Source organism: Thermobia domestica, chromosome 10 (assembly GCF_964235325.1).
Source record: "Thermobia domestica chromosome 10, izTheDome1.hap1.1, whole genome shotgun sequence".
NCBI lineage: Eukaryota > Metazoa > Arthropoda > Insecta > Zygentoma > Lepismatidae > Thermobia > Thermobia domestica.
Window position 1 is genome coordinate 168,752,034 of NC_137463.1, and position 144,179 is coordinate 168,896,212.

General features: G+C 35.5%; 2 protein-coding genes across 3 annotated transcripts; one reads left to right on the forward strand and one right to left on the reverse strand.

The window, feature by feature from the left end:
* Positions 1-3,293: 3,293 nt before the first annotated feature.
* On the reverse strand, positions 3,294-4,040 carry LOC145661664 (uncharacterized). Its single transcript, XM_081726991.1, has one exon. It carries the CDS (start codon positions 4,038-4,040, stop codon positions 3,294-3,296), a length of 747 nt encoding a protein of 248 aa, XP_081583117.1.
* A 7,282-nt stretch (positions 4,041-11,322) lies between these two features.
* LOC145662827 (folliculin-interacting protein 2) lies at positions 11,323-117,130 on the forward strand. Of its 2 annotated transcripts, none has more exons than XM_081728724.1 (13): positions 11,323-11,473; positions 42,066-42,282; positions 48,310-48,479; positions 50,277-50,368; positions 55,018-55,188; positions 61,825-62,032; positions 63,715-63,856; positions 72,638-72,789; positions 79,251-79,368; positions 91,758-93,511; positions 100,353-100,571; positions 107,690-107,831; positions 113,353-117,130. In XM_081728724.1, the coding sequence occupies exons 1-13, from the start codon at positions 11,346-11,348 to the stop codon at positions 113,557-113,559; spliced, it is 3,720 nt and encodes a 1,239-aa protein (XP_081584850.1). In that variant the 5' UTR covers positions 11,323-11,345; the 3' UTR covers positions 113,560-117,130. The 2 variants fall into 2 exon arrangements, with proteins under 2 accessions (XP_081584850.1, XP_081584851.1); XM_081728725.1 differs by lacking the exon at positions 11,323-11,473 and adding an exon at positions 36,003-36,138.
* Positions 117,131-144,179: the final 27,049 nt, after the last annotated feature.

Consider the following 144,179-nt stretch of genomic DNA (forward strand, 5'->3'; position numbering starts at 1 on the left):
AGAGCAAGTACTGAATCAGTAAATCTCCTTTGCTTCTTCCCGTTTAATTTATATGTATTGATAAGGTCATAGCCTACTTCAAGTCTGAATTTATTAACGGCGTTATGGAAGATACCATCTCACAGTCAATATTTACATAGAGATCGGGTTGGGGCCAGTATAATCTAATGGAGGTGGCTAAAAATTGAAAATGAGAAATAGTAACTTTGTAATTTGATAATAATGTAGAGTAAATTAGGAACAAGGGTACAACAAAAGTAATTTTTCCGAGTTTCCAACTTCTCACTTCCATAACTTATAAAAGTGTGTCAAGCCCCTAATATGTTCCAAGACCATGTGAGTTTGTGGTTTAGTTTGTCGTGTCCGTAGTTATCCCCTTTTCTCCTACATTCTCATTCCACCAATTACTTCACTAATTTTCATTAATCGCCCTACCTACAGGGCACAAGCGTTGGTAGTAAAACCATATCATTTTCATATAATATTTTTTCATAACTTTCATATGATTTTTTCATAACTTTAATTCAAAAAAGAAAACAATTTTCAAGGTTGGTGCTTACTGAGAAGTTATAAATGAGTAGATTTGATGAAGGGTCGCTCACGTTAAATTCATACTTGTAATATGTATAAATAAAAATGAAAGTGACTGTGTTTGTGACTTAATAACTCTTGAATCAACCGACCGATCTCGATCAAATTTTCAACATACTAAATGAGATTCGGGCCTCAGATGATTTTTATCATTTCACTTTGACGGTACAACTTAGGGTGGAGGAGAGGGGATACATACATATATATATATATATATATATATATATATATATATATATATATATATATATATATATATATATATATATATATATATATATATGTGATGGAAAATGATCATATTAATGTCGAATCTATAGTTTTCAGGGTCACTGAAATGAATAGAGAGACTTCCGATGACGTTTAAATCCAAATTCAGACCCACATCTAGGGAGAGGGTATATATATATATATACAAATGATCGAAAATGACCAATATCAGAGAGCGCTTCAGTAAGAATAAAAGGTGACTTGACTAACCGAACATATTACTAATTTGTCTTATTTTAACCCAAAGAAACGGGTAATTGAAGCTAGTTTGAATTAATGTCAAATGTAAGAAGCATTTCAGCAAACGATGTGCATCAGAAATGCCATTCGGTTCGCTTCCTAACTAGCAGATTCGTATCGACTGACAAAAGACTTTCTAAGGTCACATAGGCCTACTATAGTCCCCAACACAGAGATTCTCTGTTGCAAAATAATTAACACACGTGTGCCATTTAGCGCGGGAAACCTGGGCTCGATCCCACTGTAATCTCATGTGGTTCGGATCCCAGTGTGAACTATATGTCCATATCTCATGTAGCCTCGGTGCTGAAAGAGACACTGAACTTAATTCCAATCAACAAACAACTATATAAACCCTCAGCACTAATCGAATCTATGCGATTACACTCACGGAAAATAAGCACTATACCCATAAATTTACGGGTAGTTCTTATATCTGAAATGCATTATGATACTAACTGTAGACATGTTTTACGAAGTCTAAAGTCATTTCCTGTAGCTTGTTTCCAGCTTCTATAATCTTATGAACGAATCTCATTATTTTCTGATTTTTTCTATTCGAAAAATAAAATAAAATAAAATAAATATACAATCTACAGACACAAGAAAGAAAATATATCTTCTTTGGCTTGTTAATTCAAAAAAGTCTATCCTAATAGCATAACGAAAGTAATAAGTTAGAAATAATCTCCTTATTCTCCGCTACTATTGAGTTCATTTGGATAAGTTTTCTATCATTGGAGTGAGTATCTTCTACAAACGGATATAGACTACATGTCATTATACTTTGATACAAAAGATGACGAATAATCTAAAAGATTGATCAAAGCGTAAGAAAAATGATTATCAAGTACTTTATATTTGTTTAATTGCATGTATTTCCTTGTTCTTTTACTTACAGACACACACTCATAGTCAACGTCTTGCGAATAAAATCAGAAAAATAAACACACTGCTGAACAAGACTGCACTTATTTAATATAAAAACACATTTACACGTGACGTTTCGATCTTCTAGCCAGATCCTCATCAGACGTACACTGAGTGATACAAAAAATTACTCAAGTATATATACACAATTCTCCTCCCTATCTGCTCTCTCATTGGCCCGTTCAAACAGCCAATTAGAAGCGTGGAAATCTATCTGAACTGACCAATGGGACAACATAACATTCTACTAGAAAGAAACAACAAGGAGCAAGCAACTATTGAATACATTAATTCATACACATTTTTCTGTATTTATCAATAATATTTCTCCATTCTTTATTAATGCTGATACCTTTGCTCCAATTCATTAAGTTTACATCCTCTTCCTTTTCTATCCACCAGGCCTCTTTCCACTTTCTCGGCCACAAACTTTTTTCCCGTTCCAGCACAATAACTTCTTCCCAGTTCACATCATGTCCCTTTTCTTTTACATGTTTAAAGATTGCGTTTGTTTCTCTGCCATATTTCACATCACTTTTATGTTGTTTAATTCTTTCTTTCAATAATTTCCCCGTCTCCCCAATATATTTCATATCACAATCCTTACAATTTATACAATAAATGACACCTTTCTGATCTCTCTCTTCTTTTTTCTTCCCTTTGCTTTTGACCATGTCCAATACCGTTCTGCTACCTTTTCTATACACCTTGACCCCTTGTTTTCTTAACATCTTTTTTTAAAATCTCGATATCTTCTCCTAACCCTATAATGTCTTTCCATACCCCCTCATTGTCCTCCCCACTTTTACCTTTCCCCGAGACCACAGATGCTTTAACGATATCCCTTTTACTATAACCATTCTCATACAGCTGACCTTTAAAGATTTCCACATTCTCTTCTACATTTTTGTTACAAATTTTGGAAATTCTTTCTAACATATTTCTTATGAAATTAGCTTTTGTGCTTCTATCTACATTACTTTTCTTATTACAATAAATACCAGCACTACATTCTTTCTTATACCATTGAGTCTTAATGCTTTTCCCTTCCTTACTCATTAAAATGTCAAGATAACATAATACACCTCCCTGCTCTGTTTCTAGTTCTAATTCTATTCCCTTCTCCTTATCTTCAATACTACCAACGAACTCTATCAACTCTTCTTTTGATCCTTCCCATATCCCAAAACAATCATCAACGTATTTACATAAAAATCGAATCTTTTCTTTCCCCTTTTCTATCACATCCTTCTCCCACACATTCATAATGATATCAGACATTCATAAGATACCGGACTTATCTTAGATCCTATACTTAAACCATCCTTAATCTTATATATGTCATTCTTAACTTTACAGAAACCAAACTCCCATATTAAGTTGAGGGCTTTTCTAACTTTCTCCCATTTCCAGCCTTTAACACATTCTCCCCCCATAACTCTCTTAATCGTATCAAGTATCGCACTTCTTTTTAGACTAGGGAACATTGCTTTAACATCTAAACTAAACAAAATACAATCATTATTAATTTCAGCATTACTGGTGTAGTTTATTACTTCTCTATAGTCTTTAACTGCCAAAGTCTTTTGTCTGTCTCTTACCCACTCTAACACTGGTTTCAATTCACTTTCTAGCGGTTCCAAATAATTATTCCTACAGTCCATAACTGGCCTAAGCTTTACTTCCTTTTTGTGTATTTTTGGAAAACCCTTTAACACGGGCACTCTTCCATCTTCATTCATCCATTTCTTAAGTCCCTTCCTTTTACATTCTTCTTTTAATTCTTCTATAATTTCTTCTTTCTTCTTGTTAACTAATTCATATTGTCCATCCACCAAATCCTTCACCTTGTCATCATACCACACTTTATTCATTACCACTGTCGCCCCTCCTTTGTCAGCTCTCTCTACCACTAAGTCCTTCCTTTTCCCAATGCTATTATATCCTCTTCTTTCTTCTTTTGTCAAATTCGAAGATCTCCTGTGGATTTCTTTCTTTACCAAAACCATTGCCTTCCTTCTTAACCGTCCTCTTCTTCTTTAACTTCGTTCAACGCTTCTTCTATAGAATAGACTATGTCATCGACCCTGCTCGTTCCGTCTTTCACTTTAAATTTACAACCCAATGAAAGGAAAGATTTCTCTTCTTCTGACACTTGCACTTCCCCTATCACCACTACCCTATCTTTGGTCTTCTCCTCGCTTATGCCCAACGCTATTAATTTGTTTTTAAGTCTTTGTTCTACTTTGCCACTAAAACACATTTCCCATTCTCTTAAATATTGCACTAACCAGTCTCTTACAAAAATAGATGCCAAATCTACACATTCTACTTCTAATTTCTGTGTGAAAGCCTTACTCACGTTTAGTCTCTTCTTCAAACCAACTGTCAGGCTCCTCACGTTCTCCATCTCTGTTCTCCTTATAAGCGTCCTTAACCTCACTGACTGTTCTTTTATATTATTCTTTTGGATTCTCGAACTCCTAGGTATTAGTTTCTTCTCGATACACTTCTGCAAAAAACCCACTTGCTGCACTTTTTTTTTTTTTTTTTACTTACAGGTTAATTTCTGTGTTCTATAAGTTGTGTGATCATGAAAACACACTATTTTCTTTGACAAGTGATGCGGAATCTTGCCGTGTCGCCACGTTTGGCCTAATCCTCGTTTCGCCTAACCAATTATCTGACACTTTTATGACAGATAAATGATAAGATTTGTGTCCGTCATTTTAGGCGAAGAAAGGATCCTCGTTTGGCCTAATCCTCGTTACGCCTAAAATGGAGGAAATAATAAAAAACCGTGGAAATTCAACTAGAGGGAAATTATAAGAGAAAATTCCCTAATATACGAAGAATTAAGAAATGCAAAATATACAGATTGATATTATATTAACTATTTTTGAGGAGTTAGAATTACGAAAACTCCTTTATGTATTTACTATTACCATGTATATATACGAATATATATATCGTATGTATATATATATATATATATATATATATATATATATATATATATAGACACGTTCTCTATCGATCCAAATGATTTATGGTATGGATTCCAAATCTTAAGAAAAGATTTCATCTCAGCTTTATTCTTCTAATGAAGCCAGAAGCAGTAAGAACTAGTACAACTTCCGGTTTCGATATTGATTTCTACATATTAATAATTGTATGCATTCCAAATCTTAAGAATATATTTCATCTCAGCTTGAGTCTTCTATTAAAGTAAGAACAAGTACAACTTCCCGTTTCAATATTGATTCCTAAATATTAAAAATCGTAAGAGATAACGAGAAATCGTTTTTGGTGAGAATTCAGCTTCCGATAAACAGGTTGCATGTCTCACATTATCACTCTATTGCTGCTGGAAGTTATAGATTATATTTCCGGTTTCAATATGAATCTACATAATTTGGAAATCTACAGTAATTTAACAATGTAAAAAGAAATTCACATATAAGAGAACAAGGTATAAATGTTTTCATAACTTTGCTTACTGCACCGAACACCAGTAAACCTTAGCCCAGACGGCCACCCAACTGAATAAGGGGTTCAGCCGGATAGTTAGTAGACAACGTTCGCTTCATCATATGGACTTCAGAAGCCGATAACCCACGAAGTTACCACTTGTCATTATACGTCATTTCGGGTAATGTCTTACACTTGCAACAGAATGCCGTGGCTGGACCATAAAAACGAGTAGCATGGTGCGATGAGTCTCGATTTCAATCTCATTACGCCGATAGTGATCTATAATTTGGTGCCAGCCCAACGAAATCATGTCAGGTTGGAACTGTACAAGATAATGGAGACTCCATGTTGATTTAGAGTGTTTTTCTGTAAGTAATGTTTTGGACCTTTGGTACCTACTATTCACACGTATTGTATCGAAGTACGAAGATCTCCAGAGTCAACTTCATCTTTATTTATTTCTGTCATACGAGTGGAAATGGAGTGTACCAGAGGACAACCACCCTCGTAACAGATCTCGGTTGGCCACCATCTGTTTGGAGGAGTATTCCACTTCTTCCTGCTGAAACAACCACCGAGAAGTCCTGATTTCAATTTCATTGTACATCTCAGACACTTATGCTATGGACATTCCCGGTAGTATGTGAAACGAGCGGAAATTCAACTCAAAAGTTGTAATAATAAGAATTTCAAAATGTAATAATCAGAATTGAAATATGTCTTTCTTCTTTCTTCGTTAGTAACTTATTGAGATGTTTGGATTATAGAATTATCGAAAGAGCAATTTGTCAGCGGAAAGATTTGTCACAAATCACTCATTTCCATCACAGTTGTCCATTGTTAAGTTATGAGCAAATTTAGGGATCTTTTGTCAGATCTAGCTCGAAAAATTTATAAATTTCATACGAATTAAAATTACAATAGAATCACAATAGGACCCCTTATAATGCATTAACAGTTTCAAAAAAGCATTGAAACTGGAATGAAATCCTCTGAAAGATCGATTAGCAGTACCATTTGACATACCGACATTAACATACCGATTAGCAGTACCACTTGACAACATCAGATACAGTATTTGGAAACAAACTGCAAACTAAAAGTTATTTTTGAACAGCACTCACCTTTAAACAAAATTAATAACAGGTGTAACTTGTTGTTTTTCTTTCATCTCAAATATAGCCACTATATACTCTGTGAGGGCATTAATATTCTCAAAATAGAACGGAAAAATAACTGTACAATTGTCGAAACATTTTTTCCGAAAGCAAATAGTCCTATTACAGATTAGTTATGGGAAAACTAACTTGTATTTCTCACACACAGTCTCTAGCCAGTTCTTCACATAGAAGGGAATATTTTTTCGAACAATTTACCTCGACGATTTTTTTATAGCCCGCCATTTTGGGCAAAACGAGGATTAGGCCAAACGAGTATCCTTATTTCGCCTAAAATGGCGGAAATAAATCTTACATTTTACATATCATAAAAGTGTCAGATAATTGGTTAGGCAAAACGAGGATTAGGCCAAACAATGCAACATCGAATATTGCAGACCCACTGTAACTGATTTCAGATAGTCACGTCTAAAACAAAACTTATATTTGTGACTTAGGCCCCGTTTAGCAATTTACCTAGAATTCACTGTTGAAAAAGAAACTTATATGGTAACTTCACAGCAAATAGGGTTCAGAAAGAGAACTTGATGATTTCCGTAAAATGAAGGGATATTACCGCATGATATGAGATCAATCTACCTATTTTCATGTGATTCTCATGTGTGATAAAGTGATTTAACTACAGATCTCGACTTTAAGATAGTTAGGAACAACTTTGAAAACAATTATGAGTAGAGGTTCTATGTCAGTTTGCTTAACATATCATCACGGGAAAGCTTCTTTTTGGATCAGGATATCTCAGGTAGAATGACTGATCATCATCTTGCAGCACTTTCTTATCATGAACCTGAAGAAATGGATGATAAATTTTATAATCAGATGTATGTTTTAAAATTCTGGACATAAAGATGAGAAATTGATGAGTTTTGATACACAAAATAAGATTCTTATTTACTCTCAACTCGCACTAGTGAAAGAGCGAGGAGATTAGAAGCAGTGTCCCTTCCACCCAGTGGTGTAAGCAAAGAGAGTTTCCGGGTTTTAACCCCCCCTGAAAAAATATTAAAAATAAGCGTTTACCATATTAAGTTATGTACCAAAAAATTCAGAACCTATGTGAACTTGGGAGCTTGAACCTCTCCCCTTGATAAAATTCTGCAAACGCTACTGCTTCCATGCACAGTTCTAGGAGGCACTGATTTAACCTTCTTTGGATGAGAGGATGAAGTGTGTTCCCACTATTTGTGTTGGTCATGGTAGATCAACGTCTCATCTACTTATGAATCGAATCAGCAAGGAATTTGGATTCTTCCGGAAATGCTGAAGATATGTTGCGCCTAGTCATCTATTGATAAGGGATTAAGAGTTTGGGTATCCATCTCAATGCAACTTCTCATTATCAGATACTAAGAGATAATCTTATCAATCTCGCTTACCGTCTCCTTTAGCCTAGCTGGCATAACTGTGGGACGTAAAACATAAAGATTTCATTTTATCAATCTCGCAGTTAACAAATCCACTGTATCAACAATAGCATGATGGCTAATCAGCGATCATTTATGGAATTTTCATGGAATTTTCAACATTTTCCTGGATCAGTGTTTCAATGGGCCATCCTGGTATAGGATCATCTTCAATGCTGGTTTTCCGTTCCTAAATTCAACTGCTCAATTCTTCATTGTTGCATAAGAAAGACATTATCGCCTGTAGTAACGATGGCAGCGTGGATATTCTACGATGTCCATCTATTTTCCGGTATATATAAGTTACCGAAACTAAACAGCTATTCTTACTTTACTGATAAGTTCTGTGTATCTATTTTCTGAGAAAAAGGAGCAACTAAAAACATGTTTTGCACTGTGATTATATGTAGTCGATATTTTCGACAATTTTAGTTGGCACTGTGTATATGTGTGGCCTTCTTCCCTAAGACAAGTTCTACTCAGCAGAGTTATGTGAGAAAGACCTAGAGTCAGTAGAATAACGGTAAAATAGCCAGGTCCCCCCCTCCCCACTGTGTAAGATTACAGTAAAGTTTGTTAAGCTAGTCCTATTCTAGTTTGGATGTCTACTTAATTTTTTCACATATATATTGTGGAATCACACAGATATGGCCATATTCAATTCTTTTTCGTCAACTTGTTCACTTGTGTTAAGAGCCATATTTTATACCAAGGATGGCTACTGTACGCAAAACAAGGAGTTTCGATTCACTTTGTGAAACTACGGTAGACAACCAGACTACGTAATTCAATATTGAAACCGGAAGTAGTAGTCTACCAGTTCCGGTTGTAATAGAATGATAAGATAATAGACAGAACCTCTGATGTTCTTCAGACGCTGAGCTCATATTTAAAGAAATCGCTACCTATTACCGTTTTGCTCTAAGAGGATCAGAACTGAAACTAAAAGTTCGTTGCAAATTTCCACCACTTTCGGTTTTTCTTGAAAGATGAAGACGAAGATAGAACGTATTGTCGCGACACTTAACAGCTTCTCGCTATTTGTTACTGTTCTTTTCTTTGTGACGATCGGTGTTGAAATCGAATATCTTAATTTTTACCTGGTGCGGCGATTCAGAAAGTAATGCCCCCAAGGTGATACCTTTATTTGTGTTTGACAGATAGCACCGACACAAGTATCAGTGGAAAGCTTGTAATGTCAGCTACAAATGGTGGCATCAGTTTTCAACATAGTCCCCATTAACGGGCAACATACTTGCGCCAACTCGAAACACGGTTTTTCATGACGTTGCCGAAGAATTGTAGTGGCTGATGGCGACACCTTTGTTGTACTACTGCTTCCAAGCGTTGGCCCTTTAGGTGATCCTTAAGTTTGGGAAGAGCCAAAAGTCGCAGGGCGCAAGATCCGGACTATAGGCAGAATGACGCAGAATGTCAACAACACTTTGCCAGCAGATGGGACAACTTTTTTTTGGCGGAGGAAAGGACCAGGAGCGTCATTTCACATTTTGCTTGGTGGGGGGCAAGACCCCTTGATATTAGTAAAATTTCGCGTTTCTCACTGATTTACTACTATTCTATTGATAAAATCTATGTACATCTCAAACTCAGGGGGGGCAAATGCCCCTCCCTGCCCCCCCCCCCTAAATGACGTCCCTGGAAAGGACGTGTCGCGGTACGCTTCGTTTCCGGATCGTAATGGTGTATCCACAACTCGTTGCCGACGATGAATGTTCCTGAACGCACAATTTTCGCAGTCAGAAATTCAGCCCGCTGTTTCAACCGGACGTTACCACTAGATGCCATGGATTGCTCCATTACTCTGGAAAGAGAAGAGATAGGAAGGTGAAACAAGTGGCATTCTATATCTTAAACATCAATGCATTAATGGTAAACAGTTCAGAATGTTTGCAGTACTGTTGACCAAGTAGTGGGATTGGAGGTATAACTTTTTGAATCATCCTCGTATATTTGGGATGCTGAACACATATTTCGCTGTCTCTTGCCGATTCTCCTCTATGAATATTAATTGAAACTGGAAATCGTAGTGAATTTCTACAACTTCTGGTTTCATTACGGAACACGGATGGAGTTGGAATCTTTCCTTGGGGTAGCTAAATCCGTTCCAAACAATCGCTTCTCGCTGCCTATTACCCGTTTTTGTTCTATAGTGTTCACCATTAGATAATTTCTTCCACTTCCGGCTCAAATAGAGAGTTAAGAAAGGAAACATTGTGAGGACACTGAAACCATATCAAAATACTATTTCTCATCATTTCATGCCGTTCTTGCTCTTATACCTGTCGACAGACATTTCCGTACTACAAGACTTCCCATACTCCTGCATAGCATATTTTATACTGATTTTCAACCTTTTTTTGACTGACGATGCACTTTTCTGAACCACATGAGACTGTGACATACTTATGTGCTTTGTTATTAATAACAACATAAATTATAGTAGTACAAGACTATAAATTTCTATTAAATAGTGACTCTATGTATTACTACGCACTGTTGTTGTCGCTGGAGGCGCTGACTGCTACAGTTTATCTCAAAATTAATTTTAACTAATTAATTAATGTGTAGTAATTTTTAAATTTTAAAATCCTGCAACACACCTTACGAGACTACGTGACACACCAATATGTCGTGGCATACCTGTTGAGAACCACTGCTTTAGAAAACTAAAATTGCAAGTTAATGAAGTTGGTGTGTAGGTGTAGACTGACAACTAAAATTAGGCATGTCACAAAATTTACACGCAAATGTCAATTAATATTCCTCCGACTTAACATCTCATACTCAAGAAAATTGACCAATAATTGAGTAATTTCAGTGAAAAATTTAGTCATACTCCCTGTCTGCCCCCCCCCAATATTTATAAGTGAATCTTCCTTGGTGGAACGAAAGCCGACATAACAAAGTTCAAATTTACTCTTCGTCTGTAAGTTGCATAAAAATGTGGTAAAACAAAAGAATAAAAACGTCCTGCACGTGACGACAATAAAATTCACAAATGCCAAAGTAAACAGATTACCTTTCAGCAACTTTTTTTCCCACTTTTTTTTCTCTCAAAAGATGAGTAAAAATCACATGGTATTACTGGCTTTTTTCCAGCTTACATATCAAACAAGTCACAAGAGTGATTGTGTGTGTGACTTCTCTAATTTGATATGAAACACATGACTGCCTGTTTTCCAAATGTCCAAAGTTTACATCGTGATCACATTGTCGTGTGATCAAATACCTTTCAGACATGGAAAGCTATAGCAGCGATTATTGCAGTATAGATAGTGGGTTTTATTCTGTATCTTCTACCAACATTGACTTTGGTCCGCCAAAACATGGCCAAAAATTATCAGTTTACAAGGATCAACACAAACAGTAAGTTTTAGATGTTAGTCTTCAATTTTATTAGAATCTGATAATGTAAAATTGAATACCATGATTCTTATTGCCATGCATTTAAATGCAAAACTTTTCATTTAGGTAGTAGGCTTCTCCAGTTGCAACATGTGTTAACTTGAAAAAGCAGAAAACGTTCACGTAGACCTTAACTGGTAAGTTTTGTTTTTCTAGAAAATAGAACAATAAAGGGATTCTCAATTCGTTAGGTCAATCTTAGCGTTAAATTTTAACTTGACACGTTTCGGAACCGAACGATATTATTGCCATATTTTGTGCTCGAACGATGCAGTTCTACGGTTTTGCAATGCCTGCTATGAACCGCCCTACAAAAAATATTACATAATGTTCAAAGTGTACTGTTTTATGTGCGTCGGGCGGAGCTTTCCCAAAGAAAGCACCAATTAAATATTATCTTAATTATTATTTTTCTAAATGAACATCATAAAATATTGAAACATATTTTATGTTGTGAAAGGTGATTATATATATATATATATATATATATATATATATATATATATATATATATATATATATATATATATATCAGTTCCGGATTTAAAGGAGTGCAACGGTGCACGTGCACCCCCCTTCGTTGTAAATATACACTAATTAAAATGAGAAGCTAACAGTGAAAATAGCAACACTTTCCGAAATTTTCTGCCGTCATGTTTCCGTTTAGGGTTAAGAAAGCAATAGTTAAGTATATTTTCTGAAGGTTGAAGGAAAAGTATTCATTAAGCAAAGCAATTGTTGTCAAGTAGGGAAGAAAACAGAAGCCAAGAAGCGAGAAGAACAATTTTTCCTGCATATCACTTGCAACCCTCTTTGACTCCCCCACCCTCCTCCGTTCTATGTATCAGCGTTGTCAAATATAAAGAATATTGTCACCAGAGCTGGATTTAGATTTGGTGGGGCTCTAAGCTACTGAAGATAATGGGTCCCCTTATGTGTCCAGATAAACGTGGGACCCTATATACAGAAATGAAGGAACCAGTAATATTTTAGGAAGCAGGCTAGCTGAAGGGGTTCCATTAGTTACATCATACTTGCGTACACAAACGAAGCACTATTGCTATATGTAGATTTTGCTTTATTTATTGTTTTTCTTATATTTTGGAAATGTACATTCAATTTTTTCCTTTAATTTTTGAGACCCCCAAGAGCGTGGGGCCGGAAGCTATAGCTTGTTTAGCTTATACGTAAATCCGGCGCTGATTGTCACATGTCACTTTGAAGAGTTAAAGTGAGACTGGTTATTTTGGTAGTTATGGTGCCCCCCCTCAGAAAATCCTGGATCCGACCCTGATATATAGATATAGATATATAGATAGACAGGTAGATGTACTTGAAAGTCTAAGATGGAAGTTTTCGCCACACAATGATCCGGTGCCTGCGACATTGTTGCAAACGGGGACTTCAAATAATAATCTACACTCTATATAAGTGTGAAAATAAATTTAAAAAAGAAAAAAAAAACTATCGCAGAACTTCTCCAATTAACATCATTTATAGATCGTATAATTAAATTTCTATGTACCAAAATAATGTAAGGTCGCATACTAAGGAAGTTTTTTTTTTTTTTTTAATTTGAAATAGAAGAGTGAGAAATGGAGGTTTCAATTATGATAATACGTACAGTATATTTATCTTGAAATTCCTTAAGGTTAGAGACATGAAATTTGGTACTGGGAATTTTCTTTTAAAATAATTAAACGCATATTTCAGCCGTTTTTTTAATGCTTGATCTAGAAGGGAGGAAAAAGCTGCAGGGGTACACTAAGATGCCGATACGAGATATTCGAATTTCGTGTAAGACTTCTAATTCAGATGAATACGATATGAAAGACGCAAAATGAGGAACTCCAAATATTGCCCATTATAACATATGCTTGCATTTGCTAGTTATATTATATACTTAAAATTATACATAACGTAGTAATTGTTAAAAGATTTTAAACATAAAACGTATTTACGTTTATACATTCACCAGTCCTCCGTCGAAACAATACTAAGATTGTCAAAAGTGTTTTTAAGAAATGAAAAATCTTACTAGTCTTACTATTTACTACACTTCCTATAAATTTTATCAACGAACTTAAAAAGTTCGTCAGTGAATCCTCTGCCTGTGTGTGTATGTGTGTGTGTGTGTGTGTGTGTGTGTGTGTGTGTGTGTGTGTGTGTGTGTGTGTGTGTGTGTGTGTGTGTGTGTGTTATTTGTGAATTTTTCAATTTTGAGCCTTTCATTTGATAGAGCAGCAAAAACTCTCTAAAGAAGTGATATAATTTTTCGCGTTACTCTTACCGTTTCCGAGATATTGGCTAAGAAGTTCCAATTTCGGGAGATTTAAGAAGCCATATCTCGTAAATTGTAAGCCATACAGAGATTATATTAGTGTTGATCAATACCTAAAAGGATAGTGAACATTTTGGTACAAAATAGTAACCGCTAGCCACCGTTCCCCAGATATCGGCCCAAAAAGTTCGGATTTCGGGAAATTTAAGGAGCCATATTTCGGGAACAGTAAGTTATTTTGCGATTTTTTTTAACTTTGAGCCCTCCATTTTGAGCATGTCTTCGTAAAACAACATATCATAGAACTTTTTTAACAGAACTTAATAAACAAAACATGTGGAAAAAATTTAGTACTCCAGGAAATTATAAATGGATAGACATATTACAAGAATTGTTTAATGAGTGTAATAATAAAGTACATAGAACAATTGGTATAAATCCTGTAGAAGTTAAAAAGAAAAAAAATATGTTTTAAGTTCGTCCTGGCACTGCTCTTGGGGCATTCTCAACTGTTTTGTATTCATAAAAAGAACTCAATAGCAAGAACCAGTGGTGCCCTCCCCTCATGTCCATGACGCACCCCCCTCAATTGTCTATCCGTAGGTGTTCTTCCATGAAAAAAAAATCTTTTCGATTATTTTTTACACCTCCTCAAACATATTTATATAGATTTCACCCCCTCCCCAAATATTTCAATGACGCAGTTTGCGTCATAGACCCCCCTTGTGGGCACCCCTGGCAAGAGCTGATAGGATATGTTTGGAAAAGAGGACAACAAATACATATGAAATCTCATTAAATAAATTTAAATTTATTGCTGAAATTCATATAATGCAGAAATCTGCGTACCAACAGTTATAACTCATCACTCATATACTGATTATGTAGAGTTCTTGACTATAAGACATAACCTAGAAACAGCTACAAGTATTAGTTTATTCAACAGCATTTTGTATTTTCTATATGCTATTTATATTATTTCTGTGGTTTGGATCTAAAAGGGCCAATGCCACTTTTGGCAAAAATGAGATGTTCGTCAAATGTTAACGCCTATAAATGAATATTTCCTTGTGCAAAAAAAGCAAATGTTAATATGAACGGTACCGTATATATTCCAACAGGGCTGGATCCAGGATTTCTTGAAGGAGGTGAACCAATAACTACCACTACATTTGATTTAAATTTTTAAGTTTTTAAATGCTTTTAGGCATCTGTGGTGTGAATGAGGGATATTACTTTGTTCAGTGAATTCTTTTCCTTCAACCTTCAGAAAATCGACTTAAACTATTGCTTTTGCAAAACTAAGCTTTCTTTTAAGCCTCAAACGGACACGTCACAGCAGAAAGTTCCGGAAAATGTTGCTCTTTCACTGCTGGGTTTTCATTTTAGATAGTGTATATTTACAGTGAAGGGGGGTGCATGTGTTCCGGAGAACCCCCCTACATCCGGCCCTGTATTCCAAACTATTTTGTGTTGACATTTGCTCTTCTTGCACAAGAAAACATGCATTTATAGACGTTAAAATTGAAGAGTATCTCATTTTTGCCAGAAAGTGACATTGGCCCTTTTAGACCCAAGCCACAAATTTATTTTCTAAAATTTTGATATACTTTATTGTCTTTAAGTTACTCAATAAAATAAATAAAAATAAATGCTGGTATGCGTAGATAAACCCTTTAACAACATAACAACATTTAGAGATTGTTTATACTTCGTTCTTCACTAGAACAGCTCATTTTCAAGGTTTTTCCCACATTATATTGATATCCATTTCATTCAGATTAAAAACAGGAATAATTACTACTCACATGACAATTTGCACTATCATAACCATTTTTCGCGTCCTCGAAAAAAAAAAAATAGTTATTAGAACAGCATACAACAGATATATTTTCAGCAGTAGCTTATATGGGGATCATATGCCTTATGTAATTAAACACCATTTGCGTCTGTAACTCCAAATTATTCGAATTTCACGGTAACAATAATACTAGGAGAAATATAAAACAACAAAAAATAACAAAACCCTGTACTCTCAGTATATGTTCTCTGTATAGCGTGAGTGGCCCCGAGTAGTGTAGTCGCTAACGCTCTTCCCTTTGCTGCGAGCGTTCCCCAGTTCGACCCCGGTAGCTACACTGGGTCGAAAAAGCGATAGTTTTTTTTTTCTGCCTAGCCATTCTGAGTGAGGTTTTCCTGTTTTATTCATTCTCACCAGCAGGATGAAATAGCTTCTAGCTTACAGGTCCCAGACTGCTTCCTATTCCTTTCTTCCCAATTCCCCGAGCAGTGTGATCGTCGAGGAACGTCATCCCTCGTATGGCATAGATCCCGAAAAAGCAGAAATCTAATTCCTAACCTAAGCTCCGTATAGCGCGAGAGACGACACTGGAAAAATTTTCATCCATGGGGGAGTTGACGACCGGAACACACCATCGTATTCTATGGATGAGTTAAGTGATTTCGTCACTTCTGCTTTAAACTTAAGTGCAAGGATCTAAAATTCCATATCAGTTTCAAACAATACGTCTGCTAGGTTAAAAAAAACGCAGGCAGATATATATATATATATATATATATATATATATATATATATATATATATATATAGAGAGAGAGAGAGAGAGAGAGAGAGAGAGAGAGAGACTATATGCTTCACTTTATTTTCATGTAAATAAGTTTCCCTCCCTTACTTTTATTTGATCTATTTGCTCATTAAAGTTCCCTCTTTCAGAAACTTAAATCAAAGTTCAACAGTCTCTCATTATAATATTTACAAGTCAGTGAAAGACTTAACCATTGTAAGTTTCAAATGCAGATCACGACTTTGGAACCCATCAGAAACAAATGAACAACAAATACGGGTGGAAATTAGTGATATTAAAATTATTCAAACATTCGTTATTCGAATATTTCTTTTCTATTATTCGAATATTCGAATATTTGTCTTCAATACTCGAACAATAATTCGTTATTTGAGCAAATGCTTTAATAATCATTCGTTATCTGAATAATCTATATATATAAAAGAGAACGTACAAATCCTTTGTCCGCTCATCACGCTAATACGGCTGAACCAATTTCTTTTATTTTTGGGGGGTTATTAGGATTTGGACCCTAGATGGTTTTTATCATATCACTTTAATTTTCAATTACCAGTGTCTTGAGATAATTGACCATTCAGGTGTCCATTACGTACAAATCCTTTGTTAGTTCATCATAGGTATAAAAATAAACGTATGTATATGCAACCCGCATGACCGTGTCACTCGGCGGGTTAACATCCATGACAGGCGTTATAATGGTTTTTATCATATCACTTGAAAGCGAAAAAGTAAAAATTATCTAAGTAACAAAGTTTATTGCGTTCGGGGGTGACCGCAGCGAAGCGGGGCGGGTTAACATAAATGACAGGCGATATAATGTTAACATTTACTGCAATCTTCTATGGTTTTTATCATATCACTTGAAAGCGAAAAAGTAAAAATTATCTAAGTAACAAAGTTTATTGCGTTCCGGGGTGACCGCAGCGAAGCGGGGTGAACGCTGCTAGTTGTTCAAATAATTATTCGTTTTCTGAATAATGATTCGAATAACGGATTTTGTTCAAATATTCGAATAACAAATATTCTAAAAATCCATTGTTCGAATTTTAACAGTACTAAGGAAATATGTTATGCTTAACCTATCCATCGGTATATGTAGGTCACGCTTCACGACTCCTTGCGATCATTGTAGGGACTTACTTTGCAATGGACTAAGATAGTGTGACGAATACGCTACAAAACGTACTAGCGACAAAACGTACCACCGACAAAACGTACCCTGAGGGCTGCTTGTGAAAGGTTTTCTAAAAACACTTTAAATAATGACAAACGACAAAACGTACCACTTGATAGGACGGTATATATCGGCCAAAATAAGGTTAAAAGTTGAACAGATTGGTGGTGAGAAAAGTACCGATATAAGACCAAGACTAAGACTAAGGGATGCAAGACCAAGACCATGCCTGCAAGATTCTCGCCAGACCAAGACCAGCAAGAATCTTGCATATGCAATATTTCAATATTTGCTGATTTCCATCACACTTTATCCAGGTTTTGGACCAGAGACGGATAGGCATTATTAGAGGGGCGCGGGCGCTTTCTCCCACAAGGGCCACCAGCATTTCAATGTCACAAATCAATTGCACAGTTTTCTTTCTACAGTAAGTCAATAGTATTAACAATTGACAATTAAAACCTGATATTCTTTCATTAGTATATTATTCTGAATTGTTCAAATTAATATATGAAGTTCAAGGAGAACGTATACTATATTACAAAATTAGCAGATGTTTTAGTGTACTAGTTTTTGATGCTACTGTATCTATCACTTTTGCATTCGAAATATTTTTTAATAAATCTTTTTCAATAGACATCAACAAAATGTTTTCAAATGTTCCTGAGACATGGTACTCGTTAGCCTATTTTTAATGTATTTCAGTTTATATCAATTTTGAAAAATTTCTTTCACATGTTACCTGAGCTACGGGCAGTCAATAAAAATTTGTATGCTGGAAACCTGGATAAGTATTACTGCACAAATTACAATTCTGCAAAATTAAAAAGCAGCACATTGGACAATTTTGAACACGTTTTGCATTCGCTTTCCTTGCAAACAAATAAATTTCTCCTAATTCTGAATCACTTGCACCATCAGCACAGTCATTTTTCCTCGGTTGTGCTCGTCATCAAGACTGACTTTCAAGGATATCTACGTCCTTCAAAAGTCCAAGAGAATACATTTATAGTATCCTTGGAAACAACTTAACTGAAGTTTTTCAGAAAATATGTAAGTTTATCGAAAGGCGCGTCTAGAAGTTCTGTTACTTGGTTGAAGTGGCTAGGGTCCAAATAATCCATAAAGTACATTGCTTCTTGAATCTTGAAGAAATACTCAAAACTACCATGTCCAATATTGTGTTGAATGCTTCGATGCAGTACCTGGTCATTGGATAGAAGCAGCTTCATCTTCATATTCACAGGGAAAATCTTTGTCCATCTCTGAAGGCGAATTGTCGACAGGTCAATAGAAAAAAAAATCACGTTCTAAGTCTTCAACTTTGTTATTGGCCCATTCTGCAAAGATTAATGCTGCATTCTTAACGGATTCAAAATCATCTCTCTACTCTTTCAGTTGGAACAGAGTAGTCTGCACCATCCGATAGGACTACACTAGCAGCACCCTCTATTTGGAGATAGTTTGACAGAGAGGTCGTCACTTGAAATATCTTAAGGAACTTTTCGATGTCCGAATTGTTTTGAACTTGAGAAGATCTTTTATATATCCTTTCGCTTTACACCTAGCTTTTGGTTTGGTATTTTCTGTAGAAGCAATTTTCTTAATTGTTATGGTCAACTCTATATACAAAACACTTTTTGTGTTCGAAGAATGACCAAACTTTTTCTGAAAAACAGTGTGTTTTCTACCATCTTGTTTCCGCAATAACTGTAAGACGCCTTTGTTAACATTTGATCTTCCAAATGTACATTCGCTGAGAAGACTCACGCATAAATATCGCACAGTTATTCCGCAGAACAATAACAGAGAATCAATTCCATTTTTTGTCAGATCACATATGACATGATTGAGTATATGAGCGTAACACCACACGTGTAACTGAGTTTCTTAGTAGTTAAGCGGTTAGCGTATGCGCCTTTGTCGTGGGAGACCTGGGTTCGATTCCCGGCGGGAGCTCATGTGTTTCGGATTTCCCGTAAATCAGTATGTCCCGTCTCATATAGCCTCGCTGCTAAAAGGGCCGTTAAACTCAAAATCAACTGAATCACACGTGTAACTGATCATAGGTGAATTTAAAAAATCCGAATATTGTCCTTGCATGTTACTTGAGCCATCGGTTGAATTTCAAATACACTTCTTAATATCAAGGTTCAACTTCTGCAGAATTTCCAGCAGTAAACCGCAAAGACACTGGCCTGTGGTAGATATGCATTTTACAATGACAACAATACTTCGTAAAACAACAGAGAACTGGCCTAAAACTATTATATCTTGAGTAGTGTCTAATAGAACAGAAAATATTGAAGCTTGAGAGACTTCTTTCGAAATATCTTCTCTGATAAGTGTGTTGACAGCATTCAAAACAAAATTCACCGTGTTGAAGTTATGTGACCACTATCCTGCTTACTTCCTCGTATATGACTCTTCTCGGTGACCTTATCTAAATTACTTTTAAGCGGAAGATCAAATTTGCTTAAGAAAGGAATAATATCCAAAAAGTTTCCATGATCTATAGCTGTGTCTTTCAGTTTATAGGCTGCTACATTTCCTCTGTAAATGAGCCCTCTTTTACCAATGAGTTTCTGCACTTTGACAACTCGATACACTACCTGTCTGTTCTTCTCAATCTTATACTGCCGTTGTTTTACCTGTTCATGAGGAAGTAGTTTATTAACATGAAGGAGTACGTTTTGTCGCGGATTAAATATCCGAAATGTTTTAATTAGTCCATGACAGGTTGTAATTTATATAAGTGGTACGTTTTGTCGTGGAATAAATATCAGAAATGCTTTAATTAATCCATGATAGGTTGTCATTTATGACAGGTCGTCAAAAGTGGTACGTTTTGTCGCGAAAATTCAAGTGGTACGTTTTGTCGGGACACCAGTGTGACGTCACATTCTTCTTGATGCCTTGGCAATCGCCATTTTATTTTTGAAACAACACAATCTTAGAACAAAAATACAAAGCCTAAATAGTAATGGATTATAAGCATTAGAGGAAATGGAATACTTGTATTTTTTGAAGATTTCGAATAAATGAAACTGAAACAAGATAGAAAAAGTAATTAGTAAATAATATGTTAAATACTATTACGGTACGATTCGATAAACATTTTAAGCGAAATGAGCCAGTTCATATGCTCTGTGAATTGTTCCTTCTGATGTGTGCTTTGTGTATTTACACAGTTTGAGGTTAATTTAAGTCTTTAAACGAACTCAACTTGTTCATTGCCAGATATTAACTTTAATAATCCTGTTTCTACATTCATGTTATTTTGCCAAGAGCTTTTCTACTTTTAAAGTACTGTAATTTGAATTTAGATTTCTTGTACGTACGAAGAATTTTGTTTTCTGTACGTTACAGAAGAACATATTCGCCTTGCAAAATTCATTAAGAAGAATAAATATTAGCAAAAGGGACTCTACAGAAAACACATTTGCAGATCCATATAGTTAATGCCACAAATACTTTGCTATGAACGAGGGCTGCTGTAAAAGCTTCTGTACACTACTACTAGCAGTGGCGCTAGTTTTCCCCTATTATAAAATAGGGGAGAATAGACCTTCTTATGCTTAATTAAATTATCTTTGATTGTTTGTTTAAGCGTGTTGTGTACTTTTCAGAGCAGTTTGAAGAAGTAGAACACTATCGTACAAAGTTTTTTTTTTTTTTTTTAAATTTTCGAATGTAGTTTGTATGTAAGTTATTACAGAATAAATATTACTTAAAAAGAAGTTAACAAGGAACACAGACAGCATGATAAGTCATCAATTACCGTTTAGTTCATTTTTCTAGTTGTTGCCTGAACCTAGATTTTTGAGTAATTCAAATTCTAGTCACACTGTAATTTCTATGGATGGCAACACTGAAAATCCTTCCGATTGTATTTTCGGGTGTAGAATAACATTATCTATTACTGAGGTAAGTTACATTTCATTGTCTCTTTTCATTTACGAAAAGCTGGCAAAAGAAAAATTATTAGCTTTTGAAAAATATTTAGTAGTCTGCCCCTTTGTTGCTAGGTCCTCAAAGTTTCAACGAAATAAAAGAAGGGCTTCCAGAGAACGCATTTGCAGCACTTGCAACAAAGTTAAACCTCGATAAGGCTCAACCATCGAAAGAACTCCAATTCGCAAACATGTACGGGTGTCGTAACCTTCAAAAAAGTGAGCAAACAACCAAATAGGGATGCATCGAAGATTTCAATGATGAAGACTCCAAAGAAAAGGAAGGACAAGAAAGTGTGAAAACTGATAGAACTTGTGGTACTGTTTGTTCTGTGCAGCAGTTATTCTTTTTGACTTTATACAACAGACGAGTTCATTAAATGCACTCTATGTCGCCTATAACTATGCCTTAACATTACCATGTATAGAAGTGTGCTGCGAACGAGTATTATCAAAACTGAAATTAATTAAAACAAAATTGCACTCTCTTCTTTCTCAGGACATATTGGGAATGTTTATGTTAAATCAGCATGGAATATGATGTTTATAGTACTATCGATATCGCAAAGGTGTTAGATAATTTCTGTGAATCTTCCGTAGAACTGGAGATTACTGTTACGCTGTTAACTTTAGAGCAGCGTTTCCCAACCGGTGTGCCGCGGCACACTGGTGTGCCGTGAATGGGCCGCTGGTGTGCCGCGAGAAATCGAAACAAAATTATTAATTTTATAGCAATCAAATTGCAAAACGTAGAGAAAAATGTATATTTGTATTTCACATTACTATGAACCTCTACTATGAATCTACAATTTTAAGTTTCATATACTGAGAAAAATCCGTTCTCCAGACAGCGATATATTGTACAAATATACGAAAACCTCTTGCTTACTACAGGAATCAGTACGAGGCATACGCTATCCTTATGCTATATATGTACTGCCTAGATGCATCCTAGATGCTATATATGCCTTAGATGTTACATCATGCCGTTGCAGACTATTTCGTAACTTGAAAATTTAAAATATCATTCAATCCTTTGAAAAAAATTACCTACATTTGTGTTTTAAAAATAAGAGATATTTGTTTGTTTGTTCGTTATTTAGTGACCTTCCTTCTTAGTAAAAAGGTTGGATACAGTTTTTAAAAAGAAAGCGTATTTCTAAAAACCTGAGTCCAATTTTTCATTGCATTTGTTTTCTATTTTTAAATTTGAATGAAAAATAAGCATAATTATTTACCACGGGGGAAAACCAGTGATCGAGCTTTCTTCTCTGTGAGGAGATCAACAATAACAGAAAAAATACCACTGTGTTTTATATTTACAAATAATAATATCTATAAGTGTGCCGCGAGAATCCAAGTAACACCCGTAGTGTGCCGCAAGTTGAAAAAGGTTGGGAAACGCTGCTTTAGAGAGTCGTTAGCTTCTTGTGTTTCCTTTAACTTTGAATCTACCAGCAGTGTCATAATATGATTCAGTAATATGTCTTAAATACTTTAATACTTATAATAAACTATATGCCTGTGTATTTATAACAGCTTTTGGTTTCCTAGAGAATATGCGTCCACTGAAACAACATTCGTGAAGCAACCACTTCATCTTTGTGTTATAACTATATGAAATACTATCTTTGTGTTTCATAACTCGATCTGTGAGTATTAACTCTAATTTCAGCTTATATTGATAATGTTTCAGTTAACATTTTATTAAACCCTATTGGAAATAGAATCATTACAATTTGCAGAATAAAAAAATAAGATGAAACTTAGTATACTTTGTGAGGCTCCTACAAGCTACATGGGAAGGGAAGATGGGGCCCTCCAAGTGAGGCTCCTGCCGAGGCCCTATACCTCCCAAGACTGATCAGTAACGTTGATGCTGTGTGTGAACCGATTCAGAGAAATCGGCATGAAACATACCGTGAGATTCAAACATCTTTAAACACTGACATGAAAGCAATACATACGATTTTACATGGTCACATGAACATACGGAAACTTAGAAGGCGTTGAATACCACACAACTTGATTGAAGCTCCAAAACGGGCAGATTTTGTGTACATCATTACAGGGGATGAGACTTGGGTTTATCCATATGAACCCCAAACTAAACAGCGACCCCCCTGTTTGAGTGTTTTAAAGTGAGGAGAAACCCTCAAAAGTTGTTTGTTCGAGGAGTGTTGCCAACCAAATGATGGTTGCTTGTTTCTCCGGTTACACTGGCAACTATAGCTTTAGAAGATCGAATGACTGTTAATGTTGAGTGATATACCACAATTTGATTGCAATAAGTAATCAGTGAATTGCGTAAAACAAACCTAAACCATCGTATTATTTTCTTCACCACGACGCCAGTTCCCACTCACCATATCAAACTGTTATTTTTGTTCAGGTCAAATTAATGACTTATTGTTCGTACTTTCCTGATTTAGCACCTAATGACTTTTTTCATAGAAAAACAAGATGTGTGGTGCACGATTTGTGTCGCTTAAAGCAGCTGTAGACATATTTCGAACAGCTGAGTTATTTCTTCAAACTGCTGTTCACCACGGAGCCAATTAAAGAGATTTTCATATATTGCCTGCGTTGCGTACTCAAGTTAGTTGTTGCGGGAGAAAGAGACAAACACATTTTTTTTATTGAAAAAAGTGAAATTTTGTTTTTTCGTGCGCACTGATGCGACTCCTTAGTAAATAAGCAAAAATATTGTAACTCTAAATATTGCCACTGTCATTCTAAATATCAGATCTGTTTTGCATATAATCCTTTTTTTTTTTTTTTTTTTTTTTTTAGGTTCAAGGGCATTAGAGGCTGATCTATAGCCATCTAAAGTTATATACACCTCACGCTATGAACTCCGTCAAGGCAATATAGTTAGCGTAAATGACTTCGGAGAGGAAAACCCGGGTTCGATTACCGGTGGGAGCTCATGTCGTTCGGATCCGACGTTAAGCTATAAGTCCATGTCTCATATATTCTCGGTGCTGAGTTGGACACTGAACCAACATAGTTCATGCTGTTATTTATTTATGTTATTTATGTTGAGATCATTTACATATCAGTATTGCCTGCGCACAAAATTTAATTGCTTTCGAGAAGGGGAATACCTCCATTCGTACTAAAAAATAAGTGAATTTCGTTTTTCATGCTCCTTTCCTCAAGGCGATGCCTTACTCATTGCCAGTCACAAAGTACTGCATATACTGAATGTCTGATCCATTGAGAATATAAATTTTGTTCCAAATGTCTTTGACAATTAAAGACTGAATTATTGACAGTTAAAAGAAACTGTAAACTCTGAATATACATACGCTCCTCTGGCATTTTAATATATCTGAAGCTGGTGGTCCTCTTTGTCAGATATTTAAACAAAGGGAACCACTTTTTAACTTAGAATATAAGTTTCGTGCTATATCTGTCCATAATTTAACTATTTTCTAAGAGACAATACAACATGTTTAGTATTTCTAATTATTTTTAATAACCTTAAAACAAAACTGCTGAGTAGTTCGGTAGAGTCAATACCAGGAATGTTATATGAAAATATTGATTTTTCTTAAATACAAACTAATTATTTGCTGAGCAAAACTATATATTTCCATTAAAATTCAACACGTGTTACAGTTTCACCAACTAACTCTTTGGCTTCATCAGACACTATGTGATACATAACTGTACAATCGTATATACATACAACAGCTAAGAGATCTTTCTTCTGATTGGCTACTAGCAGCAGCAAATCACTTTCAATTATACTTATTTGAAAATTTCTATATAGATGCATTCTATTGTTGTTAATTGCACAAATTTTTTCTTATCTTGGAAGCTCTTCTGGACCTGAAAACAGTGAGTGTGCTATTTTTGTTCATTATTCTCTTGTTTAATCATCAGTGTTTGCAATTTTTCTTAAAGATCGTGTCTTATAAATACGTACGGTACATGTATGGTAAGGTACTATGTTGGAATCTAGAAGATTGTTATGTCTTCACCTATTTCTAGATGTGTATATTTCCCTCAAATGATTTTTTTTTTTTTTTTTTTTTTTTAGCTTGGCTACAAAATCTACCTGATATATGAGCGGCGAGGCTTACTATAAAATACCAAATTCAGTCATAAAAAAAATCCTGAAAGTTTTCGGTCACGAACAAATTCTTAACTCTGATGTAAAACAAACAACTCTCAATCTCAAATTTTGAAAAAAAGAAACACATTGATGTGTCTTTTTTTTCTTTCTTTCAAAACTAACCATATTTAGCAAGATGTTTTATACACCTATTTTATATATACTAATATAGTATATAATCTAATATAACGTTGTCTATTGTCTCATAAGAAGTTTGGACTTGAATTTTCTCTCCATTTTCCATAGAAAAGATCTCTCTTGTTTGTAGGGAAATAAACTTTCTGTACATACATTCAATTGATAAACCGCATTATTTTTCGCAACAATTTAATTACGTAAGAACGTACACTATACACTATATTATGAAACACTGAAGTAACTAATTTATTTTATTTATGCATATTTTTAGGGATTACCGCAATCTATGGCCTTAAGAGGGATGAGGTTTCTCGGTGAGCATACTTTCGAGAAAAGGGGCCTGGGATCTGTGTTAGGTAGCAACCTAGCATTTACCTAGTGTGAATTAGGAAAATTCAGGAAAAACCTCACTCAGGATAGCTGGCCTCGAAAAAGTTGCTACACTTTCTCTACCGAGTGTCCCCACTGGGAATTGAACCTGAGACTGTTCGCACCAAAGTCGAGAGCATTAAGGACTACGCTATGTGAAGCCACAAACATTGAATTAAGAATTGATCTTCAGAGTTGGACGAATTAAATAGAAGTGGAAGTTTAAATTGCATCGTCGTGAAACAATATTAATTCTTATTCAAGAATCTTTCATTGAAAATGTAACAGTTTCCGTAAAAGTGATAAATTTCCGCTTTATGGCAAACATATACACGTCTGGCCTAACTTTTCGTTGCTAACAAGCAATGTACAGAACAAGGCACGATCAGATCCGACTCAAACTTCGTCCAGAGAACATATAATAGAAAAGAAAAAAAAATGCCAAATTAGAGCTGCCCCCATCCAGAAACACCGGAGATATGCTCCGCAACATAACGCACCCCGCGACAATATGATATAAGGTAAACGTCGCAAGATACCCGACGGAAACAGAAATGATGGGCAGCACCAGGATATCAAGATATTTGATATGCTATAACACTGACTTGGCGGCCATCTTGAAAGCCGCCATCTTCGATATAGCGTAAGGTATTGAAACGAGAAGCGGGGTGTATGATATATCAATGTAAGGTAAAATGCAAAAAAGGAAATCCAATGATGTAACCGCGAAAAACATATGTGTAATGGTATGGACGGGACGAAGTGTAGAAGACTCGGGCAAAACAAACGTGTATCCGAAGGGCAGAATAATAGGGCAAGACTCCACGATAAATGGTACGCGACAAGTAACTGCAACAATGTCTGTGCATGGAAGTGCATCCGCCTTGACAGATTATGCCTTCCGAGGATATTGGTGCCTTTCTCTGATATTGTGACTGTTTGGGACCGTCGTGAAACAGTGTAGCAAACCGTGAAAAGGAAAAGATACATTCGTAAAGAAATGTAAGCTAGAACAGGGCTGGCCTTTCCCATCCGTACGCACTTTGTTTCAGATAGAGTTGTTTAAACAAACGTGGGCCGAAATGTCTCTTGTTCACACGAAACAACAAGAAAATTGAACAAGAAACGTACAAAACGGTGTCCAGGAGTTGGGCTTCAATCACAGGTAGGTCGCGCTTTTGATCACCAATCCAAGATGATACGTCCTACACTCCGGAGTGAGGTGCCGAATTGCTGTTCCATAAGAGGTAGTCCTTTGTAGATTATGTAGTCTCCAAACGAGTGATCGTATCGCGGGTTGCAATTGTGGTTTTCACTGTTCCAAACGGAATCCAAATATCCTCGGAAGGCATAATCTGTCAAGGCGGATGCACTTCCATGCACAGACACTGTTGCAGTTACTTGTCGCGTACCATTTATCGTGGGGTCTTGCCCTATTATTCTGTCCTTCGAATACACGTTTGTTTTGCCCGAGTCTTCTCCACTTCGTCCCGTCCATACCATCATACATATGTTTTTCGCGGTTACATCATTGGTTTTCCTTTTGCATTTTACCTTACATTGATATATCATACACCCCGCTTCTCATTTCAATACCTTACGCTATATCGAAGATGGCGGCTTTCAAGATGGCCGCCAAGTCAGTGTTATAGCATATCAAATATCTTGATATCCTGGTGCTGCCCATCATTTCTGTTTCCGTCGGGTATCTTGCGACGTTTACCTTATATCATATTGTCGCGGGGTGCGTTATGTTGCGGAGCATATCTCCGGTGTTTCTGGATGGGGGCAGCTCTAATTTGGCATTTTTTTTCTTTTCTATTATATGTTCTCTGGGCGAAGTTTGAGTCGGATCTGATCGTGCCTTGTTCTGTACGTTGCTTGTAAGAATGTATGTACGTACATAACAGACGAGTTATACCTATTTCCACACAGCGAACTGCGTTAAAAATATACACTTTGTGAAACTTAAATGTATTTTTTTGTAACGTATAATCATTATTATAATACGCACCTTCTATTTTAATTTTAATATTAATTACCCAATATTACTTATAATTATGTACACTGGACATATTTTAACGATAGTCATGAGAATCAATCCTCTCATGGAATTTTAAATATTCAAATCACCACTATTGACAATGATTACAAGTACCCTTTGGTAACACATACGCATATATCTATCTATATTATAAAATTGAAAGTAACTATGTTTGTGGCTCTTAATTCCTTGAACCACGCGACCGATCGCGATCAAATTTTCAATATTGATGAGGTTCGGGGCTGGAATGTTTTTTATCTATTGTTTGACAGTAGAACTTAGAGGAGGTGGAGATATAAAAAATAAATAAAACTTAATAACTCTTGAAGCACTCGACCGATCTCTATCAAATTTTCAACATAGATAAGGTTCGGGCCTGGGATGGTTTTTATAATTTCACTCTGATGGAGCAACGTAAGGGAGAGTGAGATATTTAAAAATGATAAAAAGAAATGACCGATAATAGTGTCGAATCCATAGTTTTCGGGGTCGCTTAGATGAAGAGTGATACTTCCGTTGCAGTTTAAATCCAAATCCAGTCCTTTATGTCCAAAATGAAACGTATTCTCCTCGTGCGAAGAAAGGGTATTCTGCTAGTATATATATAAATTTAACCTGTTTCATTTAAAAATAATGTTTAATTTTTTTTTTTCAGCACACTCAGAAACATTTTTTTACAGTAGGTTAGAGAAACTGGGGTATCGCTGAAAAAAAAAAAAAAAAACATTTATGTCAAAGGGAACTATGCACAACGCATGTAACATTGTAGCTTGCTACCACGTCGCTTCTCCTGTAGACCAGCAACTTGCCAACTGTTCCTTGTAATAATTAATTACCTGATTCATACCAAAATTTATAAATCCGAATTGTGACACAAATTAATTTTATTTACGATAAAATGTAAATCGTATCATATTACTAAAATTACTTTAAGTTTTAATTTAAACAAAATTAAAATATTCATCACTTTTCCAATTGTGTATTAGAAATTAATTATAAAGAAAGTAAACAGAGTAACAACAAGGATAGGTAAATATTATTAATTGTAAGACTTCGTAAATAGGGAATGCACCATTTGGTCCGAGTTACAATTAAATCGGTCAGTGGGAAAATCAGAATATTCAAAAAATAAAGAATATTCCACGATAGCGATTTTTCAGTAACTAAATATCCAAAGTCATCACGTTGTTGACATTTTGGGAAATGAAGAGCCTTAATATAAGATACAGATGTCCTATAGACCCTACTAATATTTTGTATAATGTCTATATTTTGTATAAGCTACGGTGTTTTCAGTAAGCTGTATTATTTTTCATTTTTAAAAAGATATTCCAATATATTTCACTCAAAATTTTTCTTGTAGGCCTTATATTTGGAGAACTAAATGTAGCTAAACCCAAACTATCACTTAACTCAGTATGATGTGCTTATTTCTATTAAAAAAAAAAAAAAAAAAAAAAAAACGAAAACTCGATTTAGAGGCCGTTCAAAAATTTTGTGGCACCTGATCCAAAAACTTTTTATTGACTAAGATCACAATCTTTTAATGCATTTTTTTATCACTCCTAAAATTCTTTTCTGCGCTGTGTAAAATTAATTACTGGCCAAGACCCCGATCTTTTGATCCATCTTTTCCTTAAAATTCTTGTTTCACTCATCAATTCAATGGACCGTCTCGAGTTCTGGGCTGTTGCTGAATGGGATAGACAATTGATTTTATAATTAGAATAGGACCTGGAATAATTTATTTAATAATTAAGTGGAGCAAGCAATTATATTGTTAATAAGAACATTAATTAAATTTAATGATAAATAACAATTTTACTCGGAAAGATGTAGAAGTTGTGAGAGTCAAACCATTTGATGACGCTTGTAAATATCTTGATTACCATGAATGACAATACCAGTAATATTGCCATGGTAACAATAGATCTAATTGTGTGTGGTTAAAATATTCGTGAAAACAATATTGGCTGTTACAAAAGAGGAGAAAGTGATTAGGTCTCCCAGACGTTCCGGTTTAGCAGGAATAGCCCCACATTTACATAATCCGTTCTTCCCCCTAGGATTGATCAAAACTCCTAATCTCCCGGTTTCACTGCAAAATATACCATTCGTGCAATATTTTTTTTAAAAAAAGCTTGTATTAATCATCGGTGCTCAACTGATAAGATTAGGCGACTCTGTCACTCACCTGTAGTAGTGTTGACCTTTTTTCAGCAAGAAGCAAGTGGATAACTATGAGTATATTGTGAACATCAAAGGCCGTCACGATTTTTAGTCTAGAAATGTGGGATCTCTAAAAGTTACAGTAGTCATATTCGGGTTAATATAAAGAAATTATTTTTTAAAAATCAACGCGCGCAACTAGATTTTTTTTGTTGGGAGGGGTACAAGCTTTAAGGGGAGGGGATCCAATACTATAAACCATCACGTATATGTACTATGCATTTGACACTAATATTGGTCATTTTGGATTACTTTTACATGTCTCGATATCCTCTTCCCCGATGACCCCCGACCCGCAGCCGACTAGGGTGAATTCGGAAGTTAATGCAATCGGAGTTTCTCCATTGATCTCAGCGACCGCGAAAACTATGAATTCGACACTAATATCGGTCATTTTCTACTACTTTTACATGTCTTGGTAAACGCCACCCTCAGACCCCCTGGTTCGAATTTAAAAAAACGCTTCCCCTTGGTCTGGGGCCTGGACCAAGGTATCCGTGAAAAAAATTTTTGATAGCTCTCGGTCAACTTTTCTGGTCCCCATGCCGTTCCCGGTAAACGTCCCCACTGAGACCCCCTAGTTCGAATTTTTTTTAAAAAAGCTCTTAGTCTTGATCTGGGGCCTGGACCACGGTACCCGTGACCAAATTTTGGTAACTCTCGGTCCATTGGTCTGGTCCCCATGCCGCACACAGACAGACAGACAAACACACAAACAAACTCTTCATTTTATTTATATTTGATTAGATTAGATAGATAATTTGTATCCTTGAGATCATTCAATTTATCTACCACATACAATAACATCAACCAGGAACACACGCAAGATTTTCTCCAAGGAAGGAGGAGGGAGATAACCGACACACAAGAACGGTCTCAGATACACACTCCCTTTGATGCATGTATGCACATAACACGTAATATAAAATAACAATTATTTACGCACATATATATGAACTACCATAGCTTGTGAAAGCGAATTAGTATGTCTTGACATGTATTTTCAAGAACTGAGTTAACTAACTCTAAATGGCCTATGGAACCCGGGGGGGTATGTCCATGGTAACTCACGTTACGTAATGACATATGTTTTGAAGAATACTAACCACCAATAAACTTAAAAGCTGCGCTTTTTTTTTTAAAAAAAAAAGGAAAACTGTCATATTTATACAGATAATTACCAAATATCGTCATTTTATATGATACAGCAAACAGGAGAAAATCAAATACTATAGTAACTCACGTTACAATTTTTTCCCCTACATTCAGAAGCTGTGATTTTTCAGTGCATTTTCTTTTGTCCTAGCATAGCTATGTGCATGAAATTACTATGTAAGAAAGGAACACATATAATTAAATTATGGCAAAAATATTAAATTTTTATTTACATTTTATAACTACTTATTTTAATGGAATATGCACAGAGTCGGGTAACTCACGTTACATTTGTCAACGATCTTTTATTATTAAGTATAAGCAACATACATCTATAATAACTTGAAATAAGCACAGTTTAATTAAGTTGAACATTGAACTTTACTTTAAGAAAAGGCTTCATATTAATATATCAGTTATGTGAAATTTTACTTGGGATACCGACAGAAAAAAATAAGACCTATGTAATAATAAATAAAGCTTGTATAATATTTTCAACATTAAAACTTAATAGATGAAAGTTAACATACGGAAAAAAGTAAGAAAATAGTAATTCCCTGAAAAAAAATCAATGATGCAGAACTATATATATATATATTTTTATCAAAACTACATATAACTATATTTTTATCAAAAGAACAACTTGACTAAAAGTTATAACTAGAGACCGGATGTTTAGGCACTAAAAACTTGGAAAATAGGCAGGCAAATAGGCACTTAAAATTTAAAAAATAGGCAGTAAAATAGGCACTAAAATGTAACTCGAAATAATGAAGATAAATACTAAATACCATCAAAAAATAGATTCAAGTCATAGATAATGTTCAAAGAATATAGAAACATATTTGTTTGTTAAATAGTATTTTCTTTTACTGTATATACAAAAACGAGGCATGTTATGCATTGCACATACTGGGTGAATCTGAAAGATGTGCACATACTTCGGGAGGTGATTCGTGACATGAAAAGAAGACAAAAAGTGCTGTTTGTTGCATGTTGTCGAATTCTGCGTCGTGTTCGAGTGAGAGGGGTGCCAAATAGGAATCGAAATCGAATCCTGACAATTGGAACGGGACATAAAGGTGCGCACATACTTCAAATGATGATTCGTGAAATTCAAGAGGATTTTTATCTTCTTTTCATGTCACGAATCACCTCCCGAAGTATGTGAACATCTTTGTTCATCCTGTATATATATTGTAACGTACCACGAGCTTGTGTTTACAAACACATAATATAAGTAAATATGTGTGTATTATGTTACGTAAATTATGTATTTTCCCAATGAAGGCTTATTTTGAAGAAAATGCATAGAATAGGCAATATTAGGCAATAAAGCAATTATTTAGGCAGTAAAGGTCGAAATAGGCAAAATAGGCAAAATAAAATTGGCTCAAATCGAAACTATAATCCCCCATATAAACTTTAAACGTTATTTTTGATCATATCTTTAATATTAAAGAATAGGCATTTTGCCTAACATCCGGTCTCTAGTTATAACGATATTTTTTTCATGAATTTTTGTTCCTATTTCCGTGGACATGCCCCCGGAGGTTTAATGCCACGTTCACAAAAGCTCTCCATTGGCTTCTATCTTTAGTTAACTGGATCCAGTTTCTACTTTGTTCTTCTATTTCTCCGAAGTCTATCTTAATATTGTCCTCCCATATCCGCCTAGGTTTTTCTAATAGTTGTTTTCCGATTAGATTTCCACTTAAAACTTTGAAATACCGTAATTGTGCTTAAGTTTTCTGTAGTAATTCTGTAACTTCATGTAACATTTTCATATTTCGATGTCAAACATATAATATCAGTCATATACTGTCATAGTCTAGTCATATACTGTAATTATGCTTATACTTTTTAAATATGTGCCTTTTAAATGTACATTTTTTAAATTTATATACAATTTTTTAAGTCATTTCTTGACAGTACTACCAACATAATTTCGCATTAGGCGAATCTACACTTTCTCTTGAGTTAACATCTGTAAATTCCATTGCCTGGGGTTATTAGGCGAAAGTTGAAGTCACTCTTTGCTACAAGTTGCACCTACAATCTTCATACCAATATATGGGAACAGAGAGAAACACAATTTGAAATCCACATCACTCACTTCGAAGAATATCGAAGTGCTGTTTTAGGTTAATGTTTGTTAACAGACAGTAACGGTGGCGTTCTAGTAGTTTAGTTGTAACTTCAAATTAACCAACCTTACTCGCACCTTGGAAAGCTATTACCAACAAACATTCACAACATACGCAAATTATTTCATGTATTAATTTATTATTTAATTAATTTGTGCATTGTTACAGTAAAATAATGTAAATACGTGTTTCAGCGAAATATATGCATTTTATTCTCCTTATTAAGGGTGTCAGAAAGGAGGGTGCACCGGACATTTGCCCAGTGAACCAGCCCACTCCTGATTGTGACATATGCTGCCATATTTCATGGACACGAATCAGGTTGCAAGTTCCATATTAAAACAACTAAAATTTGTGTTGGGTCGTTCCTCATTCGTAAACACGAATAAATCTATTCGAATTAATTGAGTATCCACGTAACATTGTGACTACATTGCAGAACCGCCCCTTCTTCCAACATAGACAGGGATGTCCATTTCCCCATGTCCCTTCAGTAGGATCCCAATATCCCTATTTAGCTGGAATAGTCGCGGATTTACATAATCTGTCCACTATAAATCGTTCGAGACTATAAATGTTCCGGTTTCCCCCAGAACATATATTAATTTTCATGCGATATTTAAAAAAAAAAAAAAAAAAGTTTTTATTAGTTATCGATATTCGGATGATAGGAATAATTCACTCTGTGTTACTTTTAGTGAGTATTGACCTGTTATTTAATTAATTCTTATATTTCGGCAAGAACCAAGTGCATAACTATCATTAAAATTTAAATTTTCATAGGGAATTTAGTTTTAAAATATGGGAGCCCTACCCATGATTTACCTTTCTAAATTCACCTGGGCACCATCACGAATCGCCCTCCCCTCTAGTCTAGTGTTAGCACGTGTGTCTTTGGTGCACGTGGTTCCGGGTTTGAATCCCAGTGAGAAACCACAACAATTTAATTTCACAATCATTCACTTTCATTAATAATCCGTCTCCTTTAGCCTAAAGGTTACAACAAAGGGACTTTAAACTTTAAAAAAAAATCGTTTTCAATTTCTTCTCAGTTATACGAATCGGTTTGGGTCAACATAATTCAAATTTGCGTTTTAGTTTGCAATAAGCGGCATAGCAGTTATAATTGCTTATTGCATTTTTGTGTTGTATTCCACAAATTTTGCGAAAGCTAATGAGGCTCCAGAGGTATCAATTCCTACAAGTGTTTGGGTACAACGTACAATAACCCTAAATTTACCATTCTCTCCTTCCGCCTCTCCCCGAGAAAAGATGGTTAGAGCAAGAGACAGGAGTAGATGATGATAAAAGCAAGATAACTTGCTTTGTAGCAGGCTCGTATCCACGGGGGTCTAGGGGGCCTCGCCCCCTAAATTTGTGCTGCCCTTTAAACTTTTCAAGATAGGCTTGCAAATGAACTATATTATGTTGATGAACTATAATATGGTTGGTTGGCCCCCCCCCCATACATTTTTTAGCTGCTTTGTAGGCTTAATTTTATTCAACTTCAGAACTTTTCAGTTCTTAAAAATATCATTAGTATAATTAAAGTTCGATTGTGCCATTTCCAATGAAAAATTGTCCCTCCTCCCAAAATCTCATGAGTACAAACTGCACCCTAAAACCCGATTGTGGACACCCCTGGAAGCCTCTGTTCCCCAAATCCTGGTTACGTCCTTGATTAAAACGTGTTCTTGTATAAATTGAACCTTTAAAAATGTTTCCAATTGGGTTCAATTTATTTTCTCTCAAATCTCTAAAATTTCAATAAGCGCGTTAATCTACCCTGCAACTGTGATCAGCCCTGATCACTCTTGTTGTATTTCATGTTGGATGTGTTTCATGACTGCAGAGTCTTGTCAGTTTTGAAACACATCCAACATGAAATATACCTGAATAACATGAAATATACCTTATAACTGAATTAAGAATAATTGCCATCTTAAATTTTCAGGGGGCTTAGGCTTCGTGGTCTTGAGTAATTTCTAGGGACTTAACTCCTTGACCCCCGTTAGGCTTCAGACCTGTCTCTACCTTGATGTTTGTTTATATTTATTTTCATGTGATTGAATGTGCGGTATCAGTACGATGAAAGTAATTATTTACCATAACTACAATAGCTTATTATGAAAGAGGTCAAAGAGGTAAATCACATGTTTTATCCGTAGACTGCATACACGAAGGCATTGTATGTGTGTATCTATGTGTGCACAATGCTATTTTATGAATATTTGAGTTCGAGTCCTTGAAGAGACCGATCGCAGCGCCACAACGATACAGTGCAAAACGGTTGTCGTTCGGCACTTGTTAGTTTCCTGGCAAATGGCGTTGTTAAACAAGTTGTTCTCGCCGAAACGGGGGAACCAGAAGCTAACTAATGGTGTACTCTCAAGACAGGATGTCATTGGGTAACATAAATATGCTATTTCATTTGTAGTTAATAGAGTTCGTTGTATATTTTAGTAAAATATCCAAGTTATAGATGAAAGATTTAGCTTATGAATAGTCAATTCAAATTTTCTACCGTGTGGGTAGCTTAGGTTGGTTTACGTAAGACGTCATGAGGTGTCTCGTGACTGATTTAAAAGTAGCACACGTTTATGAATAGCATGTGAGGGCTGTAAACATACTTACGTAGAACTGTTACTATAGCTGTTACAATGTCAGGTTGTTTATTAAAGTGTAATGTAAATTGTATGCTATATTTCATATTTCTACAACTATTATAGTGTTAATAACTAGTATTTACATACTTTTAACGTGACAATATAAATCAATGAAAATCCTGTCAGGCTTCAGTAGTTGAAACAAAATTTTGTCGTGCACATACGCTGGGTGGCAAGAAAAGAAAAAAACAGATATATTGGCACACCCAGGTTTAGGGTGACTTAATATCCGATATTAAATACGAATTATTTTAAATCATATTTAGGTTAATTTTTCTGGTGCAAGGAATTATTTACAGTCGTTTTAAGACTCCTGAAATTAGATAAATTCTTATTCAGACTAGAATACTCGCACAGTCGGCTTCAGAAGTTCCATACAATTACACATAACCGTACAGGTTATATTACAAGTACCTGAATTTGAATTATGTATGCTCTACATCTTAAAGTTATTTCCATCTTCTTCAAAATTTATTCTATAAAAGTACAACATTAAATAATATGAAAGAAAGTATGAACTTCGGTGATATGTTGCAAAATACAGATGCTATCCGTTACAGAGAGCAGGTATTAAAAAATAAATGTACTTATTATCTCCATGACCTTTCTGACAAAGATCTATACTGATCAACATAAAATTACACCCAGTTAGTACTACAGGTGGCGTTTAGAAAAACTGCCATAAACATGCCTAGCTGTTTTTTCAAAAAAAAAAAAAAAAAAAAAGTTAACCAAAAGACGAAAATGTACGTAAAAGTGTAACTATTCGTAAAATCTTGATGAACACACATTTGTGGGTTATTACGTTTCACTCCCGTATATTCGTATTATATACAGACCTAAATTCCCCATTCGTTACTCAAAGAGATTATACTACAAAAGCAACTTTCTTAATACGTTTATGAATGTTTCTTTTGTGATTTTTTTTATAGTTTGTTGTTATTATTATGCAATTGCAATCAAAGAAAAATTCTAAATATTGTTTTGTTTTAATAATGTTTACTATTGATAAAACACATCGACATGCCGTACTGTTTTGGGAGGGGGTCATACAATCATCACGAAAGGCATTTATTGAAATCAGAAGTATCTTTGGTATCTGTTTATGTATAAATGGGTCAGAGCCAAAGTAGACTCAAATAATTCGTATCTTTATTCACTTTTCTTACTGATATGCCAAGTAAGTTGTATTTCTTTAACTTGGACTAATAAAAGTCGTACTGGACTAACTTGGACTAAATAAGTTCTATCCTCTGCAGTACTTTTAAATTGTCCATATGTAATTGTGTATAATGGTTTCACTTGTGCAATTGTTTATCTTTTTGTCCTTCTGAAATGACTTTTGTATGTAAAGATCAGTACAACGTATTTTTAAGAGGAGTCCTTCGTGAGTGAGTCGGCAGACGTATCGCATTTGTGGCCAATTAGTCCCGGTTTCTACTTCAAATGAAGAACAATTTCTCTCGGATGTAAGTCGAAAAGCTGTTTGGATTCCGCTTTAAGCTTATGTGAGCCCTTCTAGCATAACTGGTTGTTGCATAATAACACCAAGGCGAAACAAACTTATTTATGTCTATATGTGATATAAATACATAGAGCAAATTATTTAAACAAAAAAAAAATTTTTTTTTTTTTTTTTTAAATAAAAACCATAGTTTTTGCCAACCCTGCCTAAATCTTACACATGTATATTGTAATGAATTTTTCATTTTTGAGAAGTAAAGTTACGAAGGCTAACTACTTGATCTACTGTAAGGTAAATTAAATATAAGATTAGAGTGTAAGGATTGCGTCTTTTTTTTGAGGGCACAGTAACCAGAACATAGGATAACGCCTTTGTCACCCTAACTGCATCTTCCTCTGTCTTCATCCTTGTGCTCCCATTGGATCACGAAACACGCTTAGTGAAATGGAAAGTCGCTAATAAAGTAGAAGCTTTTAAAGCATTTGGGGATATTCTAACAATCGTGTTTGTGCTATGATCTTGCTAAGCCAAGGCCCAAAAGAATGCAGCACAACTTTCTTGCAAGTGGCACCTCGTAGGCGCCAGAATGGCTTTTAAATTTTCAACCAAATTACCAGATATCCATAACGTTGAAATGTGAACAAATTTAACTTCGGACCTTGCTAAACTATGGACCAAAACAGAACAATATAGCAACCTTTTTATAAGTGTTCGTCCTAGGAAGTACAATTGGCCTTAATCGAAAAGGATATTGTCGGTCTATTTTTTCGTTCTTCTTCAAGTGGCACATATTAGACCATCAAATTTTGAGTAAATTATCGAAACATCTTAGCAGCTAAAAATGGACAAGGCTTCAGATCCTAGTAGAGCACGATCCAAAGGGTACAGTATACGAAACACTTTTCCAAATGATGTCTCGTAGGGCGCCTAAAAGATGTAAATTTTGTAACTGTTTACCCAGATTTTCTTAGCGGTTTAAGATTAGCGATGGTTTGACTGACCCAATTCATAGTCCAATAGACAAGAAACTAATCGCATTTCTTTCTTATGTTTAAAGTTCATGTGGTTGTTCCGATGGTACCTGTACATCAGGTTTTCCTTCCAAAATTGATCGATACTTAGTATTGCGTGATTATAAAATGTTTTTTTATTGTTTCAATCGTATGCCGTGTCGATCCTGTTCCTATGACCCGATAGTTGAGGGGATCAAGCCACCTATACCTTCCTCTTCTAAAGAAGACATGTCGAATAGAAAGAATATTAAAATATTCTACTTACTTATCTCCATTTAACTATCTAAAAGTGTTAACTTCTCCCATCCGCTTTATGAAATTACTTTCATGACATTCCATCAAAACCATGCAAACTACGGAAGTAGACCACGCTTTTGTTCACACAATTTGGCACTAATTTTCAGGGTTGGCAAAAACCATGTTTTTTATTGAAAAAAAAACTAAAAAACTTTTAAAAAAAAATAATAATTTGCTCTATGTAGGCCTATTCATATCATATATGGACAGAAATAAGTTTGTTTCGCCTTGATGTTATTAAGCAACAACGGGTTATGCTGAAAGGGGTCACATAAGTTTAAAGCGGAATAAAAACCACTTCTCGAGTTACATCCGAGAGAAATTGTCCTCCATTTAAACTCGGAACCAGGACTAATTCGCCATAAATGCGATACGTCTGCCGACTCACTTACGAAGGAATCCTAATAAAAATCGTTGTACTGATCTTTACATACTTCTTAATATAATTGTCAAGAATCATTTGAGTCCACTTTGGCTCAGACTCATTTATACATAAATAGATACCAAAGATACTTCTCATTTCACTAAATGCCTCTCGTGGGGTTTGTATGACCCGCTCTCCCCACACACAAAAAGGACGACATACCGATGTATTTTATCAATAGTAAACAATATTTAGAATTTTTCTTTGATTGCAATTACATAACAATAATAACTGCAAAAAAAAAAAAAAAAAAAGTCACAAAACAAACATTTATAAACTTATTAAAAAAAAGTTGCTTTTGTAGTATAATCTTTTTGAGTAATGAATAGGGAATTTAGGTCTGAATATAATACGAATAATATACGGGAGTGAAACGTGATCAAGAGTTTACGAACATTTTTCGTTTTGTGGTTTAAACTTTTTTTTAAACAGCTGGTTTAAACCACCTTGGTTTAAACTAGCCAACCGTGATAATTTCATCGTAAACAGTCAGAAAGAGTAGTTTACTGGTTGAAATGAGTTTTGTTCAAACTAATTTCGCGAAGAGTTCGAACAATTTGATTCGTAATTCCTAAGTGAATATTTTGTTACTGACCGTACTGTATATTTTAATAATTTTTCTAAAATGATTTTGTTAAAAATTATGATAAAGATTTTTTGCGAATGATTTTAACACAAACTGCTACATTTTTAAATATATAGTTCATAAGTTCTGCATTATCAGTCCTATAATGTTGGATAATTATCTCTCGAGAAACATAAACGAGCTCTCTCGTGGTTAGCGTGTGAATTGTGTACGCACACTTGCTGCAGAAGATCCGGGTTCAATTTCCGGCCGGAGCACATGTGGTTCGGATCACACGTTAAGTTGCAAGTCCACGTTTCATATAACCTCTCTGCTGAAAGAAAAATCAAATCAAATCGAAAACATAAAAGAAAGAAACGGGAAATTGTGTTTCATTTTTGTCCATGCTTCACTGGTATTTCAACAACTCAATAATATGGCGTACCCTATTTGTCGAAAGGCAGTAAGTGATAACAGTTACAAATTTTGTACAGTAAGTCACACCGAACGGTAGTTTTTCGAGATAGGGTTGTGGATTATTGAGACAAAATGCCCTCTTAAAATATAGATGGACAGATACAGCTCTATTACCGCAGCCAGGAGCGCTTATATTTCAAATTACAGAGGAAGATTATCAGTGAGACAGTTGAGTAATAGCCTTAATCTAGGCTATTGTGTAATATGACTGGAACTCCACTCTTCTGTTTGTAATGGAGAGAGACGTTGTAGTAGTTGAATATAATTTGATATTATAAACCTGAAAGCATTTAATGAATTTTCACTTAAATACCAGTGTTACTTGACACCAAGTATTCATTGGTAGAAGAGAAGAGAACCTAAGATGAGTGAAAATATCTTGAACTGTATTGAGGATAAGTTTACTATTTTGAAAAGCTTGTAAAACGACATTTATGTTCAAGTTCTGTTCTCCGTAATTTTCAGTATAATCATTAATAATAATAATACTCCAAATTAGTATGCACTTTTACCACAGTATGACATATTGAGTTCTTTTTAGTCTTCCTTTGTTGTTCCTGTGTTTTGCTTGATAAGGCGAAACAAGATTATTTTGTTCCATGCAAGTTGCTCCTAAATATTTATTTATTTTTTGAAAACCGAGATTGCTAAATTGATTTCTGTCATTATATAACAGTAGATTCTCCATATTTCATAAAGAAATGTTTATGCAGTTTATATAAGAATAATAGTAATAATCATAATAAAAAAAACTGAGGACAATGTTATTTATTTAGCTTTTTTCGATGGGACCCTAGCCTTCCTCAGTCTGCAGGAGTCAGCAATAGAACATAAAGAAATAAACAGAGATTCCATGTTTTAAGTAACCTGCCAATAAAGGCAGAATACCTATGATGATGATGCCATGTTTTAATATTCCTATTGAGGCTTGCATGTTATATTTCGATATATACGTTTTATATATGTGTCTTTTTTGTATTCAGAGCAGAGTTTCTCAGCCTGTGGTACGTACGACTAATGGAAGTATTAATAATCAATATGCTGTGGTGGTACGCCAGTGGAAAAGGTTGAGAACCCTTTATGTAAAGGATTACAAGAGCTTTCCTATAGTACTGTTAATGATGGTTTAACGCTTTCCAACAAAATAGTTCAATGCAGAAAACGTAAATAGTTTTCGCAGATACGAGGAATATCAATCATTACAAATAATCACAATTCATGAGTGGGTAATAGAAGATACGTATAATTGCTGTAACGAAATCCCTCGATAGTGTATATGAAAATTAAAATGTAATGTATTTAGTATGGTTATCGAAACAAATAGTGACCAAACACTAATAATCCTTTCAATTGACGAAAGGACATACAACCAATAAAATTCTTCTCGTTTATGTATATATTATCATATTTTATTCTTTTTGTTTGCAGACAGAAAATTTTTTCGTTCAGCAAAGAGCAAGTAAGAGTATTGCTATTTCGTGAGTGTGACTGGAGAGGAAGGAAGCTTCTATTCGATTCAAAGGCAGTTTTGAAAGTTCCTTTAGATAGTCTCTCTTCATGCAAGCTGCGGTTTGGAAGCCAACAGAAAAGTAATGCCAGGAAAGGGAAAAATTTTGTTGAAGTATCCAATGGATATGGGTATCAGGTTTGTATACTATACTTTTTTTCTAACTGATCAAGCATTAAAATAAACGAATAATCCTTTTGTTGTTGAATATTAATATAAATTAGCTAAAAGACTGGATTGAAAATCGCTTTGACTTCCATCACATCGACCGTGTTAAGGTAAAACTTCGTAACCCTCATTTCCAACTTTTTTTTTTTAGGGGAGCAAGAAAACAACCTCTAACTTATATTCACATCCTTGCAAGACACAAGTATAAAAAGTGGTCTATTTGCCTTTATAACACACACAAGCTTACAATATTTTTCTCGCCTATGGCTTGACCTATAGTGTTGAATAAGATAAAAATGCACATTTTCAATTTTTTGAGGGTTACAACCTTTTACCTTAACACCGTCGAATGTTGATTGAGAATTGGTCATAGGACATAACCGTTCCGAAGTGTAAGTATAACTTAAAGTTAAACTTAACCCATATATAATATATTTGGTGCGCAGAGGGCAGTATGAAGATTAAAGGAATCTGTTGTTCACCTACTAAAAGTAGGAGTAGAGATAGCCATTATCAATTGCCTCATTACCAATAATAGTAATTGAGCTGAGCGAAGCGAAGCTCTTATACTCGGGTTAGCCGTTTGGTTGTCCGCGAACTCCTCCTAGACCGTTTGGCCGATCTCAACCAAACTTAGCACGCTGATAGAGTATGTCGTGCTGAGTGACAACATAGGTCGAAATCAAAAATCCGATGTACCATCGAGGAATAATCACCGAAAAACGCTTCCTCCTAGACCGTTTGGCCGATCTCAACCAAACTTAGCACGCTGATAGAGTATGTCGTGCTGAGTGACAACATAGGTCGAAATCAAAAATCCGATGTACCATCGAGGAATAATCACCGAAAAACGCTTCCTCCTAGACCGTTTGGCCGATCTCAACCAAACTTAGCACGCTGATAGAGTATGTCGTGCTGATGACAACATAGGTCGAAATCAAAAATCCGATGTACCATCGAGGAATAATCACCGAAAAACGCTTCCTGATTACGTAGTTTAAGCTCGCTCAGCTCATTTCATTGCAATCTGGTATATCCATTGCATTCCTAGTAATAATTTTAAATAATTCATTGTATATTCTTGGAAGTTGGTTTTCTTTGAATTCTCATAAAACCTAATATTTATGGAGTTTTTTTTAACGTATTTCATTAATTAAGGCTGTTGCTACCTCTTCGCTGAGTCGAGTTTTCCCCTATCTAATAACATTGGAACTTTTTTCGTGTTTTTCTCAGCAAGCAATGAACAAATCCTTACAAAAATTTGCATGGAGTCAGGTCGATAATAAAGAATTCGTTATATGAGCTTATAATTTTACTAAAAGCCTCTAATTAAGTTATTCATTCCCCCCTTTGTTTCATGTGAAGATTTGCAACAACGCATTGACGAAACTGCGTTCTCTCTTCTAGCAGGTTGCGGCGAGTAACTGAGGGTTACTTTGAAGTTTCAACATTGTCCACAGCTGTGAGGGGACCCTTTTCAACAATGACATATTTATGGCATTTCAGTGAGGAGGCGTTGGAGTACGTTTTCTTTGCTGAAAGCAGAAAAAAATAAACACAGCGAGAACAGATCCATTCTTCTTTACATTAGCTATTCCCCCCCTCAAGTATAGACAGTTATAAGTAATTAGAAGCGAACTGTCTCTATTGAATAAAGATACTTTTAATGTATACGAAAGCGAATGTCACTTTATCACTATTATTATTATTATTATTATTATTATTATTATTACATTTTTCAAAACATGAAGAGACATACCTTTCTTGACTCCAGTGCCCATTTTATCTATATATGAGGTATTTATAATAAACTTCTATACTGCTAAAAGAAAAGCTACTTTTATAGTGACGTATTATTTGTATTTTATTTATTATATTTCAATTTAAAATAAAGTGTATCGTTTGAAACAACGAATAGTGCTCAAAACAGCACCTATTAGCAGTCAACTATAGATTTAGATCAAACATAATAATGGACAACAACACCAATATATATTGTGTACATTTAGACCCTATTGGATCAAAAGATGCAATCTATTACAGACAAAAATTTTCTTGTAGGCCTTATATCTCGAGAACTACATATAGCGTACCCAAACTATGACTTAACTTAGTATGATGTGCTTATTGCGTAAAAAATACAAAAACTCGATTTAAGGACCGTTCAAAAATTTTGTGGGCCCTGATCCACAAAATTCAATATATTACATTCAATCAAAAATTTTCTTGTACGCCCCATATTTTGACAACTACAAAGTGTGTGGCCAAACCAAAACTAACAATTTACTCAGCATGATGTGCTTATTCCGTAAAAAAAAAAAAAAAAAAAAAAAAAAAACATTCAGCTGCCATTCAAAAAATTTGTGGGCCCTGATCCAAAAAAATCAATATATATTTCACCCATTCAAACATTTTCTTGTACGTCCCATATTTTGAGAACTACATATAGTATAGCCAAACCAAAAAGTAACAATTTAGCCCGCATGATGTGCTTATTCCGTAAAAAATACGAAAACTCGATTTAGGGCCCATTCAAAAATTTTGTGAACCCTGATCCAAAAAATCCAATATATTTCATACAATCAAACATTTTCTTGTAGCCTTATATCTGGAGAACTACAGGTAGTGTAGCCAAACCCAAACTAACAATTTACTCAGTATGATGTGCTGATTCCGTAGAAAATACGAAAACTCGATTTAGGAACCGTTGCTAACTTTTGTGGCCCCTGATCCAAAAACTAATTATTTGGCAAGATCGCAATCTTTTTATGCACTTTTTGGATCATTGATCCATTTTTTGAATTATTCCTAAAATTCTTGTTTTTATATATTTTTTATATTTATATATAAGGTGATACAAAGAAAATTTAGGGAATCAATTGATCTGATTGAAGATTTGTTTAAATCTATTTTATAGAATCTTTTAGATTTGTTAACTATATTCCTGTTAACTGCAGATTTTTTAAAAAGATCTCTTTTTAATCTACATTTGTATTCTTTCTTTACTCATGAAGTATATCTATAACTTTTGTCAATTTTTAAAGTTGCTTCTCAGATAAGTTTCGAGAGTTGTCCGCAAAATTTCGTTAACATCTTATTTGAACTAACGTAACACTGTAATCTCACTTTAATTTACCATAGTATATTTTCTTTCTTTCTTTCTTTCTTTCTTTCTTTCTTTCTTTCTTTTTTTTTTTTTTTTTTTTTTTTTTTGCGTGAAAGTAACATTTGAAACCGAATTATTTCTTTAAAATTTATACATGAAATGAAAATTGTTTTTTAAAAAAACTATGACATACTCATTGTATAAATAAATGTGAAATATTAGTGTTTATTTGATTTATTTGTATTGATTGAAGTCAATACTTCCAGTGTAACTTTGACCACTTATCAACAAAATTAAAAAGTCGTAGACCAGTATAATTTAAGCAAGTTACTTACTTGATTTGAGACATAATTTTGGAGGGAAAGGGTAGAAATTTTACTGATAACATTTTTTTTTATTTAACTTTTCCTGTATTTATGTTTAGCGTGGCCTTGTGAATTTTGTTTACTTTTTTTTTCAATATAGAAACTTACCAGGGATTTTGGAGTATGCTCATAGATATTTAAATTGTGAATAGTGCTTCGGTGATATTTAGTATGTTGATTATACTGCTTGTTTATTATTTTTTAATAACTTCATTTACATAATGTTGTGGCTTGATGTAACGAAGTATTCCATCATATATTTTTATACTCATACGGTAATGCTTTAGTTTAATATGTATGACAATGACAAATTGGTGTACCTCAACAAAAAAAGCCCTATATTTTAAAATGAAGCATGAAAAAATAATGCATAAAATTAAAATTATTCTGTTAATATGTGTTGTACTATTTCTATATATATATATATATATATATATATATATATATATATATATATATATATATATATGTTGTAGCTATAGATGAAATTTCGCGTTCACCATCCGGAAAATAAATATTTCTTATTTAGAATGCGTAAGTTACAAGGTTATTATTAGCAGGTAACACTAATAAGTCCCTATTCCCTGTTACCAAGAAATAAGTCCCTATTCATATTTCGTAAAGTAATAACCAAGAAAAGACGTTAACAAGAAAATGACATTTGTATCTACATTAACTCTACATATTGCATTATGTATAGATGTTTTTCTGTTTAATAAAAGAATCCCTGATATTACACTTCACTTTTCCTACAAATGTGCTCTGTTAGAAGGGTAATGTGTGGTCAGTTCTTCAGTTTCCCAGTTGCCTCACGATACTGAAACAACACCGAAAAATCTGTCATCATTAGGAATAGAATTCGACAGCATTCACGCTAAGAACACATTTGTGTAACAAAAAAGTTTATTTCTAAATTTCCTTCGTATGTGGTAAAAATGAAATTATTATTATTTAGCATAAACATTCTATACTACTATTCACAGTTTCAAATACATATACAGAGGCCGGTAGCCAGCCCAAAAATGTAGGGGGGCGGCTGAAGTTAGGGGAGCCCGATCCAACCATATCATAGTTTATCACCATATTGTATTTCATTTGCAAGCCTACCGTGAAAAGTTTAGGGAGGCCAGCGAAAATTTAGGGGGGCAAACCCCTAGATCCTCCTGAATACGGGTCTGCATATACATATATATAATTATTCCAAAATGCTATCTCCACTGGTTTACCTGTTTCCGTGAGGTTACAAAAGTCAAAGAGCGCTGGTGTTTTCAATGTGAAAACCCCACTGGTGTCGGCAGCGCGGCCAGTCTCTGGTCAAGGAAACACCGGCAAGGAGGAACCGATGTGGTGACCACAAATTTTAACTAAATTACTAGTGCCAAGCCGCACTGATATTCCTTGCTCGTTACAATCTCTTGTGCCAAGAATTTCCTATAATAATAATAATAATAATAATAATAATAATAATAATAATAATAATAATATATTATTATTATTATTATTATTATTATTATTATTATTATTATTTCACACAGGAAATTTAAATAAAATGAAATCTGTAAGTTTTACGTCCCACAGTTATGTTGGTTAGGCTAAAGGAGACAGTGATGATAAGTAATGAATGAAATGGTGGAATGAAGAAAGTGGTAGAAAACAGGAGAACCCCGAGAAAACCCATGCACACGATGTTTGCCCACCACAAAGTTCACTTAGCGCGAGCTGGGATCAAACCAAGGATCCCATGCAACTGAGATGAACGCTCTACCACTGAGCCACCGCGGCCCCCACACAGGAAATTTATTTGCTATCACAATCGTCTGCTAATTTATATTTGTATAACCAATCACCAGGTATAAGACTGAAATACATGAGACGCAAGAGGCATTTTGCTATGTTTGAAAGTAACCAGAAGAACTCCGAATGAGACTAGACGAATATACTAAAAGCAATAGGTTTAGCAAAGAAAATAAAGAGCGCCCCCTCCTTCTCAGTGCCATAAATCTGTCCTCGAAAAGGACGAGAGGGCTAGAAAATTTCATTCCACAGATGTGATATGGACATAGTTTAAAAACCTGTTTTAAATGGCTAGCCCGAATTTCCCTCACGCTGCTAATACAAACAGGGAGAAGCAGAGATCGCACTGTTGCAAATCTTTACATGAAAAAAAGGGGGGAATGAATAACTTAATTGGAGGCTTTTAGTAAAATTATAAGCTCATATAACAAATCCTTTATTATCGACCTGACTCTATGCAAATTTTTATAAGGATTTGTTCATTGCTTGCTGACAAAAACACGAAAAAAGTTCCAATGTTATTAGATAGGAGAAAACTCGACTCAGCGAAGAGGTAGCAACAGCCTTAACTCTTAGTGGATATTTCGCTAACTATGAAGACTTAACATTATTACAATTTCTAGATGTCAGATATTTGTAACGTTGCCAGATTCAAATTTGAAATTTTATTGTCAATAAATTGCTTTAATAATTATATTTTTCTAACATAAGAATAATACGTTTATGTTGCAGTATATTCGACCAAGCTCCGACGTAAACTTATTGAGTGAGATGGTGTTTGGATCAGTGGCCGTTACTTACAAAGCTCCAACTTTAAAAATTCACACATTAAAGTCACCATGCAGGCTTATGTGTACTAAAGTCTTCCTTTCTCCGAGATCTGGGCGTGATATACAAACAAGGTAGTTATTTTGTAATATTATCATTGGTATTTCTTTCTAATAGCCTGAAGTATTCGTGCCAAGTATTCATACTCTTACATGTTTACCACATGATCTTGTTTGAGTTGTGGCAAACTGATCCTTAAAATTGATGTGTAATTGCGTACAGTCTTTACAGAAATTTCATTTTGTTTACTATTATGTAAATTTGATAATACGTTAAGATTTTAGGAGTAAATGAGAAGTAATTCCGTGTTACTCTGAAAAGAGCTAGTTGAAAAACTTCTTGGTAGAAGAAAGAACGAGATATCACAGCAGGTCACTAATCACCGAAATAAAAATAAATATATCATGATATAGAAGTTCGATCTTTTCCCCGCAATATCTTCTTTTGAAAGATTGGTCATTCTGTATAAACAAAATGAAAATTATTACCTTGAATATGTGAAGAATTAACCAAATTTTCAACTACTACGCGTACTGTTGCCGCCCTCAGAGTGGAAACTTCTTTTCCAGGACAGTGCGTGTTCTTTTCATATTTATAGTTCCTTTTCTTTTCTTTCTGAAATTAATTGATATTTAAGTTTGTGAAAATACTAAATAAATAATAACATACCTTTAATGTGGTTGCCCTTTTCTTTCACTTCCCAGATACCGATTCTTATCTGTTGCCATCACCAAACATATATTTAAGCAGTGTCTAAATTAATACTTCAAAACTACTTTCTGATAAAGTTTTGAATGAAAAATTTCTATGATTCTATGTCGAAAAGTGTTGAAAGTTCTGTATATTTTTCTTTGTGAGATACTAGAAATGATCACAATGGTTTGAAAAATCTAGATCAGATAGACACGACTGACATTTACAACTCCAAGACATTAGCAGTAGTTTCGAATTTATGGTGTGGTCCAAATATTTGTCATCCAATGTATAAATTTAAGTCTGGTTCTTTAGTCCTAATGTAAAATGATTGAAATACTATTCCATACTAATTCCACGCAAATTTACAGAATAACTTGCGTAAAATGTTTCATTGTGTAGGAAGTCCGAAAATACATTTTAAGATTGATTCTTTTTGATAAGCCAGATTTTTAAAATAACGGACAATATCTGCAAATAATTATGACATCACGAAGAAAGAAAAATAGAAAAGAAAGCGTAAAGTACTTCCTATAGACTGTAACAGAAATAATTGAAATAGGAACAGTTCATTATGAACCTATTATATATTTTGACATATCAAGGCATGTGAATTTGCGATAGATACTCAACCTAATCATCTCCATATACTTCTTACTCTCCAATTGACTCTTCTGTCCAGTATTTCCTAATTTTTATTTTTGATATTAAATCTTTCCTATATCTGTTGTGTATATATATTACTGCATCTTATTATGAGTGAACATTCCTTTAGTTCCGTAAAGTGAGATAACTTTGTTATTATTATTATTATTATTATTATTATTATTATTATTATTATTATTATTATTATTATTATTATTATTATTTCTAGTACGTCAATTTAAATGGATTAGATCAAATTATTACTTGTAATTGTAGTCTAGTATTTCGTTTGAAAGTATCTTACATATGGCCCTCCCGCTGGTCTAGTGGCTAGCGCGTGTTCCTTGGTGCACGTTGTACCTGGTTCGATTGCCGTCGGAGAGCACAAAGTATAATTTCACTTTCATTGATCATCCGTCTCCTTTAGCCTAAAGGGCATAACCATAGGACCATAAGGCCTAAAAAAGAAAAAAAATCATTTTAGTTTCATACCTTGCATAATGTGACGCATGATTGTATTTTAATGTTTTCAGCGATAGCAGTTTTGATGAATCGTATGGAAGTTCGTCTAATTCAATGAGTGATAGTAATTCTTACCACGTGGGAAGCACGCCGAGCAAGTGTGGTAAGTCCTTAATGTCATACATTTTCTGAATCTAGTAGTATTTCTTGATTACTTAATTAATATATTTAGTATTCTTTATATTAACCCAGTTGTGCAGTATATTTAAAGGTATGTTCGTACATACTGAAATACAATAAATAATTGCTGCATGTGATTGAAAATGACTGTGCAAGCAAGTTATGCATTAGTCAATAATCCCAGCCACTCAAGAAAATGTGAAATGTGGCACTTGAAACTCAACAGTAAGAAGTGTGACAGTATTACTATTACTTTGAAAAAGTCTCCTGTTCCCTCCACATACCATATCAACGATTCCCCTATCACACATTCTTCTAGTCATAACGATCTTGGTGTCATCTTTGATTCAAAACTTACATTCTCTGACCACATCTCCTCAATACTAAAGAATTCAATGCGCATGTTGGGACTTCTTTATCGATTCACCGAACTACGCACTGTTTCTTCACTAGCAACTTTTTATAAGACATTAATAGCGCCCAAGATCGAATACTGCTCTCCCATATGGGCCATGGCAGCACCTACACATCTCTCCAGACTTGATTCTGTTCTCAATTTCTTCATCGCTATAGTCCGTTTTCGTGTTCCTGCACTTCGAATATTATCTAAGAAGGAACTCTTGCGACATCTTAATATTCAGACTCCTGAAGTACGCAGAACTATCTCTGACCTGAAATATCTACATAAAATAGTTAATGGAAACTTAAGATCGGAAATATTACTTCAGGAACTATCCTTACGTGTCCCTGCCCGCATCACCCGGAATACCCACCTATTCCATCTTGCCCGTCCTAGGTTGGCTGTTATACAGAGGTCTCTTTTTTATAGAATACCAAATTGTTATAATCAAGTAACAACTGATGTGGACATATTTTCGAGCTACCCAGTGTTTGAAAGAGCAATTAAGCGAGCTTTGACGGAATAGTTTTACTCTTACACTCTTCTTTCTATGTTGTTATTGTTATCTTGTTTTGTTTTTTTTTCTTTCTTTTGTTAGCATGTCCCTGTGTAAAATGGCAAAGTTATGCTGTATCTGGGAATTTGTTCAATAAATAAATAAATAAATAAATAAAAATGATGTCTGATCGCTAATTGGAATCTATTCTTGGGTGGTTACTGTCAGCATACAATAGGCAGTTGTGTGTGTGCTACAGTAATTTGAATACACATCATTCTTCTCGATCGCTCAAGTCTAGTCTTGATTGTAAATTATCTGCACGATTGTGTTCTACATTGCAGCAAACTTCAGTTCGAATGTTCGAAAGAATGAGTGCTGAAAATGAAAGTTACTTTTATACAAAAAGTTGTAGGACATGTGCGAATAGGAAGCTTTAAAAAAATATGTTGTATATGGTGTAGGTCAGTTGCACTAAGTTGGTCTCAATGAGATTGACAGATTTTAAAAAAATGTGTGTATAAAAATAATATAATACTCTGCTAAGTGTACTCAGTTGACTTATTATTGACACTTTAAAAATAAACCGTACGATAATAGTGTAATGCTTTGTTGTGTATGCACTGTAACAATAAGTTGTTTAAAATAAATAAATAAGTAAAATAATGAAATGTACTGTAAATTCAGAAACTGAAAAGGTGTGGGACTACCGGAAATTGAATTTTGGTTTCTACCTTGCCGTGCCCGTACACTAATCAGGATGGTACCCAGACAGATCATCCAGACTTACGAAGAGTTACTTGGGAATCGAACAACAAATCATAACTATATCTAATGTATATAATTACAATTAATACACTTTTGTGTAAACATAGTAGACACCAGACAAGGTGATAGTACATTTTGCTAATAATAATAGTATTAACGTTGAGGAAAATATAAAATTTTTTACAATTGTATGTAGAATTAAGCTTTCAGAAAGTAAAATCGTGTCTCTAAACATGTATTATAGATGGTATACCAGGAGAGTAAGAATCTACAAGTAATATATGGGTAATTCTTTTCTCAACAAGGTAGTATTAATATGAGAGTTATTTTACTCTCTGTCAGCCATAGATTTCCGTTGGAGCTGTTATTTATGAGTTTCGTTTCCAGTACACCACAAATAATGATACCATTATTACACAACATTAAACAAAACACCCTTATATGCACATTTGCTGAACCCCACGTTAGTAATATAGGGAAAGAAGTAAGTAGGGAGAAAAGAAAAGTAAGCGTCTTGTCCCGCAAGTCATACTAGAATACTTCGTTGGTAAGGAATGAGAGTGAAAAGTAATGCAAAGAGTGAAATTTGTATGTGTATACTTTAGCAAAAATAATAGGAAAAAAAATCAAGATATGTGGGCTGCAGCACTAAATTTTATCTTTCGATATCTCAAATTAAACCGTATCCTGCGAAGTTTACTAAAATACTTGTGTAATATAGAAAAATATAATAGGAGTTTTCGATAAATTTCGTTTCGAAGTAAGTTCACCCTACCAGTAGAACCTTTCCTGGGTTCTTTAGGAAGGAATTGGTTAATACCATATTTTAGGGCATATATAGTTGTGAAATATTTATTCTCAAAATATCAAGAAAAACGTTAGGGCTATTTTCGTGAAAATCATCGAAACAAAGCACATCCACGCAAGAAAACTACCCTTTCAGAAGTTTTATAGGAAGGATTATGGTATATTATAGGTTGTTAACAGAATATTTAGAGCTGTTTTAGATTTCCATTATCTAATGAACTACCCTTATACTTTGGTGTAAAAATAATTCAGTGCAACTTATGGAGAATCCTTATAAAACGAGAAATTTGAATATTCAAGAAATTCTCCCACCCCCTTTAGTAGCAGAATTTTTGAAATAGTTGACGTATCCTCACATCTTTAATTAAAAAGTTTATATACGTAATTTCCTATATCGAACTTAAGCGAATCCTAACATTGGTTATTTTCTGAATAAATAATTGAAAGTTGAAATATTAGTAAAATTGCTTTTCTTTGTCCCCTTAGAGGCGGAATTTTCGAAGGCACTTACACATGTAAGTTTCATCTTCGTAACTGCAGGGACTCACGCCAAGATAATGTTTTCAAGAGAAATTACTTAATTTCGTATTGTAGGGTTATTAATGAAATATTTTGTTTATGGAATAGGAACAAAAGTCATTAGAGTAGTTTTCGAGATACTTGCAAATTTCGATTTCGCCGTCTTCCAGTACTTTTATTTTCTGAAATAGAAAGAAAATGCTTAAATAATAAATAAATAAAAGGAGTTTGAGAACCTTAATTCCAGGCGTGTGTACATATATCAATACGAACAGATGGACATTCAGAAATCATTTTCTCGGCTTATAGGAGCGATGAAACGTGTAAATCCTTTGAAACTTCAAATTCGATTTTTTTTCACAATCACAGTATATTTTTGTCTCCTATCGGCACTGTATAGTTTTATATATATATAACATGAAGTAATAATATGACAAGTAATGACATAATGACAATAATAAGAGACAATACAAAATGAAAAGTATGTAGGAATAATAGTGAAAAATTATGGAAAATAGAGTGAGTGTAGTGTTATAGATTGTTAAGACCCGGGAGACTGTTAGTGGATGAGAAGTAGTATTATAAATGTTTTTCGATGTGTGAACACTTCGAACGTGATGGAACATGAAGGATTTTTAGAATACTTAGGCAGATCGAATGTACTATTTATGATGCATTATGTGGCCAGAAACTGGTAAATGGAGAACTTGAAAAGATGAGTTAAAGAGTATCTTCAACATAGAAGGCTGGACAGAGATACATTTAAGGCTTATAGCATATACTTTTTTCTATAATCGACCGTAGTCAGGCTTTCCAACATCTATCACAAAGGTAATACATATTCCACTTTACTGGTAATTGCAACTCTCAAAACTTCAGCTACTTTCTTCAGCACACCCACTATCCAGCTCTCATCAACAATTACAGGTATTTCTGCTGTACTCCAATTTCGTATTTACATGTACGAGAACACACTATAACACAGTACGTTCAGCCATACCTTCCGCCTAAGTGTCCTTATAACCAGTGATGCAAATTCTCTGATTCGTGAGTTGTTTTATTTGTTCGGAGTTCCTACATCGTTATTGTATGTAAATTTTATCTGTAATAGACGTAGTGTGAAAAAAATCATAAAGTAAAAAATTAACAATTCTTCGTTTGGAAAATACGCACGAATATTATTATTATTATTATTATTATTATTATTATTATTATTAAGGTCTTGTAAAATCGGAACCAAAGTCATTGATTGCGTTCCAAGTTACAGACAGCCCTATAAGCATCAGCTTTCGCTGACTATCTCGTTTCCGAGAACTGCCAGAGTTTTCTTTAACATGGAGATGTTAGTAATTTTACAGTTATCAAAATAAGGTAGTTCTGCGCCGGAAGCTCGGCGTCTGCTAGAGCCTTGCACCCTTAGATGAGAGCCTATGGTTGCCTTATGGTAGAAACGCCACTGATTGAGAATCAAATTCAAGGCTTGGGCGGATAAAATAATGTAATTACAGTATCAACATTAATTAGTTCTTCAGCTTACTCTTTAAACTGCAAAATTGATCTCATAATTTTTTTTCTGTTGAAATATGATATAGCGTCTGTATTAAATTTTTGCCGATTAAAACTTTTTAAAAATACTTTTCAGGAAGTCGTCAACAGGATATGGCGTCTTGGGACTCCATTAAACAATATCGGTATGAGAATGACAGTGGCATTTGTGGAGATGCGTCGTTGCGATCCAACGGAAGTCTTAGCAGTTTTTCTAATTTACCCAGTTACGAGACATCTCCCATAGGAACACCTCGATCACATGGCAGTAAGTATTAGCTCACAAGATGACAAGCTTTCCAATGCTCCTACTTTTCCTGTATACACCTTGTTTCAAAAAGAATATACGTATTACGAAGAATTATTTTGTCCAAACTATCGATCGCTGCGCCTCGGCTCGGCTATTGGAGAAACGAATACATAGTCTAGTTTATATTAATAGCCGCTAGATGTCAGTTGTCTTCTGTTTTGCTTGGTAACCGTCATATGTTTAAAATGGCTACTCCGCAGCAGAAATCATTTTGTGTTCTCGAGTTTGCGAAGTGCAATTCCGTGATTAGAGTGCAAAGACGTTTCAGGTTGAGGTACCAAATTGATCCTCCGAATGGGTGGAACATTCGCAGATGATATCGAGAGTTTGTAGATACAGGATGTGTATGTAAAGGAAAGAGTCCTGGCCGCCCTTGTGTTCCTGAAGAAAATGTTGCACGAATTCAAACTGTTTTCCAACGTAGTTCTTCAAAACCAATTCGTCGTGCTAGTCAGGAGTTAAAAGTGCCGACAACAACAATTTGGCGTGTTTTCAGACGTCGGTTGGTTATGAAGCCGTAAGCTCTTCGTCCTGATGACAAATGCAAACGTGTGGCATTTTGTAACGAGATTCTGGATGCTATTGACAATGATAACACTTTTGCACAACGCATCGTGTTCAGTGATGAAGCGACTTTTCGTGTTAGTGGTCAGATAAACAAAAAAATGTTCGAATTTGGGGCCTACAGAACCCACATGCAGTCATTGAACATGTACGAGATTCGCCCAAAGTCAATGTGTTTCGTGCGATATGCCGATCATCTGTTTACGGCCCATTCTTCTTTAATGGAAACACGGGTAACAGTCAGCAGTATCTCGCTATGTTACAAAACTGGTTGTTTCCGAGGCTGCACGAAGACAACTTCATTTTTCAACAAGACGGGACACCCCTTCACTGGAGTCGCCAAGTGCGTGAATATCTGAATGAAACTCTACCGAACCGTTGGATTGGTCGTCAAGGAGCTGGCGACTTAGCATGTCTCAGCTGGCCTCGACGGTCACCAGATTAGTCACCCTGTGACTTCTTCCTGTGGGGTTTCGTTAAAGACAACGTTTATGTACCACCACTCCCACAGAACCTGGAAGAGTTGAAGAACCGGATCCGTACTGCCATAACATCAGTGACACAGGACATGCTTGCTCGAGTATGGGAGGAATTTGAGTATCGATGTGATATTGTTCATGTCGCTGACGGAGGTCATATTGAACATCTGTAATTTGAACTTTGAACAGTAATTTGAACTTGAGAGGTTCGTAAATATGTTTGTAAAATTTCATATTCGTATGTCTTAAAGTTTAATAAATGTATGTATTCGAAATACGTATATTCTTTTTGAAACAGTGTGTGTTTGTTTTTCTTCCTATAAAGGCCTATATTTCTTAAATTTTAACGAAATCTCCTATATTTTTGTGGCATTGCTACTTCCACTTGTGAAAACATAAGAAAATAAGGTGTGGGTGGTTGAAGGGCTGTATCCGCCAGTTTTGTCTCCACAGTGGAGTGGTTGAATGGAGACTCTTCTGTGCTTCGTCCTTTCCTTTTTATTGTCTAAAGATGATTATACCAAGTAATGCAGTTAGCGCAAAATTCATACACCTACATTTAGATACTTAACAAACCCACTCTTTGTATTATGTGTTTTGTAATTTTTTAAATGAATTTTGTATTGTTTTTTACAACTTATGTATATTATTTGAAAACAAGGAATTAACATAGAAATGATAGAATCTTGCAAGTGATGAAATTATTCACATCTTGGAAACGTATACTTCCAAACACTGCAGATTGTTTTTACACTTTCCTTATGGTCGTTGCTTAGTACTGGTGAACTACCTACGGAAACACAAGAAACTCATATAAAATTTTGCTACGAGATAATTACCCATGTAGTTATATTTCGAGTAGAATGCATGTTCATATAATAATTGGTGTAATTTCCTTTTTAATTTCTATCTTGGATAATTGAAATGTTCCTTCCAATCGGTAGAAATATTATGGGTTTCTTTGTTCCTTGTTCTTTCAAAATGTTCCAAATGCACAAATGTTCCAGGAAATAATTGAAATGTTCCCTTTTCACAGTTTTACGAAACCTAATTTTTTCATGGTGATTTCCTGTATTTTTCTTTTATTGGCATTGGAAAGCCTGAAACGATCAACCTTGATGACGATGTTAGGAAGGGTCTTATCATTGGTAAATTAGTTAGTAACCGCAATTGAAGTATGTACTTAATGTGAAACTTAGCTACTCTTGTATTATACATCGCATAATCGTGGGGGATGCGGTGGCTCAGTGGTAGAGCGTTCATCTCCGGTGCTTGGGGTCCCTGGTTCGATCCCAGCTCGCGCCGTGTGGACTTTGTGGTGGACAAACATCGTGCTCGTGGGTTTTCTCGGGGTTCTCCCGTTTCCTCCCACTTTCTTCATTCCACCATTTCACTCATCTCTCATCATCACCGTCTCCTTTAGCCTAACCGGCATAATCGTACCCCATACAAAGAAAATAAGACTGAACTCACTACACGTGTATAAAACACCTGAAATATTATATGAACAAGAATTTATTTATTGTTTTCTTGTTTGTCAAAATACAAATCCTCGTATTTTTAGTTCTCGTATTGTATTTTTCTGTAATGTTCCAAAAGTAGAGTTTATATATTTTATTAAGGAAACTTGAAAGTTGATATTCATAAATCTGAGTAAATATTCAGATCTTCGCGCAGAGTACACTTCATCTATGTTTATGCAGAATCAGTGTGTTTGTGATCTTATCCTTATCTTGACGCAAAACATACACAGAAAATAATTGCTTATAAATGTTATAGGATAACTCAGATATGACCAGTCATACCTTTTATTATCTGTTTGAAATTCAGCTGTTTTGTGATAAAAATGAAAGACCTGTTCATATTTGAGTTACATACAAGAATATTCTGTTAATTTGTAGAATCAGGTTAAATTGTGTAAAAGCAGATATTGCGCAGTTGGATCTTAACTGTACAATTCTCAATTATTCCTAGTCTTCAAGAAAGTGTATGATTCGATGATAAGAGAAAGAGGCTGTGTAATATATTAGAATTCGAAGTTCACAAGGAAATTGTAAGATTCATAAAGGCATATCTTAGTGAAATAAGAAGTAAAATGTTACTAGAATGGAGGTTGCTTCTTTCGTAATTTATAACAGTTAAAAGCAACAGGATTTCTTATCCTCTTTATATCTTAACTTCTCTTTGGAATGCGTAATTAGCAGAAAGCTATAGAGAACTTCTATTGAATGGATTGATCGAGACTTATATACACGTGATGTAGACTTAATGGGGAACTATATATGATCATTTCAAGAAGACTAATATCTTGTTGGGCAATGCCGGTTTCTCTGTTACCGCGTTTACCGCCAGTAAGCATGTAATTAAAGCATAATTTAATATGGAAATTCTGCAAAACACAACTTTAAAAGTATTCCACTTGCGTTCATGATGTCTGTGCTTCAGCCTAAGAGAGAGAGCACCAGCACTTTCTAGCGAATAAATAAATAAAAATCATTCAAATGTATCACTACCATGGTGAGCAACCATCTTATACGTATGAACATATGAGTCGCGGATGAGCGTTGAGGAGAGGTGTCTGCAATAATCTTCAAGCTTTCTGTTCAGTTGTACAGAGAGGAAAGCTTGCTTTTCTGCAGGATTCCTACTGGTCAGGGAAATCAAAGAAAGTCAGGAAAATTTTATAAATGAATGAATAAGACGTATCATATCTTCAGAGTAATTGATTGTCAGGCGTTTGTGGATAAATATTATTGATCACAGTATGAGACATTGTTCAGATTTTTATGGAAGGTAAGTGGAATGTACGTATGACCAATTGATTACTATTTGCCTCTATAGAATAAATGTTCTCTATATAAATATTTTGAGTTATTTATTCCATATTTATATGCCAACGTCATCCGACACCTGTCATGAAAGGGAATTTCTTGCCAGAGTCAGGGAAATAGATTTCTCCAAATCAGTAGGAACCCTGTTCTGTAGATGGGGGAAGCAGTTTTGATGTTATAATTGATTTTTGCACGTTTTGCGTTGCGCTACGCTTCGCAATTTTTGTGAAGGCTGGTACGGAATGACGCCCTTGAAACTAAATAATCGACGTAATATCGATTACTTTCGTCAACACAGAATTAAGTGTATTTGGTACATTTTATCATATTCAGTAGTTAAATTCCTTCGGGGCCTGTTAAAAAATATGAAGGAAAGAATATAATACTTAAATTACACTATCCAGGTTTTCCATGTGTGTTTTTGTACTACTTTGGTCCCCTTCAAAATAGAACAGATGAGTTACAGTGGGCGAAACGAAACAAATGATTGATTGATTTGTATTTATGTACTGCATCAGCAACGGAATTGTATAAGGCGAGACCTACGTTAAAAATGGGATCTGGCCATTAGATTGAAGAAGAATTTATTTATTTATTTATTTATTTATTTATTTATTATTATTATTATTATTATTATTATTATTATTATTATTTATTATTATTTAAGTAGAATTCGCGACTAAGCTTGTGTTGATTATGCATTGTGGTGGTGGAGTTCCTTTCTATTAGTATGTTCGAGTTTCGATGGCGAATTCAAGCTTTTCTGCATCAGCGTGCCTCTTCAACATGTTATGTTATTCAGAAAATGGGAGAAAAAAGGTTTTAAAGTATCTAAAAATAACTTTTATTTATCACAATATTGCAAGCGGTGATTATATTCAATGAGAAAGCGAAAAGGCTCTTACCGCTTTATTTGATTTTTTATTATTATTATTTTATTTATTACTTTTTTTGCAGCGAGTAATAGCCTTTCCGCTTTTTCTTAACTTTTATTTATTTTTATCAATTTATTTTCTGAGTTCACCCTTGATATCTTAGGTAAAAGGGTTAAGGGGGCAGACTACTAAATATTTTTCAAAAGCTAACAATTTTTCTTTTGCCAGTTTTTCGTGCGTGAAAAGAAATAATGAAATGTAACTTACCTCAGTAATAGGTAATAGATAATAGATAATGTTATTCTACACACAAAAATAGGAATCGGAAGAATTTTCAGTGTTGCCATCCATAGAAATTACAGTGTGACCAGAATTTGAATTACCCAAAAATCTAGGTTATGGCAGCGAGTAGAAAAATGAACTCAACGGCAATTGATGAATTATTATGCTGTCTGTGTTTCTTTTTAGTTACTTTTTAAATAATATTTGTATTTTAATTCTACTGTTTATTAAAAATTATTTATTTTGTACTCTTTATTACAAAATAAATACAAATATTACTTAAAAAGTAGTTAACAAGGAACACAGACAGCATGATAAGTCATCAATTGCCGTTGAGTTCATTTTTCTAGTTGCTGCCATAACCTAGATTTTTTGGGTAATTCAAATTCTGGTCATACTGTAATTTCTGTGGATAGCAACACTGAAAATACTTCCAATTCTTATTTTCGGGTGTAGAATAACATTATCTATTACTGAGGTAATTTACATTTCATTATCACTTTCCACTTACGAAAAACTGGCAAAAGAAAAATTGTTAGCTTTTGAGAAATATTTAGTAGTCTGTCCCCTTAATTTACAACTTACAGTAGATACATGATTAATCTGAAGACAGCATTTATACATACGTTATAAATTAAACTAGAAATACAAATCGCTGAGCAAAGCTACGTTTATTTAAAAATAATAAAGATGTAACAGTTTCGCCAATTAATTGAACATATTGTCTTCATCAGACACTGCAGCAAACAAGAGGGAGTTGCGTGAGTAAGGTAGTTGGACATAGCTTCCTCTAACAAGTAAGAGGAAGCTTCTATATTTATACTGAACTCCCTCTTGTTTGTTACAGTGTGTGATGAAGCCAATATTTTCAGTTAGTTGGTGAAACTGTTACACGTTTTTTATTTTCAAATAAACGTATCTTTACTTAGCGATTTGTATTTCTAGTTCGTTATTTAAGATAGCAAAGCTAGTATGAATCAGATAGTTATGTGTTATAAAATAGCAAAATATAATATGTAAGCTGCGGTAAACATGTTCAGATGTTCAGGATATGCCACTGATGTTGAGTGTCTTTAAAGAAATTCGTCTCAAAAGGAATGTAAATAAGACAAAGGACAGTTTAACAAGTCAAATTTGTAGCCATGGAAACATCGGAATCACGAATAATATTGTCGAGGAGTTTAAAACGAAAGAATGAAAATACTTAGTTATTAATAAAGTCAAGATGAAAGTAAAGAGTAGAATGAAGATGGGAAACGCGTATTACTAATCCGTACAATCGTCAGTAGTATCGAAGAAGTTAGAAGAAAATGTGATTTCTTCGTGTCGTTTCCTATTTGTTAAAATCTGTACACTGGCGTAGAGAAAAGAACAGAGACAGGGTTTCCAGAAATATCAAGATTTGAAAAGTGGCACTGGAAGGAAAAATTATGAACACACGAGTAAGTTTGGAAACTACACATTGCTTAACTAACTAGCATATAGATGAAATTTGTTTTAGATAGAAACTTACTCTTTTCTTTTAATTTTATATTCTAACAAACGTATTGACTCTTTCATTAGGCTCTCTATCTCATTTGGCTCAATCAAGTAGTCTAAGCAGTCTTCAACGAAGATGGCTTCGCAATGTAAACACTTCAATGGATTTTGGAAGTATGGAATGTTTTACACAAGATTGTCTAGGCTGTGACGAAGTACCATCAACAAATAAACGAACCAAATTGGGTTTGGCTGTGATAATTAGTTTGACTGACGAGAATGAAGTGGACAAGTAAGTGTAATATATATTTATAATCTTATATTAAAAAAAAAAAAAAGTAAGAGAATTTAGAGAGAAGTGGGACTCATACAGTACTGTTTTGTTCGACAATTACAGAGACAAATGTAAGAAATCATGTAATGAGAGAAAAAAAAGAGAAAAGCAAATCTTAAAGTGTTTTCCGTTCGGGAATGTTTCCCATGGGTTTTCATAGTGTTTTTCGTTCGGAAATGTTTCCCATGTGTTTTCACAGTATTTTAACCTTCCTTTACACTCGATTGGTATTGAAACATTGTAAAATTTGAACTTGCCTATTTGAATGTTAAGTTTGATGGTTTGCAGTTCGTCTATGATTAAGTTATAAGTTCTGTTTATTAAGAATTAATATTATTATTTTAATCTAAATTTATAAGTTTTCGACCCTGTGAAATAGAATTGCGAATACAGTAACCACTGAAAGATACGAAAAAAGTGAACAACCGCTAATCTCAATTTTTACTTTAAATTTAATTAAATTTACACTTAAAGAATTTGGTCTTCTACATTTTTCACATGCGAAAAATTAAATTAAGATTGAGTGAGTTCAGGCTACTGGTAAAAGGAAAACTAGATTTTCAAACCTGAAAAGTCACAGCGCTCTCTCATGGCTATTTGGTTGACGTAGATTGATGTACGCGTACCTTCTACTCACACTTATCAGCTAATCCTAGTGGCCTTTTGTTTTTTGCTGTCGATTGTAAGTTATACAAAGAAATATCGTGTTTCCATGACAGATTGCCCTACAAGAAGACATATCACCTCATAGGTTGGTGTGAAATGTGGCACTTAACTTAACAGCAAGAAATGTGACAATATTACCGTTACTCTGAAAAAGTGTCCTGTTCCCTCCACATACCATATTAACGATTTCCTTTAACACATTCTTCTAGTCATAATGATCTTGGTATCATTTTTGAGGCGAAACCTACGTTGTCGCACACACATCCTCAGTAGTGCAGAAATCAATGCGTATGTTGGATATCTTTACCGATTTACTGAACTACTCACCGTGGCATCATTAGCAACATTCTATAGAACTCGAATAGCGCCCAAGATCGAATATTGCTCTCTCATATGATCCATGCGTACAGCTATACGTCTCCCTAGAATTCTGTTCTCAGTTTCTTTGTTGCTATAGTACGCGTCCGTGTTCCCGTACTTTGAGTATTACCTAAGAAGGAACTCTTGCGATATCTTAATATCCAAACTCCGAGAGAACTCAGAAATAACTCTGACCTAAAGTTTCTTCATAAGATAGTTAATAGGAACGTATCGGAAACTACTTCAAGAACTAACGTGTCCCTTCCCGCATAACCCGAATACCTACCTGTTCCATCTTGCCCGCGCTAGGTTGGCAATTGTACAGATGTCTCTTTTTCACAGAATACCGAACTATTATACTCATCTTAACAACTGATGTAGACATTTTTTCGATCTACCCGGTGTTTGACAGAGTAATTAAACGTGTGTTGTCCAAATAATATTTTTGCACTTTGTTGACACTATTGTAGTTTTTGTTGGTGATAGATTATTTTTATCCTTTTTCATTTTCTTTCCTGTTAACATTTCCCTATGTAAAATGGTAAAATTATGCTGTATCTGGGAATTCGTTCAATAAATAAATAAGTATATAATACTATTTTTTTTCTTTTCAGGGAATTGCAGTCCTTTTTCTTTGAACATGTTTGTTTCATAGAAAATATGATAACCAGATTAAAATCTGCTGTGGAAAATGCTTACAATCACAAGGATGTTTTTGTTCACATGCTAATGGAAAGCTGTGAGGAATTACAACAGGTATGTATTTTTATTTCAGTTTCTGTATAGTATAATGAAAACTTACTGGCCGATTGAGGTAGAAAGTTATTTTATTGAGATTCAGATAAAATATTTTATATGAATCAACCTTAAGAAATAGAAAGTTGAAGAGCTGGTCAGAGAAAATCCTTATATCAATTTTAAAGAAACAGTATTGATGCAGTTGGAGAGCTAATTTTTCTAACTCGAATAATACTTATGCTACGCACACCAAGGAAACGCCATCCTACCCTTATTTTTCAGAATGAAATTATTATCCCTACAATGCTCAATATTTTGTCAGTATTCTTAGCTAATTTATATATTTTTTCTCCATATATCTAAATGTGATATATAAGGATATATAAGGAGAAAAAGCTGCTTCTCTATCCAGAAGTTAGTATTTGAAACACAAGTGAGTTAAATTATATGAATACTGTGTTACGGAAGTTTTAAATATAGTGTAAAACAGAAAAAAAATACGCTGAATCACACCAGGCCCGGTCCAATTAGTCTGGCAAACACGAAAGGTTCCAGTTCACGAATTCGTGTCGAACCTAATCCATAAATATTAGAATTTTAACCATTTCTCTATTCAGTTCATCAAATTCATGTTCATCGTCTCGTGAACAATATAGGACATAATCGTGGGACATAAACAGCTGAAATATGAAAGGTAAGGGGACAGAAAACTAGTCATCAGACCAAAGATTTTATGGTTCGTGAATCTAGCTTTATACAGTAAACACCTCTTTCAAGTAGATGCGTGTTTTCTTAATTTTTAAACACAAGAGGAGTAACCTGGGTTATATTTTAATGATACCACAGTAAAAACATTGTAGCTAGTAGTGCTGTGTTTACACCAAAATTTAGATATTTTTCCATATGATAGTTTTCTTGAATTATTTCTTACGGTTGGCCCCTTGCCACTAACTGAACTGTTCCTGTTGAAACTTCAAAAAATAGAATCAGTTGGGAAGCTTCGAAAGAAATCATTGCGTTTCATGAAATACTTTTATTTTTTTGAGAATATTACAGTTAAGTCTGTCAAATTATACGAAAATTATCGAGGAACAGACAACAGATGGAGAGACGAAAACACAAACAAATGTACATTGTGGAAAATGGTAGTAGCATGCTTACGCTTATTTCAGTACACTATCACATAAGGATAGAGTGATTTAGTAGTAAAGCGCTTGCCCCTGATACTAAGTAATCGTGGTTCGTTCCCAAGACTATGAGTTGGCAGTTGACAACATTGTATTCAGTGAGTTTTATCGATGTTCTCCGGTTAATTATATTTATGGGAAAATATCTATTATTCCAGTATTTCCACTGTCCTTTTCTTGCATGTATAATTTTTTCATTAAGCCTTCATGGTATAACTGTGTGACACTAAACTAAAAGGACCCCGTGACGGATTTTGGTAGAAAATGAAATTCGGAACTAATTCGAAAATTAGATGCAGTGAGTTAGGTTTGGGGACAGTTCCTTCGGGAAAAATAGAAATTTCCGGATTGCGAAACGCACCACAGTGAATACTGCAAAAGATTCCAAATTTTATAATGGATATATGGGAAACTGTCTCTCATTGCCAAAATTTTTTAAGTACCTTACTAGCTGAACCTGCGCTCTCTACACAGCGCATCATTTACATATGAGCATGAATCTCCTTGTTATTCCTCACATCTGTACATGTCCCTTTACAGACATAAGTGAAAGACGTCTTGATAAAAATCGGCAAGAGACACCGTAAAGGGGAGATTTTTTCGATTATTTTTTCAATATCTCGCACCGTTTGCAGATTTGAGCCTACTTCCGGTTGGAGTTTTTAATTCATGTATGATCAGTGTTTTCTTCTTGCATGCAATATGTAATAAGCAAATACATTACACACACAATTAGCATGGTGTCCACATTCTGGAAAGTCAGGGAAAATCAGGGATAGTCAGGGAAATGGATTTTAGTCAGGGAAAGTCAGGGAAATCACAAGAAAAGCTTGGAAAGTCAGGGAAAATGCACAAGAAATTGTACGATCAATTACAAACATTACAATTAGAAAGATTTCTTGTATGTTTTGCAGTTGATTCCTGGAGGGACAAACACCATATGTTGATGGAAATGTACAAGTATTTTTGTATTCACCTTCTGATAAGCATCAGAAGGTACTTTCCCGCCTTCCTAGCGGCTCATTTTTTTCTTCCGTTTTTTTTTTTTTGTTTGTTTGTTTTGTTTTGTTTGTTTGCTTTTTACTTGACAGTAGAGTATTTTGAATCTCTTCTTGGTTTCATACATACTTTATTTTCATCTTTTTCTAACACCTGTACTATAGGAATACCAAGTCAATATTTCAGGCTCTTTGGTAGGCTAAGCGAAAAAAATTCAGTTGTTAATATCAGTTGAAATGTTTCGCACGACCTGAGCCCAATAATGAAACATACCAAAACTGAGGGCTTGTCTAGATACTTAATAGATTGTTTCGCATGGCCTGTACCCAATGATGAAAAGCAACAGGATGATTCAAAAGACTTGCACCATAAACTACATCCGTGAACATGTGATTGTGAGTCAATGATGCAGGCATAATGGGCTTGCTTATTCCGTGAGCGCTTGCTTCCCGTAAACAAACTTGGCCTAGCTGTCAGTCCAAAGTCCTTATCAGTTAACTATTCCTTTGAACACAGTGTTTTTTATATAAACAGGGCTCCCACTTGTCCTGTTTTCCTATATTATGGAAATTTGTGACAATTATTATAGGACAAATATATATGTCCTTTATTTTTCAAGTGCAGTTCCAATGATGATTTAAATTGCTACATATTAGCAATATGCTAATTGTGTCTTAGGATTTTTTCTGAGGGACTAGAATATGCATATGCCTTTATGAGCTATACATATTTGCTAATTTAATTGTATTTAAATTTTTCTTGTATAGATCATTAGTTTACAATGCCAAGAAAAACTCGATTTTGCGATCAGTGGCTAAGTGATCAGTCCATATTTATTTTATTATTATTTTTTTAAGGATACAGCAGGTCTACTAAGTTTAAAAAGTAAAAAGATACTCTTATTAATCTAAATCTTGTTTCCGGTTGCCCTTGGAGGTGAAGGGTGACCTTTTCTTACAATACATTTATATTTTTTTCTGTGCTTCAGAGCATAATATTCTATTGTATCTACCTATCTACATAATTTCTAAACCGCAAAAGTTGGACCGCTTTGTAGTTACTAACATTGATATACTTACGAGATAACAGGTGCTGATAGTAAACTGTTACCCCAATTTGATTACCATCACTAATATATGTACGAGCTTTCGAGAACTAACTCACTGTTCTCATCATCAGGCTTAGATGGGAGAATAGGATGGGTGAGGGCAGCACGGACGATGATGTGAACAGTGAGTTAGTTCTTGAAAGCTCGTACATATATTAGTGATGGTAATCAAATTGTGGTAACAGTTTACTATCAGTACCTTTTGTCTGGTAAGTATATCATTGTACGTAATTTCTAATTTCACTTCCAAAAATATTTTAGATGCCTTTCTTTGCATTGCTTCAGAAATTAATATCACTTTCTCTTTTTGCAGGTTTAAGTGGGATGTCAACTCAATAATCTGACCTTATGAGTCATCATAATGGCTAATAAGTCAACTTCTTTTAATGATCAATGGCTTGATGAAAAGTTGTACCCGGAATTTTCATGTTGGATTGGACGTGTACATGGAAATAGTGGATGTGCGTTTTGCAAAGTATGTTCAAAATCATTCAAGCTTAGTAACATGGGACGAAGAGCAGTGTCCTCTCATGCTAAAGGACCTCAACATCTTAAGAACTTGAAAGCTAAACTCATGCAACCTGCTGTCAGTGTGTTTGTGCCTTCCAGTTCAACAGGTCAGTCATCAGGTACAAGTGACTGTAGCCAGGAATCTGATCAAACTGTGTGTAAGCATAAAGATGATCAGCCAGAATCAAGTGAAGGAAGTGGTGAAATCAATAGCAAAAATAAAGAGCGTGGTTTACATTCATACATACAGACCGAAGAAGTTATGAAGGCAGAAATAATATGGACTTTGGAGTTGGTTGCAAAGAAAATATCCTTGAATGCTTGCCAGAACATTAGCCAAACTTTCCAGTTGATGTTTCCTGACAGCTCTATTGCTTCCAAATTTACCCTTGGGAAGACAAAAGCCTCTTATCTAGTAAATCATGGCTTGGCTCCATATTTTAAAGATTGTGTTATGGATAGAGTTAAACAGGCTTCAGATTATGTCATATATTTCGACGAATCTCTGAATAAAGTAGTTCAGAGAGGCCAGATGGACCTAGTCGTAAGATTCTGGGATGTAAATCAACAAAGTTTCTACATCATATCTAAATAGTGTATTTTTGGGACGGGCAAGAGCCGATGATCTTTTGGAGAGATTCAGAGAGGGAATAGGTCTTTCATTAGACAATTTACTGCAGGTTTCCATGGATGGACCAAACGTAAATCTCCTCTTCAGGGAAAAACTAAAGAGTGAAATGTGCCAACGAAATCCCGATGGAAAAAGTTTGATAGACACTGGTGTTTGTGGACTACATGTTTTGCATGGTAGCATGAAAAATGGGCTAAAGGCATCACAGTGGCATTTAGACGAGACTCTTAGGGATATGTATTACCTTTTTAATAACAGCCCAGCTCGCCGGGCGGAATATACTACCATTACAGGATCCACCGATTTCCCAAAAAAGTTCTGTTCTATCAGATGGCTTGAGAATGTGGATTGCTTGGAAAGGGCTGTGAAAATTTATCACAATGTGAAGAAATTCATACAAGATTCTACACTACCTAGTTGTCGGCAACAATCTTCTTTAAAGGAACAGATGAAAGACCCTCTGTTGAAGAGTAAGTTGGCTGGTTATAGAGTTGTTTCAGCAGAATGTGAAACTTTTCTTCGAAGATTTCAGTCTCCAAAGCCACTAATGCCTTTCTTGCACACAGCACTTTTGGACTTAATGCATAGTTTATTGGCTCGATGTGTGAAACCAGAAATATTGCAGCAAGCTGACTCTGCTCAAAAACTGATGTCTTTGGAACTTTCAAATGAGAACCTTCTTCCTTCAGCAATGATTGACACTGGTTTTGCTACGAGGAAAGTATTAAGAGAAACCGTATGTACAGACAAGGAAAAAGCAGAATTCAAACTTGAGTTTCGCAAATTAATCATAGGTTTAGTTCAGAAGTTGCGTGAAAGAAGCCCGCTGAAGTACAGGTTTGTGCGTGGTGTCACTTGTTTTGCCCCAAGTATTATTTTGGAGCAGCCATCTCTAGCAAGAAAGAGAGCGCAGATTGTTCTTGAAGACCTTCACAGTGCAAACAGGATTTCGTCAGATGTGGCTGAACAGGCAAAGAAACAGTTCAGTGTATTGTGTGTTGAAGCACAAGGTTCCTTGAAATCATACTTTTGCGAGTTTACTGCAAGACACGACGATTCTGTAGGATTAGATGAGTTTTACTACAAGATGCTAAAGGATGATGTCAAGTTTGCTAGCCTTTTGAATGTAGTGAAAATTTGCTTGATAATGTCACATGGCAATTCACCGGTTGAAAGTGGTTTCTCCATCAACAAATCACTACTTGTAGAAAATCTTGTAGAACACTCTCTGGTGTCTCAAAGACTTGTGCATGATGCTATCAGCAGTGCTGGGGGTGTAGGTAATATATCCATCACCAGGAGCTTACTACAGTCTGTAAAATGTTCCAGACGAAGGTACCAAGATTATCTGGACAAACAGAAAAGTGTACAGCGCGAAGAAGAAAAGAAAGTTGTAGAAAAGAGAAGGATTAATCAAGAGCTAAAAGATTTAAATGACAAAAGACAAAAGTTGCAGAATAACTTGAAATCAGAAGAAAGTGCTCTTCAAGCAAGAATCGATGAGCTGGAAAAGAAGAAAGGCAGTTTGTAATATGGAACACTTATTAAAAATATAAACTCTTTTATTCCCCACTTTTATGGATAGTTGTGCAATCATAAGTGAGAAATTTTCATGTGAACACATTCTCCATATTGTACAGAAGACGCTTTATTATTATTATTATCATTATTATTTTTTATTTTAAACCATGATATTTTTCAGTTTTATGTCAACATGTGCTAATATAATACATTTTGTAAACTTGTAAATGTACGTTAAAAAATCTTTCTGTATCTTTGTAATCTTGTGTGCATAATGTGTAATAAAATGTAATAATACGACAGTAAATAAGGTGAGAGTTGGCTGGCTATGGGGATGGTGGAGGCCAGAAAAAGTCAGGGAAAAATTGGAAATGCAGTCAGGGAAAATCAGGGAAAGTCAGGGAAATTGAGATGGAATTTTCTGTGGACACCATGATTAGTTATAATGTCAGTGATATATGGTGTTCATTGGGCAAAACACTCCAAACAATAAAGATTCAACTTATGTTAGACTGGGGAAATGGTTATCCTTTGTTTTTCATTCTAATTTGGCCATGAAACAAACGTCTGGAATGTATAATGCGTAGGATGTAATGCTTTACCTTTTTATTTTTAAATTTCAACACTTGCAGTATACCCATAAAAATCTAATAAAGAAATAATGGCCATGTTTTTTAAATATTCAATTAGAACTGGACAATCTACGCAAAATTTGCAATCGATCAGTGAAAAAGCGTTCTTTCTAGAGCCTGTCGTTTCCGAGATCTCATTGTCGAAAGGACTGGCCACGAACATACAAACGTTCACAAACGTATAGTTTAAAAGTACTCCAAAGATGGTAGCACAATTAAACTGCATTGAATTTGGAGAAGGCTTATTGAAATACAAAGGCTTTGAAAAATAGTTTTGGAACATAAACTGTATATAAAAAAAGTGTATTTAAATAATTTATTTAAAATACACACACTTTAAAATATTGTCTGTGTTAAACGTGAAATCACAAATAACCGTAAATCTAAAGATGTGAAATCCAAAGTTAGAGGTTGGAGTACGATATACCGATATATAGGAATGTCTTCTGCAAATAATAGTTGCAAACCAGAATGAGACATTTCTTGTCTGCGCACAAATAACATTGTAAAAAGGCATATCAAGCCACTTTCTACCAGACAAACGATCATTGCCGATTTTTGCAGGTGTCTTATGTTCATGCAAAGTGACTAATTCCAACATATGATGTACAGTAATATCCTTTGCAAATAACAGTTGCAAACCAGAAAGGGTGAATGTTTAATATTTTTTCTTTACGCTTACACAACTTTGCGAGAAAATAAATATAACTGCACTTTATGATGCATGAAATCACTCACTGGTGACTTTTCCTAACAACTTCTGGTTCGTGCCAGGAATCTGCTACTGCGTGTGATATATACTATTGTTATACTACGTATGATATATACTAACGTTTACTGCAAATGCTGCTGACTTTGAAAGTGACAAAAGGTGTCGGAATTTAACGTCGAGATTCTTTCAGTTATACCGTTTAATTGATGAAGCCGCATTCTTTCCAGAGGTAGAAGTAAGTTATGTAATGGAAATGGAAACCTAAATTTTCCTGTGAAATGACCAAACTGAAATGGTAAGATAGCAGATATTAACGTTGCAGTTTCACATAAGGAAAGAATTGTTTCTTTTTTGTATACCTCAGAACTTTATTAAACAAAGGGTCTGCATTCACTGTCTGTTCATTGGGCATGGACATGAGCGTGCACAAAGTAGAAATTGTGAATCTAAGAGGAAAAATCTGAACAGCACTGAGTCAAAATAATGTAATTTTATTCAAAGGAACTGGGAATACACAACAGGACAAAGCAAATATTGCATTTCTGATTTCCAACTTTAAATCCTATAATCAATGCTGCGTCATCACCCTCACTCGAATCCTATTTATCTCAAATATAAGTGTGTAATTAATAAGTCACAATTGATGAAAAAAAAAAAAAAATGCCAAATAATAAAAAGGAATTGTAGAACTGACGAAATTACAGTGTGCATGTCTGATTTGGCCGTAATATCCTAAGCAAGGACAGATTCGTTACCTTAATTGCTTTCGTTGGTGTTAATGAAAAAAGATTTGAGTAAGGGCAGGAAAAGAAAATAACTTATAGCTATCAATTGCGAAATACCGAAGTACAGAGGCAGCATGAGAACAGCACCAAAAACATTATTTTTTGCAATGTTATCTGCACTCAAACGAGAACTGTTACCATTCTGGTTCGTAAATATTATTTGCAGTGGACATTATTGTATATCAACGTTGCAATTAGAACATAAGATACCTAAAATAAAGAATTGACAATGAGGGGTTAGTTTCATTAAAGGTGTCGCGATTTGTACTTTTACAATGTCACTTGTGCGCAAACGAGAACGGTGGATTTTTTTTTTTTCCGAAGCTGTTGTCCCTAAACCTAAATGACTGCACCTAATTTTTGAATTAATTCCAAATTTCATTTTCCACCAAAACACATCAATTGGCTTCGTTGGTTTCAAACTTGTTGAAAATGCGAAGGCATAAAAAAAATCCATGATAAGCCTTTTGTGGAAGTTTGTGTTCCACATAATTCAAAAACAAGGTATTGTATTGCGTAATTTTCTTAATATTTAGTATATGATTATTTATTGTAGTTTACGATAGACTTATGGTAGAGAATTATTATGTATTAATGTAATAGCGAAATTGTTGCTTCTAATACACCGATATATCTATATCAATCATATATGTATATAGACAAACTGATATTATGATTCCGAAATAATTATTTTTTGTTTGGTTTATTTTTTAGTCTCTGGTGGACTTATTTTCATGTACTCGTCTGCAGTTGCCAATGTGGCTTGGTTTAATATCCCAATCCAATCAGCAACCTACTTTAGCATTGAATTTTTTGAACGATCTTGGCTATATACTTGCCAATCTTGATACTAAGAACACGAACTTGTAAGTATATAAAGGCTATACTTGTTTATTATAAAAGTAATGATATTGTTGGTACGAACATACGTAAAAGGATGTTGTTAGAAGTTATGTATATTCAAGAACATAGTTTAATCGTATTTTAAAATCGAACTCACTTCTATACTGCTGAGTATGTGGGTAAGATGTGAAATAAAGGTTAAAAAGAAATGAGGAACAACTGGCTGAGAATTCTTTAAATAAAATAATTGTTATACATTTTTATACGTAGAAGATTCTTCTTCACTGCAAATGAGTAAGAACATAAAGAGTAAATATTGTTACATGTGTGGTGCACCGTGGTATTTTTCCACGGTATTTCGCAAGCTTATTGTTCATTTGTTCTTGTAATCTAACTCTTCGGATTTACTTTCTAAACCACTTAATTAGTGCTTCTTTTGCGTTCGATAAAGAGGATAACTTCAGCACTTTAGGTTGAAATTCTAGATTTGTATCTCCCCCTTTTTTCTTACAACTGTGCACTGAACAATTATGATGAAGTGTACGCCATTAACATGAATTACACGGCTCAGAAATAATCAGAGGCTTGGAGTACACGAATAATGAAACAGTGAGGCTTTGCAAATAAAGCAATGGATGGAAAACAAATTACATATTAACAAATAATAAAAACAGCATTCGACATTAGAAGGGAGAAAGTGTATTTCTTTAGATAGGAAAAGGAAAAAGTAGAAAGGAAGAAAGTAACTGTGAAGTATCAATTTGAGTGTCATTGGATTTCAAAATCGTGTAGAAGTGCAGTGAGATTTAAAAAAATAAAATAAAATAAAAATAAAACTGGTTCGGTGAACTAGTAAGCCGTGTTTGTTTATGTCGCAAGCATTTTATAAATTTAGACTTATACAAAGAGCCTAGGAGTCTTACGAAACACCGGCCGTTTGGAAAATAATGAAAATAATTCTGAATCAACCTAGTCCACTTTAACTTCTTTGTAATAAGTTTAATATATTTTAGCCTGTTTGTCAAGATCCACCACGTGTCACAAAAGAATTGGCGAGATAACCAGGCTCTGTAAACTGGCTGAAAGAATACACCTGATTAGGAATTGGCGTCAATTATTGTTTATTACGAAGACGAATCCCAAAAATAGGTTACGAAGCTGAGAAAAAGTGTATTAACAAGAGAGAGACAATACAAACAGGAAATAGAAGTGATCAATTTTGCACATAATCATTAAATAGATTCAGTCTTTTATCAGAACACAGGACCAACTTCTGGCTTGGTAAATATCACGTTCCTTCCCATTCAGCTAGTTCTTAGCAGTTGTTTTCCAGGGTGAATTGATTTAAATCAAGATTTAAGTCACCTGATTTTTAAAATAAAAGTCGTTGATGTATACAATATTCGGAAATAAATTAATTTTTAAAGTGAAAATAAGTGAAATCCGATTTCTGTTCTGTTATTTCGATTATATATATATATATATATATATATATATATATATATATATATATATATATATATATATATATATTCCCAAAGTAAAGTCCGGGTAGGAAAATTTTTGTCCACGAGCTTCCACGTCGAAAATGGCCTGAAACAAGGAGATGCGTTGTCGCCATTATTATTTAACTTTGTTCTGGAATACGCCATAAGGAAAATCAAAGATAGCAACCAGGGCCTAGAGTTGAACGGCATTCACCAGGTTATGGCATATGCTGATGATGTAAATTTAATAGGGGATGATAGGAGAACAGTAGAAATAAATGCAGAGATATTATTAAACGCTTGCAGGGACATGGGTTTAGAAGTAAATGCAGAGAAAACTAAATACATGGAAGTGCGTCGGGACCGTAATACGGCAAATTGTGGAGGCGTTAAAATATTAAAAAATACTTTTGATAAAGTGGATACTTTCAAATATTTAGGATCAATATTAACAGATGAAAATCATATTCACGAAGAAATTAAATGTCGACTAAAAGCAGGGAATTCGTGTTACTATTCGGTTCAAAATCTCTTGTCGTCGCGAATTCTGTCGAGGAATTTGAAGCTTAAAATATATAAAACGATAATCATGCCTGTTGTTCTGTATGGTTGCGAAACATGGTCGCTTACTCTGAGGGAAGAACATAGACTGAAAGTATTTGAGAACAGGATCCTGAGAAGAATATTCGGACCCAAGAGGAACGAGAATGGGGAATGGCGGAAGCTTCATAACGAGGAACTACATAGTTTATACGGTTTACCCAACATTGTTAGGGTCGTCAAGTCTAGGAGGCTTAGGTGGGCAGGTCATGTAGCTAGAATGGAAGAAAGTAGAAACGCTTTCAAAGTCTTGACTGGTAGACCCATAGGAAAACGACCATTAGGAAGACCTAGGCGCAGATGGGAGGATAATATTAAGATGGATCTCGCAGAGATAGGAATACAAAGTAGAAACTGGATCCAATTAGCTAAGGATAGAAGTCAGTGGAGAGCTTTTGTGAACGCGGTACTGAACCTCCGGGTTCCATAGGCCATAGAGTTAGTTAGTTAGTTTTATATATATATATATATATATATATATATATATATAACAATAATCAGAATAACAAAATATATATGTATAGCACAGTATAAAAACGAGTGTTTCACGCAGAAGATGATTAGGGAAAATCCTGTTTCGAAAGGGTAACAGGGCAATCCTGCTTTCTTCTCTTCGTAACATAGGGTTTGTAAATCGTAGACTATTCCATCGGAGAAATCACCATCGACATTTAAGACGAAAATTCTTTTGTGTGTGCGTTGTTCGTTTGCTCCCAGATAATATGGGCGTATTTAGGCGGATCCGATTCCCTCCCTGAAACTTGAAAATTTGTGCATTTTACATAACTTTAGGCAAACTTGTGTTTTATATGTATTAAATCACTGGAGAAAAAAAGTCACTTTGGACTAGGTTTTGTGTCTCTCCCCTTGACTTGCATAAGGGTTACGTAAGTTAAGGTGTGTGTATGAAGTAATGGTGTTCGAGCCCTCTTGAACCTAATTAGTGCCCCCTCCCCCTAAACCTACGAGGGCTAGTCAAGAAAGACTTGGACTGATTTTTTTTCTAGGCAATTTATTATTACTCAGCAACAGGCACATGATCCTTTTCAAAGTAGTCCCCGCCCATTTGAATGCACTTTTTCATTCGAGTCTTCCAGTCCTCAAACACGTGTCGCAGGCCATTCTTTGAGAGGTCCTTTAAAACCGCCTCCGATGCCTTCAGAACCTCGGAATTATCGGAGAAGCGGCGTCCACGCAGTCTGGATTTTAGGGCAGGGAATAGAAAAAAGTCGCACGGTGCGGTAGCCGTCTCCACCATCCTCAAACCTTTGCAACAGCTCCCTGCAAGTCTCCACTCGAACGGCCTTCTGCTCTGGTGTCAGGAGTCGCGGAATCCATCGCGCACACACTCGGCTCATGTGGAGGTGGTCATGCAAAATTTTGAAGGCACTGCCATGAGATATGCGTAGTGCGGCTGCCAGATCGTCGATACTGATGCGGCGATCTTCTCTAACAATGACTGCTGCCGTGTTAATGTTCACCTCAGTAACAGCTGACGCTGATACACCTGGTCCACCAGCTTTCGTGATTGTCATTCGGCCCTCTTTAAACTCTTTGAACCACCAGAACACGGTACTTCGTGGCAGAGCGTCATCTTTGTAGGCTGCTCTCAACATTCCTAGAGTTTCTGTTGCACTTTTCCCCAGGCGATAGCAGAACCGTATAGCTGCAAATTGTTCATCTCGTAATGACTCCATTTCTTCTACAGGCGACTTCTAGAGGCGGCGCAGAACATCACCTGCAATAAAAAGTCGTGGTTACCAAACATGCAATGATTCCTTAACAACATTTTATATATATGCACAGCAAGACCCACCCTACTTGTATGCCAAACTATGAAGCTCCAGCGTTAACAGAACTGCCGAGAAAAAAATCAGTCCAAGTCTTTCTTGACTTGCCCTCGTATTAGTGTCCGCTGACTGTAAAATCTGAATTCAACACTGCTAGAGACATATAGTTTAATGTAGATTTCTATCCACTTTAGTACCGACCGTGATTCGAACTCGGAACCCTCTTACTACAAGGCAGTGAGCTTAACCATTGTTCCACCGGGCAAATCATCATTCGACATTTAGGACGAAAATTCTTGTATACGCCTGTTCCCAGATAATAGGAGCGTATTAGGGGGGGGATCCGATCCTCTCTCCGAAACTTAAAAATTTTGTACAATTACAGAACTTCAGGCGAAATTTACATATTTTAAATGTATTTTTGGCCGCAAGGTAGTTCTGAATAGCCCGATTTATATATATATATATATATATATATATATATATATATATATATATATATATATATATATATGTCCCTGCCAAATATCAGTAACTTTTGTTGAAAGAAAAGATACTATGTTGATAAACGTTGCTGTACTTATTCCTTAATGCTTAAGAAAATTGTTTGGGATTGGGATTTAATTCAAAATTCAATCCCAATACTTTCACTTAAGTGGCATTAATTAACATTGAATACTAATTCCTATTTTTTTCTTCAGTTCTCGACTTGTATTACGCGATGAAAAAGACGTATTTAAATAAAAAATAATCAATAATTTCTTTTTTAAGTCATGATTTTTTTCCGCTGTGCTCTTTTCACATTAGAGTCTGAAGCGAACCTTGTTGCAGAGAAGTGCTTCTTCAATGTCGGAAAAAGGAAGTAGTCACTTGGAGCCAAATCTGGGCTATAAGGGGTGACTTCATACTTTCCAATTGAACTATTAAAGCAATGCTTGAGTTTGCCGGGTAGTATGGGGCATAGTATTATCATGGAGAAGGATGATATCTTCACTCAACATGCAATGACGTTTTCGTCGGATGGCTTCACGTAACCTGATCAAATTGCACAATTAACAATTGTTACCAAATGGCCACGCTCCAGATACTCGATAAGATTCCATAGCTCAATCCCAGCTCTGAGCAATTACACGGACAGTTACCCTTCGATCATTTTAAATAATTTCTTCCACTCGTGCCTTCTTAATGTCCGTCTTTGCAGAACTTGGACGACCGCTTGCTGTCTTATTGCGGTTTTCCACCCGCTTGAGAAACACACCATTTCGCCACATGTCTGTTCATTACTTCTTTACCATACATTTCCATTATCTGACTGTAAATGTCCGATGGTGACACATTCTTTGCCCACAAGAAACGAATTACGGCTCACAATTCCAAACGAGAGCGTTTTTTTAAACGTCTTCCCATTTTACTCGCTCTGACGCGTCTGCGAACTCAGAATATCTGTTCGACATTGAGATTTTGCAAGCTTGATTTTTTTGTTAAATGTTGACTTCCGAACAGTGAGAGCCCGGACACTCTTGCTCTCAACGAAATGCTTCTTTCGGACACAGCATTGGTGATAGCAAAATCACATAGTTGCAATTCGTTTCGAGGAAACCAGTTTTTAATTGTTCCTACAGTGGTTCAATCCTATAAACACCATTTCTGACATCTACGATTTTTCCTGTAAGGAACTCATATTTAGATGTCCACAATCGACCCTTTGGTATAGCAACAGTTCTGTACTTGCCACTATTTTCTCTGCCGCTCGTTTTGCTCCTCTGTGTGCTTGGTTTCTCTCTGAACGTATTTTCTCTTCTCTCATACAAATGGAGCACATAATGTTAGATCCGTAACCCTTAAGTCTTTTCCTGCAAGTTCAGTACAAATAACATGTATAGGACGAAGAATTTGACAAATAAATAAATAACCATGACTGCTTTTTTCTCAAATTGTCCTCTACTGTTTTCAGAGATACTCCTATGCTCCTCAGCTGAATCAAAGGTACAGGAAAGTTGACGAGTAAAATAACCGCCATTCTTGAAAATTCTTTGTGTGTATGAGTTTCTTTATTCACATTATAGGTATCTTTAAAAAAAAAAAAAAAAAAAAAAAAAAAAAAAAAAAAAGATTGGTTTTAGATCAGTTGCATGGTGTACAGTGAGAATACGAAGGGAACAGTTATAGGTATGAATAAATGAGTAGATAAAAAAAGTAAACAGTCCCTAACATCAATTAACTATTAATTCTTCTAAATTTGAAAGTCTACATTTGCTTGAATGTACCAGAAACCACATTATATATCAAGAATTTTGAAGAATAATAGTCGTCTGTTTTAAAGGCGATTGATCTCATCCTTCAACTATTCTGAACCTACAAATAAGTATAAGATTTCTTCATGTATTTTGTGATGTTACATTTTCAGTAAGTAACTCCGACATACCAAGGAACTCAAGGGTATCTATGGAAATTGTATAGGACAATTTTTAACAAGACGAAATCACTGTTAAATTTTCTTCTTCTTTCTTTCTTTCTTGTTTAATTATTTAACAACATACTTCAGCTTCTGCTGATAAATCATTATTGGAACTTTCCTTCTTTTTATCTTTCATATTTTATTTTCAGTTTTGTGAGTACGCTTATAACTGCTGTGTTAACACATCATCTTGGATGGGTACCTACTGTTTTACCAGGTACATCCTTCCTTTGTCCGTGCGAGAAAAAGAAATGCCAACTGCAGTCGGTAAGTAATTTTCTTTTTTATCTGAACCTAATTTGTCAAATATTCTTAAATGTTTCGATATATACACTATGTGATCAAAAGTATCCGGACACCCCCCAAAACATACGTTTTTCGTATTAGGTGCATTGTGCTGCCACCTACTTCAGGTACTCATTGTCAGCGACCTCAGTAGTCATTAGACATCGTAAGAAAGCAGAATGGGGCGCTCCGCGGAACTCACGGACTTCGAACATGGTCAGGTGATTGGGTGTCACTTCTGTCAGAAGTCTGTACGCGAGATTTCCACACTCCTAAACATCCCTTGGTCCACTGTGTCTGATGTGATAGTGAAGTGAAAACGTGAAGGGACACGTACCTCGTCTGTTAACTGACAGAGACCGCCGACAGTTGAAGAGGGTCGTAAAATGTAATAGGCAGACATCTATCCAGACCATCACACAGGAATTCCAAACTGCATCAGGATCCACTCCAAGTACTATGGCAGTTAGGCGTGAGATGAGAAAACTTGGATTTCATGGTCGAGCAGCTGCTCATAAGCCACACATCACGCAGGTAAATGTCAAACGACGCCTCGCTTGGTGTAAAGAGCGTAAATTTTGGACGATTGAACAGTGGAAAAACGTTGTGTGGAGTGTCGAATCACGGTACACAATGTGGCGATTCGATGGCAGGGTGTGGGTATGGCAAATACCCGGTAAACGTCATCTGTCAGCGTGTGTAGTACCAACAGTACAATTCGGAGGTTGTGGGGTTACGGTGTGGCCGTGTTTTTCTTGGAGGGGGCTTGCACCCCTTGTTGTTTTGCGTGACAATCTCACAGCGCAGGCATACATTGATGTTTTAAGCACCTTCTTGCTTCCTACTGTTGAAGAGCAATTCGGGAATGGCGATTGCATCTTTCAACACGATCGAGCATCTTTTCAAACTGCATGGCCTGTGGCGGAGTGGTTACACGACTATAACATCCCTATAATGGACTGGCTTGCACAGAGTCCTGACTTGAATCCTATAGAACATCTTTGGGATGTTTTGGAACGCGGACTTCGTGCCAGGCCTCACCGACCTACATCGATACCTCTCCTCAATTCAGCACTCCGTGAAGAATGGACTGCCATTCCCCAAGAAACCTTCCAGCACCTGATTGAAAGTATGCCTGCGAGAGTGGAAGCTGTCATTAAGGCTAAGGGTGAGCCAACACCATATTGAATTCCAGCAGTACCGATGGAGGGCGCCATGAACTTGTAAGTCATTTTCAGCCAGGTGTCCGGATACTTTTAACCATATATATATATATATATATATATATATATATATTGTAAAATTCTCCCACTTAGATGGATTAACAAACAAGAATAAGCATAACAGCGGGAAAAATATTACTGATAAAAAAGGCCCAGAGTGAAATAATTTAATGTAACACAATCTTTTTGAGGGGGATGTAAAAGGTCAGTAGTTAATTTTAGTTTATAATATATACCGTATAGCGTGCATTAGCAGATAAACGAATTATTACTGAGGAATGTGTGTATATGGACGTGTATTACAAAATATAATGTTTGTGCGATAATTTTCATCTCCGGTTGTATTTTCATCTTACTGGTTGTATTAAAAGTGAAAGTAATCTAATGATTGACATTAGTATTATTAAATACTGAAAATGTAAACAGAACTAAGCAATTATGACTTTCTCATTTTGGGGAAAATGTCATCAATATTTACCTGCCTTGTGATCCTGCGGACACGAGTGTCTGAGCAAAATTTGCTTGTAGCTTCCGAGTCACTTGAAGGGATCAATTAAAGATATATTTGTATCAATGAAAAGTATTTTCTGTCCTATTTCCTTATGAGCTGATGATAATTCCTGTCTGTTATGATGTTTCTAAAGCGTTTGGAGTAAAACGAAACTTTCGTGTCCGTATCTGAGATTGTAAAAGGAAAAATCTCTCCCACAATAATAACATGTTTTGTCGGAACAAAAAAATTTGTTCGTATTATGAAGGTGTCCGTGAAGGAATGTTTCACTGTATTAACAAAAATATGAAAGTAAAAAATCTGTACTCACTGAAGGATCCAAATGTTAAACGGCGTACTGACGCTATGTTTCAGTGAATAGAAATAATAACAGTAAATATTTGTATTCACTGAAGGATCTAAATATTAAAACGACATTGTTTCAGTGACTTGTCGTCTTTATTATGCGGTGTTTTTTTTAGGCAGAAATTATGCTGCTAGTAGAACTGCATTTTTTGTCAGTATCCTCTAATTTACAGAACTTTATGCGCCTGCCAGGATTAGCTTCATTAAGACATTGAAGTAGCATATACCTGTAATTTCTAGGCCTTACCTTTTGTAGACTTTTTTTTTCTGAGTATTTGAATTTCACTGGATAATTCAGGAGTTGATTTTGCAATGACTGAACAAAGGTTTACAATAACGAAGTTTATATTATTTTTTCCGTTACGACATACGTATTGCGATTTATCTGATTGAGGAAGATCCACTACTGACCGACTGTATTTCATATCTTTTATTCAGGTTACTAGTAGCTCGTCAAGATGAAAATGAGGATGTTTGGAAAGCAATTAAAACATTTCTGTAACTGATGCTCTTGGTTCTACCATTTCTGAAGAAGAAAACTCATTTCTGTAGGCACAGTACACAAAGTGATTTTAAAAGTATTAAAAAACAGCACAAAGCTGACTTGAACATAACACTTCATACTGCTGTTTCCCGTTAAGTAGTAATCAGTGAAGAATTAATTGCTAGTGTCAAGCGACGTACGGACCACCTGGTACTATAGTTGTACACTTCATATTTATTGTTAGTAGATAAATGAAAACTACGAGAGCCACTCCATATATTTTGCAATACGCAGAAACTCTCTAAGAGAGAAAGCCATGCCTTATTTTCTCGTTACAGTGAGACATTGATGATTGAAGACAAGAGAAAGATCAGCGCGCGATCTCTGATTTTTGTGTAGGTCTGACATTCCTGGTCAAAAGTGTCAAAAGTGTGGACAGTCTCGTTGTGGCACTGGAACTGTCACGAGAAGCATTTTGAGCCATGATTTACTACGATTTTCGCGTTGAGCGAAGAGGGAACCACTGTTACGAGAGGTTGAGGTCAGCGTTTGATTATATCACTCCAACATGTACGACACTGCACATGTACTTTTAAAGGGTCGGAATTCGTTGCGAGACGAAGCCTGTAAAGAAAGACCTCCGTATTTAACAATGCCGGAGTAGTGGCTGTTGTGCAAAACATGATCTCCAAAGATCCAAGATCTATGCAGTGATAGAGGAAACTTCAGTCATTGGATCCTCGTTATGCACACAATTTTACTGCAACTGAAAAATGTAGTTTCTCGGTGGATATCCCGTCAATAACCAGTCTTCCACAAAGCAGAATGAGTCAGAATTCCTCGTAAAACCTTGGATGTGTTAAACCAAGGTGGACACCAGATTATTTCTAAAATTAATATGGGTGATGAAACATACATACTATTTTATGACCACCCCATTTGCCAAGAAAGCCGTGTATGGATCCATTAACAGAACAAAAGTTTGTTCAAGAAACGTATAGTCTAGGGTGTCTCATAAAATAACAATGTCTTAAAAGTATTGCGCCCTAGGGTTTTTCTGATTCCTTTCCGTGTGAAATGAAAATATATGAAATTTGAAGTCTTATGTTAACGTTTGAGTTTGCCCCTAGGGGCTTAAACTTTTATTTTTTTAAAAAAGAAATACGCAATTTTTGAGTTTGTCGATTTTTGTTTTCAATACTTATCTAGGACTGGGATTACTTTTTTATGTTCTTAAGTGTTAAAAGCAGAATAAATTTGGACATAAAAATATTTACATCAAATAGAATAGCAGTAAAATGTACTTACTAATTAATAAAAATGGAATTAAATAACTCCAAATACACACAATTAAACTTTATTATTACACTGATTATAAATATATTATTGTTGACAGCGCAAAACTTAATAATAAAAAAAAATCGTATTTATAAAGAAATATATATCTATATATACACTCAAGTGGCCCATAGAAATATTTCCTTTCACAAATGTAGCTAAACGTTTAAGTTCATTAACAGTTCAATGTAATAGCCTACATATTTTAAAGTATACAAAAATTCTAATATACATGTGTTCAACTTAATGTACTATTATTACTTGTGCAAATTAGTTACATATTAATATGAAACATGGCATACTATTCAAAATCTCACAAATGTTTTAAACGTGATTTAGTGAATGTCGGTGCTGATTTTCTAGACAGTTCATCAGATTGTAGCAAATATTGCCTCTGTTCTACATTGTTTGTGATTTTCTGGGGAAAATCCTGTACCAATTTGACTGCACGTTCTGCAAGATCACTTACAACATTTAAATTTCTTACAAACTATTTCATTTCATTGTAGTGGAGATCCTCTTTCCAAGCCGATGGACATTCTTTTCAGCTAGGATCCATTCTGTTCAAATACTTCGAAAACTAGCCATGAACTGGGGACTACTAAGTAAAACGTTTTGTTCCCGAATTTAGAATTGCGAACACAGGGACGCCGATTGGTAACGTTTTTGCTTCACTTTTGAATTAAAGCAATGAGAATGCGATACTTTTCTTTCCAGTTTTAGAAGTTTTCTCTGAGAAGAGCGAAAACGGTACTGTATCCTCTGTCAAATACCACAAGTGTCGTTTGAAGGCTGTCAAAGCAGACTGAACAACCTCAGGATCAAACAGTACCAAAGCTCAGTGTCATTCACAGGAGCATCTGCAGCTTTTGGAACTTTCAACCAGCATTTTATGCAAATAAGGCCATTGGAAAGACAATTCCTGCTCACTAAATGCGTACATTTTTGCCGCATAAATTACTGTGAACATCCATCTTTCTTTATGGAAAGCTCCAGGCTTTTGCCAATGAATTTCTCGAGGTGAAATTTCACCTAATACTGTAAGTAACACTTCCGCACATTATTTATAGTCTTCACGAGAAGGAAGCTCTTTCTCTTAGCTCAAAACTTATTTTAAGAATGCAACAATCTCCTGCTTTAAAGATTTTAGCTTTTTATCACTAAATTCAATCGTTTTCAAACTGTCTACATTTTTTTTTAAATAGTTTTCCACTGTGTGTGAAATTATTTAAAATCTAAGTTATCTGTACTCACAGACTGTCCGAAAACACACTTCTACACTGATGACTTGATCAACTCAAACACATGGTGTCAACAAGCGAAGTAGAATAATTGCTTTTCCAACAGTGTTTCTGCTCGTGCGCATGCATTATTTGATACAGTTGTGTCAAAGGAAGGACCAATTATATTTTCTGATATGCTCCATTCTTGAGTCAATTTTAAAACATTGTCTGCGTGCACTTTACCAGTTCCGTCAGGTATATTTGGAGCCCCTAACAGTTTTCCCTACTTATAATCGGGTATCCCTGAAATTAAGATCGCTAGTCTCTTTCTTCAGATTCTTCATTTAGACATTTTAATACTTTGCCATCCCAGCGAAGCACACTGTGTTTAGGAGGTTTAAAATTTTCTCGAAAGTTACTAACAGTCTCAAAGCGGAGCGTGTTGCTAGTTCTTCTAACTGTCTCTCTACTTAATCGAAAGTCATCAAGGCTGCAGCAGTTCTTTGGTTTAGCGAAAGCCCAAGGCGATCAACTAATGAGAGATTTTTGGGCTTTGAAGGGGTTTTTCGGTACTTTAATAGTAACTTCTTTAGGTTTATGAAAAGATGTTGAGGGCAAGGAAAAGTCTGGGTCATGATTAGATTAATAGTCCGTTTCACAATACATTCGGTTCTTCAACGTCACCTTCATTTCCACTGTGATGGTGTAAAACGGCTTCTTGTTGATATTTCAATTTTCTTTTCAATGCTGACTTATTTCGTTTAATTTTATTCACTACTTCCTTTTGTATACAATTTATCTTCAGTCCCAATATGCACACTTTTACCTTCCCTTAATGCGTTTAGAAACTGTAGGTCCTCGGATTTCTGCTGATTATTCCTAAGTTTATCACTTTTAATTATTTCTTCTGCCTTATAATCCGCGATTAAAAGTGTGTCAAGAAAGTCATTTTTCTTATCCAGGTTAGAGCTTGAACTCTTAGGTATTTGCAGAGATCTGTACTGATCGAAAAGAGCAACCACCTTACATTTGACTTTATCTTTTCGTTAAGTGGGTATTCCCGCTTTTAGCCACTGCTCTGAAATTGGTTCAACAATTATATTGGCAATCGCCCCATTGCCACTCACGTGTTTACCCTTTTAGAAATAATTTTCATTTGTTGCAATTCGAGATAAAGGTAGTTTTTCCACCACACTTGCAAGAAGCCACACAGTTGATTCAGAAGCAGTTTGGTTTATCACTAGAGTTCACGGTAAAACACGGAAAATATGCAGTTCACTAACTATATTAAATTCTAAGAAGAGCACAGTCCACCCTGCTCGTCTTCTCAACACACACTATTTCAGTTTAGTTGATTTCCTTTACTTGATTACAATACTAACAAGTGATTAATAAGTTCTAACACGCTTGTTTTGGCCTAAACTTTAGGGCTACATTAAGAAAAAAATTGGCTACTTATCAATGAATCCTCCCTTGAAAAATTTAAAGATTTTGAAGTTTCGGAACTCGCAAGCTGGTTCCTTCCTCAGTGGCAAGGTAAAAAGGATTAAAACGGAAAGGAGGTAAAAGGAGTAAAACCAGGAATACATACCACTATATAAAAGTAACGTACAAAAAAAAGCAAAGTGAAAAAAGAATGAACTGAATAAAAAAGAACGTGGTGTCTATGTTAGACCACTATTGCCAGATCCAAAGTATACATCAAAGGAAGGTACCCAAGCTCGATCAATGTTGCCAGTATCTAGGTTCAATGCACGTTTGTATTTATGAATAAAGAACGATTCTTTAATTTCCCGTTGTTTTTTATTATTATTATTATTATTATTATTATTATTATTATTATTATTATTATTATTTTGCTGAACCTATTACCGTAACCTGTTTTATATTATGTAAATGTTGTTTTAGATGAAGCGCCAAACCCGACATGCCTTCTTCTTGTGACTTATTTGATTGTCTAACATGTTCCTTCACACGCGTGTTAATATTACGTTTAGTTTGGCAAATGTATGAGGAATCAGCTTTTTTTGTACGTTACTTTTATATAGTGGTATGTATTCCTGGTTTTACTCCTTTTACCTCCTTTCCGTTTTAATCCTTTTTACCTTGCCACTGAGGAAGGAACCAGCTTGAGAGTTCCGAAACGTCAAAATCTTTAAATTTTTCAGGGGAGGATTCATTGGTAAGTAGCCAATTTTTTGTTAATTTTGAATATCCCCCCATGTGCCCATGTAATTATAATTTAGGGCTACATGTCCACTCTTGTCGATCCATATCAGATACAATACTGATCTCAAAGTACAAAATAATATTATAATGCATATTTTATGTTTATAAAAACTTTTAAAATAATCCAAATTGCATCTTTTGGCTATTTTTTCTAAACTTTGGACCCTTAGGTGCAAATTCAAACATTAACATAGAAACTTCAAATTTCATATATTTTCATTTCACACCAAAATGAATCAGAAAAACACCGGGGAGCAACTGTTTCAAAATATTACTATTTTTTGAGACACCCTAGTATAGTCCTCCCATATTGCATAACGTTTGGAGTGATCCTCGTAGTAACGAACACGACCAAATCATTGTAAGAAAATCAGGTACAATCTCGTATATCACCAACATTTTGTGTGTATTGTTTATTCTTTTATTATAATCTCTACCAGTATTATACCCTGAGAAACAAATTACTTATCAAAAAAATTGTACGAGAACTTGAACACAAAGTAATTGAATGAAAATATACTATTAGCTTATATCGGTGTTCGCTGCGTAATGGATGTTAAGCCCAAAATGGGCTCATTTTAGGCATGTTGGAAATATAAAGATCTACTGCAGGATGAAGATAATTAAGTACAATTCCACTCCTGAAACTTGTAGCAGTAAATTTCCGGAGACGTGAAGCAAAACACAAACATGTTAGTGTAAAAAAGGTTATGCCCTGAGAATTTGCTCAAGAAGGCGTTTGACTTCGTGATGTTGTTGAAAGGTTATCTTCAGCAGCGTAAACAAATATATATATATGTGTCGAGAACTTTTGGTTCTTACCAATCATTCCAGTACATCAATTTGACAAGGGGGGCAATCAGTGGTAGTTTGACACCAGACCGCATATCAGACAACAAAGAAAGAAAAAAATGACGCTTGATCTTTTTTCATTTATTTCACCAACATTCCACCAATTTTATGAAACTAACAAGGAACCCCTTGAGTGCGAGGTCGTAAACGGCGAATTATGTTTACGGCATTCAACGCCCCATATATTGACTACCCTATAACAACAATATTAGCTGCTAATGACAACAGAGAACGGGACTGGAGGTATCTAAAATTGAAGCTATGAAACGTAGTTGAACTTTTTAGTCGACGTGTAACGCATAACAGTGCAAGTGGTGTTGGTATACAGCAGAGCAATGACAACAATAAATAAAGCAAACATTGCATTATATCTACAACAAGAGTTGCCACAGTTGACATTTCGTCAGAAAGGAACCCAAGGAATTTCGCATATGAGAAAGAAGTAGCAGATGAAATATAGCATTTCTGCAAGATGAATCAGTGGAATGTGTGGTGTCGTATACTTTCGACTGTGCGGACAATGTACATGAAGAGTACAATGATGACGATACGTGCTTAAGTGAAAGTGATAGTGAAACAAGTGTCGAGCCATGTACTTCATCATCGTTGCCGGAAAGCGAGCCACAAATTCCATCTCCAGTGAAACGTAGTAAAGGACAATCGTTGTCCAAGGAGCGGGTACAAAACATCATTACGTACATGAATGATCATCCACAGCATAGGAAAAAAAAAAAAAGTTCAGATTTCGAATAAGTCCGCAGCAATATGACGGTGTAGCGCATAAGAAAATTCGGATATTCAAGGAAAGACAAGGCGCACATGTTACAAAAAGTGGTGTTTGCGCGTTTCAAGGGTGCTCGGTACAATTTACAGGATGTGCATGATAGTGTCTACTACGTTATGGACATCAAATTGCGCGAGACATAGGTTACAGTGATTTCAAGGGAAGCAGTGGATGGTTACATAACTTCAAACAGAGCTACAGAAATGGAAGACGTAAGATAACGAAATTTCAAACAAAGCGTCAACTGAACGATTCACAGCAAACTGCGGAATCGGCCCTACAATTTGTAGATGAGATAAACTTATCCCATCGTTCAGTAAGGAATTTGTTTTCATCTCCGACCAATCAGGATTTGAAGAGGAAATTCATATGAAAGGGACCCTGGAAATTCGAGGTACCAAGAGAGTTGTATCAAGGTCAGCTAACATCAATGCCTTAACACATTCATATACAATTTTGCCGACTGTTAATCTTGAGGGTAAATTGGCTGGAAAGTCATTTATTGTGCTGCGGGAAGTTGGAGCTGCTCTGCCTCCTACGATTTTTTCTCGTGTGAGTGATCTTGCAAGGGCAGTAGGGAATATTTACGTCACAGCAAGCACGAGTGGGAAAATGGGCGTAAGAGAACTACAACTATGGTATGAGCACTACTTTTGGCCAATAACTGGTCAAAATAACTGCCTATAAAACATATTATCGCACTACCTGGAGCTAAGCCTTAAAGGTTAGGCAGTTTCACGGTAAGCTCTACAACAGACTATTTCGCCATCACATCCCGTCAGTTCTCATCTCCCCGTTACATAGATATGATTCTATATGCATTCTTTAAGAGTGGATACCTACCTGAACGTCCTGAACGGTTTGTAACTCCCAAGGAGTGCGTCTTCAATCTTGATGGTGCGAACGTGTGTGATCACTATGGCGCGTCATTTTTCATTCAGTGTTCATGGTGCAAGTGAATGGTTTGTTTCGAACATTTCGTGAATGTCGACAATGTCCATTTTGTGAAGTGTAATACATATATCCCATAGAAGGTTGATCTCTGAACATCCCGGACACGCATTTTCTGGCGCCGTCCTGATGCACATGGTGAGTCATTAGCAGCTAATATTTTTCCTGTCACCATTGTTCACACTACACTTTCAAATTACCCTTACTAGAGATTACACTTGCCACCTCGCACTCAAGGTGTTCCTTGTAAGGACATCTCAGGAATTGGTTAATACTTATCCAGACGACAGTGGTAAAAATGATGGAAACACAACTGAACTATTCCTAAATGAGAGAACAATGAACCAAAAAAGTGAAAGAACAACTAAAACCTTGGTCACAAAGAAGCCAAAAAATGTGAGAAAAAGTAAAACAGATACTATTAAAGACAATATTTGAAGTATTTCGAACACTGACATGGTTTTGTATTTGTCTTCAAATATATATTCCAAACAAATGTTTAGCCAAAAATGTGTTCGTATGCGTGTAAAAGGTGTTAAATTCAGGTTTTTTTTTTTTTTTTAATATTTTGTATATAATACGTGTGAACTTGGAAAAAATTTTTATAATACTGACGATAATTTAAAACAATCAAATGCTTGCCAATAGTATAAATATTTAACAGAATCCCATCATCTTTTCAGTTTGCTTTTTCTAACATACAGGGTTATTGTAAATCATTCATCGGGTTTTTTTATGAATGTATTTCACACAAAGTATTACATACAAAATAATAATTGATACATCATTTGAAAAAGCGTATTTTCAACTTCCTTACACACAAGGTTGGTTGGTTTAAACCAGCTGTCTTTTTTTCTTTCTTTCTTTCTTTAAAAAAAAAAAAAAAAACTGGTTTAAACCAGAAAACGAAAAATGTTCGTAAAAGTGTAAGTGTTTGTAAAATCTTGAACACATATTTGTGGATTATCACGTTTTACTCCCGTATATTATTCGTATTATATTCAGACCTAAATTCCCCATTCATTACTCAAAAAGATTATACTACAAAAGCAACTTTTGTTTTTTTTTATAAGTTTATGAATGTTTGTTTTGTGATTTTTTTATAGTTTGTTATTATTGTTACGTAATTGCAATCAAAGAAAAATTCTAAATATTGTTTCGTTTCAATAATGTTTACTATTGATAAAATACATCGAAATGCCGTACTTGTTGTGTGGTGGGTGGGGATGGGGTCATACAAACCCCACGAGAGGCATTTAGTGAAATTAGAAGTATCTTTGGTATCTATCTATGTATAAAAGTGTCTGAGCCAAAGGGGATTCAAATAATTCATATCTTTATTCACTTTTCTTACTGATATGCAAATTAAGTCGTTGTATTTTTTAACTTGGACTAAATTAGTTCTTCTGAACTCTGTAGTACTTAGAAATAGTCCATATGTAATTCTGTATAATGGTTTCACTTCTGCAACTGTTTATCTTTTTGTTCTCGTGAAATGATTCTTGACAAGTGTATTAACAAGTAGGCCTACGTAAACATCAGTACAACGTATTTTTATCAGGAGTCCTTCGTGAGTGAGTCTGCAGACGTATTGCATTTGTGGCCAATTAGTCCTGGTTCCGAGTTCAAATGGAGGACAGTTTCTCTCGGATGTAAGTCGAGAGGCAGTTTGGATTCCGCTTTAAGCTTATGTGACCCCTTCCAGCATAACCCGGTTGTTGCATAATAACACCAAGGCGAAACAATCTTATTTCTGTCTATATATGATATGAATACATAGAACAAATTATTTAAACAAAACAAAAAAAAAAAACTTGTTTAAACAAAAAAAAAAACTGGTTTAAACCAAAAAAAAAGCCGTTTTTTTTTTGTTTTTTTCAATATAAACCATGGTTTGTGCCAACCCTGCTTACACATCATTACAAATGTTCGATGTGCGCTCGTCGTGTTACACGACACACATCTATGCGGTAGTCAAGCTCACCTCATACATGTTTGAGCTTTCACTGTTTCCTCCGAGACGGGTGGTCGCCCGGAGCTTTTTCCTTTACAGAGGCAGTCTGTGTCCTTAAACTGTCGATACCATCGCAACGCAATGCTTTGGTGGGTTGATGGTGGTATGCTCTATGTCTTCGGAACGCACGCTACACGGTGGTGATAGATTCTGTCTTCACGTATTCCATCATACAAAATGCTTTCTGTTGATTATTCGCCATTTTGCAAACTGTTATTACCCTGTCACCTAGTGAGTCACAACGGAACTTGCAATGACATAAATAAAACTTTAAAGTATGCTCTTTCGATTGGTTATTAGTACAAATAGATGGGCATTAAGTATTTGAAGTTATAAGACTTTAAAACCTGATGAATCATTTGTAATAACCCTGTATTTCTTTTTCATTATATCTACATATGTAAATTTATATTTCAGCTCCATTCGCTGTCTAAATCCCATCCATACAATCCTTTGTGGGCACAGTTGGGAGATCTCCATGGAGCTGTTGGAAATCCATTAAAATTGGCGAGGACAGTCATCACTGGGAAGAAGCAAGACTTAATCAACAAACTATTGGTTGTGCTTACATATTTTATACGTTGTAATGACGTTGAAGAAGTATTGCTGCAGTATGAGAACTTCTGCAAGTCTGAGACCTCTGTCAGAACTTCACATCTGCCTTCATACAAAATAGAACAGGAAGTTGTGAATACGAATCCTAAAGAACACATTTTTGGTCATAAAGAAATACAAATTAATGGTCTTCGGGGCTTTTATGGGAGTAATAGTAACAACTCAAATTTATTTGTGCCTTCCAGTTCGGTATCAGATATGAAGAGAAGTGCTTCGTGTGTAGAAAATTTACAATCTTTAAGTGATAATGCGATGGAATATGTTGGTGATAACCAGTCTCAACCAAAATGTGTCGAAGTTAGAACGTGTCAGGTTAATAGTAGTCCAAAGCTAATATCAGAAAAGTTACAGGGAAGGAGTTGGTTCTCGGGAAGATCTTCGTGTGATGAGTCCCTTGACAGTGGGATCAGTTCTGATTTCAATGACAAATGTTGTATTCAAAATGAGTTTCCAAAATCGAAATTTGTGTCCTTTTTTCGAGAAAGATTTTGTGGTAGTCCGTCATCAAATTCAAATAATAGAAATAGATATAAAAATGGGAGTGCTGATGAAATGTCACATTCTGTTGACTTGAACCACAAATATAGTTTAGAACTGCAAAATATAGAACGGAAGAATGTAATTGAAAGTGTAGTTCCCGTAAACAATTCCAGTCCGGTTAAAAATGAAAAAGTGATATTTGTACTCGGAGAAAATGAACAGTTGGTGAATTTAAAGCATGACCTTTCGAATAAGGTTGAAGTGATTACAAACGGTAGTAATCCATGTCAGTATGGTACAGTTGTACCTGAAACAAGTAGTATACATAAAATCATTAGCAAAAGTGATATTAGTCAAATTTCTGAAGCTCAAACTCTTTCGATAGAAGACCTTGTAGAACGTAATTCTTCAGACCGTGCCCCAGATAGGGTTGTGACTGTTCATTCATCTGTGATAGAAATGGAGGCTGAGGCTAGCGATGGAGGTGTTATTTTGGAGGAAAAGCTGGCAAAACAGTGTGCATCTTCGGGAAATTCTGTGTCAACTGGTTCAGAAAAAGACAGTGACTTAATTGACGAAACCAATAGGTACTTAAAGGATTACCATAGCGTGCGCTTCCAGTTTGAACATTGTGAAAATATGTTAGGTAAATATTTAGAGCATATAGAAGAGGAAGAAGAAACTGAAGATAGCAATAAATTAAAAATGGCAAGAAGGAACTTTGACCACTATCAAAGAGACTGTAGTGTGTGTAGAGGTAACAGTGCAAATGTACCTGAGAATAATATAAGTACTGATAGTAGTGCTGCAAGTTGTATACGTTCAATGAATTGTGATAGTTCTGTTCGGACGAGAAAAAGTGATTCGTTTAAAAATGAGTTGTGTAAAAATCATGATTTGGTAGATCAATTGTCGTGCCTTTCATTAGATAAATTCGATAGTGGATTTAATGAAGATGTTCAAGTGCCTTGTGAATCATGTAGGGAAAAATATTTAAAAAATGAAAGTGTTCGTCAGACACAAGATACCTTTCAAAATTCGAAGGGACCAAAATTTCTATCACTGCCTTTACCAAGGTATGTAAAAAGTTTTGTATATCGCGTGTATGTGTCTTCTTATTAAAATAACATACTTTATTATAGAACTAACATAACATAGACCGGAATGTCATTATTAAAGAAAGAAAGAAAAAAAAAAGTCCGTATGAGACCTAATAAAACATTAAAAGATGCTATGGAATTTTTCGCCGTATATTTTTATCACTTACAGAATGTTGTGTGAAATATGGTGTAAATTTAGTGTGTCGATAGTAATAGTAGGAAATACTAGAATTGTTTAAATCAGACTGTATTAAAAGAATGGTTCGTTAGGAGTGTTAATGCTCTGTTGGGATTGACATTGAACACGCACATTTCATAAATCTAGGTTTAGAGGTCTTTCTGGTGGCTTAAGAGAGAGCGAGAGTGGATATAGTTCGTATAGGTTAAGAGCTTTAATTTAGTATGGTCCATAAAAACTTTTCATTATATATACAAAGTTTTTCTTGGAAAGAAGAAGTGGCTCGATAGTTCAATGTAAACAGTTGATACATTAATTTAGCTGCACCAGTAGAAACTCCATGGGCATATTAAGGTTGTAATTTATTACATAAATAATAGTTTTCGTTATAAGTTTCATGATAATCTCTATTGATGCAGAATGTGCCATTCAATTATGTTAGTGTTAAGGTTACATTCCATGATATCATGGCAGACTTGGTTGTTACTGCCACAAGACATTTTTGTGTTAGTTCAGTGGTTTATAGAAATATGGTTAGGAAACTTCACGCTTATTCGTGCCACAGCACGTGATGTGTTTACATCTTTCATCCTATACTGTTAAAATTCTACCAGTACATGGAAAAATCTCTTTTGACCAAGTTCGTTTTAATATCTGCTTCTAATTATTTTACATATCAACACAATTGTAATTTGCTATACACTTTACAAAATGGTGTTTCCTTGTCTGCGGCATTAAATAGTATAGAACTACGCTTCAGGAAATCGAAGCAACCATGTTCTGCAAAGAGGAAGAAAGAAAAAAAAAGTTATAAAGAAAAGTGTTCACTGTTTGATCTTGACTAGTAATATTTTGGATCCGTCATTTTACATTCTTGACTCATGGAAGGTGGCGTGAAAAATGGCTCTGAATTCGGCATGAATTGAAGTATTTATATGTGGCAGTACCATTAGGTGCAGCGTGCAGTGGTAATCGTAGTTATTTTTCAAGCAGTTTATTGGCAGCATCTCTCCGTGGTCCATATCTACAGTATCTTAGAGGCTATCCGATATTTTGTTATATTTGACCCTCTTTCTTTAATTGAGAAAGATGTAAATTTAATTTTTAATCAAGAAACTTGTTTATTGGTCGTTTTCATTTGTTTATTTTGTATTATTTTCGAAGTATATTTTATTTCACATTGCTGCAGAGACTTGGCAGCAGAGAAACGGCACTCATCAAGAAAGCAGATTACACTCAAAAATTTCTTTCAATCATCATAGGATTGAACTTTTGAAGTACTATACGTCCTGTATTAAGCTTCATACAATTCTATAACTGCAAATTTTTTTTTTTTTTTTTTTTTTTTTTTTTTTTTTTTTTTTTGTTAATTTTCCTGTTTTGTTATGAAACATGACTATTAGGTTCGTTAAGTGTAAACCGGCATTTTCTCTTATCCGACGTTCTGCTTGCCCTTTATGTCGGATAAGCGAGACTCTCCTTTGTGCATATATAATGGAGAGTGTTTTATGTACCATGTTGAATCGAATCCATATTAGCTATATCCACTCCTGTTCGCTCTTAATGGTCATCGTTCTCCTTTAGTGTAGGATTATCGTGTATTTCTCTTACGAATTGGTATTATGTAAAGAAAAATTGAATGTTTATGGGAACGGAAGAAAATTCAACAACAGACCAAGTTTTCAAAGCCGAAACGTTTAGAAATAGACGAAAACAAAATCCCTTGCTAGTGCAAACTAGCTTTCTGTAAGTTAACAATTATGCAGTCCTTTCACAGACATTCCAAATACTAATACCATTAATTAGTGTTGATATGACGATACCAGAAAATTCCATCGCTAGGAGAAATACACATCGAATTTGAAACTAGACATTAACTAAAACAAACAGGAGCACAGGTCAAGAAACAACAGAAATTTAATTTTTAGATCACTGTCATTGCATTTTAGTCTTGTACAATTTCAGGTTTTTAACAGAGAAGTTCTTTGAAATGATTCAGTATTTACTTAATGTAGAATAGAAGATATTTTCCTTTTTCCTAGACGAGCTTTATATCTACCTGCTACGTCATTGATAAAGTGCTTTTGCAAAGTTGTGACTAATTAAAACTTGACTGCTTTCTTGAGTGCAGTGAGGAGACAGATATTTGTTGAAGCTAGTAGAAATTGGGTATACATTCTCGCAAAAAGCAAAACAGAGGAGTAGGGGGCTTTCAGTCACACTGTGTCGTAACATCCATGAAAGTAAAAGTCTCTGTTGTGGTTCTTGAAATAGTGAATTCAAACAATGAATACATACAAGAAACAAGCTTAATAAATAAGTTCAATTCGAAGCAAACAGAAGATAGTATCAAATTTAATTAATGTCAGAGGCAGTTTCGAAAAACTAAATGAAAATGAAGCTAGAAGTGCAAATGAAAAAGAACATACATCAGTACCCGTTCTGTTCATAAAATACATTGCTACTGCAAAACCGTTTGTTGAAAGATTAAGTGATATTTTAATTTTTACAAAGCCTATATTACTTTTCAGACTCTTGTTTTAGATGTGCAGATTTTGTGCATGTTACAGTGTGTGCGTTAACAGATCACCATTGTGATGGGTAGACTGAAAGAAAGCGATGTTGATGGAATACGATAATCACATGCATGCAAAATCTTCCGATACAAAACTTCAGTGTTTTACAGATTTGTTTTTAGCGGACGATCTCCTACAAGCAGAATTTTGTAGTAATACTAGAATTTAGTCAGTAACATTAGAACTGGTACATTTGCTGACAAATTTTTAATTCGACAGTCAGTTTCACAATTTCTATTTGAATGTAACCTCAGATTTCAGCTACCTCATATCCCGATGTATCTCCACTTAGAAAATCCAATACTTCAGTGCAGATAATTTAAACCTATTACAAGAATAAGTATTTTCAGAATAGATGCTCCCGATAACAAATAAATTTTATTTCGAAGTTTTGATTGTTTTAAAATTCTATTATAGATTTAAAAAATAGATAAAAGAAAAATAATGGTCATTATCTGATTAAGAATAACTTGAAAAATGTAGATGGTTGGATGAGTGAGGGTAATAGCCTAAATGGATTTTCGTAATTTAGAAAACGTCTGGAAATTACATATCTACAGATCAACCAATTCTATTTGGTAAATGCTCTGGCAAATCTTTACTGGTGGAAAATATACGTAAAACTACAGTTATTGGACAATGCGTTTTCATGATAAGACACAAGAAATAGAAAGCATTGAACGCGTGCAGATTGATGGTTTATGTGAAAACTGAAAGGAGACTCTACGAAAAATAATTGCAAAAGAAAAGAAAAGAGGAAAGGAGTACGACCGGAAGAGAACAGGAGAGATTGTTCAATTACAGTCATGTTCAAACAAACTTTGCCACCCACCTCTCTCTGAAAATCAGTACACTACTACCTACAGTTGGAATTAATTCAAACAAATATGGATATTCTATGACCACTCGAGACCTTGCTTTACAGCCCAAGTATTGGGATCTCATGCGTACAGTTGCCAAAATATGACCTTTTCAAGTCGATGGCAAAGTGTTTTTACGACTACAGATGGGAGAACTATATAGAATATAACTAAAGGAGAAAAATGATGATGAGCATGCCATTAATTTTTAAGTTTAACAGTGATAATAATCATGAGAATGAGAATAAAAACTTATATATGGAGCAGATAATTTTCGAAACTGATACTCGCGCCGTGTGGACTTTGTGCTGGACAAACATCGTGCTCGTGGGTTTTCTCGGGGTTCTCCCGTTTCCTCCCACTTTCTTCATTCCACCATTTCACTCATCTCTCATCATCACCGTCTCCTTTAGCCTAACCGGCATAATCGTGGGACGTAAAACAAAGATTTCATTTCATTTCATTTCGAAACTGATACTTCCACATAGGGGAGCATGGGAATTCAGTGGTAGAGCGCTCACTTCTGGTGCTTGAGGTCCTTGGTTTGATCCCAGGCCAAGTTAGCTTGTAGCTGGCAACATTATGTCTTTTGGTTTTCTCGCGGTTCTGTCATTTCCTCCTACATTTTCATTCCACCAATTATTTCCTTATCACTGGCGTTCCTTAATCATCCGTTTCCTTTAACATAAAGGGCGTAAATATAGGACGTAAAACTATAAGTTTAATTTATTTATACTTCCACATGATTGAGAAGCATAGCTGTAACACATCGACACGGTAAACCGGAGAACTGGTTCCTATTCTCGGTCCAGTTGCACATTTTTTCACTTTGTATTTGTTTCTCTCTTCTGAAAGAAACTGAATAAACTTCCTTCGTTGAAGCACGTTTGCAGATTATACTTAAATTCCAAAAGTCAGGATCTTCCCTGTCTAACTCGTATGTATAAATGATATCTGCCACATGTCTCATAAGATTTCCTTTCAGCTTTTACACACCGTAATTTTAGGGACCGTTCTGTTCCTAAGCTTATGGAATTGTGGCGTAACCACGCCAAGGAAACTAAATCTTAAATTAAACGTGCTGTATACGAAAGCAGACGGGTGATAAATGATAATGAATGAATTGGTGACATAGAAATGGCAATAAACTGAAGGATCAACAAATACTAGTGTATACGAAGTGTGTTAGGAGAGTAATGACACTGATTTTGTGCTAACTCAAGTTTTTATGTTTTTCAAACAACAATGTTATCCCCTTCAAAGTAGTTCCCTTAGGCAGCTATACACCGGCGGAGCCTTTGTTCCCACTCTTGGTAGCAGCGCTGGAAGTCTTCAGCTGGTATGGCTTTTAACTGGTCGGTCACAGTCTTTTGAATGTTCTCCAGAGTTCCAAAAGGACGTCCTTTTAGGACATGTTTCAATTTCGGGAAAAGAAAAAGGTAAAAGGACTCAAATATGATGAATAGGAGGGATTGAGGAACAACAGTAATGAGTTTTGAGGTCAAAAATTCATTGATTTAAATGGCCGTGTGACATGGCATTGTCATGATGAAACATTCACTTGTCTGCAATATCTGGTCTCACACGAATCACTCTTTTCCTGAGTCTTTCAAGGGCACTTTTATAAAACACTTGGTTGACAGTTTGTCCTGGTGGAACAAATTCTTTGTGCACGATACCCTTACTGTCAAAAAAAAAAAAATAAATAAATAAATAAAAAAAAAATTAGCATCATCTTGATCTTTGATTTGCTCATTCGACATTTCTTCTTCCAAGGAGATGACGGAGTGTGCCACACTTCGCTTTGCCGCTTTGTTTCAGGCTCGTACTCAAATATCCAGGATTCATCACATGTGATCACACAATTGAAGAATTCTTAATCATTGGCAATCCTCTCAAGATGATCAACGCACACGTTTTTTCGATTGTCCTGTTCAGTTGAGAGATTTTTCGGCACCATTTTGGCACAAATCTTTCGCCAAATCGTCTGTCAAAATTTGATGTACGGTGAAAGTGTTTAAATTTAACTGTTCACTCATCATCCTTATTGTTAAACGACGGTCTGATCTCACAAGAGCCCTCACGCGTTTAATGTTTTCGTCAGTTATTGAAGTTGAACGTGTTCTCGGGCTTCCAAAATGATTTGTGCCAGCGGAAAACTTGTGCTCTTGATAAGCAATGTTCCCCATAGGCCTGTTTCAACTTTTCAAAAGTCACACTTGCGGATTCATCAAGTTTAACACACAACTTTATTGCACAATGTTGCTCTATTTCTGTAATACACAACAAAAACACAATTTCATTGATGGCGCTGTCAAAAATAGTGTGTTAGCTGTACGGAGTTGTAACTCGGACTAAGGAAGTGGAAGGGATAAGCAAACCAGTCTAGCACAGGCCGACAGACACAACGTTACCAGATCGCCCGTAGTGTTGCCAGTATCATTACTTTTCTAACACCCTTGTAGCCCTCACAAATCTAGTTCGTCTATTGTAAAGTCAATGAACTTCATGTAAGTACCTTGGTATAAGTTTTGTAACATGAATTAGAAGGTAAAAAAATACGTAATTGCTCTGACCTGCGCATTATTCGGAACATGATTCAATGAAGATATATAATATCACGCAAGGATTCACAATAATAATGGAACTCCTTATACGAATAGAAGAATATGCATTGGCTTAATGCCAAGGGATAATAAAACGAAATTAACAGTTGTCATTTTTGATTATGTGGATTCAGTATTCGAAGAATATATTTATCTCACTAAGTTAATTAAGTTTCTGTTTCATTATATCAATTTCTGAATATATACATGGTGGCCCAAAAGTAGGTATACACTCCTGTATTGATCAAGTATAACATTCTAATTTATGGATTTATTTGCTTCGACTGTTTCGGGCTTTAGTTATAAGTGAAAAGACGCTAAAAACAATTAATAAAGAAACTAGGTCTACCAATAAGAAATAATATAAAATACAGTGAGTTGATCAGTACGGGACTGTATACCTACTTTTGGGCCACCCTGTATAATTATACCTTATTCGAATTTCATATCTGGTAAGAAACATCGATAGTTATGTAATTTCAATGACTTAAAGATAGCATATGTTGAATTCGGAGATACAGAATTGTTGGTTTTTGTTAGTTACTTTTATCCGTTAGTGGCTTTTTTATTATATCATATATAATTCTACTTTTACAGTTGTGCTGTGAAGTCATCCGAGCGTAGAATACCAAGTTTTGCTGCGTCATTATTTGGTAGTACTTCTGATCATTTTATTCCTGATATGATAATTCAAGGTTGTACGCAACCTGGATGGGAACATCGACTACAGCGTGATTTGGCGCTCTCTGCTTGTCACGGTGGATGGGATCTAGATGTGTCTGAAGCTGTATGCGTCGTTGCTGATACAGAGTCATGGTAGGTTTAATGGTGACAATCTAAACTCTTAGTTTGTCAAAGGATGATGATGTAAAATAGGTACCATTTGTATATAACATCCCTCGTGTTTAATCTGAAAAACTTCTTTTAAAGCCCAGCCTTTGTTTCCAATAAATCAAATTTTGTTTATCGTACGTGGGAATAGAAGATTACCACCGTTAACGTCTATATAGAAAAACACCAAATAACATTTTCATTAAGCATATAAGGAACGTTTAGAGCTTATCAGTGCATCTATTGAAAAGAAAGAAAAAAAATAATCAGAATTCGACACTTAACCATAAATTTGTAACAAAATGGAAAATCTACATTCGAAAATAAAACGAATAGTAATAGGTAAGTGAATGCGATATTTAAATAAGAATGAGTAGCAGCGTTACGTGCATATCATGTTATGGAGTTTGAAGGTTGACGTTGCATACTACAAAACGTCCATTTGAGTATATATACAAGGTGTTAATGAACTATACCGACAAACTTTAAGAGGTGATTTCTCACATCAAAAAGAAAAAGTTCATATGGACCTATGGCGAGAAGTGCATAGTTTCAGAGCTAGGGCTGTCCAAAATCGCGAAAAAGCCTAATTTTAAGATGTTGGCAGTGACACGAAGTTGACACAAAGTGCTTTCGAATTGAACACATACTATTATGAACGTTGAAAATAGCATTAACCTGTGCAAAATATAGATAGAATATGGGACTACAAGATTCGACGGATTATGATGTACAATTCTGTTAGTGTATTTGTTGAATATATGGAAATTAAGTAATTGTGTTGTTGTTGGGCTCAGCTGAATAATAAAGGTACTAAATAATTTAAATACGTATTTTTTAGAATGCAATATAAGAGGCCCTATTTCGAATTCGAGAGACTGTTAATGGTGGTCTTTATCAGCGTAAAGGAAGCCACGCATACACAATCCAAAAGTGCATATTTCATCAATTGTCAATAGCTGTAAAAGTTATTCGCTACAGGGTATAATTCTCAGATATGTTTTCAAGAGAGTTTTCAGATCTGCCCTGATTTCAAGAAGGGTCCAAAGTAGGCAGGAGGTAAACCTTGAAAACAATAGACATTCAATGCTTCGGAAGGAAGGCGGAAGTGTTAGGAACCGGCAGCTCGATGTGTCTTTGTATTCGGAATAACGTGTGATGAAATGTATTTCGTCACGGTATATTTCACGTTTTCTTCACTTATAAGCGTGAAAGAAAACATCGCACCATGCGTTTTCCCGAGCACGAGAGACCGTGCAGGTGACGATCTTTAACACTTCCGACATCGCGCTGAAGGATTCCGTGTTCATTGCTATCAAGGCTTATAGTTTGTCTACTTTGGACAAATCATAAAATCAGAGCATATCTCAAAATTCGCTTGATGGCATATCTGGGAATTTCACCCTGCAGGGAATAATCCGTACACCCATTGAACATTAATGAAATATTCATTTTTGGATTGCGTATGCGTGACTTCGTTTACGCTGATAAGGACCACCATCCACAGTCTCTCGAATTTGAAATAGATCCTCTTGAAATTTGGCTTTTTCGCGATTTTGGACAGCCCTAGCTCTGAAACTATGCACTTTTCGCCATAGGTCCATATGAACTTTTTCTCTTATTTTGATGTGAAGAATCACCTCTTAAAGTTTGTAGGTATAGTTCATTAACCCCTGTATATACATACACGTATATATATATATATATATATATATATATATATATATATATATATATATATATATATATATATAGTGATTCCATTTCAAATCGTCCAGGGTGGTCCACACGACTGTCTCAGATGTAGTTCATTTTTTAAAATAAGAAACTACATACAAAATTATTAGACCCATTTTTTTTCTTTTTGCTGAAAAAAAAATTTTCTTCGATATACAGCCTTCCAAAATGGCCGCCCTCCTCTCGGATTGTTCGAAAAACTGAAAAACATGTCAAATTAAAACTTTTATTGTAGAGAAACGAGTGTACTTAGTAACGTAGTCGCAATAGCAGGAAGAGTATAAAGTTGTATGTTTCGTTGGAGGGCCAAAATTTGTCTATTGGTCCAATAGGAATCGCGCAATTCACTCGCAATGTTGCCAACTTTGATGAAATTTTTTCTAACTTCAAACATTTTTTTCTGTCCTCACGAGCAATATCAACCATCTGCTTCTAGCATCGAAATCTACTCCATAAGGTCTCTTGAAAATGTAAAGGACTTACGTTTCTGATTATTACGTCCCACGTTATAGCATGATGAAAAGCTGAAAATTTCGTTAAGACGCCATGTTTGGACGCCATTTTCTCAAAAACCCCACCTTTTAAAAATCTGAATTTTTTACATATATTGGAGAAGTAGCTAAGCATTTAATATCCGTTAACCGTTCATGCGGCTGCAGCCCCTAACATTCGCAATTATTGAAATTTCGATTTTTGTACTTGCAATGTAAATATTTCCAATGGGCTTTTAGGTCCTATACACAAGGCGATTTGAAAGGGAGTATGAAAATTTTGAGAGATGAATCCTGACATCAAATCAAGTAGAAAAGTTCCTATAAACATGAGTCGAATTCCGCTTCGTTTTCGAGTTACAGGGTTTCCAACTCGGGACCCAAAATCGGTTCGGGACAATAGAAAATAATATATATATTTCGCGTTAAATCAGAAACTGTGTGTTAAGGTTTTGATAAAGTTTAGAAAGTTGATTTGTATCAATATGATGATTTTTACGTGCGTTGCAATTCAGCTGGCAGTGTTGCCAACTTGCTAGAATTTTTATTTTATTTTTCTTTTCAAATGACACTACGTGGATTTTATTTGATATTTGGTATTCATTAATAATTGCAAACATCACACGAAGCACAATTTTCCCTCACATCACCACAGTTTTCGAAAACTTACATGTATTTCATTAAAAGGTTTTATCTCGTGCGTTATTGATAGTTTATGTGAATCTGTGTCGTGAACATTGTCCTAGTGCTCTCTGGAACCATGAAAATTGTTTTCACTGGTAACATGACATTGTAGTGCACTAGTTACAGTGTTTGTGCGAATAACAATGGGGAAGTCCTACACAGAGAAAAATCCGATCTCCGTGCAGCGGTATATTGTACAAATATACGGTATCCTCTTGCTTACTATAGAAATAATTTTTTCTCAGTGTATTAAAGTAAGGACCGTATTAAATGTGTTGATAATTCTAAAAGGAATAAAATAATTGTGTACAGAAAGAATTCTTGACAAACATTTTGTCTCGCGGTAAAATATATGTATTGCGTGCAGCGCGTCTGCCAAAACGTAGTATTAGGAGAGGATGATTATTCGTGTAAAGGGTGCTTTGAATATTTACCGTGAACAACGTGAATGTGTGTGATATATTGGTGATCACGAAAGAAGATTTAAATATGAAATTATGCACCAGCAAGATAAAGAATTTGTTCCTCTGAATGTAGATTTGAAAACCATTAACCAGACAGTTAACATGCTAACCATGAATGTGCCCCCATTAAAACGGCTGTTATCGGTGACACCTAGACTACGGTGAAGGATTCACATCTCAAAATTTTTCATACTGCCTTTCAAATCGCCTTGTGTACAAGACACAAATAATCATCCTCCCCTAATAGTACGTTTGGGTTGACACGCAGTACGCAATCCATATATTTTACCGCAAGATAATTTTTTTGTTTAGAATTCTTTCTGCGCACAATCATCTTATGGCTTTTAGCATAATCAACACATTTAATACGGTCCTTACTGTAATAGGACTTCTCCATTGTTATTCACACAAACACTTAACTCGTGCACTACAATGTCATGTTACCAGTGAAAACAATTTTCATGGTTCCAGAGAGCACTAGGACAATGTTCACGACACCGAATCACACAAACTATCAATAACGCACGAGATAAAACCTTTTAATGAAATGCATGTAAGTTTTCGAAAACTGTGGTGATGTGAGGGAAAATTGTGCTTCGTGTGATGTTTGCAACTATTAATGAATACCAAATATCAAATAAAATCCACGTAGTGTCATTTGAAAAGAAAAATAAAATAAAAATTCTAGCAAGTTCGCAACACTGCCAACTGAATTGCAACGCACGTAAAAATCATCATATTGATACAAATCAACTTTCTAAACTTTATCAAAGCCTTAACACACAGTTTCTGATTTAACGCGAAATATATATATTATTTTCTATTGTCCCGAACCGATTTTGGGTCCCGAGTTGGAAACCCTGTAACTCGAAAACGAAGCGGAATTCGACTTATGTTTATAGGAACTTTTCTACTGGATTTGATGTCAGGATTCATCTCTCAAAATTTTCATACTCCCTTTCAAATCGCCTTGTGTATAGGACCTAAATGCCCATTGGAAATATTTACATTGCAAGTACAAAAATCGAAATTTCAATAATTAATTGCGAATGTTAGGGGCTGCAGCCGCATGAACGGTTAACGGATATTAAATGCTTAGCTACTTCTCCAATATATGTAAAAAATTCAGATTTTTAAAAGGTGGGGTTTTTGAGAAAATGGCGTCCAAACATGGCGTCTTAATGAAATTTTCAGCTTTTCATCATGCTATAACGTGGGATGTAATAATCAGAAACGTAAGTCCTTTACATTTTCAAGAGACCTTATGGAGTAGATTTCGATGCTAGAAGCAGATGGTTGATATTGCTCGCGAGGACAGAAAAAAAAAAATGTTTGAAGTTAGCAAAAATTTCATCAAAGTTGGCAACATTGCGAGTGAATTGCGCGATTCCTATTGGACCAATAGACAAATTTTGGCCCTCCAACGAAACATACAACTTTATACTCTTCCTGCTATTGCGATTACGTTACTGAGTACACTCGTTTCTCTACAATAAAAGTTTTAATTTGACATGTTTTTCAGTTTATCGAACAATCCGAGAGGAGGGCGGCCATTTTGGAAGGCTGTATATCGAAGAAAAAATTTTTTTCAGCAAAAAGATAAAATATGGGTCTAATAATTTTGTATGTAGTTTCTTATTTTAAAAAATGAAGTAAATCTGAGACTATGATGGGGACCAATTGTGGTTTGTCTGGACGATTTGAAATGGAATTGGTCTATATATAATACATGGGGAACCGATTTTCGATTATTTATATCATGGGATCAAATGGATGGATCACCTCCATCAATGAACCCAATTTCTGACTGTTGACGCTCTACACCCTTGCTAGAAATCCTTCAGTTAATATTTGAGATTTTTTCTGTCCCGGACAGGCGGGTAAATAGAGTGGCCCAAAAAAAATGTATAAACTATTTTATTTTGAATAACTCTGAAATGGATTGACGCAAACGCCTCATTTTTGATAGTGTTATAGTTTAATGTTATTATATTACAGTGTCTAATGATGAACTGATATTATATAGTTGTTGTGTTCACAGTGATGGTCGTTAGCATCAATACACTGGCGATTACTAGCCGAATTGCTGCACGAACTACCGAGTGGAACATGCTAAGTTCAATATCTGCATGGGGATGTTCGTGGTTGCTCGTATGTCATGCAGTGTACGAGGTTTTTGTCATAAATAATGTTCTTGAGAGTCTCCATAAGTAAAGAGCTCCTTCGTGGCTAAACGGTTAGCGTACGTACCTTTGGCGTGGGAGACCCGGGTTCGATTCCCGGTGGGAGCTCATGTGGTTCGCATTTCACTTTAATCAGTAGGTCCCGTCTCATATAGCCTCGTTGCTGAAAGGGACGTTAAACTCACAATCAACTCAACTCTCCGTGAGTAAAAGTCTAGAAGAGTGACGTCTTGGGAACATGGAGGTTACTAGATAAACTGTTTCGATCCATCCATCGTTCGGGTAAACTTTCATTGAAAAACTATGTGACAAGACTACGGTAGTGAGGTGGAACACCATCTTGTTACAGACAAGGACTCTCGTCCCCACAGAGGTCTCTAATAACAGGCAAAATCGATATGTCTGTTATCTGTAGATACCCCTCACCGGTACTTGTGCTGTCAAAGAAGAATGGCTCAAGCAACCCACATCACACATTCACCGGCGGTAAATTCACGGTTTTGTCCACGTTGATTTCCGGATTTACAGCGGACCAGTAGACAATTGTGTCAGTTAATATCCCCATTGAATTTGAATTCACCTCATCTGACTGCACGATCACATCTACAAATATTTCGTCGTTGTTCACAATGTTCTGAAACAACTTGTAGTACTTCAATCTATGATCTGTGTCGAACTCGTTTATTGCTTGCAACAGTCTTGGAATGTAGACCTTCTGCTTTGAAGGCCTCAAAATGCGACGGACATATCGGTTTCACTTGTACACTGCCTCACATTTCTATGGTGAGCGAGAGAATTCTTCTACACAGTACGCTAGTTGGCAGAACTTGCTGTTCTGACAGGTCGTCTAGAACGGTTTTTGTGTGCATCTGTAACACAACCATCTGTATCAAATTTATCACAAATTCGGATAGTTACTAAAGTGTCGGTGATCGCGTTCTAAATTCGGTGCGCCACTGATGGCTTCGTACTTCATGTACTACCTCAAGACCACATTCCTTTCTTCAAGTGTGAGTCATTAGCATGGTTCAATGTAGTAACGGAACATTAAATATAACACTACCAAAAATGAAACTTTTCCGTCAATTCATTTTAGAGTTACTCACAATTCAACAGTGTATATACATTTTCCTAGGCATCCGTATATAAGAGAGTTTTTATTGATAAACCTAACTCCTTAGAAATAAAAGTACAAAGTGGATTTCAATACCATATATCATTATCACCCAAACTTAAACGCATTGTCAGTTTTCCAAAGTAAAACTGCCTTCATTAACGTTTCCTACTCAGAAGCACTCCCTTTTTACAAAAGCTATCTTGTTAAAAGTGTCAGAAAGAGATGTTTATATCAAATAACTAGCTCGTATGGTAAAAAGTTTGTGGGATTAACAAAAGAGGATATCGTTTTAGGAGTAAAGGGATATAAAGAATGCAAAGTACACAATATTGAATTCAGACTTTACAAGAAATTCAAACACATTATGAATATTGTGTAGCGGCTGTCTATCAAGATAAACTTACAGTGATTTGTTTGTTCATTACAGGGAAGTGCAGTTGGTATCCAGTCATTCTTACATAACTGATAAACCTGGAACCCTTGGGGTGAGAATTGGAATGTCTCAATTAGTAGCAAATATGCTGGAATCCCTTCTGCATCTGTGGAGGCTGAGGACTCCTCCTGAGTATGTAAGTATTTTTATATCAAGTAAGTATATAATAAATATTAATTTAAGTATATCAAGATAAAATTATATATTCAGCAGCTTCCGTTGAAAGATGTGGTTTGAATGTGGTAAGGTTAAAAGTAAGTCATTTAAATTATTTTCTATTATTGATCGCATCCTAAACAAATTTGAAGAAGTTGATGAGTTACGTGGATTTAAATACTTTTTGTGCATTAGTACTATGTAAAAGATGAATAGTAAATAAAATTAAAAAGTTCAGTTTTGGTAATAGATGTATTGAAGTATGTGTGTACGTTCTGTTTACAAAAATATCGGAATTTACATAGAAAGATGATCAGATACGAAATTATTTTCGGTTCTAGGAAAGATAAGCAAAGTAAAAAATATATTGTTTGAGAAATATCACTTCAGTAACAAATGTTATTTTCTTTTTCGGGTGTAGATTAGAACGTAGCATCAAACAGTGCTCACGAAAAACAGTTTTTCATGTTGTAAATATTTGTTAATTATTTTTAAGGTGAAATTTAGGTTCGGTTCATTTAAGCGTGGCTGAATATGAAAACTTGTATGTTCAGCTCGTCTGCAAATGACTGGGCAGTACGCCGTATTTATAGTTCGGTGTAGTGACAAACTGATAAGCGTTTCCAACATATTTTTTACTCGGCATGTAATTGCGTTCTGGAAAATGCTGTAACGCGTCGGAAGGGTAAGAGAGTGACCTTTCGAATAGTGTATAGTATGCTACTCTAATGCACATAATAGGGAAATTTTCAACATTATCTCGAAATTTTTTCCCGTTTTTCGTATAATTTGTAGGAATTGGATGGCAACACTGTCGAGGCAGATAAATCAAAATAGCACAACGTAACTCGTATGCCAAACGTCGATGAAAAATTTCAGGTCGTTAGCTTTCATAGTGAATGAGAGAAAATTTTATTAATAATGATGACTGATAATAAAAAAATCATCCCTACAAATCCTGGAAACCAATTGATAGCAAGGACAGAGGAACAGATATGAAAATGAATAATCATAACGTCGAAGACAGAAGGCTAGCTTTATGAAAGAAAGATAATAATCATAAAACGAAAACGCAAGGACGAGAAATAATCTCGAAAATTTGTTTTCCCTTGACGCATCACAAATCTTACATCAAATGTTGAGCGACTAGTTCATTCCTTTTATTGATTTTAGTTACGTACCCCTCCATACACAAAAATCCAAAGAGAGTGGTCAGGGAAATGTGTGGGACAATGAAAGACTTCCTCGCCCGGTCCACCTGTTGAGATGAAGATTGTTTATGACAATTATATTGTTATGAATTTGTGGGTCATTATGTTGAATGTACACTCATGTCCAAAATGATTGTCGCATATCTATAACTGTCTTCTTGTAAGAATATAATTTGATAATGATTTTGCAGGGTACTTTTAGTACTGATACTGTGTGTATAGTTGGGAAATGTATATTTGTGGTAAATTTTACAGAAAAAGAATTATAAATATTAGAATGAGTAAAACAAAATGTTGCTAAATGAACAAGAAAGCCTTTTTCGTTTTATTGTTCTTATTTACTGCTCTTTTGACATGGAATTTGCCACATACATGTCTTTGCCGATTATACACATTCTAACGTGATAAGAAATACCGGGCGAATTCGTTATCAAATTGGGGCCGCGGTGGCTCAGTGGTAGAGCGTTCACCTCTGGTGTTTGGGGTCCCGAGTTCGATCTCAGCCCCCGCCAAGTGAACTTTGTGGTGGACAAACACCGTGTGCGTGGGTTTCCTCGGGGTTCTCCCGTTTCCTCCCACTTTCTTCATTCCACCATTTCATTCATTACTCATCATCACCGTCTCCTTTAGCCTAACCGGCATAATCGTGGGACGTAAAACTCAAAGATTTTATTTCATTTTTCATCAAATTGTATTCTTACAACACATTTATAGACATGTGACAATAATTTTGGACATGAGTGTACATGCGTCTTCTTGTAGCCAAGTGTATATATTCCATTTGTGCAGCTTAGAGAAATGTAGATAACGGGTGTCTGTCATTCATTCTGTGAAAATGACAGGGCCAGTCAACATGGTATTTACCAAGCCACACCATAGGTTAACAGAGAAACATTGGAAATTGGTTTCGACAGTAGAATGCGAGTTATTCACGGACCAATTATGAGTGTTACTTTTTACTCATACCATCACGAGTAAACGTGGACTCATCAGTAAGCAAAATGTACAGCAGCAAATTGCAGACTTTGTGCTTTACCTGGTTGAAAATTTTGCGACTTGACGGTGGAATGGATATAGTCCATCCAGACGTAATGTTCGCCAGAAGCTACTTTGTAGAACATGGAGACGTAACGCAATTATGGCAATATTGTACTTAAACTGATTGCATCACACCGCAATCTGATGGCACTATAATAGTGGAAAATGAACCCCTTTCACGTAAGATAAGAAACACGTTTATAAAGATTTTCCGATGTGGTGGTCTGAGAATATCGTTTCTTGTATTTCTGAGCAGCTGCGTTCACACTCCCATTACAATAATCATACACGAAAACCATATTCTCATTCATGTGCAAATGTGTGCGGCATTTTCCTTGTACTTCACACAATCCTTCTAAACTCACTCCAGGTCGCTGTTGAAGGAGAATGAGTACTGCCTTCTGTCGCCACTTACTGTATGAGTCAACGCTATCTGAACCTGTTGTAACCTGCTACAACATGAATGAGATACTAGTGCTGTTACCTATCGCCACACTTGGTCTGTTCTTTGCATTCCCCAGTGCCAGTGTTGACAGCCATTCATCATGGAAAGGGTGGGAAATTTTGAAAGTAACTAAACAAAAAAAAAAAAAAAAGTTCCCTCTGGTCAGCATTAGCATCTGAAAGTTCACTTAGTTGGCATTTGTAAAGTACACTTTGATCATTCCGAATAAACATACGTGTAACGTTCTTCGTCGTTATTATTAGTGTTAGTAGTTGATTACAAATTTTAATTACGTTCGAATTACATTACATTAACTTACACTACATTTTTATTTCTACAGTTGTTTTTATAAGCCTGCCTTTTACCTTCGATTTTATTATAATTATTCATTTCCGTATTTGTTTCTCTAACCTTGATACCAGTTGGTTTCCAGGATTTCTAATGGACGATTTTATGTTGCCAGTCATCAATGTTAACAATGTTTTTTCTCATTCATAGTGAAAGGTAACGACTTGAAACTTTTAACCTATGTTTATCATGTAGCGGGTTACGCCATACTTTTTTTTTTTTTTTTTTTTTTTTTTTTTTTTGTCTGCCTCGCCAAAAATGTTGCCATCGAACTCCCACAAATTATTTGAAAAAAAAAGGAGGGAAGGGGCTATTTTGGAAATGTCACATTGTAATTTCCCTATCATGTGCATTCCCTTATCTTTCCGATGCGCTATAACACTTCCTAGAACGACAAATACATGCCGAATGAAAAATACTTTTCTGTAGGGAGATGTCCAAATGATCAACAACCTATGGCTCGCAAAACGTGAGAATCGGACTTGGTCATGGGAACTTTTTTGCGTAGAATCATTCATACTATCGGCACCAAAAGTATTTCAACTTCTCGTGAATGACACTGAATAAAGGACTCATTGTCTTTTCCGCTGGTCTAATGGCCAAAGCATGCGCCTTTAATATATGAGGTCCCGGGTTTTATTTCCGGTGGGAAAGTATCAAACACGTTACAGGACACCACTTTAAACTGTATCCATGTCCCACACGGTGCTGAAAAGGGACGTTAAACTTCAATAAACAAACACATGAATGAAAGGTTCAGTGGCGATGTGATTACGAAGGAAACATACTAGTCATTTATATGTAAGTGTATGAGTTATTTAAAAATGTACTATGTATTAACATATTTCTCTGCTTGTTCATATGGTTTCAGAGGTGTAGTGAAATAAAGGATTATAAACTTGAATCTTCACAGTACAGCTGCTAGGCAATTCGTGTATCGGTGTACATTGAGGAAAGATAATTTGTTTAAAGTTAATTCTCTTACAACCATTTTACGAGCCACATATTTAAATATGTTGGTGTAGTATAGGACAATGAACTTAACTGTGTACCGCTCTGTTTCTTTTGTGAATTCGATAAATATTTCCAAAATCTCGATTCTTACGGGGGTCTGATCACGACACTTTATTTCTGCTTCATGGACCAAGAAAAAATTACGTCAGTTTTAACTCTTAGATATCTAATAATGTGTCCGTCCACTGATAATAAGTGAAGGCACTAAAAATTGCCTTTTTCTCTTCAATTTATCAGTGGACGGTTATAGTGCTAGATAGGTGTTAAAAGTCTAACTGGCTTTTCTTGGAATACTTGGGACTCATTTTCTTTCACAGGATGGGAAAATAAGAGTTTCTAGCAAGCAAATATAATGTGTTTGTAAGCATGCCCCCATGAGGTTTGGAAGATTGAGAATATTCAAGAAATAAACAGAATAAATAACGACATACACGGCTAAGTCCATTGTTCTATATTGAGATGTACCCTATAGAGTCTACTAGAGAAATATATGTTGATGTAGTACTCAGGAAACAGCAATTCAAAGTTAATACCAAGTATGTAAGTTAAGTTTCAATTATGACTTAATTTCTGAATAGTGGGATGTATAGCGATCACTTCTTCACGCAGTTACCTTTCCCTTCTGCCTATAAACAAATGATGATAATTCGTCTCCGTTAGCCAACACGTAAAATGAAAGAAACAGAACATCCTTTTGTTACTATTTCTTGTACTAGTGGGATTGGTATTGCGACAGTAGTAGTTGCTTTCTCTCTCTCTCTCTCTCTCTTTTACTACGTAGGCACAAACTAAACATCCTAAATATTGTTATGTTTTAATAAATACATTTTTTGTAGCCAGGTTAGTATTACATGAAAATTGCTTTGTACAGAAACGTAAAGCTTATTTTGTACTTCAGTAGGATTGGAGAAGTGCTGACTGACAATAGTGTAACACGTCTTGTATATTAAAGGTTCATAGTGTCCATTTGTCTGTATATAGAAAAAAATATTGTTCTCATGCATCCTTTCAATATCACGTTACCGTCAATATTCAATGGTATGATATTTAAATTATCGTACTAAAGGGAACAGCTCAGTTTATTGCGTCAGTAAATTCTCAGTAGGTGGACTACTTTCAGTAATGTAAAGAATATAATTGATGCAACTTACTAAATGGATCATGTAGGCTCTTCTCTTGGAAATGGTTTGAGATGAGCAACAACGTTCTGCAGAATGTTTCCGCTTGCTGCAACCAAGATTGGAGAGGAACTACGACTTAGAAATATTTCCAAAAATGTAAGCACGTGTCTTGTAAGCACTGCTGCTTTCAGAAACCGCCTTCACTACTTTAAAATATAATCACTGTAATTGCGTATTACCAAGATAAATTGGGTAAGAAAATGTCCATTATTTTAAACGTCTTCAGTTTTTTTCTTAATTTGATCTTTTCTTCTTCTTGTGTAGTGCTTGCTGCATTTGGAGTCAAAACTACGAGAAGTGTGTCTTCGAAGCCGAGCGCTGGCTGAACTTCTCTTGACAACCGAATTCTGTGATATGGAACAAGTGACGTCAGCGTTGAATGTGGAAGTGAATGATGTGCCTCTTCTATTAGCAGTTGCCTCTACTCATACACCACAAGTCACCCAAAGATACGGCTTAAGTTTCAAGTAAAAGAATGTATGAAGGAACTAGTAAAATTGTATAATTGGAATTCATGAAAGCTAGAACGCATAATTCATTGCGCAGTTTCCAATGGTTCAATAATTGTTCCATTTTCTGCGGGATAAGTTCGAGAAGAAAACAACACTCGGTGTAATATATATATATATTTAGCCACAACTACTTTTAATGCTATTTTTCATCTGAAAGTCCTAGACTGTCATTTGCACATCGGAAGAAGATACGTGAACGTTTGTTCGTTTGTTTCTTATATATATATATTAATCCCCAATTTAATCTGGCTAGATTAAATATGGAATTGTCAGATGAAGAGTAAGGCTTTTCTTTTTTTTTTTTTCCTCCTGGAAACAAGATTACACGATGTCAGATAACAAACGTTCTGTATTCTCACTTTTTCCAAAAACTTAGTTTCAGTACACTTGTTAAAATTAATTTATTTTGGTATAAAGTAATGAAAATTAGATGAATTACATTGCTTTCTCAAATGCGATAGAAGTTTCGTTATTGGTCGTTTGACCAAAAGAAATAATAGGATAATGTATCATATTAGATCCAATAATCATTGCCAAGCATATTTGTCTAAGAATAAAAATGCAAATGTATCTAACATTTTGATAAGTAATCGTTAAACTACCTGACGAATCTCATCGAATAATCTCAGGTAGAGTTTAATACATTGTTAAACATTTTGAAGCATTTGTTGTCTTAACGTATCAAAATGTTCTAGCTGTTGGTATCGTAGAAGGTGATTTCAGAAGAAAGATGGAGTTTTCTTGCAAAGAAGAATAAGTATGTAAAATATTTACAAATATTTACAAGTCCTTTGAATAAGTATAATATCTTCAACTATGCACAGTAGATAAGAAATTTAAACGGAACGAGATCAGAGTGAGTCCGGTTTAATTTTCCATGCTGGCCAAGTGACTAAGATGTAGCAGAATAATATTTGGTGAAGAAAGGGGGGGGGGGAGTTGATTTCTTTCCATTGCACTTAAGATGGACTACGACTTCAAAGACAAACCGAGAATAGATATGAAGGTCGAGGCTTTTATTGAAGCAAAGAACAAAATCATTGAATAAGAATACAGTATTCTTTAAGTGAATCAAGATTTATATGTAGTCATACAGTATTTGAACGAATAATGAACGTTAACAGCTTTTTATTACTGGTTAAAGCACATAGTTGATAATGGAAAGCAATAGTTGTTGCATCAAATGTGTCATTTCACGAATACTGTCCCCAGTAATGATATTCAATAAAAACCGTATATGTGTGATTCTGCTTTTGTATCAAATGATGGGGTAAGGACAAGATAGCGCAACACCATAATTTTCGAGGAATAAAGAAACAAAAATTTTTTTTTAAATGTTAGATACAGGTGCTTTGGTACTACAACACATATTTCATAAAATTACTTAAAGGCAGGAATGACTAGCACGGCTATGTTGCGTAGTCTGTTTTTGTAATATCTGATGCAGTCTTCACCTTCATTTGTCTCGAAATATTGAAGATTTGTTGTACTGCTGTTTTGTCCCAAACCCTCAAATATTAAATAAAATTCAAAGAGCGAAAAACTGGGACTGGACCAGGAATAGAAGTAGAGTCTCCGACTTACTGTGCCGGTGTGTTCCACAGTATCATTTACCGAACCTTCACACTCATTCACAAGCCCGGCACAGTAAGCCCTAGACCCAAGTTCGATTCATGCTACAGTTACACATTTTGTCACTCTTTGAAGTTTATCTACTTTGCACGTTGAAAGATATGACGTATACATTTTTTTCTTGCAGATTTCATTTATCATAATAATAATAATTGTGAATATATTAGTTGCTCTCAAATAATAATTGTGAAAGCAAAATGGATTTAACAAGGACATCGTCAGTCCCTATTTGCTAATCTGTCACTATTATGTTATTACAAAAAGTATATAATTTAAAACAGTATGTCTTAATCTCTGCAACACAAGGGGACTGCTATGTTTACTGGTACATAAAGAAATTTGTCGAATGAGTTAATTTTATTATTTTAATAGATCCAATGTATTATTGTAATGAAGTTTCATGAAGGTGGTGAATGGGTACTCCAAAACATTTTGTTGATTTTGACCATATTGACTTTCTCGGTTGGCTTCATAAAATCTCGTTTGTTGCTGTATGTAATAAAATAAAGAACTAATCATGTTTAAGTTTAGGGGTGCATGGGGTGATTACTAATGAAGAAAAATTCATCTTTAAATGAATAATTAAGACATATGTATTTGTAGAATGAACTTTGTAAAAGTTATTATTAATACAAGTTGGCATAAAAAGAAGAAAAAGAAAGTTCTGTTCACGTATCTGAGATAAACATATTTTTGTACGTATTTAGTCTTATGTGGTATCTCTTTTATTCTTTTATATAAGATATAAGGCTATTTAAGAGGCAGTCTCGGTAATCACATCGTAACATGCTTGCAAACTTCTGGGCTATAGGGAAAATATGAAAAAAAAATTACATTTTGTAAGTTGACGTAGTCTATCTTTTAGAAATTGTTATATTCCATAAAGGAAAGTAAGAGGAATAGTCTTATAATTTTATTTACTATCCAATGTTCCAGGCACAAGCCTATTAGCTTAGATGAATTTCAGACAAGCCTTTTAAAAATATATTCGGGCTCAATGGGCTTCCACATTTGACATTTTCTACTGAAAATATTTGGGAGTAGAATACTCCAGTTACACAGATTTCTAAGATGTAGCTTCTGAGGCAATTCTGAAATCAGAAAAGGTATCTTGCAAGATAAAAAGTTGCTTTATTTTCTATAAACATGACATTTTCATTATATGTTCACCATAAGTTTGGCTGGAGTGTGGTATAAAATGGTTGTAATAAGTCACTTGTTCCAATATTTATGAACTCAAAATATAAAATATTTCTATATGCGTTTGTAGGTGCTATGGGAAATAGTCTTATCTAACATTACGGGTAACTCCACACTATGATGCTATATTTATAAAGTTGTTAATGCATTTTCTATCTTCGTTTTGACAATGAGCGAGTGTAGAATATGTCTGTGAAAAGTGACAAGAGAATAACGTACATGTAATACGTAACAAGCCATATACTCAAGTGATTAATGGCTAACGGACTTTAAAAAAACTTATATTTAAACCTCGTGTAAATTATCAGATGATACGTATCTATAAATACATATATTTTTGCAGTGGATTGAAGGAGTAACAGTTTTAGATACTAGACTTTTTTCTAGTATGTTGTAAATTTTTATTACATGTAGGCGGAAACTATTTAGAGAGTAAATAGGTGTACATGTGCTTTTGATTTTTTTGAATTATGAATTTTGAGAAGGTTGTAAGGTATTTTCTTTGTTCTGTATTATATGTGCAAGAGAATTTTTCCTATGTTGTACCAAAGATTTTTAATTGTCTTCATAATTACTACGTAAGTTATATGAGTCTTTATCATTATTATGATATTAATAACAATGCTTTTACAAGACTGATATGTATAAACCATACATATTATTTAATTCATGAATGAAATAAATTATTATTATTATTTAAACAATAGTTGTTTTGATTTGTTTAAAAGTACATAGATTGGACAAAAAGTAGTAACAACACTGTTTTCACGTCAGAGAACTGTGTCTCACAGTCAGCACTGCAAGAGTTCCGCAGGTGATAGGGAAATGTGAGGCGATGAATTGTAGCGAGTAGTAACGTCTTTGTGTTATTCAGTTAAAAACAGCAGTGTCGTAAAGTAGGGGAGCAAAGTGAAAGCACCATAATAATATGTTTCGTAAAGACGAACAAACATGCGTGGATCAAAATTGAAGTGGTACGTGGGGGCAGTGCACAAAATGTTTTCTGAGACGTCTGGACGCCTTTTTCGCCAAAATGAAGGAAACACTACGACACAAGAAAAGCTATCATCCGTGCCATATCCTAGTCCTTGCAGGATATCAACAAAGATTGACGCGCTGAGGGTGTTATGGTTGAAGGTAATAAAGATGGAGGCGATTATATTCAAGGAATGTAACGTGTTCTGTGCCTAAAGCCAAATACGAATTACAACAATGTTGCCATTACTTTTTATACAGAAGATAATACTAAGCATGTCATAACTAACGATCAGAAAGTACTACTGAACTCACAAGTTCTGATATTTCCCACATTCTTGCCTGGTATCAACTTTATATTTGTCCTCTTTGACATTCACTGCTGCCACTGTTCGTAACAATACCGGAAGTATTTTCTGTGACTTCACGTATGAGGTCCGCCATTGTCGATTTGACTTCTTCAATTGAAGCAAGCCGTGTTCCCTTGAATGTAAACTTCAGTCTCGAGAAAGAAAAAAGTCACATGACCACAGATCCGGCGATTAGGGGGTGGAGTCGGTCCCATGACTAATGTTCCTACTCGGTAAAAATTGCCTGACAGGGACTGGTGCGTTCTTCTGATGTAGAATCTATCCATTTTGCAACAGTTCAAGCCACTTCCTCCTTACTATTTCGCAAATATGTAAATGAAGTAACGCTAATTGATTGTTCTCCTAGTGTTAACCCACTCAAACATTACAATTCCATGAACGTCAAAGAACACAAGAAGCATTGTCTTAAATTTCAAGCGTGCTTTTTTCGGTTTAGGGGAATTGGGAGGACTTCCATTACATAGATAGCGGCTTAGTTTCCGGTCCATAGGTAAATATCGAAGGTGATTACTATTGTAGTACCTGTAAGTTTCTTTTATATATACACTGCTGGAAAATAAAATTGCAACACCCTGTAAAACATGAGGGAGATTGATGTGCTTCCAGTATTGGGTTCTTTGGTGATAGTGAAGTAGATGATTAACTGTGTAACAGTTTCGGCCAACATATGGCAGCGCCACAGAGGGACATTTGTGCCACCTGTGCCGAGTCTGTGTTGTGAATTAGCAGAGGCCGAAGATCAGCGGGTGCATGAAAGTGACTCACACAGTAAACATAAGCAAGACAGCATGTCACGACGACGCAATCGTGCTCCATACAGTCAAATGAGTGAGTTCGAACGGGGTCGTATTGTGGGCTTTAGAGAGGCTAGTTGGTCCTTTCGTCGAATCGGCAACCACGTTGGCCGTGATGCAGCGATGGATAGCAACCCATTCCCACACCCACAGAGAATGTTCTGGACGTCGTCGTAGCACGGATGTGCGCCGAGATCGGCGTATTGTGGGGACGGCATTGGCAGACCGCACAGCTACTACGTCCAACATTCCAGCAAATGTGGCCCCTGAAGTTTCCACACGCACTATTGGGAACAGATTACTAGCGGCAGGACTTCGGACATACACACCAATTGCCACTGATGCCACATCATCACCGAACACGGTTGGTCTGGTGTCAGCAAAGGAGCACCTGGAGGAGGGAATGGCGTTCCGTTGTGTTCAGCGATGAAAGTCGATTCTCTCTCTATGTAAGTGCTGGTAGACTGCGAATGCGATGTCTACCTAGAGAGCGTCTGCTCCCACAGTGCGTGCGTTCAAGACACAGTGGTCCCACCCCAGGTGTTATGGTGTGGGGCGCGATCAGCTACAACTCTCGCTCACCTTTAGTGTTTGTGAATGTTACATTGACAAGCACCTCTAACGTGCAACAGGTGATAGAACCGGTTATTTTACTGCCTTTCTTGAGAAGAGGGGCCCGTACTCTTTCAGAAAGACAATGCCCGGCCACATACTGCCCGTGCAACATAACGTACTCTACAAGATGTGTCCCGACTTCCCTGGCCAGCACGCTCTCCAGATTTGTCTCCTATCGAACATGTATAGGACATTATGGGTCGACAACTGCTCCACGTCCATTTACAACTGTTGCTGATTTGAGCGACCAGATCGAGCAGGCATGGCAGAATGTACCGCAAGAATGCTGTATCCGTCATCTCTATGGTCGAATGAATGCAAGAATCCGTGCCTGTATTGCAGTTCGTGGAGGGTATACACAGTACTAAAGTGGTGGTGGTAGTGTAATGATAGACGTGCCGTTCACAAAAGAATGTACTGAAGGAGCTAATATTGTAATCATCTCATATTCGTACCATGTACAGTATATGGAATAAATGCGATTGAGATTGGAAAACGATTTCGTGGTGTTGCAATTTTATATATATACTAGCCTTTGGCTAGCTGGAGGCTCCGCCCCCAGACCCCCGAGTTTGCTCGGCCTATGGCCTCGCATTTCTTATCTATCGACCTTTGCATCAACAGTGAATTTCGTGAACTTACTGTTCATATTTTCTGAATTTGCCATCTGAGGGCTTCGCCCCCACACACTGTCTTTGCTCGGCCTACGGACTCGCACCTCTTCAACCCATAATTCTATCGTTTCTTTTCCTATTTCAACTATCTAAAATATAAGATTTTGTATCCCAAGAAAATGCCCATTTAAATAGCATGGGAATTTCTTCATCACCCTTTAGACCCCTAAAATATTAAAAATATTTACTTTGGTAATTTTCCTGTTTATTGGTCCTGGAAGGCTAGAATCATACCAAATTTCATGATTCTAATCCTGCCGGAAGTGCGTAAACATTTTGGGGTGTAGAAGACGTCCCATATAAATAACATGGGAAAGATTTTTCAGTTCCCCATGAAACCACTCTACGGTTAGATTTTTTTTTCCCTGATGATTCACTTAAGTAACGTTAACGAAAATGTACAAGTATACCGAATTTCAAGTTTTTATTCCAATTCTAAGTACCTAAAACATGAGATTATATGTCCAAAAATGCCCATTTAAATAACATGGGAAATTTTTTTACCCCCTCTTTAGACCCCCTAAAAATTAAAAATATGTACTTTTGGCAATTTTCCTGTGGGTTAGTTCCGGAAAGTAACAATCACGTCAAATTTAATCATTGTAGCCCTACAGGAAGTGCTCAATAATTGTCAGCTCATGTAGCTTTATATATAGTTAAGATATAATAATATAAAATTGAAAGTGACTATGTTTGTGACTCTTAGTCTCTTGAACCGCCCGACCAATCTCAATCAAATTCTCAAGGTAGATGTGATTCTGGCCTGGAAGTGTTTTTAGCTATTTACTTTAACGGTAGAACTTAGGGGAGGGGACAAAATAAATAAAAATAACTCTTGAACCACCCGACCGATCTTGATCTAATTTTCAATGTAGATTAGGTTCGGGACTGGCATGATTTTTATCATTTCACTTTGACGGAACAACGTAGGGGAGGGGGTAGAGGGGGAAATATACAAAAATCAATAAATATAAAAATAAAAGTGACTATATTCGTGAATTATTAACTCTTGAACCACCCGACCGATGTCGATCAAATTTTCAAGCTAGATGAAGTTTAAACCTGCGATGATTTTTGTCATATCACTTTGACGATGTAACTTAAAGGAAGGGAAAGACATTTACAAATGATCGAAAATGACCGATATTACTGTCTAACCTATAGTTTTTCGAGGTCGCTGAGATGAATAGTCTCTTCTGATGCCATTTAAATCCAAATCCAACCCTGCAAAAATTGTGGGAGGGGAGGGATATATATATATATATATATATATATATATATATATATATATATATATATATATATATATATATATAAAATATCAAAGTGACCAATATCAGTGTTGAATTCAGTTTTCGGGGTCGCTGAGATGAACAATGACACTTCCGATGCCGTGCCCCGCAACATGAGGAGGGAAGGAGGATATATAAAAATCATCGAAAATGACCGATACCAGAGAGCGTTTTAGTAATAGTAAAAAGTGACTGACTAACGGAACATGTTACTATTTTTTCTTAATTTAACCCAGCGAAGCGGGTAATTTATACTAGTATCTGCAGGGTGTTCCAGAGCGACCCAGACTACCTTTTTCTCGAGAACGATACATACTATTTCACAAATGTGGGTCCAAAGAATCCGTAGAAATATTTACAAAATCCCGAAAGCCTCCCTTCTTGGTGTAATGTGGGGGCACATGCTCCGTTCTTGCGATTTTCACATGGGAACGATATGTTTCGAATGCACATTCGAAAAGGTGAGAAAAAAATAAGATTGCCCTACGAAACATTTGTCCGTACTACCTACCGTTTTCCGTGTACCATTTTTTTCCCCCAAAAAATGAAGGTGCGCGAAATAAGAGTATACGGAGTTTACTAATTAAGATAATGTAAGCACCGTCACACTTTCGGGAAGTGCAAGACACACGCTTTCCAATGATATGCTACATGGTGACTCAGGGTCTAAAAAAAGAAGAAACTGCATGACCCAAAAGAGGGGGTCCAAAGTAAGGTCAGAACTCGAAAATTTCAAAGGGAAAGGGGGTGAGTAATGCCTCGTTGCAAAGGTCTCTACAAATGTTAAAAGAATTCCAACACGATTTTGGAATCCACTAACCACTTTCAACATGGTGAGCATAATAATTTCGAAACTCTGAATTTCTGATTCGTCATGAAGAAATAAAACGTATGCCTACTTAACCAAAAAAAAAAAAAAAAAAAGGCGGGCACGTAATAGTACCACAAAGAAGCAAGTTCCATTTGACTGCCCGTAAGCTTTGCACACTGCCCGGTTCAACGCAAGTTATGTTGTACAGGTGGAAGTGTGCCTAGCTCTTCTGCCAGTTCTAGTGTGCTTCCACTGATAACATGAATACACCACATCAATCTTAATCTCATTCACCGTTGTCTGTTGCAAGACGCTGCGTCGTCGAAGGCATTGTATGAAAAGTCTGGATGTGTTAACGTACATTCCTCGTGGTCATGTGCATTTCTGTCAATTACTTCGCATTGGCAAATCGTGGCATGTAAGTTGAAATGCCTCTCACAAACGAAGAAGCATTTGATATGCTCATGATGTTGGGTGAGTGCCAATGAAATAGTTTCGCTGATGCTCGTGTGTATGCTGCTAGGTATCTCGATCGGGAACGTCGTTCAAGACATGTGTTTCGCAACCTTGCCGAACGTCTACGCAGAAGTGGAAATGTTCAGCCTTCTAGCAGTCATAGGAGTGAACGCATAGCTCTGTCTGTTCGAGATAATAGGTCTGCTGATATACTTGCAGCCTTCCATGTTAATCCTCACACGAGTATCAGGCAAGTTGCTCGCGATTCTGGTATCAGTGTAACTACGGTGTCAAGGATTTTGAAGGCTAACACATTTCATCCATACCATATCGATGGGTATCTGGACAAAGGTGATATGTCCAATTTTTTTCGAAAATCAGGTTATGACATACGGATAATGTCCGAAGTGCTTTTTCATTTGTGAGCACTGGTTCTAATTACAAATACGTAATAACGACGTTATTGGCAAAAAACAAAAGTGATATGTTTTGGAATCAATATATACTTTGAGCAAAAGTGATAAGTCCATTTATATGGACATATCACTTATGTTTTTTTCTTAAAATAGAGGTGATAAGTCCATTTATGTGGACATATCACCTCTGTTTTTCTGAAAACGGTTAGTAGTAGTCATTTATTTGTTTGGACATATAACTTCTGTTCATGACTGTAGAAGACACAAAGGTGTTCTGAGTTTTACGTTGTTAGAAGTCCGTTGTGTTGGTGGAAGAAGTATGTCGTTCCGTGAAGAATTAACCGATAGTCAGATCCTAGAAGAATTAGAAAATAACAGTGAACCTGTGGAATATGTAGTGAACATGTTAGGTAATGAATACATATTACAGGAAGTACCTAGAGAAGAAAGAATTGAAGCAACTGATGGTAAGTCTTGTTTCTGCACTAAGAAGTTGTAGTTACCTGCTGCTGAAATTATAAGATGAAGTACATTTTCGCAATTTTCTTATTGTTTGGAGCTTTTCTTAATACGAATATATGTTTCATTTAGTTTTTAACACACAACAATAAAACAACTGATTCGTTTATTTGTATCAGTTTAGATATGGAAGCTGTCCTATATACTCCACACGCTGGTGACAGTATAATTTTTTATAAAAGAAAAGTGGCTGTCTGTAATTTCACAATTTTCGAGAATCCTACAAGAAACGGGTACTGCTATCTCTGGGACGAATAGGAAGGTAAACGTGGTGCTTGCGAAATCGCGTCATGCATAATCGATTACTTATGCAATCTACCATCAAAGATAAAACATGTGGTGTGCTATTGCGATACTTGCGCGGGCCAAAATAGGAACCAATACTTAGTTGCAGCACTTGCTCATTCCATCGAGACTGAACTTAACATGGAAACCATCGATATAAAATTCATGGAGTCCGGTTATAGTTACCTTGAAGCCGACAGTATGCATGCAAGAATAGAACACGAGCGGAAGGAGCGATAAATTTACACTGCAAGAGAATGGAAGTACGAGTACTTATTGAAGGAGCGCGCATCAGGCCCAGCCGCTATTCAGTGAAACTAGTTCATCATGAGTTTTTCAAAGACTATTATGCTTTAGCGGCCAAGATTATCAAAAGCAGAACACGTGATACAGAAAACAGAACTGTGAACTGGCTAACTACCAAATGACTACGGTTTGAGAAGTGCAGGCCCTATGTTGTACAGTTTAAAGAACGCTTATCGGATCCAGAATTCCGTGGGCTTCACCTTTTACACCAAAGGGGCAGGAGAACAAAACCTGGAAACATTACAGTTTCCTCCTTATACCATAGCAAAATTCCCATATCAGTACAAAAGAAAGCTGATCTCCTATCCATGATCAAGATTGGAGTCATACCAAAGGATTGCGAAGGTTTTTACAACAGTATCCCATCAGTAAAACCACCGTTGATAAATTACAAGCAGAAGAAGATTGTGAAGAAGACTCAACATAGTGCTTCTGTTTAACTTGTGCTGTTTCTTTCATGCTGACAATCAACGGCTCTTATTTCAGGAAAAAGTTAACCTGAAATACAAAAATAAAACTGTCTGAATCATTGTTACGAAAATACATGGTATCCCATAAATCCGTTTACGTAGGCCATCTCAGTAACTATTAACGATAAGAAAAAATGATAAGCGGGAAAAGTTACTGTAAAGTATGGCTTTTGAATCTAAAATGTTGGAAGTTTTTAAAGTGAACCAACCGTTTGGATTCTACACTTGCATAGCGACCAACAGTGAAGAAAAATGCAACATAGCGACATCTTTGTTGGATAACAGTAAAGTTTTGAAATTTGGGCACTGACGTCACATGTGATATTTGTGATCCATTATGGATATCTCTGCTATTCTCCGCTGCCCACCGTTTTCCGAACGACACAATCTATCATTTACTGTTATCCAACAAAGATGTGGCTATGTTGCATTTTCCTTTACTATTGGGCGCTATACGGTTGGTTCAATTTGAAAACTTCTAAGATTTTAGACTAAAACGTCATAATTTACAGTAACTATGCCCGCTTAGCATTTTTTTGTATCGTCAATAGTTACCCAAATGGTCTATGTTAAGGGATATATGGGACACCCTGTATGTTGTAGTCGTAATTTTGGAATCTCTATTATCGTTTGTCTAAGAAGAAAATTTTTGTTTGTGAGAAAACATTCATAATGCTGTATTGCAAAGGACTGCTTATCAGAACTTATACCTTTTGTCTATAATTGTTTGTATCTAAAGTATAGTGATATGTCCATCATTAATCGCTGAAAACGAATTTATTTTGAAAATAGCGATCAGTACACACTTTATAGCACGTTACATAAAAACAAAAGAACCTGAAGTTGATATTCCATTAATAAAAACTAAGTTTTGCTTGAATCTTTGATTTATGAGATGATTTGAAATTCGTTTTTTGTTTCCTGAAAAAAAAATGCAAGCATGGACTTTTCCTTTTTGTCCAGATACCCACCGATATTTCCTTGCATCAAGAGCTAATGGCACTGATTTCCAAAGCAGGCTCGACTTTTGCATGTGGTCTCAAGCTCAAGTGCATGCAAATGCTCGATTCTTTGACGAAATAGTATTGTGGTCTGATGAAGCTACATTTAAAAGTGATGGTTAGGTAAATCGTCACAACATGCATTATTGGACCGCCGTAAACCCACAGTGGATGCAAGAGGTTGATCATCAACGTCGATGGTCTGTGAATATGTGGTGTGGAATCAACGACATAAGAATAATTGGACTTTTTTTTTTTTAACTGAGTCTTACGGGTGTTGTTTACCGCACGTTTCTGCAAGAACAATTGCCCATTCTTCTCGAAGACGTCCTCTTACACATCAGGACACACATGTGGCTACAACAAGATGGTTACCCAGCATACATTGAACTGACAGTGAGGAATCAGGTGAATGCAATGTTTCGTGGTCGCTGGGTAAGTAGGGGCGGACCTGTGCCCTGGAGTAGTAGGGACCCCGTTATGGCTCGCCGAGTCAGCAAAAATTTCTCGATTCTGATTGGCTGAGAGAGGTCACGTGACGTTAGGCCCCGCCCACGCGGGAAATTCAAATTTTTTAGGTCACGTGGTATGACGTCATGAGTCACCCTGCGGGGAAATCCCTCATTCTCTTTTATGACATGGATTTTTGAAATTTGTTCCCTTTTACGGGTAAGATGTGTGTTTTGATTGGTTGATAGCTGTCACTTGATTTTAGACCCTGCGATATTTGAAATTCGTTCCCTTTTACGGGTAAGATGAGTGTTTATGATTGGCTGATAGAGGTCACGTGATCTTAGGCCCTGGGATTTTTAAAATTCGTTCCCTTTTATGGGTAAGATGAGTCCTTTGGTACCACGATGCTGATTGGTTGATAGAGGTCACGTGATCTTAAGCCCTGTGACTTTTGAAATTCGTTCCCTTTTTATGAGTAAGATGAGTGCTTTGGTACCTCGATTCTGATTGGCCGACAGAGGTCACATGATCTTAGACCCGCCACACGGTGAACAGAATACGTGGGAAAACCCCTCACTCATTTGTTTCCATTTTACGGGTAAGATGATTGCTTTGGTACCACGATGTTGATTGGTTGATAGAAATCGCATAATCTTACACACCCACCCCAATGCTAGACATTCAGAGTGCTATGACGACGATCCACCCTAGACCTGGATTTTTTTTTAATGGTTATCCTTTTTGGTACCTTAAAGTTCCCATGGAGGGTTCAACCTCCTCCTTAAATAACCCTTTTATGGTATCATGATATTGTACTGAAGTTTACCTTAAATATTATCATTCTCTTTGGCAGATAAGATGATTACCAGCTTTTTTACCTTGATGGAGATCCTGTCCTTGAATTAGTAGCCTATGTCTCTGGAAGTAACAATGGTGAAAGAGAGGTGTCGCTTGTAGATTTCTTATAACACATTGTTGTGAGTTTAAGCGATTTTTTTTAAACGCTCAGCGTTTTATTGCTCAGTAAGCGCTTCATTAATGGAAACAGCGTTGCCAGATTTTTTCTACCTAAACTGCTCCGATTCTTTTCGAAACGGTTCCGCAGAGTGCAAGAAATTTTAAACTAAAAATTTTTTCGAACTAAAAAATTTCAAAACTAAAAAATTTTAAACAAAAATTTTCAAACAAAAAAAATTTTCGAACTAAAAATTTTGAAACAAAAAAGTTTCAAACAAAAAATTTTCGAACCCAAAAAAAATTTCGAACTAAAAAAAATTGAAACAAAATTTTGTCGAACTAAAACATTTTTTAAAAACAAAAGTTTCGAACTAAAGATGTAAATCACATCTAAAAATTTTCAAATCAAACTTTTTATCGAACTAAACTTTTAAAATTTTCGAACTAGAAATTTAAACCAAGTTTTAGAAAAATCCTAAGAAATGTTTTTTCAGGAATCGAACTCAGGTCTTTCAAACCAAAGATGTGTATGCTAACCGCTTAAATGAATTCGGTTTTAATCGATCTTGGTGGGTTTCGAACCATGGTCCTTGAAAAGGATACACATATACTTTAAGAAAATAAATCTGACAGTGTAACACTTCTCAAATCAAACTTTTTATCGAACTAAACTTTTAAAATTTTCGAACTAGAAATTTAAACCAAGTTTTAGAAAAATCCTAAGAAATGTTTCTCCAGGAATCGAACTCAGGTCTTTCAAACCAAAGATGTGTATCCTAACCGCTTAGCTATGAATGAATTCGGATTTAATCATGCTTGGTGGGTTTCGAACCATGGTCCTTGAAAAGGATACACTCATACTTTAAGAAAATAAATCTGACAGTGTAACGCTTCCGTTCGTGGATTAAAATAAAATGCTGATAGACTTCTTTGTGTGACGACATAGAAGCACATATGATTGAAAAATGCAAACGTCAACGGATCGCATTACTTTTGTTTTACTACGAACGTGTCAGCATGATTCATGAAAAAAAAGCAAACATTGACATTCTCGTATGGAATATGAGGAAAATGAAATGTCGTCACAGTTACGACAAGTAGTGACATGATCCTGACAGAAAGCATTTTGGGATCGGAATTGCGATACTATTGAGAAACGTGAATGACGTCACGATCGATTGTTACACATCGTTTTGGTTCGTGATTCATGACAAGAGCAGCGAGCGTTTTGATTGGTTCGTTGTGATGTCATTTTATAAATTTCCTCGTTTCTGATTGGCTGACGGTGACATCGTTTTCGCAGCGACCTAAATAAAAATCTAAATTTCATTTTTCAAATCTTACATCGCTCTCAACTATCGAGTGAGAAGGTAGACTTTTTTAAAAGTGTCTTCATTTAAGAAGCTTTACTGCACCGACTTTTTGTTCATTGAATTTGAGGTAAGTTCAGTGAGATTTTATTTTTCACACAAGATTCGAAAATCATTTTTATTTCATATTTGTGGGCGGATCACGAATACACTGTTTTACTTTTAGTACGAAATATTTAGACTATGAAGGAATTAGTGGAATGGGAAAGTGGGAGTACGAATCAGGAACCCCACACATTAAAAGTAAGCACGATAAATGATATGGTTTAGCGTCCCTTTAGCGAGCACCCGTCGGGAATTGAACCATGGCTAAAAATGTGTGTGCTTAGTTTTGAAAAGAATACATTACAAAATTTCAGAAACTATGCCTGAGAATAATATTGTTCGATACCCTTTGAAAGCATTAGCGTCCCCTTCAGCTTAACGTGATATTCGAGCAATCAGCCGAGATTGAACCTGGGCCAGAGGCGTGTACGTCAACCATTTAGCTTAGTTTTGAAAAGAATGTATGATAACGCGTGAGAATATTAAATTTCAGAAAAGGCTTGACAGCGATCCGATGTGTGAAAGCAAACCCACCAAGGATTGAACCAGGGCCTTCCACATCCGAAGCATGTACGCTAACCGCTTAAATAAAAAAGAGTGCATGAATATTTGGTTAAAAGATTTACGCTATACAGATTTTGTTTTGACAATTACGTATGTGTTACGTTAATGTTCGGTGAATCTCTTCAACTTGCAAACGCATCATTTAAAGGTCGTTGTGAGTAGAAAAAATGCTTACGCGTACTTTGTCACATCTCAGTACTGTTGAAACATTCATTCATGCATTCTTTTTTTATCACTATAGAATGGTAGGTCAGTTACATGCTGATGTAATGGTTTCGAGTTTGACAGCAATAAAACACACATTTCAGTAACATAATTATTTAAAAAAAAACTTTGATTTCTAGTACGCGTGCTTTCATAATGAGATTCTGAACGTCACCGCCAGGAATCAAACTCAGGACCTTTACATGAATTGCTTAGTTAATTATTTATCATGAATGTTATGATTTCCTGTTTATCAGGTGATTAAGATTTTTCTTTCTTCTTTTCTTTTGTAGTAAATTCACGCTGCTCAATTCCTTTTTTCCATATCACATTTATCGCAATTGTACCTGTTTGTTTGTTTTCATTTTTTAACCATGGCCGAATCGGGTTTTACTGTTCGCAATGAAATCACTCGTCATTATAGACGATTTATGTACGTTTATGTATTATGAGGCGTGTACGTCAACCATTTAGCTTAGTTTTGAAAAGAATGTATGATAACGCATGAGAATATTAAATTACAGAAAAGGCTTGACATGCCCCGACGTGGAAAGCAAACCCACCGAGGATTGAACCAGGGACTGCCACGTCCGAACCATGTACGCTAACCGCTTAGTCACAATAATAAAAAAAATACGCTATACAGATTTTGTTTCGACAATTACGTATGCGTAACGTTAATGTTTGATGAATCTCTTCAACTTGCAAACGCATCATTTAAAGGTCGTTGTGAGTGGGGAAAAAAATGCTTACGCGTACTTTCTAACATCTCAGTACTGATGAAACATTCATTCATTTCATGCATTCTTTTTATCACTATAGAATGATAGGTCTGTTAAATGCTGATGTAATGGTCTCGAGTTTGACAGCAATAAAACACTCATTTCAGTAACATAATTATTTTTTAAAAAAACTGATTTCTAGTACATATGCTTTCATAATGAGATTCTGAACGCCCCGCCAGGGAATCAAACTCAGGACCTTTACATGAATTGCTTAGTTAAGAATTTATCATGAATGTTATGATTTCCTGTTTATCAGGTGATTAAGATTTTTCTTTCTTCTTTTCTTTTGTAGTAAATTCACGCTGCTCAATTCCTTTTTCCCATTACATATTTGTTTTACCGTACCTGTTTGTTTGTTTTCTCCTTTTATTAACATGGCCGAATCGGGTTTTACTGTTCGCAATGAAATCACTCGTCATTATAGACGATTTAACATTGAAGGCAGAATGCTCGAAGTTCAATTCAACGCACCGCCCGTAGGAACCGATATCATACAGTATGTGCATAATAGTTTCCAAGCAATGCTGGACCATTTGTTAGCCAATGTCGACGATGAGGCGATGGTTGGTTTATCGGTAATATCGCCACGCAACACGAATAAACCATTTTGGGTGAGTTTTCGCCAAGCACGAAACCTGACACTGGAAACGATGTGGGCCTCGTTCGAAAGAGTGTTACAAAGTAACAATGCATTTCTCCTGCACGAGCCATTCACCGTGCATTTTCATCGTGTGGATATTCCAAGAGGATACGGATATGGAGATCGTTTAGCACAAGGAATACTTCAAAATGAAGAATTGTTACGAAGCAAGCGTGGGATTGTACGTGTAAAAAATCAAGACTCAAGGTGCCTGGCGTACGCCCTTGTTATTGCTATTGGCCTGAAAAAATACAAGAATACAGATATGAAACGACATAAGCAGTATAAAAATCAGAGAAAATGTGTTGTGGACGATGAAGTGGATGCATTATGTTCAAATGCAGGAGTGAATTTGGATCATGGTGCCAGTGTAAATGAAATTCGACAATTCCAGGCATACCTCAAAGAATATAAAATTACAGTGTATACCAGTTTCTCAGGTCGTGACATCATGTACGAGGGGCCCAACGATGAAAATCGCACTCCCATAAATTTGATTTGTTTGGCTGGACACTTTGACATCATCCAATCTTTAACTGCTTGTTTTGCAACCAAGTTCTACTGTGAAGCGTGCCATAAAAAGTATGATCAGCGTAACAGACATGTAAAAAATTGTCCTGTAACATGCTCCAAATGTCTACAGAGACCTCTATGCGACAAGAATCAAACGCCGATATTATGCAAAGACTGCGATCGTCAATTTTACGGCGAAGAATGTTTTAACAATCATCGTAATATTGTATATCATCAAGGGGAACCTGTATGCAAAATGGTGAAGCAATGTACTAGATGTTACAGAGTATATTCTTTTGTACGAAGTGGACAACGCATTCATGATTGCAATGAGATCTTTTGCAATGTTTGTAAGAAGATTGTTCCGGGATCCCATCAATGTTTTATGCTTCCCGATCGACAATGCTTGAAACCTGGTGTTCCTTCACTCATGCACGCAAAGAAAGCCTTGTTGATATTCTATGATATAGAATCTATGCAGGACACGAATATTGGCGATAATACGTATGTACACATTCCAAATTTATTGGTTGCACAACAAGTATGTTATGCATGTGTTGAAAACAATAATATCCACCAGTCTTGCAGTACGTGTGGTCAGCGCCAGCATATTTTCCAAGGAGAAGATCCAGTTTATAATTTTCTCCAGTACTTGCGGGAACGTCGTCCCAATATAAATAGGATTTTCTGTGTCGCGCACAACGCTAAGGGATACGATGGACATTTTATTTTAAAGGCTATGGTAGAACAATGCCAATGGAGACCTGACGTAATATTAAATGGGACCAAGATACTGAGTTTAACCTTGAATAATCTGACGTTCATTGACTAATTGAACTTCCTACCTATGGCATTAAGTAAATTGTCAAAAGCGTTCAATTTACCCGCAACCAAAGGCTACTTCCCGCATTTCTTCAACACCAAGGAGAATCAATCGTATATTGGACCACTTCCAGAAACGAAGTATTATGGTGCAAATGAAATGGCCGTCGAAGACAGAAACAAGTTCATGCAGTGGTACAACGATCATCGTAATGACACGTTTGATTTTCAGAAAGAAATTCTCAAGTATTGTATTCAAGATGTCAATGTACTGCGACAAGCATGCGTTTCGTTTATGACGTCATTTGAAACAGAAACCAAAGTGAATCCCTTCTTGGAGACGATCACGATTGCCAGTGCTTCCAATTTAGTATTTCGCCGGAATTTCCTTAAACCCAACACCATTGGAATTCTACCGGCACATGGCTATCGATGGAGAAGTACCCAATCGATCGCTGCAATGCAATGGCTGGCCTACATTGAAAAAACCGAAGAAAAACAAATCTTACATGCGGCCCGACAAAAGGAAGTGTTTATTGCGGGATTCCATGTTGATGGCTACTACCAAGATCCTGAGACGTTAGAGGAGCACGTCTACGAGCATGCCGGCTGCTTTTATCACGGGTGTAAAGTATGTTTTACTACAGGCCGTAATCAGCCCATCTACAACAATCCAGAAGACACCATGGAATTCCGTTATGAACGAACGCAACGAAAAAATCCAAGACTGCGTGAATTGGGGTACATTGTACATGAAATGTGGGAGTGTGAATTTAATCAGTTCTTAAAACAAAATCCTGCAATGGCGACGTATCTAAAGAATCACCCGTACATGAACCGTAGACCATTAAATCCAAGAGATAGCTTTTTTGGAGGAAGGACCAATTGCGTGAAATTGTACCACCAAGTCGATGAAAAAGCAGGAGAAGTAATAAAATATTTCGATATTGTCTCGCTTTATCCCTATGTAAATAAGTGTGCTAAATACCCTGTAGGCCATCCACGAATTTATCTACAGGGTGATGAAAATATACCACCAATAAATAAAGTCAATGGTCTGATCAAAATGACGATATTACCAAGTCGCCATCTTTATCATGGTCTCCTGCCTTACCGATGTAACAAGATACTACTCTTTCCACTGTGTGCTGCGTGTGCCGAAGAAATGAACCCAGACCCTACAGCAACGTGTACGCACAATGATCAGGAGCGGTGCCTCACTGGAACATGGGTATCATATGAAATCCAGAAAGCAATAGAATTAGGATATCAGCCGGTGGAAATTTTTGAAATTTGGGATTATGACATTGAACAATATGATCCCATCACGAAAACAGGTGGCTTGTTCACGGAATATATCAATACGTTTTTGAAATCGAAAATGGAAGCGTCTGGCTGGCCTAGTTCCTGTGTGACCGAAGAAGACAAATCAAAATTCATACAAACCGTCCTGGAGCGTGAAGGTATTGCATTGGATCCGTCCAAAATTGAAAATAATCCTGCACGAAGAAGTTTATCTAAGCTTTGTGTTAACTCATTATGGGGAAAGCTTTGCCAGCGTACAAACTTTAGCCAGACCACAATTATTGATCGGCCGGAAGAATTTTATGAAAAACTCACTTCCCCCGACATTAAACTCCATCAAATTGTACCCATCAATGATACGATGTTGTATGCGTTCTGGGAGTACAATGAACATGTGCCTGTTCAAAACCGAAACACCAATGTCGTGTTAGGTGCATTTACAACATGTCAGGCACGTCTGGAACTGTACAAGTACCTGGAAATGTTGCAGGAACGTGTTTTATATTTCGACACTGATTCTGTGATATTTACAGAGAAGCCCGGGGAGCCAACCATTGAACCTTCTACGTACTTGGGATGCTTATCGGACGAGATGGAGTCTTATGGCCAACGAGCAAACATCAAGACATTTGTCAGTGGAGGACCGAAAAATTACAGCTTAGAAATATACAATCCGGATACCAACGTCACCAGCTACATATGCAAAATTAGAGGATTTACATTAAACTACAATGCAGGACAGCAATTAAATTTCAACACGCTAAAAGAAATGATTACAAATCAATGCCGTGGACAAGTCACCATCACTATCCCCCATAAAATATGCAGGACCAAAGACCATACCATCGTCACACGCAAAGAAGAAAAAATGTACAGTATCCAGTACACAAAACGTCGATTTAAAGAACTCAATTCTTATGATACGGTTCCGTACGGGTACGTTAAAAAACAGAAGATGGAACTGGAAAAAGAAGAAGATGAAGAAGAAAAAACTGTAAATACCCAATAAGGCCGCCATTTCTTTTTTCCTTTTCCTTTTCTTCTTTCCCTCCTTAACCACAAAGCAGCAACACCAAGAAGAAACTGAAGTACCCACAAGAGTTCATAAATCACCACCAACACCATCAGTGGAAGAAATGCAGAATCCCGTACCGAAGGGGGGAACCTTGACCATAAAGCAGCAACACCTAGAAAAATGCAGTACCCAGAAGAGTTCGTAAACCACCAACACCACCATCGGTGAAAAAAATGCAGTGATCCTGTACCCGAGGAGGAAGATGAGCCTAAGCACATCCATCATTTACGAGTAAGTTTTATTTCTCTCTTATCAATATTGACTCATTTTTATTGTTTCAGAAAAAAGAAATTCTTAAAGTAATCCGTCGTTTCTTCTTTTTCTTTACAGGATACGGCTACAAGATTCGAAGATGATGACGCGTCCAACATATTCATTAACTAGATCCTGTATTTATTATGTTAATAAACATGTATAGGAAGACCACATACCTTTCGTTAAATACAACAAGTTGAAAAAAAATGTGTTTTATTATTTCTTGAAACCCTGAACACTTGTTTTCAAATCATGGTAATCTTGAAAATTTAAGGTGGAAAATATATTCAAGATTTGGTTTACATGATTTTGTTCGAAAAATAATTAAAAAATTTTTAGTGTCCAAAATTTGGTTTTTAATTTAGTTCAAAAATTGATTTGAAAATTTTCAAATGTGGTTTACATCTTTAGTACGAAACTTATTTTTAAAAATTGGTTCGAAATTTTTTTAAAATTTTTAGTTCGAAAAATTTTGATTTGAAAATTTAGTTCGAAAGTTTTTAGTTTAAAATATTTTTTCGAAAAATTTTTAATTTTTTTAGTTCGAATTTTTTTGGGTTCGAAAATTTTTTGTTTGAAACTTTTTTGTTTCAAAATTTTAGTTCGAAAATTTTTTTTGTTGGAAAATTTTTGTTTAAAATTTTTTAGTTTTGAAATTTTTTAGTTCGAAAAAATTTTTAGTTTAAAATTTCTTGCACTCTGCGGAACCGTTTCGAAAAGAATCGGAGCAGTTTAGGTAGAAAAAATCTGGCAACGCTGTTTCCATTAATGAAGCGCTTACTGAGCGTTTAAAAAATCGCTTAAACTCACAACAATGTGTTATAAGAAATCTACAAGCGACACCTCTCTTTCACCATTGTTACTTCCAGAGACATAGGCTACTAATTCAAGGACAGGATCTCCATCAAGGTAAAAAAGCTGGTAGTCATCTTATCTGTCAAAGAGAATGATAATATTTAAGGTAAACTTCAGTACAATATCATGATACCAAAAAGGGTTATTTAAGGAGGAGGTTGAACCCTTCATGGGAACTTTACGCATAACCATAAAAAGGGAACTAAATTCTAAAATCCAGGTCTAGGGTGGATCGTCGTCATAGCACTCTGAATGTCTAGCATTGGGGTGGGTGTGTAAGATTATGCGATTTCTATCAACCAATCAACATCGTGGTACCAAAGCAATCATCTTACCCGTAAAATGGAAACAAATGAGTGAGGGGTTTTCCCACGTATTCTGTTCACCGTGTGGCGGGTCTAAGATCATGTGACCTCTGTCGGCCAATCAGAATCGAGGTACCAAAGCACTCATCTTACTCATAAAAAGGGAACGAATTTCAAGTCACAGGGCTTAAGATCACGTGACCTCTATCAACCAATCAGCATCGTGGTACCAAAGGACTCATCTTACCCATAAAAGGGAACGAATTTTAAAAATCCCAGGGCCTAAGATCACGTGACCTCTATCAGCCAATCATAAACACTCATCTTACCCGTAAAAGGGAACGAATTTCAAATATCGCAGGGTCTAAAATCAAGTGACAGCTATCAACCAATCAAAACACACATCTTACCCGTAAAAGGGAACAAATTTCAAAAATCCATGTCATAAAAGAGAATGAGGGATTTCCCCGCAGGGTGACTCATGACGTCATACCACGTGACCTAAAAAATTTGAATTTCCCGCGTGGGCGGGGCCTAACGTCACGTGACCTCTCTCAGCCAATCAGAATCGAGAAATTTTTGCTGAATCGGCGAGCCATAACGGGGTCCCTACTACTCCTGGCCTCCAAGGTCGCCACACTTAACATGTTTAGATTATTATCTATGGGCACTACTTAAAGAAATCGTTTATCAACATCGCCCCACAACAAGGAACAACATGATGGAGCGCATAGTTGCTGCATGCAGGCATATTAGTGAGGAGGAAGTTATTGTGGCACAGAATCATTTCAGTTATCGTGTGCAGAAATGCATTGAGGCACAGGGCAGGTATTTCGAACATCTTCTCTAAGTTGATAAATGTGCATCGAAGTCAGTGCTTTTTGTTTTCGTTCATCATTCTTTTCTCATTGTGTTTCGTTTTTCTTTTTATTTCACTTAAGACTAATGTACTATCTTTTTTCAAGCAACGTTCTGCCAATCATTTTCTGTACAATGAACAATGCTGGGACCTATTTCAAATGAATGTATTTCAAATACCTATCTAAAATACAAAATACCATTTTGTATTTTATATTTTAAATAGCTTTTCAAAAACTATTTTGTATTTTACATTTGAAATAGGTTTTGTAGTGTATTTTGTTATTTTCCGTAATATGCAAAATACAAAATAGGTGTGATCTTGGCAATAAAATATTATGCAGTTTACGAATCTGCACACAGTATACTAGAAACTAACGGTTATAAATATTACGTAGCTGCACCATTGCTGTTGCTTGCTGTTGCGGAACTTGCAGTCGAAATCATGCGAAGGTTCGAAAGATATTCTTGGTGTGTCTCCGACAATACCTTGTCGTACAAGGTGGAATTCTTATTTTATTAGTTTAATAAAGCTTCAAAACGTAAAAAGTAAATTAAATGATGCATGCCTTACACTGGAAATTTCCACTTTTAAAGATAACGAGTTCGAATTTCTCGACGAATACTAGAGCTACAGGGAAGTAAGCAGGGCGGTTGCCCAGGGCGCTGATAGCAAGAGGACGCCCAACAAGCAAGAATAAAGGAAAACTATTAAAATTGAGTAAACATGCGTCGCTCCGAAAAAGCATTGGCGCCCTAAGTAGTTGAGACCGCAAACGTCACGAACAGTGGTGCTAATTCCCTATGATAAAAATGATCTGTTTTATTAAAATTTACAAATTTTATCCTATTTTGTGGTACAATTTATGGTGATTTTATACAAATTATGGTTATTTTATGATAATTTTATACAGTATTTGGTGATTTTATGATAATTTCATACAGTATTTGGTGTTTTTTCTCATATTTCTAGTGATTTTTAGTGTTATTATCCAATAAAACTTATTGTAAAATATTTTTGGTAATATATTTTGATATCTAAGTTGGAAACACTTGATGGAAACACACAAACGGTTGAGAATACAAAGTTAACTTCCTAAGCCTCTAAGGAATCTTGTTCCTTCCCTTTTTCGTCCTTCCCTCAAGCGGTGAAGAGCAGGTGAATGAACTTGAAGAAACTACCTGGAAAGGGTGGGGAGGAAGGAGACACAGGTGCACGAAAGAATGCTAGGAATTCCTTTGTTCCCCGGAGTAGTTAATTTTCAAACTTCTCGTACTAGTCTTTCCAGTTTTATGAGGGGGTGGGGTGAGACAAGGTTACTGTTTACAATAGGTCTTTGTTTACAGGAATGTCGTTTGTCCTTGAGTACACATGTACACGTACGCAGGTGGGAACAATAGACGCCGCAGACGTGTGTATATGTAATAAATTAGGGTCAATGACATGACGGCTTCCTTTATCCTTTGTTGACAAAGAGGTGGTTGGAGTGCGTACGTGACTGGATGCATGTACACAGAAGGAATTGTTTAGGGAGCGCAGCTGTATGTTAATTTTTTTATTTAGGACAGGAATGTCGTTGGAAGGACTACGTGACTGGATGCACGTACGCAAGGGTTGAATGTTTTGATAGATGAAATTTTTGATAATGGGTGGAAAAGTAAAATATTTAAATCATTGTAGGGAGGCCTCTTAATAGATAATTGAAAGAACAAAGTGTCCTTGTTGTGTTGTAGTATTGGTTATTGATATTTTTATTGATAGGTAGATAAAATATCAATATTATGTCTAGAGACCATATTGATTGAATAGAGGATGAAAATCTAATCAAGTATGTTAATTTGTATTAATTTATGTTTAAATTTGCATGAATTATAAGCTGTTTTTGGTTCTTAGGAGATAGGAGAATATAGCCTGGTAAGAGGTAGTTCTTTCTGTTCTAACTTGTTTGAGCTTTGAGGCAGGAGGTGGAGCTTGTTATCTTGTATAGAAAGACTCCAGCAAATGAAAAACCAGACTTGGAGAATAGATTTACAACTTTTTATTCCAACCCAAAACTTGTAGGAACCAATAATAAAAGGAAAGAGGAGGGACTATGCAAGAACGAAGAACGAATGATAATTTGATTCCCATTGCTTGAAGGAGGTCCTTTACTGCTTAAAGATCCCTTTTCAATTGGCCTGTCCCCTGTCAACCAGCTTGTTTTATGATTCTGCCACTCGAGGATAAGGAAGATCGTCCCTTCCTTACCTGAGTTTATTTTTATTGCAGGGTGCAATAAACCTGATACCTGCCTTTAGGTTTATGAGGGGTACAATAAAATCTTTACCTGACCAGAGTATTCTTTCCTTCTTTGCAACCAAACAAGATTTCTTTAAAATATTTTTGCATAAATTAGATTAATGAATTAATTATTCATGAATATTAATTAGTTGGTAATGAAAGGGTTAGAAAGAAGAATTTTTTCGTATTTAGCATTTATTTAGAGGTATATTATGATATGTATCGTATAGATTAGTATATATTGTACACACATACCCAGATATTGTGGGAGGAAACGGAGAGAACTCTAAGAAAAGTATCTTATGCACTTTTACGGTCTTTTTACTGAATGATATGGGATTTTATTGATTTTTAATGATGTTTGGGTGTACGAAACACACTTGAATTACAAATGACGTATGTATATAAGTACTTTTTGGTAATGGACGTATGTATACGTGTTTTGCCTGATATGGACAGGTGCATGCATATTGTTTTGTAACCATGTAAGTGTCTTACAGTCACCTTTAACGTAATGTAGGGTTGCATAACTTCTTCTTTGGTGACATGCTTGGTGAATGCAAACACCTGAAGTGTTTGTATTGTATTGATATTGGATTGCATTGTAGCCTTATATATTATGACTCTTTATGCATGTACCCTTATCTTTAACGTAATGTAGGGTTCTTTGGGGCATGCTAGCTGAAGGCATACACCTGAAGTGTTTGTATTGTATTAATATTGATTTGTATTGTAGACATATATAGTGACTCTTTATGCATGTGCATTATCTTCAACGTAATGTTTGGTTCCTATTGGTATAATGATGGACACATAGCTTTTACCTTATCAGTTGTACTGTAGACATATATTATGCCTTATTATACATGTAACTTACCTTGATACGATTGTTAGGACCACTTATGATGATTCTAATGCTGCTTTTCATAACCTTATCCTTTGTTTGTTTTGTATCGTTATATATTGTGGTGCTTGACGTATGTAACTGATTTAACCATGTCTTAAATGTATAGTTGAGATATATATTGTGACTTTTTACGTATGTAAGTGCTTGTTAGACATATCTCGGTTGTATTTTAACCACATATACCATTTTTAATTTGCAAATAATTTATTTGTGTGTCCTTGTAGAAGACATTACGATGTCATCAGGGTTTGCAGTACATACTGATTTATTGTATGCTGTCACATAAATAACCTTATATGAACCATATGTATTCTTTTCCTTTATCTTATATAGAATACCATATTTATTTATAAGATACCAATATTTTGTATAAAGGTTTGAACGTCACATAAAGTATTATTAAACCATGTAAAAGTGATAGGTAAATACTTGATATGACACAGTATATGTATTCTTCCTTTATCTTATATAGAATACACATACTTCTTAATATGATACCTATTATTGGGTGTATAAAATAAAACATGGATTTGAAATTTGTGTTATTTGTTTATTAGCATTAATTCTTGTTCTACACTGCTAGGCTATGTTATTGATTAGAGATATTTATATATATTTGTATTTAGGTAATTGATATATTTATAAGTATTCAATATAATAATTTTGTATTTGCAATTGTGATATTTCAATTGTATATTTCAATATTGATGTATATTTTCGATATTCATATACCAATATTAATTGTATATTTTCAATATTGATGTTTCATTTATATATTAGAATATTTACATATTTACAATATACTATTTACATATTTATAATATTTACAATATTTATATTATTTACAATATGCTATATACATATTTATAATATTTACAATATTTACATATTTACATTATTTACAATAACAATATACTATTTACGTATACACATATATACACGTAGGGAAGTGCCAATTGACGAGTGCTGTGAAAATATTTATGAAATTTGTTTCTGTCCGAGATTATTATGATTATGTCACTATGTTAGGACATATTTAACATAACATATATACAAATATTTATCGAACACTTATACCAATAATATCAATTATACGACACACATATTACTTTGATACCCGTACGGTAATGTTCTAAACTCGGTCATACTATGAGGATCAAGTCGACGTCTTTTATTTTCAACTTTTTGATGTGTTTTAGTTTCAGGCCTGGATACAATGACAAACCCCGGCTTTCGAACAATCCTCCCTGGATTGTTTAACTGTTTACTGTCAACTTTATCGTGAATTAGATTATAAAAATGATCAAAATTAATTTCCTGGCGCGTACGATGATTTAAAGTTATACCCCTAATTTTAAATACATAATCTACATTGTCCGTACCAACCTCTTTTAAACGGTACGCATAATTCTTTGGCCCTATTCCTATAAATGCATTAATTTCCCACCCTTCAGGAACTTCGTTAGTTAGTTCACCCAGGTAGGAACCCAAGGAAAGCGGAGGTTTTTCATTACGTGGCTGTACAAACATAATACTATCGGTGTCGCAGTACAACACACGGTCAGGCCCTACTGTTGTTAATAATTCATAAAGTTTTAGACGCGCACACGAGGTGATGAACGCGGCAAGGACAACATTTGAGAACTTCCATGGTTTGTTTTTGTTCTCAATGTTTTTATACGTTACAATGAGATGCCGCTCTCCAATAGGTAATACAGTTTGCACCTCGTATTGTGGTGCCCACAGATAAGTCAAAAATTTTTCCGGAGTATCGACAATTACCGATTGCGATAAATCCGTTCGCTGTCCCCATTTTCCATATAGTGAATTGAGGAATATTTTAGAAATATACCTCAATCCCGGGTTATTCCTTATATTATTATAATTTAATTTAATGCCTTCATGGGCATAATAGTCTGCAATATATTTTTGCTGGTCTTCTTCGGTTTTGCAAGAAGCAGGAAATCCCGAAGACTCCTGTTTCATTTGAAGAAAGGAATTCACATAGTCTTCAAACAGACCATTTGAATAATCCTCCTCGCCGCCAACCAGGTTAAATTCCCAGATTTCAATTACTTGCAGAATTTTGTATCCCAGTTGTAAAGCTACATGGAGTTCAGGGGTACAGTATGTGCCCGTTAAGGTTCGCTCGGAATCGCTATGCGCGCAATTGTCAATACTTTTTTCTATACACGTACGGCACAACCCAAACAAAAGACGCCCATTACATGCATATGGTAACACCGGAAAATACAAATCATTAGGGGGTAAAACAGTGCATTTTACTAACCCATGAATACTTTCCACGTTTGGAAAGTCTGGCCCCTTGTATATTTTTGGCTTACCTACAGGCAATGGTTTACGTGCCATCACCCAAGGGTATAACGATGTTACATCATAATATGCCACGGTTTCCTCGCTGGTACACTCGTACAAAGCATTAAAGCATTCTGTACGACTACCATGGAAACTATCTTTTGGTATTAGATGATCAAGATCCTTACAGTGAGTTTGAATAAACTCCTGCATGGACTTATCAGTCTTCACCCAATGATCCCATTCGCATTCCCACATTTGAACAACATTAAGATTTAATTTTTTCAGGAATGCTATTTTCGTGGTGGTTCTTTCATATCGGTCTTGTAAGGATATACCTTGCTTAGAGGTGGAATCCAAAGACACGTGTCGAAGTGTAGGATAGCAGGTCAAGCACCGTGGAAAAAACACCCATGAAATTCGAAAACTGTATTCGTTCGAGGTTCAAACCCATCGACCTTATACCTCCCAAATCGTTTTTCAAAGCCATTTCCGGAATGTTGTATTTTATTACCTCTGGTACGTTCTAAATACCGTAACCAGTACATTCCCTTAAGGCTTTGTTGGTCACGATGGTCGAACCCATAGGGTGGAATAATTGGAATAATTTCTTTAGGCAAATATAAGATACGATAGGTTAGTATGGCCAAACTAGCAATAGTAGGCGCGACGATAAAACATTGAATGCCATTTGTTTTTCCTCAATTAAGTTTGAAAATTTAATTACAGCTTCTGCTAAAATTTTGACATCATTTCGACAATACTCCACCATCTCCTTTTGGAGATCATACTCCTCGCCGCTAACAGCACGTTCTTGGTGCCAGGCGATTAGTTGTTGTCTTTCTTCCGTGTTTTTCGAGTCAGGATCAAAATATTCAAGAGTGGGAACCGGACCTACATAATTTTGATTTTCCAAAGTGTTAAATAGATATGGGAAATCTCCCTTTTTTCAAATTTCCAGATAGACCTAAAGTTGTAGGGAGTTTTGATAATTTTACTCCCATATACAAATACGTGTCACGGAAGTAAATCTTTTGTCCTAAACGCATTTCAACAATTTTTTGCCCTGACATTATTACTTCAGGTGTATGATGATGGCTCGTTATCAAAGTTTTAGCACAGAACTGCATATCATAATTACTCCCATTATGGGAAAGTACAATGATTTTTTTAAACATTGGTCGAGTTATTAATACATGATTAACAAATCCATCAATGTCTTGGAAATCAAACGAACGGATACCATTTTTATCTCCGCATACAAAGCAAGGATCATCCAGCTTTGCGTCCTTACACTTGTAACAGGCATGAATACAATTTACGAAATTCACGTAATGTTCTTGTTCTCTCTGTTCATTTTTAGGAAGTAACATCGTTTCTACATCAAAGATGATATATAAAAAGGCCTCTACATGTTGCAAAGTAGCAGCCTGAACAAAACAAATGTGATCATCGTTCACATACGTATAACACGTTTTACAATAACGTTCACCGCATTCGTGTTCAGACTTACGACCTCGCATGTCAACCATATCACCACATTGGACACAAATTCTTTTTGTTTCGCATAAAGTCTTTCCGCGAGCAATCGCCGTTTTATGATTGGCAAAACATTCTTCTGTAGAAAACAGTCTGCGACAATCACTACATTCGCGTTTAATATCATCATTATCAGAAACATCGTGATACTTCTCGCACATCCTACATTTGAAGTTACACTTATGATCTTCTGTATGATAATATCCTTCCAAACAATACTGACAATACCCATGTTTGTTCAATAGAGTTCTAATATTTGTAATTAATTCATAGTGTCCTTCAGTATACAAAATGAAAATTTTCTTTGATGCATGTATTCCAGGATAAATTACAGTGTAGTCTCGAGTCGATCGGTTCTTTTCGTAGATGACAATTTGGAAATGAGGCGTTAGCTTATTTTGGAACTTTTTCACATCCTCAATAGTACATCCATTACGGATTTCAATGTCAACTTTAGCACTGACACACAAATCCTTTGCTTGATTTAACAATCGATTTGGATGATTTTTCAATTCATATACGTAGTTACGACGATGATCAGCCTTACCCTTCCCAAGGACAATGCTCTTGGGAAGACAATACACATCCTTTTCCATTGGGATAGTACACTGTTCCAGGTGTGTTACAAGACTGCTATATTTTGCTGAACCCATACTTCGGCCCCTACCTTTACGTGAATCAACAATATGAATTTTGAAAGTTACTTTATCACC

What these genes read in the sequence shown, in the direction of transcription:
- LOC145662827 (XM_081728724.1), top strand. Translation starts at nt 11,346, where the DNA reads ATGGAAAGCTATAGCAGCGATTATTGCAGTATAGATAGTGGGTTTTAT. An exon ending in AACACCTCGATCACATGGCA is followed by an intron (nt 55,189 to 61,824) that starts GTAAGTATTAGC and finishes CTCTTTCATTAG; the next exon opens with GCTCTCTATCTCATTTGGCT. An exon ending in GACGAGAATGAAGTGGACAA is followed by an intron (nt 62,033 to 63,714) that starts GTAAGTGTAATA and finishes TTTTCTTTTCAG; the next exon opens with GGAATTGCAGTCCTTTTTCT.
- LOC145661664 (XM_081726991.1), bottom strand. Translation starts at nt 4,040, where the DNA reads ATGGTTTTGGTAAAGAAAGAAATCCACAGGAGATCTTCGAATTTGACA.